Below are 121896 nucleotides of genomic sequence, written 5' to 3' on the forward strand. Positions count from 1 at the left end.
CATACATATATATAAGTTTATTTATTTTGCTATGTTGTTTCTTGCTTCATAATTTGTTTTTAGCTACGTATTAACTGGGTTTTTTAATATGTTTTTACCTTTGTCTTTTACTATGTTTCTAACTATGTATTTTTTTTTCACGTTGTATTTTTTTGGGTTTTAGATACGTTTTTTACTATATATTTATTTTTATTTTTTTATTATGTTTTTACTACATTTTTTACTAGGTTTTTTATTTAACTGTGTATTTTACTATGTTTTTCACTGTGTCTACTACCTTTCTTTATTTTTCTGTGTTTTGATTACAGTTTTTCGGATATATATTTTTTTGACTGGCTTATAGCAGGGTAAAAAACACTAGTTAGATAGTCAAAGAAACTTTGCATAAATGTATATTTGCATGTATGTAATATGATAATAAATAAATAGATAAAATGGTATTATAAAATTGAACATTCACATACACATCTATTTATTTAGATACATATAATAGACGGTCTGACGATTGAAATACAATAATAACATGTTTGGCAATTTTACAGTATCTGATAGCTTCTTCTAAAATATCAAGCTTGGTTTTGCTCTCCTGTGAACCTCGCAAAATGCAGATTCTATAGTATATAAAGGAACCGTCGGTATTATATATGTGAAGATACAGTATTTTTAAACATACAAAAATCAACTAAAAATCTACGCTATACTATAAAGAGAGGAAGGGGAATGGGAAGGATTAAAGAAGGAGAATGGAAAAACTCGAATATTCAGATAGTGACAGTTTAATCCTAATTTAAATATAAATAAATATATAAGTGAGTGGATTATTCCACAATCGAGTAACTACTACTGTGAATGAGGGGGCAAAAGCAACATAGGCAGAATGGTGAATGTGGTGTAATGTGGCCACTCAAAAGAGCCATTGAAAAGTAAATTTAAATGCCCTGTAAATGTCTCGACATTCACAATATTCTCTCAAAAATGTTTAAACTTTATGTTGCAATAAATTGAGATCTGCGTTTATTTAACATGCTGTCAAAAGTTATGATTTTAATGAGTGCAATTAGTAGTTAATTATACTGTTATAACTATGAAGGAAATTATGTCGTTTGGTAACTTTATTTGAGTTAATATATTACATGATCTATAGTAGGGCCAATTTAATAGGTCACATTTGACACTTCAGCGAAATTCAACAATATAACTTTGTAAGGACGGTAATAAAATATTATTTATTTTTTCAAATGAAGAACCGCAAAATTGTTTATTTTTTTATTTACGATTACATGTATATTGTAATTATGACAAAAAAGGGTAATTTTACGATTTACTTTCACTTATAAACCATTCTAAACATAATAAACTTTGTATGTTCCTAACGTCGTTACAATGTTGCATCAGTGAACTCTTTTTCTTTTTAAACACTAGAGATGCCCAGAAAAATCGAATCTTGCGAGTTTTGTTAAATTATGTACTTATCTTATTTTGTTCCTTAAATTTACGATGGAAAATAAGAATGGGACAAGGATTCGACTAATGATTTTAAAAATAAAATTACAGTTCCCATAAGTACTTTTTCATAGTAACTAAATTCAATTCATATATATTATGTTTGAAGTCCGAATCGATTCATTAACTTGAATCGATGTTTTTAAGCAGGTCACCTCACTATGAGGCTAAAACCGACAAATGTCAAATGTGACCTAATTAATTGGCCCTACTAAAATTAAAACAAAAAAAAAATATGAAACAAAAATATGATTGAATCATTAAAGTTTCTCGCTCATTTGTTTTTCTCTGAAGCAAAAAATGAAGATGGAAAAAACTTAGGGTAATTTTCTTTTTTTGCTAATAGGCTCAAATAAAATACCCGCGCTATTTAATCATTCCGGGCATTTATCTGTTCCAATCTTTTTATTCCTTTTTTGTTGTATGCGGAGAACGGGAAACGGGGATGATGGATCGTCTTTTATTTTCACTCATTCATCTGTGTCATTGCTACCTGTGACCTGTTTTATTTTGCGGACAGGCGGTATTCCACATCTCGCCAATAAAAGGTGACAAAATAAAAACTGAAGGGAACGATGAAGAGAAGGATTTTTATGTTTTCTCGTGTCCTTAATTTAATTATATAATTCATACCCACTGGGTGTAATGTGACGGAATTTCAATTTTAAGTTGTTAAACTATATTAATATTATGAAAGTTATAACAATAAATTATCTCATCATCATTCCCTTTCCGACTATAATGGTGCATAGGGCACTGCATTAATACACCAATCGCTGTGTATCTTAATCATTTTTGTTACATGAAGGTAAGATGATCTGTCTTACGCTTCAGGTTACAGTCCAGGGACTATTAAGTATTTCATAGTTTATTGTTCTTTTTTTTTTGCTTTTAATTTTTCTATAAAATTGTAAGATTCAATATGTCCATGTATTTATAATTTTTTCAAACTGAACGGTTTGGGTAGGTAGAGAGAAATTGCCTCAAGGCAATATGCCCGCCCTTATATGTATATTTATTGTATATGTATATAAAAAAAGGACTTCAAAAATATTAATACCATCAAAACTCTTTATTGCTCACTATTTCGACCCCATTTAGAATACGCTTCTCCTATTTGGTCTCCATTCTACAGGACTCATATTGACCATCGAGTCTGTCCAACATCGTTTTTTAAGAAAAGTGGCATGGTTGCTCGGATTACAAAGGGGTAATTTTTCTTATTTTGAAATAGAGCAATCTCTTAATCTGTCTTCATTGGAGAGACGTAGAACTGAGATGGACCTTATATGCATTTTCAAAATACTTAATGCTTTAAGTGATGTCCCATCTCTGTTGCATTCAATTTCTTTTCATGTTCCCAACCGTGTTACCAGAAGTCAAAATCTGCTATTTATAAAATTTTCTAAGGTCAACTTTGGTTTTTATGCCCCAATGTCCAGAATGTGTAGATTAGTCAATTCATCACACGACTTGAAATTTTTTGGGATAGATCTTCCGACTTTTCGTAGATCTCTTCGCGACTAAACAGTGTGGGATGAAGTTGGATTGGCATGGTTTAGCTCAAAGTTTTTGATCTTTCGTTTTTTTTTATATATTGTATACTATTATTGTTTTGCCCTTGTTTGTCTTTGCTAAATAGTTTTATGTTCTTTTTGTTCAGTTTCTTGCATTTATGTTTCTTCATGTAACTGTTGTAATTGGCTTAGGCCGTATATATATAATAAATAAATAAAATGTCAAATAAATAAAATAAATATTATAGTGTAAATACACCTTTTTAAATAAATATTCAAATCGAACCCGAGACCTCTTGGATGGTAGACAAACGCGCTGACCATTACACCACGAGGCCGAGATTTAATTTTGTAAATCTTGTTTGTTCGTTTACATTGAAATTTGTAAGTGAATTTTTTTCTTGGAAGATAATTGTTATTTTATGTATTTTTAAAACTAACAAATGGATAACACTTAAATCCGCAAATTTTTAGAACAACTACTGGTTTATCGTTCCTAAGAACCATGTTTTTATTTAGATTTCCCTTATTCACCCCTAATGACATATAACGATTCAACGTAGTTATGAAGAAAGCAACCAGTGCACAATTTTGATAAGATGAGATATTGGTGTTATCGGGTTCAGTATGGTCAATTCTATGTTCTGATTAAAATATCCAGACCGCTTTCATACAAAGAACTGTAATAATCACCTTTTGAAAATGAAAATAGTGCTGATCACAAAACGGTATTTCTCAATGTACAAAAAACACTCACAGCAACAGAAAAATCTAACGGTACTTTAAAAATCATTAAAATGGTCAAAAATTTAATAAGATTATTGTTTAAAATATATGAAAAAACCAATGTTTTCATTGTTATCATTTGGCAAAGTCAAAAACATTCCAAATGTTGTGTAGATTCGATTATTTACTCTTTTCACGAAGGTGCGAATATCTCAGTTTCACTTTTGTATGTCTGGCTGCTTTTTGCATAACTACGTTCAATTAAAGGGTACATGATAAAAGAAAAATGACAAGAAAAGGAGCCTTTCAGATTGAACGTTTTTTAATTTTCAAACATCTTGGACATTAAAATTAACTTATAAGCATAAAGAAATCTGCCTAATGTAAATAGCAAATAAATACTATTTTATATTATTTAAAATAGTTTTCATTAATATTCAACCATCGCTTTATTTCTCGTATTTAACTGGCATCCACCCATCATCTTATGTATCGTTTTATTTTTTATTCAATTATGAAGTTCAGCCCTACGGGAAATAAGAAATAAAAAAGTTATTTATTCGCGCGGTTAAAATAACAACATTAAAATTGTACGGTGAAGTTCCTTAAAAATATATATTTTTTTTTTAAATAAGAACGAACTACTTGAAAACGAAATGCAACTAAATGTTCACCATCTTGCAAGTTGGCATCGTATCAACAAGCTTAGTCTCAACATTAAAAAATCTTATTACATTACATTTGGTAAAAAACGAGATATTTATCTCAATATCGCTTTTGGAAATGATTATCTCGAGAAGACTGACGTGACAAAATATTTGGTAATCTACATAGATTCACAGCTGTCATGGATTCACCATTTTGATTATGTTAAATCTAAAATCTCTTCAATAACTGGTATAATGCATAGGTTTAGGGAAGTTCTTCCGATCTCACTACGCCGTGCAGTGTACTTTTCAATGTGTACACTCTCATTTGGTATACTTTTCGTGCATCTGGGGATTTGCCTCAAAAAAGTATGTATCAGAAATACAAGCAATACAAAATAGAGCTATAAGAAATATATACGGTATACCAATGGAAACACATGTCAAAGACATTTACAAACTTACTGACATTCTCTCATTTTTGGTCATACCGTATTTTGAGATTGCAAAAACGGTGCTTCAAGGTGAAAATAAAGACTCTCTCACTAATATTGGCTATACTTTCAATCGTGGCGTCCACCAATATAATACGCGACAGAGTCAAAATATTCACGTACCTGGATCACGCACGACAAGGTATGATCTAAAGTCTCTGCTGTACCTTGCTTGTAGTGAGTACAACAGGCTACCAGAGTCCTATTGAACATCAAAAAATGACTATATTTATTGGAAAAATTCCTACTTGAGGAGGTACGTAGAAGGTGAAATTTAGTTTTTAGTTCTCCCTTTTCCTCGGATATTTCTTTCTTACTATATGCAAATGTTCAATATTAACTTTTATTATGAATTGTTTGAATTTTTTTGTATTATATACTTGCTTGCTATCTTATTTTAGTTTTATGTACATATTATTACTTGTTACTTTATTATTATTATTACAATACCTTTATGTAAATATTATTCTTTCCCAAACTGAGTTTATTATAACTCCTGGTAGTACAAAAAAAAATAAAAATGGTATGATTTAATAAAATAAAAAAACTGACAAATCAGCATATCTCATCGAGAAATAATTTTTTAAATACATACTAAACCATTGCGCTAGTAGTAATATACATACGTTTATTTTAATTTATAATTTTGGCTTAAGTTTTAATAGTCTATTAAAAAATATAAAAAACCACTGGACTTCCTCATTATCTCGGAAAGAGCGTTTATGTAAAATTGTATTATACAGAAATTTAGATCATGCGAACTGCCGTCAGATGTCATTATTAGTTTAAAACAGATAAAAATTGACAATCATCCTTTATATTCTGTACCCTTCAATTATATCTCATTTACAAAAAAATATCGTTTATTAAAATTTGACGTTACCCATGAATTCAAATATTTAATACGAAAAGAACACACATTCAACTGCTTTAATAAAATATTCCCTACATAGAACAAACTATGGCCTCAATTCTCCAATCGTCTTTGTCGTATTGTTAACTCAAGACAAGATCTGGACTATTTTGGTTTAAGTTTACAACGATTTAAACGAGCACTAAATAAATAGTCCAGATCTTGTCTTGATGTCCCTTATGTTTGTCAATGCTTCTTTTTTTTATGTTTTAAACTATTATTTTATCTTAATATTTAAACCCTATAAATTGTACACATGGACAATGCCCGTTAATAAATAAATAAATAAATATCCGCACTTCTTCAACTGACTGCAACTACTACAAATTCTGAGTAGGCGATGTTACTCAAACATCAACACAAATTGCATCAACCTTGATGATGGAAGATGTAATGCGATCTAAAGCATCGTCAAAGCGCGTGAAAAATGCATCGCACAATAACTCTGAAAACCATAAAAACAACAAAAGAAATACTTCTCGTCCTATTTGGAAAGTATTTAAAAATTATATTTATAGTACTATATATAGTTGGATAATTTATATAGCGCCGTTTTTGTGAAAATCACCTTAAGGGTGGGTGCTGTACAATTAATAAATATCCCAGTACGTCTTGCAGCCACAGAGCGCATGGATGGTTGGGATTCTATATATAAATAGTTTATAGGTACTAGGTACTCTATAATTTTAACTCACGTAACTTTAAATTGGGAAAATGATAGTATTTAATATTAATATTTTTATTCAATATTTGTATTTAACCACATACCGACTTTTCCATGTCTACCGGTTTCGAGACGTTCCTGTCTCTTTGTCAGGACACTAATTAAACTATTAATAAAAAGGAAATATTTCACATTAGGAACGCTTTGAAAAATTCAAACAACATTTTAATATAGCCCATTATACGATGTTCTATTGTTATGGTCACCCCATATGTATATTAAACTCAAACCCCTTCCTTCATCTTTTCCCTCTTTTTCCAACCATTTCTTCCATAACATCAATCGTTTTCATAAACGAATCAGTGCTTGTAAGGGTTACCGTCTAAAAGTATGTGGTTTCAAATCGGCATGATGTTTTTATATTTTAGTGTAACAACAATGGTGAAGGTGTATAGTGGGTTTTGCATGTTAGTTTGATTAATGTCATGACGAAGAGGCGGGTATGTCTCGAAATCGGTAGACATAGAAAAGTCGGGAAGTGGTTTTACACAAACATTTAGTAAAATGCTTGACAACAATGCTTAAAAAATTAATAACATCATTTTTATTTCATTTCATATCATATGTTATCGGACATGTACAATTTGCACATAAATGATTTCTACACATTTGAGCAACAAGCAGTTTAACAAAATAAAACTTAATACCAAAAAAAATACGTAAATTACATGCAGAGTTAAAGGGGATGCAAACATCACCATGTCCAAACATGCACTAAAATTAGGTTAATAAGGTTTAGCGATATTTTACAGAATGTGGGGGGGTGTTAGGAAATGGATGGGCTAAGAGTTTATGTATTTTTTATGAAAATGCTATGTATACAACGGTGACGGTAAAGGTGAAAGCGTATTTCAGTATTTGCATGCTCCGTCTCAAAACCGGTAGACCCAAAAAGTCTTTAAGTGGTTAATACAAATATTTACTAATATAAATTAAAACGTTTGACCACAAAGTTAATGCGTTCGGCTGTTTGGCAGGTTATAAAAAAAGTTAATTCGTTGATATGTAAAATTATTTTCAAAATGTTTAGAGTAAAATTTCGGTATTTTCGTATTATTTGAGTATGTAAATTAAAAATTGAATAAATAGTTAATTTCACAATATTACACAAATCCTTTGAAACAGAAATGTTCCGAGAGTAAACAAGAAGCATGAAGTTGGATATCGTTAAATTTATGCAAAACTTTCAACTCAATACTCTAATGCTTCATAACGCCATTTCATATTTTTTACGAATGCCAAATGCCCATTTCAATTATTCGCTAACACAAATATGCCGAGTACTCGCCATGTTAGTTGCCATGATGTACTCTGATGAAGGGGCTAGTGGGGTTGTTTCGAATGCGGGATAAATTCGAATGCTATTTTTTATTTCCATGCAATCACCAGTCACCGGTGCGACCAAGGCTTGTGCTTCTACTTGAAATTAGTGAGTCTGTCAAAGTAATATTATGGATGCCGGAAACTAATTTTTAAGGCATTCTCGAAAATCCTTACCTACCCTATTAATCAATCTGACATTTTTAACTGCTGGTGCTTTTTGAACATTTAATAAGTTTTTTCCCTTCAATCCCATAAATCTTATTATAGTTAACAACGTCATAAACTGCCCTTTACTCACAAGTTCTTTAGAATACCTTGTACCCAACATAAAAAGACTCCATACTACACTTAATTTGCCAATACCTAGGACTAACTCAAGGAAAAACTATTTTTTATTTAGAGCGTGTCATTATTATAATACTGTTCTCTCCGGTCACGCAGACATTCTTCTTTTCCTATATGAAAAATAAAAGATTCCTTATAGATAGTGCGCCTGTTTAATTATATGATGCTGGTTATTATGTGTGTTCATTATTATATTTTGTACCTTTTACATTATTTCTATATAACTCTATTTTTTCTAATTTTTTCAATTTACTTTGTTTTTATTAACATTATTTTTATTACTATATATGTACCAAAAATATGTTTTTTTATTTATTTATTTGACAAACTTATGCAGTCCATTCTTATTATGGTAAATACAATTTTAAAATAAATACAGGCACTAAGAAAATAAAATACAACTAAATAAAATTAAAGCTAGAACAAAAAAAATACTACCTCAAGACAAGATCCGGTCTATCTTAGTGATTTTTATAGTTATTTTAATTTTATTTTCTTTATTTTTATGACAATATTTTAACATATATATATATATTTATTTACTGTATTTGCAACTTCTAAGTGCCTAACATTTCTCAATTTTAAAATTGTTTCTTACATAACTTGAGAAAAATTTATGTTGACTGTTTTCACAATTTTAATTTATAAATATATTCTTATTTTCTGTATAGATTATATGTAAAAAACTGATATTTTTTCTCCAAATAAATCAATCTCTCTGTGTCCTAGCGGACGAAAAAAACAGTTCCGTTTTTTAAATAGAACCAGAACCATGGATGAGTAGTTCGACGTGACGGGTGCTCTCAGGTAAAAAGCCTGAATAAGAAAATCGAGTGAAGATAAGTTTGCCTCGTTGGGTAGTTGAAGACGCATTTGCCTACCATTTTTGAGGTTCTGGGTTTTAATCTTGGCAGTGTGGATGTAAAATGGTGATTCGAAAAATTGTTTTAAGTGCAATATTTCATTGGAAAAACTCTGTATTTTGTTTTAAATTCAACTTTTTTTCGTAGAAAAAAGTAGATTTTGTTTATTCGATCACATTAATGGTATTTGTGGTTACTCCAAAACTGACAAGTAAAAATATTAGGTACTGGTTAAACAAATACATACCTACATAATGGTCCGCTATATTGGCAAACCAATAAAATCATTTTTTTTTATGTCAAAATATGTATAGACAAAGACTAAATTCAACCTTCTTGTGAGTTTATTGACTGATATCTCAACAGAAATAGAAAGACACGTTTATTTAAAAGAAATTTTAAATTCACTTATTTCGAAATAAATTATTAAATTACGACATTGTGTGCGAGCAATATTTTACTTCACCAGAATAAAGTGATTTATAAATATCAAACGATGGAAGATTTACTATATTGTGAATCATTCCGCTTATACTTGAACATACGTATTTCTTCAATTCTTTCATCTGCTATTTTTGTGAAGTTAAAGAGCGAAAACCTTTTCGTATGATTCATCTGACTGAATTATTTTACATAAATACTAGAAAACGCATGGAAATTTATTTTTAATTTTCATACATCTTCTGTTTTTCTGTTTCGTGGCTAATCAATTTTAAAAACATCAACTTGTATTACGGTTTACATTAATTTTTACTTTATCCTCTTTCATGTTTCCCCACTGTCCTCTGCTGAGTATTACGTACATTTTCGAAAATTTATGTTCATTCTGTACATTGTATAAAATTTATAAAAAGTAAACAAACACGCAAGTTAATCAACGCCTGCTGCTAAAACATAATAATATAAATATACGGTTGCCGGAGCCATAGCTGTTTGTTTGAAACAACTTTATTTGAAATTCTAACATTATTTTTCTGGTCGCTTTGATGATGTTTAAGGCAAAAATAAATGGTTTTCAAATAAAAATAATTTAATTTTGAATTTTATTTTATCTCAAAAGAGGATTTAATGCGCTTCTTTAATTTACTCCCTTACGCTTTTTATTAATTATTAAATGTACATTACGATTTGTTAAATTTTGAATTGTATTATTTATCCACGTTGGTCGCAATTACAAACGCTACCTTCATCGGTACTTATCGATACGGTATACATGAATTTTATTCTATCTCTAGTTAGAAATAGGTGGATACCTCTGTATGCTCTACCGACTTGTCGATAGGTGTTTTATGTCGATAGGTGTTATGTTCGAATTCATCGAATCGGTTACTAATGCTAAATTAAAATATAAGTATTTCTCTTTTGTATTTTATATAGGCGTCTATGATAAAAGTAGCCATTTCAAAACGATTTCATATTAAAATAAATCGTAACCAAAGCAAAAACTGCTGGCTTGAACATGATTTTTTTTACATTTGACAATTCCTAAGACGGTATTTCGTCCATCTTTGTCTACCTATCGATATGGCGACACATTTAGGAAGACAGGAAAAAGTCAATATTTATTTTTCATGGTGGCAACATTTCTTTCCAAATCTCAAAGGTAACGTTGTCTCACGCATGCGCTATAATTATTTTACTTAGTTTTCAAATTTCACATGTAAATGGTTCTTTATTAACTGTTGAAATTAAATGACAAATTGGAATTAACTAATCTTTTTTGGATTCTAAATAAGTAGCCATCACAAAACTATTAAAAAATTTAATTTTCAATAGCTACTTACAGGTTAAAATCATAAAAAGGGAAATCAAGTGGAAAAAAGCCCGTCTCGTAGTGTAGAAGTTAGCGTATTTGCCTATCACGTTTGAGGTTCCGGGTTCAATTTCTACCAATGTCGATGTGAATCGGATTCTGGTCCCGTTTCTGATGTGTGGAAAATATCCGAGATTCAAATCCCACTCTATCATCATTTGATTCCCATTATTTATAGCACAAATTATTTACCACTTTTAGGAAATGGTCTTAAATTTAAAAAAATTGGGTAAATAATGAGAACTCAAATATTTTAATTTTTTAAACAAATATTGCTTTAAAGTGATTCTAAACGAAAATATGAAACTAATTTTTCATAGATGGCGCTTTTATATTTTTTTATTGAAAAATGAAAATTTTACGTTTATTTTCAATGGAAAGCGTGTATAAGAGTTAATGCGGGATTTACATCTTGGTTTGCGATCTCAAAAGGCGTGAAACAGGGATGTGTAATGTTAACATGGTTGTTTAATCTATACATGGACAACTGTATGAAAGAGATAGAATGTATGGGTATTGGAGCAAAAATGGATAATTTTTCAGTAAGCTGCTTGTTGTATGCTGACGATGCAGTTCTGTTAGCAAGCAGCAAGGCTGATTTGCAGCAAATAGTCTATAAAATGTATGATGTATGCCTGGAGAGCGAATTGGCGATGAACGAAAGTAAGTCAAAAGTGATGGTATTTGAAATTGATAGTGAGGTTACTGACTGCATAATAAATGTAAACAACGAATGTCTCGAGCAAGTAGAAGAATTTGTGTATCTGGGAAGCATGTTTTCAAGAGATGGAAGAGTAGAAAAAGATGTTGAAAGAAGAGTGAATGCGGGCAACAAAATGAACGGAGCACTAAGCACAGTAATTTCTAATAAAAATATGTCAATCGAAGCTAAACTGGCAGTGCACAACGGAGTTTTAGTCCCAACACTTATGTATGGAAGTGAAACATGGAACTGGCAGAGGAAGGATGAAAGCCGAGTGAGCGCGGTTGAAATGCGATCTCTTAGACGAATGTGTGGGAAATCAATGTATGACAGGGTTACGAATGATGAAATCAGGCGAGAGTGTAAATCTGAGACAAGTACAATTGATAAGATTAAGAAAGGGTCTCTGAGATGGTTTGGTCACGTAGAACGAATGGACGTCGAGAGAATGGTAAAACAAGTATATATTGCAAAAATGAACGGCAACGTTAGACGAGGACGACCAAGGAAGACGTGGCATGATCAGATAAACCAAAATCTTAAGTCTGGTCATGTCAAAAGCAGACAGAACCGAAGGGCATGTATGACAAGATGTATGAATGTGGAAGAGGCTAGGATTGTATGCCAGGATAGATGTGAGTGGCGGTCCATTCTCTCTGCCTACCCCTACGGGGAAATGGCATTATGGTAGTAGTAGTAGTAGAAGTTTACAAAACTTGATTTGCGGAAACTTCACACTATATTGATTGTAACAAATACCATTACAATATAATTTAGGTCCTTTTTACAAAATGGTGTACAAAAAAAACTTATCTCATTTTTTATTTTGTACACCATTTTGTGAAAAGGACCAAAATTATATTGTTTTGGCATTTGTTACAATCAATATAGTGTAAAGTTTTTGCAAACCAAGTTTTGTTAAATTTCCATTGAAATAAACGGAAAATGGCATTTTTCAATAAACAATATAAAAGCGCCATCTTTAAAAAATTAGTTACGTATTTTTGTTTAAATTCACATTAAAATGTGCAATATTTCATCGTCCCTGGAGATAAAGCCTGTTTGTTCGTCACAAAATAAATCAAATAAAAATTAAATACGTTGAACACACTACTGATTTATTTTTCAACGGAAATAAGAACAAATTAAAATAAATAATTATAAACATATTTTGCAATTACAAAATGTTTTTCAAACAACTCACTAAAGGTATACATACAGTTATGTTTGTCCTCCGTATTTTAAGAAGCATGCGTATTTCTGCTATCTTTGTTGGTACTAATATTATTTTTATCTCACCGGAGCGCATATGTAAATATAAACATGTTTTTTAAATCAACATTGCCTATATATGTATAACGCGAATGGTGAATTCACCATGGCCGCTCAAATACGCTCTGAAAGGTTTCGTGACTTTTTTTTCTTTTATTTTTTTTTATCAGTAAAACAAAACTATAAAAATAATATAACATATAAGTACAGTAAAATATTTTTGATCCTAATCAAAGTTTTTACAAATATAAAATATTAAAAATTGTTAGTCAATCATGTGGCTATATAAAGAGAAGCAATTCAATAAAAAAATACACGTTTATGATTCATATCATTAATTGTAGTGCTTTCACACCTATAGATTACGCAGACAGGGTAGTCTAAGCTTATAACCGAGTTGCACAGTTTATACCCGCGCTATATAAAACTAAAGAGAAGTACTGTAAGGAAAGATTAGGATGGGGTATATTTGGCTGTGAAAAAAACTTATTACAGAATATTCCCATCAATTCAAATATATATTATTTGAATCAAACTTAATATTGATATTGATCCTTACCTCAAAGTAATAATGCGTCAAGCTATAGAGGAGCCATTATATGACTATTGGGTATTAAGTTAGCTACAGTTCGCAGCAAAACAATGGGTCGTACTCAGGTCAAGAATTGCCAAATGGATATTAATTTGCATTGTAATTACTTTTAAATATGTACCTGTGTATTTATAATTGCAGGGTTATTCCAATTTATTTTTCTATATTTCACCTTTATTTATTTTATAAAACTGAAAATACATGGGTGTGTTTATTTTTTTATTCATTTATTAATTTTATTCACAATATACTTATGTCACATTTATTTAGACATAAATCCTAACTCCATGGAACCAAAGTCCTGTGTTGAGTTTGTTTGTTTGTCCGTCACATCTCCGAAACGGCAAGTCGTAGTGGCCAGAAATTTGGACATGTCATTAAGGATGCAATTTCAAGGTTAACGTTGCTATTTTCGAGTCAAATTTGAATCGACCTCTACTAGATAAAAATTCATTTTTTTATGGATGCCTAGTGCTGCCCCGACATATTGCACGTAATCAACTGTCATTATCAACAGTAAACATACTTTAATTCCCAAATTTATATCCTAAATTGAGAAAAAATAGTATCTGAAGTAAATATGTTGATATAAGGAAAGTTTTTAAGCAACATAATACACGTGTCGGGACAATAAATGCCAAAAATCAATGTTAATCATGGAAAAATATTCGAAATCAATTACCTGGGAAAAATGTCTCCTTTAACACCTTTGACGCTCTAACTGTTGCAACCAAACATACTGCAATTCACCATAGGCGATTTTTATTTATTATAACTAAATCCAAGTTATTTACAAACAAATCCAAGCACAGCTACAAAAGCATCCGATCGAACCATTATGTTTATGTTGTCAAATAAAACAAAATGGCTACCAATTTGTTGCTAAGCAACACAGTGGTAGGGTTTCTCTGTAGGTTCACGCAATATAACTCTGAGATCTTTTCATAATGTGGAATTATTTTTTATTTGAAAGATAATTCAAAAATAAAATATATACAAATCTTGCCTGTTATTTTTAATGTACAAATAACCAAGTTTCTCATTTCAAAATAAGACGGAAATAAAATCACGGAAAGAATACGAGGTAGTTTTGATTAAATTATAACAGAATTAATAAACGTTCTTCGGATTGATTGATAATAATTTCCTACTTGATCAATTTCTACAAGATAATTAATCCGAAATCAACGGCCTTAATACTTAATATTCCTCAATAGTGTATATTCATGTTTTATTATTATTTGTATTATTAAATAAGAAAGAAATTCCGATGGTAGCCATATTCATATTTTTTTGCCCGACATCGGATATTTCTTTTTACAAAAATTTAAACGTTTGAATTTTTTTATTTAAATATGAGCAATTTGAATACCTCAAAAACGTTTCAACGGCACGTATTACGTTTTCGCACCATACTTAGTACACAATGTTGAAGACTAAATAATAATAGTCATTAGAATCGTAAAAATCCGCCACATATATTATGTTTTTAACTTTGTTTCAGACTTGTGAAAATACACATTTATTTCTTTGTAAATATTCACTTCAAGTTAATTATTTTGTGTATTTAATTTTATTTAAATTAACTCCTTATATTGCATATTAAAATAAAATTATTATAACTATCATTTTCCTATCAGTACCTAGTCTTAGGGCACTGGATTGGCACTCCATTTGCAGCCATTAATCGGTTAGACTTACGCTTTAGATCCAGTCCGGGGACAAATATTGAAAGTTCCCTATAATTCACATGCTTGGATTTTGCCAGGAATTCAACCGAAGATATCTGGCAAGGTAGGCAAAACCAGGGAGACTTGTCTGCACCCAATTATTTTGTATTTTCCCGATAGCTGAAATGGATTTTTTTTAAATTTTATTCATTTTTTATTTATTTATAAATCATATAACACGAAGTATTTTACATGTATAATACATTGAATTACATTCCCAAAAGTTACAACAACTCAATTCGGGACATAAATAATATTTACATAAAAAAAATACACACATACTGAGAACAACATAGAAACAAAACAAGTTTAGCACCTTTATAACTAATTTTACTACTACTACTACTACTACTACTACCATCACGCCATTTCCCCGTAGGGGTAGGCAGAGAGAATGAACCGCCACACACGTCTATCCTGGCATACAATCTTAGCCTCTTCCACATTCATACATCTTGTCATACATGCCCTTCGGTTCTGTCTGCTTTTGACATGACCAGACTTAAGATTTTGGTTTATCTGATCATGCCACGTCTTCCTTGGTCGTCCTCGTCTAACGTTGCCGTTCATTTTTGCCATATTTACTTGTTTTACCATTCTCTCGTCGTCCATTCATTCTACGTGACCAAACCATCTCAGAGACCCTTTCTTAATCTTATCAATTATACTTGTCTCAGATTTACACTCTCGCCTGATTTTATCATTCGTAACCCTGTCATACATTGATTTCCCACACATTCGTCTAAGAGATCGCATTTCAACCGCGTTCACTCGGCTTTCACGCCAAAAACCCTTTTTTATTTAAAAAAACGCTTTTAAAATTGAAGAAAGTGCTGAAACTGCTAAGGGAAATAAGGTCGTTAACATCACATGCCACGCAGTCGATGCAGCCATAGTGATGATGAGAACATATCCATCTCAGTTAGTAAATATCTGGATGCCTAAGAAACGTCGTGTGGTACGATGAACACATGATTATTAGAATCATGATTCCGATTTACAAAACGTGTCACATTAATCATGGTGTATACAACATTATATTGCTCACTCGTTTGTCCTTTTTTAGAACATGCATCCGTGATCTGGTCTCCCTTCTATGTAGGCTGGATAAATCATATCGAATCGGTGCAACATCGTTTGCTAAGAAAAGCAGCACGGATGATTGGCCTCGAGAGGGGAGACTACACTTACGAAGAAATGGAGTCGATGTTAAAAATCTCAAGTCTACAAAAACGTAGAAATAGCATTGACTCCATATTTATGTTTAATTTACTGAATGGCTTAATTGATGTACCATCGTTACGGGAACAAGTGGAATTCAATGTTCCAATCCGCCGGTTGCGAAATAATAATGTGCTGTTCCCCGATCAACACAGCACAAACTATGGCTTGCATGCACCAATGTCTCGATTGGGTCTTATTGTAAACTCGAGCCAAGATCTGTACTTTTTTGGGGTAAGTCTTAATAGATTTTATTGGTTCTAGCTTTAATTTTATTTAATCGTATTTTATTTTATTAGTGCCTGTGTTTATTATAAGAAATTGTATTTACCATCGCAAGAATGGACTGCATTAGTCCGTCAAATAAATAAATAAATAAAGGCGAGGATAGAGAGAAAAGAAAAATACGAAAAACTTAGTAACTGCTTAGAACGTCAGAGATGAAACTACTAAGAGGCAATCGAAAGGGAAACCCAAAAAAACAAAAGAAAATCTGGAGTTTTATTAAATTATAATATTAGATATTTTTGTGAATCATTAGTCTTTGATTTATTTGAAATCATATGAAAATATTATTAATTTTGTCGCGACCGGGATTTTAACACAGATACCACGTGCCTTTGGCAAATGTCTTTACTGCTAAGTTTAAACATCACGCGAGCTGATTTTTTGACAGATATTTCGTTTTGTTACTGGTTCATAAAATTATTTAATTATCTTGTACACGAATAAATGTTTATGCAAAATTATAAATTAAACGATTTTTTTACACTATAAATAAAAAATGAATTGTAAAAATAAATAAAAATATATGAATATATTTCATATTTCCGTCCATCCACTGCGTGTATGGCAGAGCTTTTTGTTGTAGGCTTTTAACTGGAAACACAAAACACTGGTTGTTGCTTTAAGTCTGAAATGGCTGGCAATCATTTCACACGGAAATGTATGTCGGAGTGCTCTGGAGTGACGTCATCAGGGAGGCTTCAAAGGAAAATGCGGAAACAGATCGTTTTCCCCGAAAGGAAATAGAGCGAATGGGAGCTGTACCGTTTGATTCAACCATCCAGGATCACGCTAAAATCAGACATTTGATTTCAATGTCTTTAATTGACTTTTTTCAAAGTTAACAAAATGGTTGATTAGTACAAAACTTATTTTTAAGCTTGTAATTTATTGCAACAGATAGAAAAAGCATTTAAGAGAAGGCAATAAGAAGTCCAGGTTTTTACAAGGCTTATCACCTGTCATAGGCTGGTTTAAGTAGCCATTTTACACCTTGCAACATACACCATTCTACCTATGTTTAAACATCTATAGCGATAGGTAAATTAAAATATAAATATCTTGCAAAAGAGCGGTTGTATCTGAGTTGCTTGATAATAATGTACAATTATTTTTGCAGTTCCATTATTTTCCTTTTTTACACTTTTATCACTAGCGTCCTCAAAAAGTCGATATAAATATATTTCCACTGTGGCTTATTTTCTTATTACTTGCTAAGAATCGTCAAAATTGTTTGATTCTTATATTTCAAGTAAAAATTAACAAAGATATTGAAGAACATTTAAGAGAAGGTAATATAGAAGTCTAGGCATCTACAGAGCTTATGACCTGTGAATGGCTGGTTTAAGTGGTCACTTTACACACTGTGTAACATTCACCACTCTGCTCATATTTGAACATCTATATTCCTTCAATTCTTTCATCTGTTGATGTTTGTGAAGTTATAAGGTTAAAAGGTCAAAAGCCCTGTAGATGCCTAGACTTCCATATTACCTTCTCTTAAATGTTATTTATCTCTGTTGTAATATGTTAATATAAACAGCTCCCCAGGGAGTTGAATCCAGTCCTTGTCTACAAATATTTGGACAAACTCAAAATATTGTTGAAAGATATTGAAGTTGATCTGAGTGATGGGGACAACGTGTTGGCTTCTGCATACATTTTGAATAGTTTATTTTCCGGTCAGCAAATTTGCCTACCATGCAAGAAGTCTTGGGTCAGATTTCCGACGAAGACGATGATGATCATGATGATGAGTGGATTTTCGATCCCCTCAATAACTCTTGAAATCTTTCCCTACCTTGCATTTTGTTTCACCCTGTATGGTATAACTACAATACACTCCCATTGCGGACAATGCGCCGTATAGTAGACATAATATATATGCAGACTTATGCAATGTTGGAAGTAAATAAAATCCAGTGGATATTTTTATAATTCAATGATTAAGTGAAGCTTAATATTTACAATGCTCTGTAATAAAATGCTGTCTGCCCTACATACATATGTATCAATGGTCCTCTGCTAACTTAACCTTTTCAGTGATCGTGTGAAATTTTACACTTTAAGATTAAAAGCATTTTCGTTACTATTTTGTGATTCTTGCTGTTAATTCTAAATTTGTAATTTGGTTCAAATAATGTCATCATATAATGTATGTTTGTATCATATATCTAACGTTTTTCTTTGTAAAGGAAAAATAAGATGCTGACAAGCCGGTTTCGCGGTTTAGTGGGTTTCATTATTTTTCCTTTTATATTTTTTCTGTTTATGTTTTACCTTCTTCAATAATATATTTTTTTAATAAAATTTTAAAAATCCATTACACAAATGTAATTCCTTTCTTCTTTTGTAATTGTAATTTTTTACACGTTTTTACCCTATTTATTATATGTTTTTATATATTCTTATACATGTATATAAATTGTATTGTGGTCCCTTGTCTATTGCCACGGACTCACCGATCAGAGGTCGGAGGTTCAAATCCCATTCTACCCCAACAACCATTTTCTAATAATGAGTTATTTACATTAACATATTACAATAGAGATGAAGAACATTTAAGAGAAGGTAATATAGAAGTCCGGGCATCTACAGGGCTTATGACCTGTCAATGGCTGGTTTAAGTGGCTACTTTACACACTGTGTAACATTTACCATTCTGCCTATATTTGAACATCTATATTCCTTCGATTCTTTCATCTGTTGATGTTTGTGAAGTTAAAGAGCTGAAACCTTTATTTATGCGGGTGAGATTCATCTGATTGAATTATTTCACCTACATACTAGGCAACGCCTGAAAATATTATTTTTACAATTTCTATACTTCTTCATGGACCAGGTAATTTATCAACAATATTTTGAGTTTGTCCAAATTTTTGTAGACAAGGACTGGATTCAACTCCCTGGGGAGCTGTTTATATTAACATATTACAATAGAGATGAAGAACATTTAAGAGAAGGTAATATAGAAGATGCCCGGACTTCTATATTACCTTCTCTTACATGTTCTTCATCTCTATTGTAATATGTTAATATAAACAGCTCCCCAGGGAGTTGAATCCAGTATTTGTCTACAAAAATTTGGACAAACTCAAAATGTTATTGAGTTATTTACAAATCGTTGAAAATAACTGTAAATTGAAATATTTTCGTGAATTATAAAAATCCAATTCTTTGATTTTATAAGATGTATTTAAAGGTTTAACGTGAATTTATATTTTCTCCTCTATTTTTTACAATCGTATTTTTACATATATTAAATATATGTAAAAATACGATAATAAAATATAGAGGAGAAAATATAAAACTTTTAGTATAGTACTCTTACATGCATGTACATCACTTTGACTTTAATTTTTTTTGAGCTTTGATTTTTATAATAATCACACGAACAGGCAAATTCTTTCTATTTTTTTTTTATTTACTTGTTATTTGCGTAATGCACAAAAAGTACTTACTTCGTCATAAATGTGTCTTTCATTTGTTAAATATTTATAACTCCAAACCTTCACAAATTTGCTGATATTAAAATTCTAAATACCCTTTAACTTTGAAGATTATATTATAATGAACATGGGATGTTTTGAAAGTAAACCATTCTTTTGCAATCTCGAATTAGCAGCGAAATTCGAGTAAATCTAGAAAAATCTTAATTAAAACTAAAGATAGGTTCCAAGTCAAGATTTAACTCCTTATAATTAGAAAGCTAAATAATCCTCCGTTCCTTTCAGCACAATCTTAACTAATCTCAGGATTGAATAATGAATGACCTTTGATGAGAATTTAATCTCCGCCCAGAGACGAACCATCGTTTACCTTAATAATTTATTTACGAAGAATATATGTAACTTATTTGTAAAGGTCAAACAGCTCTAGAGTGGCACAGCGCGGCAACACAAAATATTATTTTCACTGATTTAGATAAAACAATTCGCACTACAGCTGCGCAACACTGCGTGGCACTCCATTTTTTTTTTGTCGTGCAGTGCCATCTAAGAGCATCAACAATGTAGTTCAGTTCAAACACTATGCATCAACAGATTGTAGAAGTTAGTAAGTAATTTAGTAAAAGGTTCTTAATAAAATAATAATTTAACCTGCGTACACAGTCGTACGATTTCTTTAATTCGATGTTTTTTTTTATTAGTCAGTCTACTGTATTAGTGATTTTTTACCCTTGTTTTAAACAGCATATATGCCAAAATTTCAAAAATTTTCTATTCGTTCCATTTTTTTTAAATATTGTTATATTTTAAAATTATTTCTTTATTTTATTTAGGAAAACAACAGATCAATTTTTATAAATTTCAAGCATACAAAATTAACCTCAATTTTAATGGATGCTATTAAATGACATGCTGAGGTGATTTAAAAAAAATGTTAACTGTTATTTTAAATTATAATAATAATATTTTAAGGAGGAAAAATAATAAATATATTATTTTTGAAATCAAAATTAATTACATGTGCTATAAAATGTCGTACCTTTAATACATTAAAACTCGCCTGCGAATTTTATCAGTGGAAATTGATCGAAATAATTTTCTGGAGTAATTTGTTTCAAAAACTAATTTTACACCACTTCTTTTTGTGTAAAGAGTTTTTTTTTTAAAACTAGAAAAATAAATAATCGTTTTCAAGCTAGAAATAACAAAATTCATAAAGAAAAAACAAAAACTCTACTTAATATATGTTCAGGAAACAAATTATTAATTCAGTAAACAGTTATTGTGCAGACAAATGTGTTTTACATTTATATTGGGCTAAAACACCCTAGTAGGAAGGTGAAATAAACAATTAGCAATGAAGAAAAACCGTTATATTAAAGGTTTATCAATTATTAAATTATTGCTGATGTGAAATTTAGATCAGCATAACATGTAATATCTTTAGCAAATATAGATCTAATAAAAGATGGATCGCTCAGTTCAGCGAAATTGTTACCATATCGTTAAATAGGCGAATACATTCGGTAATTAGTTCTTGCTAGCTGGTATATATCATATATAAACAAACATGTTTGTATTTACACATACACGTGTATTTCGTAATTATCGTGTATTACACGGAGATAAAGGTAGTCTTAGAAATGTATTTCTATCATTAAAGTTTTGGAGGGTAGTATTTTACATCAGCAGGTGCTACGTCATAAGTCACCGGATGCGTAGTAGAACTTCCTTTGTAAATCTTTAATATAACCGAGCTAACCTATCAAAAGATGCAGCAATGTGCTGCACTAAAATTGTATGTATAACTAGAACATGTAAAATATTTAGGACTTAACATGGAGCCACATTCAAATTAGGTTATTAATAAACTTCATATATTATTCTTATTAATAAAATTTTATCGTTATGTAGATAATATCAGATGTATATACTCTAAGAATAATATAGTATATTACGTAGGTACCGCTCAAAGAGAATGTTCGAAGTGTATGTTAAACCAAAATGATGTATTATTAACCACAGCAAAAAAAAATATAAATACATATACCAATTGAGCAGCAGATATTTAAATGTAGGGTTGGAACAATAATTAAAAAACCGGATTTTTCTAGGAAATTTGAGCGTTTATTAAAGAAAATCTTGTACAAATACTGATAAAATGCCGCTGATAAAATGTTCCTTAAAATGAAATTAATGTTATTTTCTTTTTAATGTGTTCTGATATTTATTTATTTATAAACCTATTTATTTTTTTATTGAGCTTTTAACTTTAAAGATACATTGTTTAATAATTAATCGAGGAAATTGGTTATAAATTATTCGGAAAACCTAGCTAATGTTGTAGTATTTTGTAGTATAGTGTTTTGGCTAAATTTTACAGAATTTCTTTTAAAAAATTAATCAACGGGTTAGTAAAAATAACTTATGCAACTTATTTTTCAGCCAATGAATTATTTTTGCCTCAAAAATAATGACATGGTCACAATAAAACTCAGTTACTTTTGAAACAATAGGAAGAACGAGATATGTTATACATTTCTATTTTATCGTTTATTTCAGTATTTATCATTGTGCGTCGAGATTGGTTACCACTGCAACAGGATAATGTAAAATTTAGCCAACTGAAGGTTTTTACATTTGAAAAAAATAGCAAGAAAACTTGGATGTGGAGCCACCAAATCAGGAGTGAAAAAGCTTTGTGAGTGATTCAAAGGGCTAAAAGTGCTAAGAAATCTGCAAATAAACCCAAAACTTTATATCAAAGTCATAAACGAATAGTAGGCTAGCTATTAATGTTCAAAAAATTACATCAAAATAGTTCAAACATCTCCGGGACAGCAGTGAAATCTACATTTGTGAAATAACAATGTTGAGAAAAGTCCTTGAAAATTGATTAAAAGCCGGAAGCCCAAGGAAAAACCCGCATTTCAATTCTAAACGAAGAATAAACTGACTGGACCAAACAAAAACTCGTAAAAATTGTCCTGTTTAAGAATGGTCACTTAGAGTGATGAATTTAAAGTAAAAATTTTCAGAAGTGCAAAAATAAATTATGCTTGAAGGTCACTCGGGAAGAAACATTACTCGACTATATTACAGTCACCATGAACCATTTTGGTAGTATCATGGTACGGAGAAGCGTGTCCAAAAGTTTAATTAGATTTTTTATATTAGAGACGGTACATCAAATGCAAAAAAATATCAAAAAACCATCCTTAAACTCTAATTGCTGACATTAATAGGAGATTTGTTCCCATCGAGGTGGATATTCAAACAAAATAATGCTCCTCTCCATTTTCTCGAAAAATCATTTCAAGACATAAAACAATGTTCTAATTTATCCTTAAAATAGCCGAAATCTAAGTCCTGTTGAAAATTTATAGTTTAGCTTTTTAAACCCTAAAAAACCCTAAAAATATACAAGAACTTTATTGTAGTTCAACAGGTTTCTAATCCTGCAGTTCTTTGGGCATATTTCCAGGGGGAATCTTTATAAAAAAATAATTCGGACAAATCTTTTCTCCCGGGGAGTGTCGAAGGGACAAGGTTGCGTGGACGTCAACCGACAAGATGGAGCAGCACAGTCGCTGAATTATCAGCATCATCACTGACGAATGCCTATAAAGGAGCACAAGACCGTTCCAGATGGTGGGAGACTGTCCACAGACGAGTTATGCCTGGAGTCAGGCGTATTCACCATCCTTAGACATGAGGCACGGATTGAAGAGAGAGAGAGGTTTCTAATATTTAATCGGTTAATGGTTCATAAGGGAAATTTATTTAAATTATATTGTTCCGTGTCAAAAAAAAGAAGAAATATTGTTATTAAATTACATCAGATTCCAATAAAATATGTTTTTATAATTGTGTAATTGACGAAATTTTTGGCCACATCTCTAGTTGTATGCGATACCACCGAACTTTCAAACAATGGTTTTTTTTTTATTCCTTCCCATAAAGGGAAAACAATCAATAATACAAAAACCTGCATACACATAAAACAACATTTAGTTTATTACATGATCTTTGACTGGTCAGTTGATTCGGCAAATTATTAATAAAACGCGACCTTATGACTTCTCGGTCTTTTCTTGTGCCGACGCAAATGTCTTTGATTTATAGTTTTATTTGGTCCCCGAAAACGGAATATATTAAATTACGTACGCTGGAGGTGGATGAGGGGGGGGGGTTGTGAATGGGGGGGAGAAGGTACATCGTTACCTGGACACTTGGGTTAAGATGGAACAGGATTTAGTGGAAGGTCGAAGGAAAACAAAGGAATATTTATTTAATAGGCATATAAAATCAGGGCACCCTATAATGATAAAAAGGCTGTTTGCCTATAATCGCCCTCGGCGCGCAGTTAAATTACTCGAAATAACAACCTTTTTAAATTAAAAACAAACTCAGTTACAACTTACGTTTGCGAACTAAGAAAATTTATACGCCTTTTTTTACATGTATGTATACTGTGTTAATCGTGTGCAGGTGGAATGGAAAAAACAGTTCTGTGTATAAAATATCACTAAAACACTGGATGAAAGTTTTTGGTCAATTTCTGTCAAGTAAGTGGAGATTAGACGACCTTGTTTTGTACTGATTAATGCGTTCGCCTGACATGCTTGACTCTTGGATTCGTTTCCTAGCAGGATTGTCTTGAGATGTTTGTTTGAAGACTGATATTTCACGGGAGTATGTTATAGTCCCTGGACTTTACCTGAAGCCACAAAATGATCATTTTACCTTCATATTTCAAATGATCAAAACACATTGTCATCGAAATACAAATGCAGTAATTGTGCATAAATCTTCTAGAAAATAAATCAAAAGCAATGTCTCAGAACCACCTCATCTACAAATGATTGAAGTTGTTTGAAGAAATGCCAGAAAATATAAAAAGATCAAAGTTAAAATCCAAGAGTTTATGTGCAAAAAATACTAAGCTCCGTATTGGCTCACGCTTAATTGTATATAAATCTATTCAATATCTCGCAGCAGTCTCCTGAAATCGGCTCTTCCATAGAACTCAATAAAAATAATAATTATAATCGGTTTGTGGTCCCGTGGCTAGTGTGTCGGAGGTCCAAGGTTCAAACCCCATTCTACCCAACTTGATACCCATTTTCTTGCAGTAAGTTATTTACAACTCGTTGAAAATGACCTGAATATTTTGATATTCGGGTTAATCACAAGAACCGAAATACTTCTTTTTTAAAAAGAAAAATAAAGAAATTATATTTTTTGTTTTCATAATTATTATTTATAAAACACAGGGAGACAATTTTTTTTCTCTCTTTTCAATAAATGTGACGGTTAAAGTACGCGTACCTTTTTTGGCTATATATTGCTTTTTTTCCTAAGAGCTTCCCTAAGTTGGCATAAAATTGCATGTCAAATGGCCGTTTCTCGGCTTTCTGAATGGTATTATGGGTTATTTAGGAACGCCTTCCCAGAAAGGACATGGATTTCCCCCATGCATTTGCATGGGGAAAATCCTGAAAGTCCCACACCCTTATCCAACCAGGCTTAAGAATCTCCAAACATCTTGATAAGAATTTAATTGGATACATTATTTTTTTCCAGTTATAAAAATTTCAGGTCGTAAATTATTTATGTGTTTGCGTTTTTTAAAAAAAATTTTTTTTTAATTTAACATAAGCATACAAAAATTGACATATAAATTATAAAGTCCTACTGAACTGCATAAAATTCAGTTCGTCAGCAGGTGCGTATAGTTAAGCTCTAATATATATACATAATCTTATCTCTTAAATTCTATAAACATACACGGTTGCCTCCATGGTGTAGTGGTCAAGACGCTTGACTCACGCACGGGTTCGACTCACACTCACGTTCCGGGTTCGATTCCCGGTGAGGACACAAAAATTAAAAATGTGATTTTTCTCAAGCCTGGTTGTTCTGTAATGTAATTCACCACTGTAATTGAGCCTCCTGGCCTGTTGTGGTGCAAAAAAAAAATGAAAAGAAAAAAAAAAAAAAAAAAACTCTTATTACTATGGAGAAAAAGAGAAATATTTACATCGAAAATAAAAAAACTGTCAAAATAAAAAAGAAAAACACAAAAAAATTTCAACATTAAAAACCACGTTCTAAAAACCGGATTCTCAGCAGACGTCCTTTTCTTGAGCCGGATAAGTTTTTTTAATTTTTGTATTTAATTGGAGCATATTATACATTTTTGGTATACATATTGTACTCTAGTGTTCTTTTCCCGTATTTAGTATTAAATTTAGGGAGAACTAGTCCATCTACACTAGTGAACCGAGTATTATATATGTACATGCTCCAATTTATTTCTATCTTCAGATAGAGATGCATACTGAGAAACCGGCTTGGACCATAATAAAGCTCTAACGGATAAAATATTTATAGATTTATACAATAAGGACATTGGAATATCGTGTCGCAGACAATACTTTTTTTTTATTAATAATTTGATCATTGAATTTTGTAAGTTCTAAACAAGGTTTATATAACTGGAAAACGCCCATGAGGTTAAAGCGTATCTTATAATTGATTCTGAAAGTGACAAATAAATTATTCTTAAAGTACTATCAGGGACATAATATTTCAATATATTCATTTTACCAACACATCACGCATACATAAACACAAATTTGGAGCTTAGTGCCATGATTACTATATATTTATTAGCTTTTATCCGCGTCACGCGTTATTAAGGAGAAATTAGTTAAGTAATTAATTTGATATTTCGTTTAATAATAATAATTTTTCAGAAGAAATATTATTTTTCTTGGGACAGAAAGTAGCTTACACCGATTGCCGGTCTAACTATCGCTATGAAAAAAATACGACAATCCGTTTGTCTCTTGGCGAAGTCGCATCGTTATTCTGTTTACAAATCCAAAACCAAAACGAAAAGATAAACAAACTAACCATAGATAAAGCAAGTCAATTATAGAAATATAAAGAATTTATTTTAGATTCTTTTTGACATCCGACATTACCGCCTACTAATTTTCAAATAATGTTGCTCATTGTTGATATCATAGAATTAAGAATAGTCCAGAAGGAGCGTAGAATCATATTTGAATACATCGGACTGTGTCCACTTTTCCACTTTTGCCGCGCGCATTCGTGATGTCGCTGCGTAATGTTGCACGGTGAGAAAAAATATAATCAAAACACAAATGTAAGGTTAAAAAAAAGCAATCTGTTATTTTTTTTTTTTTTATTTGTGCACGTGGAAATATTGATTGACACAACAGAGATAAGTAAAGGGTCATTTAAAAAGAGTATTTGAATTAATGAACTTTGAACTTAAAATATAAAACAAATTTGATTTGACATAAAACGGATATTTCTATATCATGTTAAATAATATTTGTTGTTTTAAAGATAAAAGAGCAAAGTAGGGTAAAAAAAATTACTACCCTGGCAACACTAACGAAAAGTCCATTTTAATTTCTTCGACAATCTGACAAATGGAAAAATAATTCAATTTTTAAGTAATGTATTTGCTACTTACACATTCATTTGCTAATAACACATGAAATGTGATCCCATCCTGTTTCTCCTAGCACTTTAAAAGGACACAACACGGCATAGTTGAATTCAAATAAGGAGTTGCGTACTGAGCGACGTCTACAAAAAAACTAATGGGTCAAAACGTAAAACTACTCATTTATGAGTAGTATAGTCACCTTCTGTTTGATGCTCGTATGCGGTTTCTGGACTATTCTTAATTCTATTGTTGATATGTTTTATGTTTTTTTTATTGTATTTTTTTTACAGCTATTTATTTATAAATTTGTATAACCTACTTCAGTTTTTGAGTCACACATCGACCACATAGAATTAGTCGCGGTGCTATTTATATTATAAAATATTGTATGAAAGAAAAAGAAGAATGAAAGAAGAAGAGAGAAAGAGAATAATATAAATCTTACAGGAATATTTTTAAAAGAGGAATCGAAGGTTTTTTTATATTTTTTTAATTCGGGATACAAAATAAGTATCCTATTTACTTCGGCAATCTCCGGCTATTATGCAAAAAATCAAGTCAATTGGTCACTCCGTTGCGACTTGAAGAAAATAAATTTATTTATTTATTTATTCACACTCTTTATCAAAATACAATTCCATATTCACTTTGCCCAGCTAACAAGGGTACATACCCCGTTCCAAGCTAGGCAATTACATTTTTATATATTATAATAGTTAACAAATTAATATAGAGCACAGACAAACAAAATATAAACTTATTCGGATACACATTTTGATTCATATACATACAGTCATACACATATATACACACATGTAAAAATAAATATACACATATATACACATGTACATACACACACACGTACATACACCCATGCGCATACACATACATACATTCATAAAAACATAGACAATTTATTTATGCGAAACTTCATGGTTGTCATCTTTAAATATTTTTTTTTTTAATTATTCCTTACTTTTTATATTTTATTTTTGACATCCAGTAAATACAAACAAAGAAACACACTTTCGTATTTATATTATTAGGAATCTACCTACCACTAGTTTTTGGGGATTTGGGGGTTGAATGATAAAAATTATAATGTAAAGTAACCCATCACATTGCAATATTTCACTGTGTCCTGCACTGGGACCTGAAACGTGAGACTGATCAATTTACCTTTATAAAACAAATGATCAAGTTACACTGCATTGGATTGGTTTACCAATGCAGTATCCTATGTGCGAATAGACGATGATGATGATTATGTAAAATCACCCTTTCTGCGCATAATACTCCGCAGGGCACTGCATTAGTATTCAAGTCACATTTTATCTTTATCATTTTTTGTTAAATGGAGGTAAGAGGACGCATTTACGCTTCAAGTGTAAGTCCAGAGGCTGTGAAATAAATCAGTCTTAAAACCACATATTTAAATAAATATTTCATGTTAACCATGTCAAAAATCAAACCCGCGACCTCTTGCATGGTAGGCAAACGCACTGACCACTCAACCACTTTTTCGTGTAAAATACATAATAATTCATCATACTTATTTAAATAAGATTGTTTTACTGGGATAACCAAACACTGTGGGTTTCCCCAAACGTTTGTAGACAGTGACTGGAAATCACCCCCTAGGGAGTTATTGAAATTGCATAGTAGGTATGTCGCTAAAATAGGTACTTTAGTTAGATTAATTTTACCCACATCAATAAAAGTTTTAGGTATTTAACGTTACCAAAATTAACATTAAAAGCTTCCACCACATATCCGCATCTGTTTTAAAAACTAAATGTCTTTTTTCGGACTCGCTTGTAAAAGCAACCTTTTTTTTTCATGACAAATTGATTATATTTTTTCCTCTACTAACCAAGTTCAGTAAGGAAAAGCGCGAACAAATATTTACAACTTTCAATGTCCCTTTTAATGTCGCTCTAAAAACCATCCCTTATCGTCAACAAGGTAGGGACAAGGGGAATTATAAATAAGTAAATCCATTACTCAATCCAAACCCCTTTGTGACAGTGATATGAAATGTTAGTATCTACTCTCTGGAGCACCAGAATGCCTTCTGGTGAATCTTAAGGCCAGTCACTGGCGGCGCATCTAAAAACAGCAGACTTACCCAGAGACTACTGGTTGCAAACCAACTTTTGCCAACACTCATACCTACTCAAACTGTGATTATTTAAAAATATTACCTCATCAAGCGTAAGCAATAAAGGAGACGCATATTCCGTGCTCAGGGAAGTCCTCAACGAAAGATGACCCCTGACAGGGGCACCCGCAATCAAAAACTTCAGGCCCAGGTTTCCACCATCTCATAGATCGGGACAAAAACGCCATAGACATAAGTTCCGCACCTCGACCAGCATGGACCTTTTCCTCCATTATATCTGTTATCTACAGGTGCAGTAGGCCAGGGAGTTACCTCGGTCAAGATTGAATCGATCGTTTCTTCAATTCTTCCAACAAAAATCATCAGTTGGAAGAATTGAAGAATCAAGGATGTTCGAACATAGGCTGATATAAATGTTGAATGTTACATAGTGTGCACAGTGACTACTTAAACCAACCTGGTCGTAAGCCCAATAAATGCCTAGAATTTTATATTCCCTTCTCTAAAATGTTATCCGTCCCTGTTGTCATTTAAGTGCATAAATGTTGATATAATTGACCAGATTGTCGTCCATTTTGTAATAATTTGTTTACGCACGTTGTCAAGTTAGTTGCTGGCGTGTGCAGCAATGGCAAGTTTATTCAACTGAATATTTAATAAACAACGTTTATCAATATCGAGTTGGCTTAGTGTTCAGAAACAAACAACTTGTTTAATTTATGTTGTTGACTATTGGATTCTTCGCGATCATCGATGCGATCAAAACATTAAAACTCAAGGTAGTTGACTTGCTGGCAACACTAAATGTACTTTACTTATGCATGTATTGTCACATCAAAATGCACAATTATTTTTTTCAGTGGCAAATAGAACATTTATTTATACTGACTTAAAAACACGTTTTTGAATAAATACAAAAAAATCAAACATTATAATAAAATTGAACAAATCAACAATATTCTGTGCATGGCCAAATCAACAGATGGAAGAATGGAAGAAATATGGATGCCAACTGTTTAAATTTTTTCGATTTTCACGGCCGTTCGGATGCACAATGATTTTAATATGCTGTTGATGTCATCAACCCTGATGGTGGACGCAATAATGCAATCTCCTCCGCAAGCTAGGTGGCCTCTGTTCCGGGTTCGATTCCCGGTGAGAACACTAAAAAAGAATGATGTGATTTTTCTTAAGTTGGGCGCTCTGATATATAGTAACTCAACGAGTTACTATATATCTAAGAAAGCTGAAAGCATCTCCATTTCTCGATCGAAATTCTTTGTTTACTTTAGGGATAAAAAATTTATAATTACGAATAAACTTATTTATTTATTTATTTACGGGCATTGTCCATTTATACAGTTCACGGGGATGAATATTACAATAAAAGAATTATTAAAAACATTTAAAAATAATAAAAGCAGCATTGACAAACATAAGGGACATCAAGACAAGACCTGAACTATTTATTTAGTGCTCGTTTAAATCGTTACCGTGCCTCATGTCTGTGACGCATGTGTGCCTCAAGATGGTGATCACGCCCGATTCCAGGCTCTTCTGTGGACAGTCTTCTTCCATCTGAAATAGTATTCTGCTGATCTGTAGGCATTTGTCAGTGATGGTTTTAATAATTCAGTGACCAAGCCGCTTCATCTTGTCAGTTGACGTACACGCGACATTGTCTCTTCGACACTTCCCAGGAACATAGTTTTCTCCAAACTATCATAGTTCCTTCTGTAAATATGTCCAATGAACTGTATTATATAGATAAGTAAGTATTATTACTTTTTTTATTGTTATGATTATCTTCTGTTTTTATTTTTTTTCATAAAATTTTACTTTTTTTCTCACGCGCATTTGAAATCATATAACTTCAAATTACTAAATAAATATAACAGTGTATATAACAGTGTAACACAAATGTAGCACAAGAGCTAGTCTCTTTTTGGAAAGTAACAATTAATAAAATAAAAAAATTAGATTGTAATAGAAAAAAACCATGTATTATTTATTTAACTATATAAATTAAATTTGTTGCAACAGAGAGAAAAAACATTTTTTAAAAGGGAATATGGAAGTTTAGGCATTTACGGGGCTTATGATCTGTCATTGGCTGGTTTAAGTGGCCACTTTACACAATGTGTAACATTCACCATTCTGTATATTTTTAAACATCCACTTTTCCTTAAATCTTCCATCTGATGACGTTTGTGAAGTAAAAGAGCTGAATCATTTATCACGTGGGTGAGATTCATCCGCTAGAACCAATTCACCTACTAGGCAACGCCTGAAAACAATTTCCCCATTTTTATACTTCTTCTTTTACCAGGTAGTTAATTCAACAATGTTTTTAGTATGTCCAAATGCTTGCAGACTGGCTGGTTTTCCTCCCTAGGGAGTTATTGATGTAATGTTTTCCCTCTCTGTTGCAACAAATTGAAATTTTAATTACTCCCTAGGGAGGAAATCCAGCCAGTCTGCAAGCATTTTGACATACTTAAAACATTGTTGGTTATTAATTAATAATTACAAAATGTAAAAAAGTAAAGCATTCTTAATTTACAAGCTGAATAAATAAATACAAATAAAATTGAATAATAGTCATTTAAATCTCCCAAAATCAAAATTAATAATTAATTATTTTAAACGAATTTCACATATGATTATTTTTGTTAATTATGTACAAATTATATCATTTCGTACGTCAGGCAATTCAACATCTGAGCATACGCATAACAGCTGCGGATAAAATATTTGCTATCAACGTAATATTATCTATATACAAGTACTTGTCAATTTACGCAAATTAATCTCGTGTATGTACGTACGTCCACATACCGAACCAGCTCGAAGAGTTAACATATTTTATCAAACTTATTTGTAAGTTAATTTAAAAGAGGAGAATTTCATCAAAAAATATAAAATAGATACCTACCTACATGTAAAAATTATGGTAAAATAATTCATTTTGCCCATTTTGACTAAAATACATATGCACAATATTTTGAGATTGTCAAATTTTTTGTAGACAAAAGACTGGATTTTACCCCGTAGGGAGTCATTAAGCCTTACAAACCACAACAGATATGGAGAACACTGTGCAGAAGGGAATATGGAAGAAATATGAATGTTCAAACATATGCAAATGATTTATGTTACGCAATGTGTTAAGTGATCACTTAAGCTAGCCAACAACAGGCCGCTGGCCCTGTAAAGGCCTAGACTTCCATATTCTCTTCTCGAAATTTTTTTCCCTCTCTGTTGCAACAAATTTAGATCTGAATAACTCCCTAGAAAGGAAATACAGCCTGTCTGCAAACATTTGGACATACTCAGAACATTGTTTAAAAATGGCCACTTAAACCAGCCAACGACAGGTTATGAGCCCTGTAAATGCCTAGACTTTCATTTTGCCATTTCTAAAATGATCTCCATTTCTGTTGTAATTTGTTAAAAATACATAAAACAATTATTATTTTTATTGAACTTTATGTGAAGTGGTTAACAATGCTTACCCATAGATAAATTTACCGCACGTCACTGGTACGTAAAATTTTATTTTGCCAACATATTAATTAGAAAATAATACATTTTTCACGTTTACCTTCCTTAATTAAAGACTGTTTATTTCTTTAATAATTACGCTGGTTTATGTGAGGAACCCTTTTTCCAATTACTAAAAATCCATTTCATTCGTACTAATTTCCTGCCTTATTGCGTAAATAAATCTAAATAAGATTGTGACAGTAGTACATGTTTCTCCATGGACCGTAATTTTGCAAGGACCTTCATTTTGACCCAAGTAAATATAAAGAGAACCTCCTACTCCAATTTTCTACAGCTTAGGATAGAAACACAGACGAACACACGCAAATAGTATATTATAATACTCTCGTATTGTTTCCAGTTTACCTACATAATATTATCAGCATGTATATTACGACGTCTGGTAAACTGCCTAAGTAGGGGTGGGGTATTAAATAACCCTGTTTTCAGAAAAAAATCTTAAATATTCCTTGTTCGTAAATACTTACTTATTATCATTATCATCATCCCATTTTCCACTGGCACTGCATTGGTAAACCAAATGCATTGTAGTAGTGGTTACGTAAATTTAAGGTGATCAGTCCTATTCTTCAAGTGCCAGTATAGGAAAAAAACAATATTGCAGTTAAAATTCATAAATAAAGCAGTAACATTCTGGTCAAAAATTTCAATAAATGTAAACAAGTATTTTTATTTATTTGTTTATTTTTCCATACACATATTATTTACAAAGAGATATAATTACAAATGTAATACACTTTAGAAAAATACATCTTAAAATTAAGCTATAACATGAATTGGAAAAAATGCCCACAAAGACTTCAGCGTCTGAGCGTGGGCCATTCCTTTTTTAATTATTAAAAGTTAATAGCATTTATATATGGTATGACATTAAAAAAAATGAAAGAAAAACTAAATGAACATATGCTGATATTACGAAAGCATGATTTATTTGAAGAATGTATTTATTTTTAATTTTATTTTTTTTAAATTTAATAATGTGTCTATCTGTTCCTTCCATGCTGATCCAAGACCTCAAACCTACTTTTAAATGTACCAATGATTTAATAGTATGTAGTTCCTTGGTTAGAAAATTGAAAGATCTTGGACCAACATGTGAGGAGTGCCTCTGTGCGAACTTAGTTCTGCTTCATTGAACATATATGTAACGATATGGTGACTTTAGAGTCAACCGGTTTCGAAACGTACCTGTCTCTTCGTCAGAGCCTTAGACACACTGACATATAAATTGCGCAAAAATACATGACTTACTTGCTGATGGAACACACGCTGTTAAAAACTTACACCAGCGTGCACTAAAGTTTCATATTTTTGTGAAACTACCGTGGTAAATGTGTGTAGCGGGATTTGCATGTTGGTGTTATTTTTGTCCTGACGAAGGAACCAAGAGGTCTCGTAACTGGTGGATATAGAAATGTCGGTTATTATATACAAATATTCAATTATATATTTTTAAGCAAAACGGCTTGAGGCCAGTTGCATTAAAAAAAGTTATGTTAAATAAAGTTTAAAGTTAAATAATTTTGTTTTTTCAAAATATGCTATATGAGTTGTTTTATTTGACTTTCTTGTGCGAATTCTTTTGTCCATTTTGACGAAAACGATACAATTATTTATCTTGTTTTTTTTCAAGCAATTGGCCCTTATTGAAATTTAACGCTCTATTGTTAATAAAAATATCCTTTTAGGATATAAAATTAGTGGTTTCGTAATTTCAACGTTATATTAGACCAGACACAGCTGGTTTTAAAATTTTCTTAAACGTATGTTTTGTTATCGGTTTCTTCCTGTAAAAATAAAACACGTTATCTTGTATTTATTTTTTTTAATTTTTTTATTTATAAAGGAAAAACAATAGTTGTTATATAAGAGTACAAAATATAAAAAATAGTACATACATCCAGTTAAAGTTCTTCACAAATATAATGAGAGAACATATTACACAGTAAAGAGAAAAATAATATATTATATAAGACATAAGAAAAAAAGAGCTCGTAAGAAGGTAAAGAGATGAGGAAATAGAGTGGAGGAGTGGAGGAGAAAGATTTACATAATACAGTTGACCATTTCGAAATTTTGACATAGTAAAAAAACATTTTAAAAAAACATACATAAACTTATAACACTGACAAATGTTTCATTTTACAGTGTTTCAAAAAGTTTTTTTTTTGAAGTCACGAAATTATGTATTAAAAATATTTAAAAAGGGACAAAGTAAATTAAATTTGGAGCAGCTACGATCAATAAACGAGTTTTCAACATAGTTTTTTTTGGGCAATGAATTATAAAAAAAATTAACTTGTCGTGTTGACTTTACGGGACAATTGATTGAAATACGCTCCAAGAGATATGGACTATCGATAAAATTATTTAAAATTTTGAAGAGGAAAGACAGATCAGAAATGCTTCTACGTTTAGTAATGGAAGTTAAAGTATGAAAAGAAGAAGAGTCTTCACACGAGTCAAAATATAATAACATTTTATAATGATTCATATTTACGCAGCGCGATTAAAAATAATTTGCATTTCACAAAAACATTCAGTCGTAATTGACCACAATCCACCATCGAAATATATTTTCATAAAGGATCGATATAAACAATACATCACAAACAACCCATACTCCAAGAACTTTCTATAAGCGAAATAATTTCCACGATATACAAAAGACAAGACAATTTTTTCTTATCCTATTTCAGACATATTGCTCAAAACAACACAAAATGTCTCGAAAAGTTGGTATTACCAGGTACAACTTTCCCATCACACACCCCATAACGCATCTGAAGACTCGAGTCTCCTTGGCGGTGCCCACATACAAGAAAATATTGCTCGTCGCCGAGAGAGATGAGATGAGAAAAGCTGCCCGAGGAGGCTCTCTGTAATCCAGTAGCCTTGGCGTCTTTGTGGTGGAAGAAGATAATCTTCAAGTTCACGATAGTATGTACCTCATAGGATTAAAGAAAAAAAGGAAGTTACTTCTTCACTGATTGGGATAAGATCAATAAAACACGATTAATTTGCCGAAATGATTACAAAACTTGTTAAAATCGTTGAAATTCCCTTGGAAACCACCAGATCTATTTATTCGACAGGGCATATAAAAAATCCACGGAAAGTAACGAAATGTTCTATTCGGTATTCACAGAGAGAAGGAAAGGCACAAAATAACAGGATTTTTAAGCAAATCATTGTGAGGCATGTAAACAGCCTCACGGTGTGCGCTAATAACGCTCACAAATGTTTTTGCGATATGAAAAAGCGGTGTATGGCAATGAATATGCGAATATTCGTGGTGTTTTACAAGAACACTTTTTAAGTAAACAGCGAGCGAAACGGGGAAGAATACTTTGTAGGTATTAATTTTTTGACAATTTTTTTTTTTAAATACCCTAAAACTAATGAAAAATTACCTTAATTTAAGTAATTTGAGCATTATGTATGTGTCTTTAGCTTGTCAGGATTATAATGAAGCCATTAATTATTCATATAAGCAGGTGTGTTAGTTTATCAATATCCGAGTAAAGAAAAGGGTGGGTGTCCCGAGTTTAGGTAAGCGGAGGGAGGTTAAAAGTGTCCCGGGTTAAACTTAATTATGTGTCCTAAAAGTTAGTTTGTCCCCGTCAATCTTGAACTACAATGATCATAATATTATTATTTGATTCAGTCAGTTACATCAGTTGTTAGTTTTTGAAGAACAAATCAACGAACTGTGTGAATTTAAAAAGAAAAAATAATCGCGAAAATTTGGCAAAAAATTCATAGTAATATTTTCAATTGCGACAAAAAAGTACAAAAAAATACTTAATGAAAATGTACATATACCTAGACAATTGTATAATTTTTGTCAAAATAGACCAAATGGATTTTTGCATGTATTTTTTTCCACCAAGATTACTATGTTAATCTTTACGACCAAGTGTTAAACGGTGTTTTGATTTTTACTTCCTACGAAGTTAATACAGCATCTCTGAAAATAGGCTTAAGAATGAATGCTTCAAAAACTAAAGTAATGAGTGATGCAAACCAATCATGTAACATCTTAGTAAATTGAGAAATAATTGAAAAGATTGATAGTTATATATACTTAGGACATAAAATAAAGCTCGGCAAAGATAATCAAGAGGTAGAAATAGAAAGAAGGCGAGGTTTAGCATGGGCCGCCTTTGGTAAGCTCTCATATATCCTAAAATTTCCGAAGTATTTAATTTACTTAAAGAAGAAACTTTTTGATGCTTGTGTTCTCCCTGTAATGACATGTGGCTGTGAAACTTTTGTGATCACGAAAAAATTTTACACAAATTATCAGTGACACAGAGAGCCATGGAAAGGAGAATGCTGGGTATTTCGTTGAGAGACAGAAAAACCAACACATGGATTAGAGCGAGAACAAAGATCACCGATGTGGTCCATAGGGCTGCCAACCGGAAATAGAGCTGGGCTGGTCATATAGCCAGAATCACTGACTCTAGATGGACCAAAAAAGTCCTGGAATGGCGACCCAGAACGGGTAGAAGAAGTGTCGGCAGGCCTCAGACAAGGTGGTCTGATGACATAAGACGAGTTGTAGGAAGTAGTTGGATGCGGTTGGCTCAGGATAGGGAAATATGGAGACTAAAGAGGGAGGCCTATGTTCAACATTGGACAAGAGACGGCTGATGATGATGATGATGATGATGACGGGGATATTTAAATACATGCTTGTTTAACAACAGAGGTAGAAAACATTTTGATATGGAAGTCTAAGCATCTACAGGGGTTATCACCTGTCATTGGCTGGTGTGGGGGTCACCAGTTAGTGAAGACCACGCATTAGCGATCGGCTAATAGTTGACTACTGGCTCAGTAGGTAGCTTGCCCACTACATATCGCACACCGCATCTGAAGACATAAGTCTCCTTGGCGGTGCCCACATACACGGAAAATTTTGTTTGCTGTCAAAAGAGAAAAGCTGCCCGAATGAGCTCTCGGAAATCTGTTAGGCTAAAATGTGGTGAAGGAAGTCGATTGAAATCCTGCATCCAACATTTAACGCGTGGCCCCACTTTGCTCTTCAAAAATTGCTTTATACTTTAAAATAAAATGAAAGTCTGTACTAACATAAGTTTTGAATAATATTAATTATGAATAAAATTAAATACAATTAAAAATTAATCTATTCTTAATACAAATGAGCTCTGAAGTTAGAACTTATATATTTTTATCATGCGGATGACAATAATTTCAGAGACCGTTTGTTTTTTTTTATTATTTTTTTTTTTTTGTTTTTACATATACAAAAGATAAAACTGAGTATTCAATAAAAGAAATTATTACATAGCAATGAAATTAAAACATATTAATAATACGAATAGTAACCAAAAAAAACACTAAGGCATGGCCTGTTCGTGGGTTTATGAAAAATGTTTAAGAATTGTTTGCTCCTATAATAAATAAACAGGTAAAATATTTTTATATTATATAAGAATGAAAAAACGAAATGTATTCTGAAAAAGATTAGAAGGTACTTTTTTAAAAATTATTAAAAAAGACAAAAAAACATAAAAATACTCCTTATTATTAAAGGACTTCCATTTTCCTTCAATTCTTTCATCTGCTGTTTTTCGTGAAGTTAATGAGCGAAAATATTTATTGATGCCGTAAAATTAATCTAATTTTATTATTTGACGTACGTACTAAGGAAAAAAAATTCAGCAAATTTTTACTATGTCTGAATTGGAAAAGGTGGTTAGATTTAACTCCCTGGGGAAATATTAAGATTCACTTTTATTGCAAAAGTTAGGAAATGTGGATGTTTAAATATGGGCAGAATGGTGAATATTACACAGTGTATTAAATGGCCCCTTAAACCTGCCAGTAACAGATCATAAGCGGTGCAAATACCTAGACTTCCATATTTATTTTCCTAAAATGTTATTCATATCTGTTGTTATTATGTTTGTCTTAATAACCTTTTAATAGGTCAGTCTTTGTCTACGAAAAAATGGACAAACTCAAAACATATACTTTGTGTTGTTTTTCTTTGAAAAGCCTAGAATAAGTCAACTTGAGCTTCTTGTTTTTTCTCAAAAAGGCGCTTTCAATTTTTCATGGTATAATTTATTCCGGAAGTTAATTATTTATAGGATAAAATTCAAAGATAAACCTTTTTTGAAGTTCTTTTATCCTTTCTTTTAAAATTTGTTGATCCTTCATAAAACCTTTTTTAATTCAGCGATATTTTATTTCGACCTTGCAACAAGAAACCCTTTTTTGGATTAAATATTTATATTTATCTCATAACAATTGTACTCCCAGTTGCTATGACGAAAACAGCATTCTCAATGAAAAACTTCAGGAATTTTAAAATTGTTTTTGCCGCTGTTATTTCAAATTTTAAAAAATACAATTAAAATACGCTTTAAAGTAATTTAAATTAATAACCAATGTACCTTATTCACCAATTTCGTTGTTATTCACGACCAACGCAGCATAGGGCACTGCATTTATGCACTAATTGCAGCATATCTCGATCATTTATAACATGAAAGTAAGATCACCTGTCTTACGTTTGTAACATTGGGATGAATATTACCGCGCTTTTCTTGTAGGAAAAGTTATTAAATGGTTTTTCCCAACACTGGCAGATGCAGCTAACTTCCGTCATCATCACTAAACTACCATCGAGATCACTCAAATCTTTACCGGACATGGAGCTATGAGAACTTACCTACGTAGGTTTAAAATTAGGACTGCTGACTTTTGTCCATGCGACAATAATATTTCCTCACGGAGTGTCAAACATCTGTTATATCAATGTCCGTTTTTTTACTTGCAAAGCCATAATCTTGAAGCAGAATTCAAGAAAGATGGAATATCCCTAACATATGTTTATATTGTTGTTAAAAGTAGTTAATGTGCCATTGATATTGGACTCTGCAACAATGGTGATTGGGCGCATTTAATACTTTTTCTTCCTGGCACTGTCCTAACACATTGCCCGGGTCGCCTTTTCTCGTTCACAGACTATATAATCTTCGATTCTGGGTGTCACTTTCATCTGGGCCGTTTCTCTGCAGGATTGTGGAACATTGAATTATCCAAGAGTTCTTTGGTTTTTGTCTGGATAACTACATATGGCTGCCATAAAGAGATAACGGGTTTTAGAAATAAACGACTCATGTATTACATAAACTAATATTAAAAACGTAAAAATCAAATGATTTTCTTTTATTATTTGACGCCAAATCGCGCAAAATTCTTTTAAAAACGGTTGAAAACATTTGGGTCACAAGCAAACCTCGAAATTGGTTAAATCGTTTCATTTCCAATAGAATACAGAGAGTTAGAATCGAAAAATGCAGCAGTACAGCTTTAGGAATAAATTTTGGGGTACCACAGGGTAGTACGCTAGAACCAATGTGGTTTATGATTAAAATTAACGCTCAGATAGTACCATTTGCAGCCAATATAATTCTTGTATTTGAAGGTGACAATTAGGAAAAAGCACATGTTAACGCTAAAACAGGAATGAATATTCTCAAATACTGGTTCAGAGATAATTTTCTGACGCTAACTCAGAGGAAACCAAATACATTAGGTGAAGTTCAAATATGAAAGGCTTACCAAGAATAGAATTAAACATAAAAAAATCATAAATTATTATGAAAATAAAACTTCGTTATTAGTGTTACACAATTTTTATTATTTTATATGATCACTACTACAGTTTAAGGAGAGCACTCCTCCCATTGACAGGTGATATAAAATAGTAGTTTTATATCACCCGTCGATGGGAAGAGTGCTCTCCCGAAACTGTAGTAGTGTTCTTGTAAAAGAATAAAAATTGTGTAACACTAATGACAAAGTTTTATTTTCATGATAATTTAAAATGAAGTGTTATGAAGTGAATGCCGATTCAATTAACAATATATAAATTCATGATATGAACTCGGTCAAAAGCTGTAAATGCTACCATTTGGAATGTGAACAAGACATAAAATATTTGGGCAATTTTATTGACGCACATCTTAACTGGAGAATACATATTAATTATTTATAAGGTAGTGTGAGGAAACTAAACTATATATTTATAACACTGTGTAGGTAATATATTGTCTATTGTAGATACTAAAAGTATATACTATGGTTTGTGGAACTCTGTTTTGGCTTACGATTGTATTTGTTGGGGAGGAGCAGTCAAGATTATTCTTGGTCCCTTGGTTAAGGTACATAAATCAATATTAAGGATAATATTGCGAATATTATACAATCATCCGAGTAAAGGCCTTTACGAATCCCCAGAAGTCTTTGACTTGATACAAATCTACATAAAAAAGTCAAACTAGACATTCACAAAAATAGGAGCACCCGGGTGGTTATGAGCTATGCGCACTCAACCAGGAGTACAGTAAGAAATGATTTGGTGATTCCAATAGCACGATCAGCGGTATTTCAAAAAACATTGGTTTATAACGGACCTAAACTATATTATTTGATGCCATGTGTTTGGAAATCCGATAAACAAACAGCATTTAAAAAAATAATAACTATTTGGTTGACAAACGTTTACAGTAAGGAATCAGAAAATTCGTTAAGGATAATAATCTAAATATTATGCAATTCCATTGAATCATTTATCAAACCATCATTATTATTTATTTATTTTACATTAACGTAAATAGTTTATATTTTTTATCTTTTGAGCTTTGACAGTTTATTTCTATTTCATTGATATTATTTTTATTTATGGGAAATATATTCGTTAACCATATTTGCCGCAACAAATCGGTTTCTTAAAACAGGCATTTCCCCATATAGGAACCGATTTGAACATTTCAAGTTTGCGGTCCAAAGGAGCATTGCCTTGCTTATAATGGTCTTTAAACTTCTGATCAGGTTAATTTAAAATCCATTTTGGAGCGTATACAATTATATGTACCCAGCAACTACGAAAGAGCTAGGCAACACAGGCCATTTGTTTTTCATGAATGAAGGACAAATTGACCGACGATGATGCCTGTGGGGAGAATGATTGGTCTGTTGAACAGCCTACCGAGAGATGTGGATCTTTTCCGTGCTGGGATTATCAGTTTTAGACCCTTCCTCTCTAACTATGTATCATAATATCTTGTACACAAGAGAACAAGACTCTATACTACATTCAATTTGCCAGTACCTAGGACTAACTCAAGGAAAAACTACTTTGTTTAGAGCATGTTATTATTATAATACTGTTCTCTTCGGTCACACGGACATTTTTCATCTCTCCTATATGAAATATAGAAGATTCCTTATAGACAGTACACCAGTTTAGTTATACGATCTCAGTAATTATGCATGTTCTATGTACTCGTATGTTCATTATTATATTTTGTACCTTTTACATTATATTTAAATAACTTTTTTCTTTTCTTATTCTTAAAATTAAAATTTATCTTAATTATATTTACTTTATTTTTATTACACTACATAAGTAAATGTATTTTTATTTTATTTGCAACTTCTAAGTGCCTAACATTTTTTAATAGTTAAATTGCTTTTATTTTGATACCGATTTGATACTTTATCAATAGCTTACACCACTGTGAAAAATTTATGTTGACTGTTATCACAATTTTCATTTATATATATCCTTATTTTCTGTGTACAATATATTTATTTATCATCATTATATTACATACTCAAAATTATAATTTAAACAAAGTTGCTTTGACTGCCTAACTAGGGTTATTAACCCCGTTCTAAGACAGTCAAAAAATATAAAAAACAGTTATCAATATAAAGAAACAGTTATAAAGATAGAGGACAAGTAAAAAATGGAGTAAAAACATAGAAAAAAATGTAGTAAAAACATAGTAAAAATGTTGTCAAAGCATAGTAAAAATGTAGCAAAAACATAGTTATAATGCAGTATTTTTTTTACTACATACAAACGAAGCAAAAACATAATTAAAACAAAGTAATAAATTTAGTGAAAACATGGTAAAAACCATTAAAAATGTATAAATATGTATTTAAAAATATTTTAAAACTCAGTAAAATGCAAAATAAAAACAGAATAAAGAAACATATTTAAAGTCATAGTAAAAAAAATAAATGTATATGTCTAGCAAAAAGCATATTTTAAAAAAAAACATGGCAAAATACCGAGTAGAAAGAGACAAAAAAACATATAAAAAATAAAGTAAAAGATGTAACAAATTACAACAGGGATGGAGAATACCTTAAATAAGGGAATACGGAAGTCTAGGCATTTACAGGGCTTATGACCTATCATTTGCTGGTTTAAATGGCCACTTTACACAATGTAACATTTACCATGATGCCTATGTTTAGACATCCATATTTCTTCAGTTCTTCACTTAAATCAACAAATGGAAGAACTGAAGAAATATGGATGTTCAAAAACTTAATTTTAAAAGATGTAATAAAAAAAACACATAGTTAAAACAAATTAAAAAGTCATTAAGATCTTTAAAAAAATATTCAGTAAAAAACTAAAAATAAACACACACAATTTAAATTAAAACATGTGTTGGCCATCTAACAGCCACCATCAACCCCTCAGACTCTCTGCAACCAATTTCTTCAAGGAAAGTAGTCAGCAAACTCTTAAGCTTGTGGTACTTGCAACATTTGCAATATATGTAAAAACTGTTATTTTTTCCCAAACAAAAATTGATAAATGAGTGACCTTTTTGTCTTTATTTACTATTGTTTTTATCGATTATATGTTGAACCTAAATAATCTGTAATGTCTTTGTAATTACCAAATAATATATTATTATATGTTCTTTCCTATTGGCAATAGTGCTGTATTTTACAACAATATGTTGAATTTGTCCAAATTTTTGTAGACAAGGACTGGATTCAACTCCCTGGGGAGCTATTTATATTAAAATATTACAACATAAATAAAGGTTTCAGCTCTTCAACTTCACAAACATCAACAGATGAGAGAATTGAAGGAATATGGATGTTCAAATATAGGCAGAATGGTGAATGTTACACAGTGTGTAAAGTGGCCACTTAAACCAGCCATTGACAGGTCATAAGCCCTGTAGATGCCTAGACTTCCATATTACCTTCTCTTAAATGTTCTTCATCTCTGTTGTAATACTGTATTTTACATTTTAAATAAACAAATAACACCAGATCCATATAATAAGCAGGTATATGAAATCACAATTATTTTCAAACATGTTTTATTTTATCATCACGATAATAATCATAAAATAAAAGTGAGTCATAAAAATATAGTTTTTATCGTTTTATAATAAAATCTGTGATGTTTATTTAAAATTTTTCCATAAATTTAATTGTTAATAAAACATGGTATCTCTGTTACCGACTCACGGTTATGTACATATTTGAAATTATTTTATGCTATTTGCAAAATAAAATAAATATTACTGACATCTATAAAAATCCAATAAAGCTTCAAATAATAATGCAGCAAATCTAGAATATTCGTTGGTACACATTTTAATATATTCGGACGATGTAAGGTGTCTTGTAATTTCTTCTTTACCTTTCTTATCGTAAACGTATCGCTATCTTGAAAAAATATTGTTACAGTTTTAAGGAACAGGTATCACAACAGAGACCAATGAAACGTTAAAGAGATATCTTCCGGCTTATTTTGATACAATTTGGTTTTGTATGTTCGTTCGTTCGTCATATATCCATATCAGTCTAACGCAATCAAATTGGTATTTCTCTCTCGTTCCTTCTTATACTCATAAATAAATTAACGAAACGAATTAGTTACAGAATATGGCCACAAATATATATTTATAGTATGTCCAAATCTTTTTGGACATAAAACTATTTTATTTGCGTTCTTAAGGGTTACCCGAATTAAGGTTAAAATATTACAACAGAGATTGAGAAAGTTTTACATAGAGGAATATGGAAGTTTAGGCATAATCAGGCCTTAAAACGTGTCCTTAACTGATTTAAGTGGCCACTTTACACTATGTGTGACATTCACCATTCTGTCAATGTTTGAATTCACGTATTATTTCAATTATTTTAATTGTTGTTTTTTATGCAATTAAAGAGCTGAAACTTTTATTGGTGCGGGTAAGATTCATCTGCCTGAATTATTTCTCTTACGTACTAAACAACGTAAGAAAATATTTTTTAATTTTTATTCTTCTTCTTTGACCAGTTAATTTCAGTAACAATATTTTGAGTTTTCCAAATTTTTGTAGACATTGACTGGATTTAGTCTCCTATTTTATTAAATTTTAGTTATTTAAATTAACTAACTACAAACATTCGGCCAACCTCAAAATATTGTTGATTAAACCAACTGGTTTAAAAAAAAACTATGGTGACGGTGTATAGTGGGATTTGCATGTCAGTATAATTTGTGCCCTGACAAAGATACAGAAAGCGACTCCCATTAAAAAAAAACACAGTTGAAGTGAGTCGAAACAACAAAAATGACACAAGCGCCACTTGTCAGTTGATTGTTGAAGTCATAATCTCTAAAATAGTTGTAACTTGAAAACTTTGATTTTTGATTTTGATTTTTCTGCGTCACTTTAGAAATACATGTGCGATATCTATCAATAACATAGTGGTTAAGCTCAATATGAGCCATCACAACATACCTACATCTTGTGTACTTACTCCTTCTCGAATATATTGTGAAAACAAAAGACAGGCGGCTTTTCAGACCAAAGGTTAAATGAAGGATACAGCCTACAGCGTACAGACAGTAGACGAAACAAATTTGTATGAATGGAAAATATAACATGGGTATACAAAGTACGGGCTCGAGAAATAAGACACCGGCAAACCGAAAACAATATGTTTTGGCGAAAGTATAATTTTCCATATGTAACTCTATATTATGGAGTTACCCGCTGTGGATGGACCGCTTAACATACAAGAGTTGAAGGCCTAGTGATGAATGAGAGAGATGTTAGTAAAGGCCTCTCTATCACACTCGCGCATACACGCGCACTGTAAACAAACGAGAGAATTCCAGGTTTGTGTTACTACAGCTCTCTCTACTAACTTAGTAAAACTGAACCAAAAAGTTTTTTTCAGCGGAATATTTCGAGTGTAAATAAAACCGAGCGGCTGTACTTTTTTAACCCAAACAGCCTATTTCGGCTTGTGTTGGTTGTATTTTGTACGTGTCGGTCGAGCCTCAGGGCCTAACCGAAAGAACGCGCCGCTAGGAAAAACTACTCGCAAAATATAGCCATTGCGTAAAAAAGGCTCCGGGTGACGTCTAATTTACGGTGCGAAAATTCACAATCGCGAAATTTTCTGCGAAGTGTAACAACGCTGCTTGTAGGTAGAGAACATAGCGGATGGACCCTCAAGGCTCATCTGGATAGAGCGAACTACACTCGCGCGAAAGCTTAAAGTTAAATAAGCGGGTGTTTTCTTTTCTTTACCTCTACAAGGTCAAGGAGATAACGGTTCGACTTTTCGTCTCGTTGGTCAGTTTTCCCGGGGATTTTCCGGGCGCCGTAGCCCCCCACCCCCGGGCGCGGCAGCTGACTGGGTACTGGGTACTGGGTCCCGCTCGCCTCAGTCAGAGCCCAGAGCTGCCGCCGGGCGGACGTCTCGCGCCCACACTCCCTCGCAGCAGCCGCGCGCGCCCCTCGCCTCCCCCCGCAGATAACAGTGTGGCCGATATAAGACCGCCGGCGGGCCGAGTCCGTCAGTTTTCCGAGCGATAGCCGCCCGGCCGGACGCCTTCGAGCGCCGAATATCATCGCGAGTGCACTTCGTATATATTTTTTTTACTTCATTTTATACAGTTTTTTTTATAATTTCAAAACATTTTAAAATCTTACGTAAAGTTATTAAAGATATAAAATACACGACCTCTGTGATATAAAAAAGAAATATTAAACTTAAAAATAAAAAATACCCTTAAAAAGTTTTTTTATCGGCATGTTACCGTTAAAATAATCACTTCTTAATTATTGTAAACTAAAAATTAGATCGTTAAATACTAGATTTTTAGTACTATTTTTGTACTTTTTCTTACATTCATCACCTGAAACTATCGCGGCGGATACACTTCCAGCAGTGACACCAGAAGCCCCTTCCTAGACCAAGCAACAAGGACTACACAAGAGGTAACTATCTTTTCCTGTTTCTGTACATAGTAATACAATAGATTGTAGTGTTGTGGCGGCACACCTGTGTACCTACAAGTACAGGGTACGGCCGACTGTAGCCCGCTATTGACTATCGGCCATATTACCGTCTACGAGTTAACTAGGTAACTGGGTGGTTAAATTTAGCCTCGCGATTTACTCCAAAACTATTTGCGGCCAGCGGCCGTGCGGGATTCGTTTATAGTCTAAAATTACACCTTGCTTAGCGTAAAGTAAATACTAACTCGTGTTTGACGCAATACATTATGTCGTAACAATAAATAAAGATACCGTAACTCGTCCGGCTACAACAACACGTATACCCCTAGCACAACAGCTAAACCTTATCAGTTTGAACCAATTTCAGTAATCATGAAACCTGTTTTGTGCATTCGTGGCAATATTATTTAATTGTGTTAAACTCGTTTTTTGCGGTATTCCTACAACAGACAATAGAACTTCAATCGAAAGATAATTAATATTTATAAATGCGACAATGTAAGAAACGATAACACCTTATAATCTGAATTATTTAAGATAACGGCAATATTGAATTATCGAGAAATTCCAGACCTTGAAAAAAACAACAATGATAGCACAAAGATTACCGTTTTTTTAATTCCGTATTTTGTTTTTGCAAACAAAAGAAATCCGAAAAAAACCCATTAATGAAATTGGCGATAAACAGTAAAATGCTTTTCTGTTTGTGTAACGGTAGAATAGCTGTCGTGTTTTCCGGAAGCTCGAGGTTATCCAACATGACTACAGCCTTACGGATAAAGCCTTATAAAAACCGTTATATTTATGTAGGTATAACGGATTTGTATCCAACCACTGAAATTCGTCCGAAATCGAATCAAATCACTTTTAATGGTACTTACGCATAAGACTTTAACAGACAGCCACTGCAGATTTAATAATAAATTATTAAAATGAAACGGAGCAATTAATAATATTTAATTTTTAATCATATTAAATCCTGAAAAACCTATGTTTTCTTAATTGTGAAATGAACATTTTGTTAGAAACGTAGAAAAAGATCGATATTTTGCTATTAATACGTGGAGTTTAATATTCATACATGACATATAGGCCTATGTACCTGAATTCCACTTGTCCACTTTCAAGGACACTATTCACTGCGGATATTTATATCGTCAATATAAAACAGCTGTTTTTAAATCGAATTTAACTCATATTATGTCATGAGAATAAACAGCTATTATGTTAACTACGATATATTATGTATTTGTAAATAAATATAACTATCTATAAAAACAATAGGAGATGACCTCTTCAATGACATTTTTGGAATTCGAAATGAGAATTAAATTTATTTTTGCAGTCAAGATAGTTTAAAGTGTTTGTACTTTAATATTATTTTTGTTCAATCGAGAATCTTCAGTAATTAACTATAAACATTGATTTAAATTTTCGCTGTGGTTATTATTGAAGTGATTTAATTAAATATCGCATAATAAGAATGTGCAATGAATTGTAAATTATTTTTTATGAGCTTTCCGTGAGCATTAACATTACAAACATAAGCCGTCTGTATTAAAAATATAATGCCCGATAATTTGTGGATAAAATTACAAGCGAATTTCGTTAATCGTTAAATGGAACAGTTATGTCACCGGAATTGGCGAATTATGCAGAACTCGTGCACATTAAGTCTGTTTGAATTGCACTGTTATTTGAGAAATTAACAAAAAATAATTATGTTATCACCATTCGCATCCAATTTGCATTCACTTAGTCTAACTTAGACTATTTGTATTCCCCTCTATCTATTAACTCACCGCTCAATGTCTTTTTGTCGAGTAATATTTTGTATTCTGTTATCAACGTTGTATCCTATACCAAAACATTTAACGGAAATAAGGCCACATTGCTTATTTATACTATAATAGACTCAGTCAAACCTTTCAGCCCGGGTGTTCTCTCTCTTTTTTTTTCTTATTTAATTACTGTTATCCCTTAATACGTCTCTTTATTTTTCTGCTTATGTTGGTAATCGGCGTTACAAAAAAAAACGTTTTCAATTTGACAGCTGGCTTCTGGCTTGATCGTTTGTTTTGAAGTGAATTTCTGTCAACCAAGAGAAAAATGTTTGTCGAGTCTTAACTATTATTTACGAAAATAAAACTCATTTGATTAAATAAACATACACAGTAAAATAAAACCACAAGTTTCATGAACTTAATGAATTTATTATCAGTTTCTGACTCAGTGTTCATAAAAAATGGATGTTAAATAGTTTCTATGGTTCTAAACTTAAAAAATAGCAAAAAGCGGCCAGTAATATTTTTTTTAGTGTATGAAGAATAAATAAAATACTTTTTTACCCACAGGAATTGATTATGTTCTGAATGGGTTGCACCCCGACAATACCTTTGAATTATTTACTAAAGTATAAGTTCTGATATTTATAATGCAAATATTGCTTTATTAATTATTATTCAATACCAATGAACTTTTGCTTATTATCAATTGCATTTAATATTGATTCCGATTGCAAAACAATTCCCCACTCATCTTTGAACCTCAACTAAGAAATCTATTTAAAACCGTTATTGCCTATCTCGGTCAGTGATCAATATGTTTATAGAATACGTTTGCATAAATTCAAGGAATGCAAACGTGATAAATTAACAAACGTACCAGTTCCAAAGGATAAACTCTTGCGCAAACGAACGACAATATATTTATCTAGAATCCAATGTATATTAAATCTAATCCCGTAAATGGAAATGATATAAACATATATTGTGCTATTATTAACCTATTGATCCTATTCACATTGAGTTATATCTTTTCCCAAGCCGAAAACGAAAAGTTATTTTTTAAACGTGATCAGCTTACGAACTAGGCAGAAAACAACCTGGGTCTTGAAAAAGTTGTAGAATACGGCGCAAGGGGATTTTAATAGCAATATGTACAATAAACTGATTTTCGCGTAAATAATAAATACGTGAATCCAAAGATTTGTTAAATAGATGTTGAGATATATTTTTATCAAACTTGCTTTTAAATGAGAGTCCAAGTGATTTTAATTTGCTAGACCTATAATATAACAATGAAATCAAAATTATAACCCACATTTCGTCGTCAGAGTGGTGAAGGGACCTACGTGAAGAATACTAAATACATACCTTATAATAAAAGAAATTTTTTAAATTTTGTTTTTTACTACTAATTTAAAAAAAAATAATCCACCGACCGGTTTTAAAGCAAACAAGCTTCTTCGTCAAGGTTTACGTAACTAATTAATTATTTCCTATTTTATTTTTTCCATGTTTACTAAATACTACACGTAGAGCCAATAAATCAAGTCTTTTTTCACCTAAATAGATGGTAATTTGATTTTAATGTTTTCAAAATTAGACAGTAGTGGACTAAAAGAAATATTTTAAATCGCTTTTTAAATTTCTAAGATTTCTAATTTGTCTAATGTTAATATTTTATTTTCAACATGAAGTACTTTTAATCCCGTGTCTTTATTGAAGTTATGATTATTTTCAATCTGAAAATAAAATATTGAAATTTGACAACTTAGAAATCTTAGAAATTAAAAAGGGATTCATAATGAGAAAAAAACAATCAATGACCAAATAAACAATATTTCTTTATTTGCCTAGCTTATTTTTTATTTGTCTAGCTTCGAAAACATTAATATCAAAATACCACCCTTTTAGGGAAAAAATACAAAATATGAAAGAATTAATAAGTTACGTAAACTTTGACAAAGAAGCTTGTTTGCTTTGAATCTGTCGATGGAAATTTTTTTTTTTTAAATTAGTGGTTAAAAACAAAGTTGTTTTATTTATTTTATTATGATAAATAACTATAAAGTTGGTGCTTCAAATATAAAATTTATATTGATTGATTTGGTGTTTATTTTGTAGAACTCCATATTTAAACTTATAATTAGAAATCAAACACTGATTTGAGTCTATTGAACACTTTATTTTATTTTTACAAATATAAACATATAAAAATAAAATAAAGTGTTCAGTAGACTCAAATCAGTGTTTGATTTCTAATTATAAGTATAAAATTTATACTAAATACCTTGTTTATAATGAACGTTTTCTTTTAAGATTTGTAGTACATACGGTAATGAATATTTCCTAAATGCACCATTAATATTTGAAATCAATAAGTACCCATAATGTTTTATTTTATTCCAACTGACCTTAGATTTAATATTTGATGTGGTAAGAGTAAAATATTAGAGTGGCTACTCGATAGAGGGTTTTTATATAAGTTGGTATATAATATATGCTTTGATGAAATATTTACTTTTAAAAATTTAACGTTCTGTTATAATCTGCCTGCAAATATCCTCATCATCTAGTGCGTACGGGTAGCATTGTTATTGCCTATTTCCATAGTGCTGTATTGTATACTCGGGCGCCTGTTTACGAGCTGATTAATTGGGTTAGCACTTCTAGCGAAGGCCGAGCGATGTTTGTGCTGTTAATAAAGCTACACACGTCCTAGGCACACTGTTTAGTGTATGGCATAAATATCACCACACCTGAATACGACGTGCGACGTGGCTTGCTATAATATACCTCAACTAAAAAAACATTTTTATCCTAAATCAATTATCTTGCCTAATTTTGTTACGTGTGAAACAGAAAAAATCCCCAGTTTTTTTAATGACCAAAAATTCAGTTTATTAAATTAAAAAATATCAACATTATTATCATTCCCCTTTCTGTACCCAGTGGTGCATAGGCACAGGCATTGGTAAACCAAATGCAGCAAACATGGGTTATTTTTTTACATGTTAGGTAAGGTGATCAGTCTTTTGCTTTAAGTGCCAGTCCAGAAACAGGAATATTTCGATGTAGACGGATTTATCTCCACTTGATTTCCTTATACAGGATTTTTACCTGAGAGCAGCCATGGAGTCAGAAACACTCCGCCGGGGTTTTTGTTCTTTTTTTTAAATTTACAAAACATTTTATACGTAACTCATATAATAATTATTAGTTTATTTAAAACTTCTAGTACAAGGAATAAGTACTTCGGTGGACTGATTTCTAAAAAGAATATCTTCCAGCTAGCCAAAAACCAAGCTGGTCAAAAGAAGAGTTGTCCAGAAATTTGTGCTAAAAAATCTGTATAAAAAAATGCAGTTATAAAAAATCTAATTAATTAAAAATAACAGCAGTTTTTTTTCAATGCGAAAATAAATCTTTCTCATATAAACTAAATAAAAGCACGTTATTCATATTAAAGGGTGAGGAATGTTAGATTAGGTAATAATCTTGGAAGGAAACAGGAAGAGGTTCGGAAAAACTGATTTAGGGTAGGCACGTATATATGTATTTATACTTTTGCTTGTAACAGTTTTGCATAAAAGCAGAAAAAAATAATAATAAACTGTATTTCACACACAAAAGTATATTCGTCATCCGCCTGGATACAAAGAAATGCACAATTACTTTTCAAATATTAGATACGCAAAAATATGTTGAAAGACGAACGATTGTTTACGAAAGATCTATGAAAACACACTTTTCCGATTAAAATCATCAAAAAAATAATTTACCTCTAAAATTCATCAAAATTTGTTTAAGAATTCGGTAAACAGTCATCAAACAAAACATGCAAGAATCGCTATTTCTCTAGTAAAGTTCCTTAACATAATTACACAAATATCTGCATTTCTGAAAAAGCTTTGATCTAATTATTTATTAAAGTTTGTTATGGGGTTATTTACAAAATAAAAATGGATCCTATTTTCATAAATGTTTCTTTCAATTAACCTTTGGATTCCGATCAGATAATCTAAAATGTTTACAAAACTTTGGTTTATTTTGTCCTTTAACAAACTGACATTCAATCTTTTGATGCATGTATTTATGGTTTATACCTACATTAGGTTATAATTATGGAACAATTGTGACCTTCGTATAAATATCGAACGGGGTAATTTATTATTTTACCATCGCATGTCTGCTTTATATCCTATGATAAAAATCAGTCGTTAGTGGAAAATTACCCATTTTTCTATAGGCTTGATTGTTTACAGTTTATGCGTATTTTTTTTCTAGCTTACATAAAAGTGAGAAATACAAATATTAGATCATACGTTTGCTCTTTGATCATTTATAATAATCACTGAGTTAACTGCCTTTATTTTTATTTTATATTTACAACATATATGGCAACGCAATGACATAATTATTATAAATACATCATTGTGACAATGTGACAGAATTTTTCACATATAGTGCGTTTTTTTAATGTTTCATGTTTTTGCGGTAAATTGGATTTTCTATTACCGTAACGTTTTGATTATTAACGTAACGTTAATTACGAAACCGGTTTCGTAACAAAAATTAAAGCACCGATAACCGACTTGAAGCATTTTTCAAATAGATTCACTTCAATAATCAATCCGGAAGAACTATACAAATCTGTGAAATTAGACGTTAAATATTTAAAATAAATAAAATTGAAATAGCATTTAGATAACTGATCCAGTTTTCTATAAACCAGGTAATTGTTTAGTGATGATAAAAAGCATTATTAAACGTTTTTTGAAAAAGTCGTTTTAGACTGCAATATACTGCCAAGCCTAGCGTCGTCATTATAAATATATTAATACAGTGATATATTTTTGGAAATAATTTTGAAAAGGTAAAGTGATATTTACTAAGACAATGTTAGTAATCCGTGCGTTGTTTCTATAATGTGCATTTAAGATTATTCTTTTGAATTGTGAATCCACCTGGTTGTTAAATGATCAGCGCATTTGCCTATCATGCAAAAGGTCTCTGGTTCCGAACAAAGTAGACTTGAAATATTGACAATATTTTGAGTTTGTCCAAATTTTTGTTGACAAGGACTGGGTTCAACTCCCCGGGGAGCTGTTAATATTAACATATAACAACCGAGATGAAGAACTCACCAGCATAAATAGAGGTTTCAGCTATTTAACTTCACAAACATCAACACATGAAATAATTGAAGGAATATAGATGTTCAAATATGGGCAGAATGGTTAATGTTACACAGTGTGTAAAGTGGCCACTTAAATCAGCCAATGACAGGTCATAAGCCCTGAAGATACCTAAACTTCTATATGACCTTCTCTAAAATGTTCTTCATCTCTGTTGTAACATGTTGAAATTTTGACATGTTGATTAACCCTTCAATGCCTAATTTTTTCTAATTCTAACTAAAAACATATTTTTTGGTATGTTTTTTATGCAAATACTGGGAAAAATGTTGAAAACAAAAGTTAACTTTTTTCACTTTTAATTTCATATTTTAGTTTATGTGAACGATATGCTTCATCGGGCATTAAAAGGGTTAAAAAGACCAGAATGTAAAGAAAATAAGAAATAATGATTCTTATGAACATCTTTTTATATAAAAATGAAAGTTGCGGAAGCAATTATAACTTCAAATCTTAAAAAAGAAATCACCCTTTGAACTTTGGCTAAATTGAACTTTTGACAGAATACGTGCAACTGACTTTTTGTTTCAAATTTAACGAAAAATTTTACCGTGGTGGCGACTTTTTTAAATAAATTTTAATGGCTAGTTTGTAGCAAGTCGGCCTCGTGGTGTATGGTCAGCGCGTTTACCTACCATGCAAGAGGTCTCGGGTTCGATTCCCGGTATGGTTGATGTGAAACATTTATTTCAACGGGTGTTTTTACACCAAAAATATTTTATAGTCCCTGGACTGGTACCTGAAGCGTGAAACTAATCATCTTACTTTCTTGTAACAAAAACGATCAAGATACGCTGCGATAGGTGTACCAAGGCAGTGCCCTATGCACCATTAGGTGAAGAAAGGGAATGATAATGGTGAATAGTTCAGTGTAAATTTTTAATATTTTTAAATCTTTTTACTTAATTTCTGTTTTTAATTTCTTAGAAAATCATAAGATTCAATATGTCCATGTACTTGTATTTTTTTCAAACTGAACGGTTTGGACAGGTACATAAAGTGTTAAATAAATATATTTTGAGTATGTATGCATTATAATAAACTATTTGCCGAGTGATAAAAATGTTTGAAATCACTTTTATGCACTGATTATCGGTTTGTAAAGGGAATTTAACACTGAAAGAATTATCTGTTTCTGGACTAGCACCTGAAGCGTGAGACTGATCACCTCCCCTTTGTGTAACAGACTATCGAATTCGCAGCATTTGGTCTGCTCGTGCATCACGGATAAGGTGAGGTTATGATGCTGATTATGAAGCTAATTGTATTGCCGTGCGTGTGGCCTCCGTTCGGCGCTACTGAGCGACCTCTAGTCTCCACTCTCCACCGAGCCTTGCCTGTGGTCCGCTTATTCCCGAGATGATGTGACAATAGAACATAATGTAATTGATTGTCGACTCGAGTTGTTATTAATTTGTTTTAATTTTATTTATTATTGTTTTGTTTTTGCGACACTTAACCCGTTCAGACCGTGCATAAAAATTACTGTGCATAGAAAACATATTCAGACCATGCATAAACTTTAAAAGTTATAGGGAAATAAAACTTTATTCTTGTTTGACATTTTTAAATAAATAAAAGTCTGTATAATACTACTCGTATCTTGTAAAAAAAAATTGACAATCAATAGAAGCATAATTTTATTTAAATTTTGTCATTTTTAATTCCCGCAAAAACGGTCATTCCATTGGCCGCGCCCTTAATACGTCACGATTCATGTTTATTTGTTCCTGGTCATTGAAATTTGTTAAGAAAATTATCGCGAAATTTGACGTCACAACAACCAAGGCCAAACACGTCGCGTGTTTCAGCAACGTATTTTTATTAAATTTCTTTTTTACATTTATGTATGAAAACATTTCTCCACAATATCCATATTAATTTTGAATATACAATTAATTATTATAAATCCGTTTCATATATTTTTATCGGTAGGTATTTGTAGTTTGTGATATTTCCCTATTATTGTTTCTGATTATTAAATTGTATTTTATAAACACTGCATCTCAAACTTATCATAAATGGTATAATTTCATAAAATGTATGTTATGATATGTTATAATCATACATCATTATCATCGACTCTTATCATAGCTCGACAGCTCTGGGTGAGCCATGGCTGTATCCAGGAGTCTCCTCCACTCTTGCCGGTCTGCAGCACTTCCTCTCCAGTTTCTCACTTTCTAACATTGTCATATCTACACTGATGCAGTCAATCCTTTTTAATGTTTATTTCAATTATGATTTCGTATTATTGTCTTTTATTTCCAATTATACTATTATTTTTTTTGTATTTGTTTATGCCTGTAACTAAATATGAATAATGTGTACATAATTTTTTTATGTTATTTCGTTTTTTGGGCTGTTGTTAATTACATCACTACTGTATTATATGTAATTAATATTTATCTTAAGTTACCAAACCCTTATTTTTTGTTAATTATTATGGCTTAACACGGGCGCTGCCCAAAAAGCCGTATTAGTTTGTGAATTTGCAGTAAAATTTAAAATTAAAAAATAAATATTTATTATAAGGCAGCAAAAGCTGCTTTTAACAAAATGAAATCCCTCTTCTACAATGATAATCTAAACTTGAAAATAAGGCAAAGATTGGTAAAGTGTTATGCGTGATCTGTATTTTTGTATGGCTGTGAAACTTGGGCTCTAAAGGTGAACACTATGAACAGGCTGGAGACTTTTAAGATGTAGTTGCATTGCAGAATGCTTAAAATATCTTGGACAGACCTGATAACGAACTCAGAAATTTTAAGTCAAGCTAGAACAAACAGAGAACTCTTAACCACCATAAAGGTTCGTAATTTTTATCTGGGGCAAATAATGCGCGGAGAAAAGCACCTCTTGTTTCGTTTAATTTTGAAGGGCAAGATTGAAAGTCACCGAGAGGCTGGAAAAAGACAGATATCCTGGCTGCGTAATATATAAGACTAGACTGGCTTTAAGACTGTGGAGCAGATTTTTCCGGGCAGCACAGGACAGAGAGACATTTGCCAGAATGATTGCCAATGTTGGGGATACCTGACAGGGCACTAAGAGAAAAATATACAATAAGTTTAATAATAGTAAAACGTTATTTTTGTTATTAATTAGTTCGCTCCAAAACAAACAAACCAGCCAGAAGCCAGCTCCCAAACTAAACTTTGTAACCCCGACTATCAACATAAGCAGAAAAAAATAAAGTATTTTTTATTTTTGTCATTTTACTCTTTAGAAATTATTTAACGTTCATTTCTTATGAGTCTCAAACTGATCATAAATTGACAAAGTTCATAAAACCATATTTTATTTATGTAATCAAATAAGCTTAATTTTAGTAGAGTCAATTTAAAACTTGTTCAATATCATTAACTTGTTCGACGGAAATTCGTCCCAAAATAAATAAACCAGTTAGAAGTTAGCTGCCAGACTGAAAACGACCTTTTTTATTACCAAAATAAGCAGAACAAAATAGACACTTATTAAGGGATACCAGCAATTAAAAACAAATACTCGCCGCATTTTCATTCCGGTAGTAACTGGTAAATTAATCCTAAATTTCGTGTATGTTTGAATGAACACACGGACTACAGGGTTAAAACAATTATGAAATGTCAATGTCACGATGTTTGTATGAAATTACATACTTAAATATTCACTACGCAGTCTGTAATGGTCGCGTGTCAATCTTTCATCCGTACAACAAACATATTGAATGTACGATACATAATATTTATCGTAGAATGGGGATAAAAATAACGATAAGTGGTTTTATTATATTTTCGCACAGAGTCTTCCTAAATATTAAAATAATTCTCCTTTTAAAAGATATTGTCAAAATTGTTTTATTTTCATTGGTATAAATATATTTTAAAAGGCCAATAATCAAATAGTACTTAATTATACATTTTTAAACTGTTTTTTTTCATTGCGAAGCGCAGCTAGATCACATATTTTATGGCCGCACTAACCAAAAAGAACTCCTAGATGTCAGGACCTATAGAGGGGCCGACATTTATAATAACCACGAGTTAGTTGTTGCTAAGATCTGGCTGCACCTCTAACGTCTCCCAAGACCTCCTCGGCGAAAGACATTTGACGTGGAGAAACTAAAAGCTGATGACACGAGACAGAGATTCGAGGACATGGTCAGTCAACGCATTCATCTGATTGACCTTATTGAAGCGGAGTGACAGTTTCTTCCACGAACAATATTCTCGGCTCGAAACAGGGGGGGAAGAGGCGTTTGGATTTCAGATTTTACATGGGAGAAAATAAAGGAACGCGCTAAACTTTAAGCATTGAGAGATAGTGAAGATGATCTTAACGAAAAGGACAGTAGTAGATATGACTTTAGGTACCAGGATCGTTTAGTTCAACGTTCTGCAAGACTGAATAAATGTCGTCAGCTAGACTCGAAAATTGCAACTGCGGAACTAGCTGCTCGAAAAAATGACACATGGAAACTTTTTCAAATTACGCGTAAAATCTGTGGTAAACGCTCGTTCATCCCAAGAGCGGTAAAAGATTCTGATGGAGCGATCAAATCAGACACAGACCGCGTAAAGAAAATATGGTGTGGTCATTTTCAGAGAGTACTTAATCGCCCTCCTCCTCCTTCCACCCTCGCGATTTCGCGGCAATCAACATTACTGACGGTTCTCCGACACTGGTTGAAATAAAAATGGCCATGTCATACTTGATAAAGGCACCAGGAGTTGATGACGGAATTTCTGAAATCACGGGCTTTATTGGCCCTTTACACCAACTAATGATCAATGTGTGGGAACAATGCCCCGAGAGATACCCAATAGACTAAGTGAACGGGGAGATCACTGCATTGCATACAAAAGGTGATCCATTAAACTGTGATGATTATCGTGGCATCACGCTACTTAATGTACCGGGAAAAGCACTTGCATACATGATACTGCGAAGGGTTCGAGGACCAATTATGCTTATATTAAGAGAAAACCAGGCGGCTTTCCTACCCGGTAGGTCATGTGAGGATCATATCCACAACACAGGATGTATTCTACGGGAGAACAAAGAACTTAGGGTCCAAAACAGCAAAATACTGAGTTTTGAGAATAGGTGTCTTAGAAGAATCTCAGGTGTGCGGAGGTTTGACTTTGTGAGGAATAAAGTAATGAGAGAACGGATGCAGCAAACCCCGGTGTCAAATGTCACCAAACGGAGGCGATACGGTTGGCTGGGCCATTTACTGCGGATGCCTCCTGGTAGCCTTAACCACGCTTGCCTGCTTTACAAGGCATCAGGTTCTCGACGTCCTGAACGTCCATTGCTGACTGTTCGTCGGCAGTTTATGACAGAACTTCGGGACGAAAACCTGACTTGAGAAGACGCACAGGAGCTGGCAGCCGATAGAGATGCATGGAGGCTTTTTGTGGATACCACATGCTCCAACTAGGGAGCGGACATGGAATGATGATGATTTCATCGCACAATATTTATGCACCCCATTTTACTATGCTCATTAACTGCTAATTATGCCATCAAAATATTGATATTGATACACAAAATAATATTGTAAATGTGATGCTCACTGTAAAAGTGATGCTTAGACTACGGGTTCGATTTTCGCAGAGATAGTATTTATTAAATGCGACTTTTATTGATTCTGAAAAACTTTTGGCTATTGGGGTGCAAGAATAAAACTTAACTTATAAATATATTTTGTTGGTATTTTCGTTTATTTACTAATCGATATTTTCACGCACGATTGATTGCATTTGTGGGTCACCACATACGGTTACCCCTTTGACAATGGAAAATGAAAAATAGCCCCGACAAAGAACATCCCCTAGCGGCTTTAATGACCCGTACTGCCTCCACTACACTGACCAGGGCTCGTATTGCAATGAGAAGTAAAGTAAAGTAAATTTTTAGTTTTATCTATGTACATAGGCCTTACATATAAAAGTCAGCAGTTTAATTTTAGTGGTAATTTTTCATTTTTAAAAGTTAAATTTTCAGTTGGTTAAGACGTTAAGGAATTTTATCTCTGAAATTCTTTACAGTTTTTAAAGAGTTCAATGTATCCGCACAGTTCAACTTAAATTTTAACGTTTTAATTACTATATTAAGCTAAGTATGAACGTGCACAAGTCTGCTCTTGTCAACTTAAGGTTTTCTTTTACGACGCAAATTTTACATGTTCCGCTGTGTAATAACTTTTCCTCTCAAACGCGGAGTTATGCACTTAAATTTATTACTGGTGTAAATAAATTATAACCACTATATGCCAACTGTTTTATCAAGGTTTTTATCTGAGAGATATTAAATTTCTAAGTTGCGATCAAAAATGTGTATATAGTGTATTATTTTTAAAAAGCAAAAAATTACGATGAAAACAGCGTTGTTTTTTTTTTCCGTGCGACATCGGAAAAAATTTCTACAAAGGTTTAAAACATGCATATTTTGAATAACCTGAAAATATCACTATGGAACAATCCGCATGTATTACGTTACCATCAAATTCATACATATTTTGACGTATGACGTGTGATATTAAAGTTACATGACCCCAACTGCGAGCCGTTTTGTGTACTCGTTTTTAAACCCGAAAATTATTAGTTACATCATTAAAATCTTAAAAACCCGCTTTAAATTTTTGATGTGTTTTCAACGTTATTCCCGATTTGTAAAAATACCATATTTAAGTAGGTTCGATTCAATTTTTTCTGTAAATAAAAAACCGAACATATTAAGCTATTGTTTCCATCACTACACTAAAAGCACAGCTATCCTCAGTTCATTAAAATCACAGACAAAACACAAAACATGTTTCTGTCATTAAATATATATTTATGTGATAATACTGCGTTGTGTATATTTAAAAAACGTATTAAAATACACAACTTTCAAAAAATTACCTACATTCATAATTGTCAATTGGTTTTCGGTCGAACGATCGTATTTTTAAACATTTTGTTAATTTAATGGTCTTGCCCAGATTGCACGTTCGTGTTTATTTCATTAAGCTTACACGCCATTTTTCAACATTACCAGAACTTTCGCATTAAAGCTATTTATAAAATAATTGTGGCGGCCTCCGTGGTGTAGTGGTCAAGACGCTTGACTCACACACGGAAGGTTCCGGGTTCGATTCCCGGTGAGAACACAAAAAATAAAATGTGATTTTTCTCAAGCCTGGGTGCTCTGTGATGTAATTCACCACTGTAATTAGGCCTCCTGGCCTGTTGTGGTGCAAAAAAAAAAAAAATGTAAAATGTAAAAAAAAAAAAATAAAAAAAAAAATAATTGTAACATTTCCCCGATTTTATTACTTTCAGGATTTATTTCTTATCCCAGATTTACACGTTCGACCGTAAATTTACTCTACGGTATATATGAATTGTGCGGCTAATGCAAAAACCAGTCAACCTCAAGACAAATCAAGTTTAAAATTATGATATAATATTTATTTGCTATGTATTTTAATGAAAACATGTGTTTTTATCAACATTTTTTCGAATATGCCCAAATATTTGCCGACAAGTAATAAAACCCCTTAAAAATATTTGACAAGACAGCAATTAAATTAGGATATTACGAAGGAACAAAAAGGACATAAAAAAAACACAAACGCGAAAAAACATGTTCACACCTGATAATACAAAGTGAACTAAATTAAAACATCAGATGCAATGATTCTCGATCATCTTGGCTTAGGACTGTGATTACTGGTGATTAGTCTTACGTCTCATGTACCAGTCCGACCACCTTTAAAACAAATATTTCACGTTGACTCTGCCAGCAATCGAACCCGAGACCTAAAGCATGGTAGGCGAATGTTATTGGGCACTACACCTTAAGCGCGACTTATACCCACTCGATTTTTTTCTTCAGGATTTTTACCTATTTGACATCGAGTCGAAAACATGTCCAGGGTTCTGTTCCTATTTCTCACACAGAACAGTATTCTTCATTCGCCTGGACACAGACAAAAACATATTTGCAATCTTTAAAAATAAACTCTTCGTATTATAATTTAAGTATCAAAATAGCATATATACAAAATATCTAAAATGCGTTTAAAGAAATAAAAATTAAATAAATAAATGTTAAGAGGATTTGCGGTGCCAGACAATGTTGACGATGTTGATGATAAATTTTGATTTGAATTGAATTTTGATTTTAAACATTGTTTTCTGTCACGTTTTCGCAAATACCTCCCCGATATTGTGCGAAAAAGAAAACTGCCTGTCGTACTGATTATGCGTAACTAAAATCGAGGTTTTGTTGATTTTGTTTTTTTTTAGAAAGAGTATCAGAATTAAATTTTCTGTGTCAGTACCTTTTCCGTTGTGAACATTGTTTTTATATTTATGTATCGTACGTTCTAAGACAGCAGATAAAACTAGTCGCTTTTTAGGGTTTTTGGATGGTTAAGTTCCTATATTAATCAATTTATCAGAAAAACAAAATGCCAATGGTAAATGTCTATAGTTTTTTTTTAAATAATTCATATACTGTAATACGTTTGTATGAAGAAATATCAGGCCGCGTTATCTGTTAATAACTCTTCTTTTTTATCAACATCGTCCTGCTCGAAGCTGTGCGTCCTGGTCTCCAGAGATGGTAGGCTCTAGGTTTATGATACATCTCCATTTATCCTGATCCTAGGCTAAGTTGAGGACAGTTTACCCTCAACTGTTTATTTTACCACCAGCTTTTTCAGACTATCTCTGTTCTCTCTAGCAATATCGGGCCGAAATGGATATTCGTAAATACCCAACGGAAAATCGGTTCGGGATGTTTCGGAATCCACCCGATGTGCCTTCGTAAATAGCAGACGTGATGGAGATACCTGACGCGTTATCCACCCCAGTATTAACCGAAACAATCCGAATTATTTTATGAGACATTTATGGCGTAGCTGAGATACTACAGTGGAAACGAGAATGTTTATGTTGAGTGACGTTAGAAGGCGCTACTCAAGGGCGATTTAATAATGAGTGCCTGAGGGATTCCAGAACATTTAGACGGGAGACGTATGTTCAAATGAAACCGAAGCATCCCGAATGGATAATGTGTCGAATATTTACAAATATGTCCGGAATAGGACAGAATATTTTTTCGTGATATTTTTTTCTTCACATTAATTTATTATGAATACAGAAGAAGAAGGGGAAAAAATATTTTTAAAAATCAAATAAAATTTAATTACATAAAAGCGAGAAGAAATGGTATATTTCCAACTTTGCCTTCCTCCCCTTTCTTTCTGCTTTCATGAATATTTATATTTATTACTGAAAAAAAACATTCACAACTAACAATTTATTAGATACAGGTAGTAGATGCATGTAAAAGTAAAAGTTAAAAATTAAGCAGGAGATAAATGTTTAATGACTAACAAATCTGATAATTATCTAATAATTTTTAATGACTATGCCATCCACGATTCCTCTTTCTTCTCTAACTCATATAGTGTCCATGCAGCTCGACTGTGGAATAATCTCCCATCCACAATCAAAGATGTTACTACATTATCTCTGTTTAAATCACGTCTGAAGAAACATCTCCTTTCTCTTCCTTAATCTCTCCTTCTTTCCTTTTTCCTTTTTCCTCTTTCCTCTTTTTTCCTTTTTCCCATTGAGTAATATTTTGATTTAAGGTAATTTATAAACAGTTACGTTTATTTCTATTTTTATATATTTTTAACTTTTTAATCTTTTTTTTTCTATTGAATATGTTCTGTAACTTGAATTATAAAAATAAAACTTTTATTTTATTGGTTGGTTGGAAGAAATTTCCATTTAAAAATAAGCCCGCCAATGTACAAATAACATTATTCACAAAAAGTTAAATAAATAAAAAATAAATAAATGAATAATTCTATAGTTTTTAAACTGTAATATGTCGATGTCACTAAAACTGTCATCATGGGTAGTCTGTATTCTTTGAAGAGTGCTATTCTTTATATAATTAGTCTGTGAGCTCGTTATGTCGAAAAGTACAAAATGACAAATTGTTCCTTGAATGAAATTCCAGATATTAAAATATCAGATTTTCTGCATTTTCTAGAACAAATAAACTATTGTAAAATGAGATCACAATGTAAAAATACACAAAGGAAAAATAACTCGTAATACACAATCAGTATTCACAATGTTATTTATAGTTGGCTTCAATGGGTAAGGATTATACAACCTGTTAAAAGCTTAGGTGATAAAATTTATTAGTGACGATTTTTAATCAACATTTGTCTCCTAACAGGCCAGACGTTTGAGATGCATAATTATCTAACAATGTAAAATTGTTTGACTGAAGTACTTTTTACGAAAAACAAGTTCTCTTCTAAACACAAGAAAAACAACACTCAATTTCGTTCCTACTTCCCCAAGAAAGAAAAACTCTCGTGTTTAGAAGAAGAACTTACACATTGAAAAGAGATAAATCTCATTACTAATAAGTATTGTTTGTAATAACAAACATTTCATTTTATAATTAAATATTGTTTAAAGTTTTAATATGAAGACACACGTTGTTTATTTTTATAAATATATTTAAATCATTGACTATGAGGTAAAATATTTAACCAAATGTAAGAAAATATTTGCGTATAACCACTAACCTATTGTTATTATCAATGATAGTTATGTTTATATTACATTCAACTTATGCTTATATCATTATAATATACAATCACTTTTAAAAAAAACACGAAATTATGTTACATACACATTATATCAGCTAGATATTAGTGTTGTGAGTTGTTTTGAATTCTTCAGAATATATTGGGTCTGCATCTTGTTTTGTTACAAATTTTATTTATTTATTTACTTATAAACAGTTTAAACAGTTCTCGGGTAAAAATCCTGAATAAGGGAATCGAGTGAAGATAAGTCCGCCCCGTTGGCACGTTCGCCTACCGTTCTTGAGATCCTAGGTTCGATTTATCCCTTCAAGTAACAGATGATTGAAATACGTTGCATTTGGTCTACCGATGCATTACCCTCTTGCACCTCTGGGCGCATGAGGTGAATGATCAGCAAAAAAGGGGAATTAAACAGTTTGATTAAGTCGATTACGCGTGATTACGCAGAATATAGCCAGTCCGCAATCTTAAAAACATGAGATATTGATATTATCGGATGCAGTAAGGACAATTCTATGTTCTGCATAAAACAGCCAGGCCTTTTTCATACAAAAAACTGTAATAATCACCTTCTGATAATAGTTTTGAACACAAAAACGGCATTTTTCCATTTGCTGAAATCACCCACAGCGCTAGAAAAATCTTACGGTATTGCATCTGCTGATGGGAGGTTTAATGTCTCCAGAAATCTTGTTTTCTTTAAAAAAATAAAGTGAATAAATACATAAGCATTTTAAATTTAATATTTTATTAATTCAAAAACACTAGTAAGAAAAAAAAATCTTTTCAATACAGAATGTTACCTCAGACATTTAAAGTTTGAATGGGGTATCATTTAGATCTGGCTGTTTTCTGCAAAATGCATATTGTATAGAAACTAGACTTTAAAGTATCACAAAAATTCCATTTACTCCTAATTATCTTTTATTATTCTAATAAATTATTTAAGTAATTCCTTTAAATTACTCGTAAGTACCCCAATATTTATTTATTTATTAACGGACATAGTCCATGTATACAATTTATAAGGTTTAAATATTACGATAAAAGAATAGTTTGAAACATTTTTAAAAAAAGAAAGAAGCATTGACAAACATAAGGGACATCGAGACAAGATCTGGACTATTTATTTAGTGCTCGTTTAAATCGTTGTAAACTTAAACCAAATAAGTCCAGATCTTGTCTTGAGTTAACAATACGACAAAGGCGGGTCATTGGAGAATTTAGGCCATAGTTTGTTCTATGCTGATCGATGAACAGTACTTCATTGTTCCTCAACCTACGAGTCGGAATATGGAATTTTACTTGTCCCAGAAATGATGGAACATCGATTTTACCATTTAGTATGCCAAACATATATATGGAATCGATATGAGTTCTACGTTTTTGTAGACTAGAAATATTTAACATTGACTCTACGAGTATATCAGCATAAGAATAATTACCTCTCTCTAGTCCAAGCATCCACGCTACTTTTCGAAGCAAGCGATGTTGGACTGATTCAATGTGATTTATGTGATTTACATAGAATGGAGACCAGACCATAATACATAATACACATCAGTCTTACGCTTCACACACTAATCGCAAAAATAGTAATTTTGTTATTTTTATGAAATGGTTGTTCTCAGAAGAATCAATGTTTGAGTTCTAAAACGGGCAGTTATTTTTTACATATATTTATTGGAGAAAACCTATATAACACTGGAGCATTTCGACATAAATATGATGTATCTTCTTGTTAGATCTTTATGTAACATAACTTAGCTTATTCTAAGGTGAAGATTTTTCGTTTTAAAAATAATTAAAAGTTACCTGGCTCTATACATAGATTGAATATATATATAAATGAATTAAATAATAACTTTTTTATTAATAGAAGAATATAAAGAATAGGTCATTCCTGTTTCCACAGCTAATGGTGTATAGGGTACTGCATTGGTACACCAATCGCAGCGTATCTTAATCGTTATTGTTACATGAAGGTAAGCAGTCTTACGTTTCTAGTGCCAGTTCAGGAACTATAAAATATTATAATGTAAAACACATTTTTAAAACAAATATTTAAAGTCGACTATGTCAAAAATCGAACACGAACTCTTGCACGGTGGGCAAACGCGATGATGCTGCACCACAAGGTGGATAGCATAGGTACCCAATTATAAATATTCACTGAGAATGCAAATGTCAGAACATAAATAAAAAGAATTATAAATACACGATTTAATTTTTTGATGGGTAAAATGAATTATCCAGACAAAATGTTGTTTTCTTTCTTCCATTAAAATAATCTCAGATTTTGCATAATCTGCGCCTATATTATTCATTTTTAAAGTTTTTTTTTTAGATTTTGTTATTGTTTTTACTTCCTCTGATACCTATTGACAAGCAAACATATGTTTTGTCTTTGTAACTGATGATAACACGCGATGTAAATTACCATATTCATCATAAATATCCATTCAATGCGTTTTATTTTTTACAGATGTCAGATACAAGAATATATCAGTAATCCAACATATGATAATCAAAAAAATAACAAATGTTTAGACTCTCATTTCCTGGTACGAATAAATAACTTTGCATCTGAAAACATTACATTTATAATCGAGTTTTTTGTTATTTTCAAACTCCTAATTGAACGTAGTTATGCAGGAAGCAGCCAGCTTTAGAAAAGTGAATCTGAAATAATATCACCTTTGTGAAAAGAGTGGATAATCAAATTTACTCAGAAGTTGAAATGTTTTTGATTACTTTGACAAATGATAAACAATGAATACATCAGTTTTTTATATTACAAATAAAAATCAGATCACGTTTTTGACCAGTTTTAATGATTGTTAAAGTATTGTTAGATTTTACGAGTGATGTGGGTGTTGGTACTGCAAATGAATAAATGTCGTTTTTGTGATCGACACTATTTTCAGAAGGTGATTATTACAGCTTTTTTGTATGAAAACGGCCTGGCTGTTTTTAGCTGAACATAGAATTGACCTTTCTGCGTCCAATAACACTAATATCTCTTTTTTTTTAATTGTGGACTGGCTGTTTTCTGCATAACTGAGTTCAATTAACGGTGGTTTTAATTTTAAAATGGTGATGTCACGATAAACAGTGAAAAAATATAACTCATTAAAATTATGTTTTGTTTGTTAATAGTTTAGTTTTCGTCGTAATTTGTACGTGAGAAATAAAATAGTGCACTGTAGGGACCACCTTTCAAAAAAATATTTCACACCCACCCTGTCAGGATCCAAATTTTGAGGTCCTACTCAAGCATGGTAGTTAAATGACTTATCTGCGTCCGACTTTTGTTTCCAGGATTTTTGCCTGTGAGTTGCCATAGATCGAAAACACGGTTTGATTTTTTTCATTTTACAATAATTCAATGCGGATACTTTATATATATATATATTTACAACTATCTTATTCAATTCTAGACTAGGGTTTAAAAGTTTTGTTTCGTGGTACTTACTTAATTTATTTACATTTGAACTTTTATCATTATCTAAACATTAAACAGTTGTTTTGATTTTATCTAATTAGTATTAAATGGCACGCACCCCCTTAATCTGTCTCAACACCCCTGTATTAGCGTCCTCCCTTATTTACCTTTACTAAAGTTTATGAATGTTTACAATTCCGAGGCGCTTATCGTTACCCCTTCAACTCCGTACTGAAATTATGAAATGGTGATGTCAACCTTCATTTAATTTTTTTCAGCTGCATCATTTTAATCTTGAAAGTAAAATACTTAAATGATAATAATAATAAAATAAAAAGATGAATTTATGTTTGAACAAATAATCCGCATATTTTTGTCATTCTCAGCTTGTCGTAAACATTAGCGTCATAATTTATGCAAATATATTCATTTTGGGGGCATTTCTAGATAAAAAAATGTACTAGAAATTCTTAAAAAGAAACCGGACAAATAGAGTGTTTTAACCCCGGAACTCTGATTTGAAATCCTCAACTCTACGGGACCTCAAACTGACTCAAATTTTAAACAAACCGTTTTTACTTGATCTTAAAATTAGATAATCAGGTGCGTAAAATATCACATCGGGATCCCTTGTTACACTCGTTCTATGTTGTAGATTTAAAAAACGTCAGCGTTTATGACGAGACATTGTTAACTCCATAATGCAGCTTATTCAATAAACACTTGACACTTTACTACCATAATGAGAAGTTATGGGGGTAGAGTAACCCCATGTAACGTGATGTCGTTACACCCGGATATGGTAGAGCGAAGGGTTAAATCCGCTGGGGTAGCAGAACTATTTAACTTTATTAACTGCACACTCGTCCTCGGGACAGATGTGTCTAGTTAAGGGTTAAGGATAACAAGCCAGGACTTATTAAATATTTTATCTTCTTTTGTGTCTAAATTTTGGTTTAGACTCCTCTGGGGTATTTCATGAAAATATTTTGGTATATGTACATACTCATACATGCTTTGTTTATATTACCTTAGTTATATGGTACAACTCGAGCAGCATGAAAAAACTAACTCTAGAAAAAAATAATTAAATAAAGTCATACAGTAGTTTTTCTTACTTAAATCGAAATTGACGGTATTTGATTTAAATATAATGAAAAATGTCGCTTTGTTGTTAATTTTATCAAAAGATGCTGATAATTTATGATAAAGATTTAATTAATATTCAGTGGTTTAAAAAAAATATTATTTGTGACTTGACTATCAAACTAAGCCAAAAACATTTTTTCAATATTTTTATTTATTGTATTATTAGCGCGATGAAGTTTTGTTATTTTAATATTAATCCGCCTGAACGTCACGAATTCTCTTCGGTGAGTTGACCTGATTGGTGAATTGACTTCCCGGTAACCAGAAATCTATCACGAAAATCTATCATTTGTGGATTTCAGAGGATTAATTAATTTTTATCATTCGAATTCTCGGTCTTATATTTTATATTTTATTATTTAAATAAAACACGAGTGATAATTTAATCCACAAATGATCCTTAAGATAAAAAAAACTTTATTTAATTTACTTACATATAACTTTGAATTATCTATCCTTACCTCTGTTTTGTATAAATACATTTAACTCTTTAATAAAGATACCAGTCTCGAAGATGTCGCGAAAGCGATGAAACCGGTCACTGGATATTCCAAATTTGTGGATTAAAGTATCACTCGTGTTTTATTTATATAATAAATTACAATGAACTTCCATCAAGAATTTTCACTTACAAACTTAAATGTTTTATATTTTATATCTATTTATATATATATATATATATATACAATGTAGGTGCACATAATATGTATGTTCAATTTGCACTAACGCACCCGCACTTTCATACCTACCTTATTTATTGTTGACAATACATCGCATTACCTAGCAACCACAAAATGCAGTGTTATATGGATCTCGTTACACATTGTTCATTCAATATGTACTTATTAAATTTTAAATTAAAATGCTTTATTCGGAGTAAGGTTTCGACACTTATTTTAATTTTAGAAAAATATAATCAAAACATAACTAAACTTAATAAAAATGTTTTATAAAAGGTTTCGAAAGTAAGTATTAACTATTTATTTTTATTATTATTTTCTTTATATTCAAACCTCTCACCTAGTTCTCTCCTTTACACTTTTAAATTACTTTTTTCATTTACGCATCGACACAAACACATCCTCACACATTCATTCACACACATTCATATACACATACATGAATACAAACGTCGCACACATACAATTTTATAAACTCTTTTCTTATATATTAAGAATTATTTATTTATTTTAAAGAAACAAACAGTCGAAAATAACAATAACATTTTTTTAAATACGGTTTAAAAAAAAGTTTCTAAATAAGAATAATACATATTATTAAATTATGTTACAACAAAAGGGTGTGTTTATGTGTATTTGTATAAGATTAAGTGTAGATGTGTGTTTATGTGTATTAGTCTGGGAGTAAGTGTTCAGGTGTGTGTAAGTGTGAGCATCATTAAATAGTAAGTGGGATCGTATTGTAGCCAGAAATAATAAATCTTAATTTATTTTTAAATAAATTAAGGGGTATGTAAAATATATCAATAAATGAAAAAAAAGCATTATAGTTAGAGCAAGAACGATATAGGAAAGAGTGTTGTGCATAGTTAGTGCTACAGACTGGCAGGTGGAATAAATATAATAAGATTAACAGTGGATTTTTTTGAATTGTTTATATATTTCTACTTATTTTTTTATGTAAATAGCTGTAAAAATCCCAAAATAATAAATTAAATAAAATAAAAATAAAATAAAATTAATGACGTTGTTCAAAGTAATTCTTTTTTTTTAGACGTTTTTTATTTTCTAATCTAATTTATCGTAACACTGAATTTCCTCATTTTAGGAAATAAACTCCATTTCAAGTGTGTTCAATTAACAATGCGTGTACCTGTATCTGAATACAAAATTGGTCGAGGGATTACTTTTTTGTATCAAAAGGCATTCAATCTGCCTTATCCAATATACTCTCTCACATAGAAATGTCAGTTTAGATTTCCCAGAAGCATATTCCCCAGCGCCATTTGCATAATTTGTACCAGGAAAACAGAGGCGGACATTGCATTAAAATATTCTACTGATGTTGACACCACCGCACAAGCGGGTGATTGTTATCTCCCATAAAAAGCTCCATTCATTTGCTCGAAAATATCCACGTTTTAAAATCGTCATCATCATTTATTTATTTATTTTAAACTTTTCGTGCCGCCACACCAACCACAAGAGGTTGCTTCTTTTTTGGTGTGGTATTTCGTTTCGTTTTATCTTTTGTATTAGCTGTTAACATAAATTATGTCCGATTTTTTTCAAATTTGAAAATCAGCACCATAATTTAAAAAAAAAAAACAAAAAGGTTTTACGTCATTCGAAAGAAAATTTTCTGCTCCGTAAGATATCGTGTTTGCTTTTAAGTTACATGTACTATTTTATTTGATTAAAAGCCTTCAGAATCGGATTGCGGTCCCGCGGCTGGTGTTGTGGACTCACGGACCAGAGGTCCGAGGTTCAAACCCCTCCTTACCCCAACTTTAATTTCCATTTTCTAATATTAAGTTATTTACAACTCGTTAAAAATGATTACCAAAATTTAAATATTCAGGTAAATTGTAAGAACGCTAATATTTCTTTTTCTTAAAAAAAAATTAAAATGGCATGTCAAGTTTGAGTAATTTCGACACCTCCTTTTGTTCGCGTTTAATCGAAGGAACAAAGTTGCGAAAGATGCTCGAGATATTTCCGCAGTGTACGATAAAGATGCCATGTATTATTGACTAATTTATTTTAAATAATGAAGGAGAATGGACTAAATAGGGTATTTTCACAAGTCGGGAATAACGTTAAAAACATAAAACATATTAATAACGGATGTTTACAATTCTAATGGTATAACTATCAATGTATTTAAAATTCGTTTTCATTAATAATTTTTGCTTAAAAAATGAGTACATCCAAAACGGCCTGCAGTTGGTATCACGTCATCTTGACGTCACGCGTTATGACTGCCGACTGCGCTTCTTATGTTGGATTGATTTTGGAGTGCGGAAAGAGACTGGAAGAGGATCTGGGAAAAAAGAGGATTACATTAAAGGAAATTAGAGGTCAAAAAAGGATTTCTCAAAAGTTTGATTACTTTGATAAAAATGTAAATTGTTTACGTCAAATTGAGAGCTTACTTTAAAGTCTGGCACTTTGGCCAGAAAATAAATTGCTGAAGACAGACGTTGTTTGTCGAATAGTGGAAAGTGTTCTCTTCTAAAAAAAGCGTAGCTTGATAAGAAAGGTAAATAAAGTTCTTAACAAGATATTTTAGTACTCAAGGTTTGTTGAGAATTTTATAAAATAATGAGAGAGATTAAAGGCTTTCACACTGATTTTAAAACAGCGTTAGAGGGATTGATACTCCACTGCTAGTTTCTTGATCAGTTGATGCAAGGTCTTATCCTTTGAGTTCAGGGACCATAAAGTCATCATCATTTTTTTATCTGCAGTGGTGCGTAGTTGGCACATTAATTGCAGCGAACCTGGATATTTTTTGTTACAGGGTAGTTAAGATGACCAGTCTTACGTTTGAGGATAAATAACTGAAAATACTATAGTAAAACTCAATTTTTTAAATACCCATTTTATGTTGATCTTCCCGAAAAACTAACCCGGAACCTTAGGCATTGTAGTTAGGTAGACTAATCTTTTCTAGATTTTTTTTTCGTAATTTTTACTTGAGAGTAGGAATCGAATCGAATTGACCAGGATTCTGGTTATATTTCACACGCAAAAATTATTTTTATAAATAAAAATAAGAAAAGTAACAACATTCGGATTATTTTATCTCTAAAAAATGCTTGACAGTTCGAGACTCACCTTTTTTTTTTTGATCATTGAAAAACTTAGTAGTGCTAACCTGAATGTGCCTCCTCGCGTATCTCATTACATTTGTTTTATTCCGCGAGATAAGTGTAAGTGAAGGAAAGAAGCCGAAATTGTTTCTGGGCAAAGAAATTACTGCCTTGAACTAATTTAAAGGGCGAATTTTTCGCCGGCAAACTCTGCGTGGAAGCGAATGACATTTGTATTTAATTCGGAAAATTTTATCAGTTTATTCGCACACTTCCGGATGAATTTCTCGAAGAAATTTTAGTAATGTGATTCCATTTAACGGTCGCATAAATTTAACAAAAATCTAAGCAAGTAATATGATTTCAGAAATTGAAACAGGTTATTTTTAATGAATGTAATATTTGCGGTATTGTGGTTGTAATTATTATTTCTGCCCTTTTGGTGCAAGAAAATTACTCTTAATATCAGAAAATAAAAATCTGATTTTAATATCAATTGCATCTTATATTATTTGAAAAAATTTCAATTGAAGTTTAAGCTAATACGTTTTATTTTAGTTGTCTTTTCAGTATTTTTTTATTTTCTGGGAGAGCGTTAATTTTTTTTTTGCCTGTGAAAGAATAGTGGTTTTGAGCAGCACTTGTATTGCATCTATGTAATTTATTTTTTTTTGTATGTCGAAATACTGCACCGTTGAAAAGTAATATTTTATCTTTCACATATATTATATTGATGTTATAATTTATATTTACATATAAGTTATTAATTAAAAATACTTGGTACACTTCCACTTATTTGTTTGACCAACTAGCGCTCCTACCATCTAATGGGCATCTACAGACTGGTGAATATTATATAGTGTAAGGATAATTTATATAAAACTAAATATTACCTTAAGTTTAGGTACATTTAAAAACAAGTTGAAAGAGATACAATACGTAATATTTCAATGGAACGGAGTGGGTCAAATTATTGAAACATGTGTTTGCAGTGTACTGTAAGAGAGGATTATATTCTATGAAAAATATTTAATGTTTTATCGTATTACAATGTACAGGGTCTAACTAAGTGGACTAATAAGGGTGAGTTTTTTAATTCTATTTGCTGATTTATTACCAGTGTACCAAGTATTTTCAATTAATAACTTATATGTAAATATAAGTTATTACATCATTACGATGGAATTCAATGAATAATGTCAATAAATAATTTTAAATCAAACATATATTATTTGTGTAAAATTATAAATATTATTGATGTTATGTGAACGAAAACTAAAAATTTGCACCAAATGTGCAAAGGGCAGTAAATTTTTATACTACTTGCATTTTATTCTGTTCCAAAAGTTACACGATGGCCTTACGCTTTGAGTGTCAATCCGGAGACTATAACTATCGTAGTATAGATGTAGAAAACACCTTTCAAAATCAATATATCGTTTCCACCTTGTCGGTAATCTAACTTTTTGTGTCGGAGCCAAACTCACGAATTACGAGACCACTATAAACAGTTTAAAAACATTACAAAATTTTTGAATGAATATTTATTTGCCCGCTTATAAACGATTATGGGAAAAAAACACAACATGGCACGAAATCGGTATATGCTGTTATCGTTTTTAATGCAAACAATAATCACTACTGTAAAATAGTTTGCCTAGCAACTTGAACGCTTACGTAGAAATACTTAGGATATTTCTGAATTTGCCGAATGCGAAACTCGTAAAAATTCAGTCTCATTCGATTTAATAGATTTTTAAAAAATAACAATTGCTCGTACGTTCACACGCACTAAAATAAAAATGTTAAGAAGATATTTAAGTTTGTTTTCCTGAGCAATGAATCACATGCATAAGTATACTAAATCTAGTGGTTCGTTTAGAAATTTAAAAAGATTTAATGATTTGCGTCAATGTTTGTTCTATTTTACATACATCGACAGGGCACCGTGGCGCAGTTGGTTAGACGGCCATCTGTGAAACTGGCGTCGGGGATTCGATTTCCACCAGTCGTGAGAAAAAATCAAAGGAAGATTTTTCTCAGGGATATTTTGTATAACATCCTTCCATATCCTCTATTTTTCACCTGTTGACAAGACTCTATCTTTTTAGTTATTCATTAAAATCAAATAGTCCTTTGTATTAGTTAGGTGAAATAATTTGTAATAACCTGTTGGTATAATGGTCGGCACTGTAGTGTAATGGTCAGCGCGTTAGCCTACCATGCAAGAGGTCTCGGGTTCGATTCACGACATGGTTGATAATTTCTTTAAAAGGGTGATTTGACGCTAGAATATTTCACTGGAAATTCCCTGGACTGGTGGTACCTGAAGCGTAAGACTGGTTATCTAACCTTCATGTAATAAAAATTATCAAGATACGCCGCGGTTAATGTACCAATGCAGTGCCATATGCATATTAGGCGCGGAAAAGAAACGATGAGATTATTTATTGTAAAAACTTTTGTGATATTGATAGAATTTTATTGAGCTAGTCAATTTTTTTAAACTTATTTGTGCATGTTGTGTTCACATACTCGTATAATTAATGAAGAGTATCTAAATATAACAATTGTGATTATTATACCAATATGGTATGTATTTTGTATTGTTTGTGAACCATAATAAATAATATAAAATAAATAAAATTTAAAAACCAATAAAAAAAAAGTTTTGTTTTTAATCACTTATTGTTCATACCGACCGAATTTAAAGCTAATTATTAATTAACTAATTCATTCCGTCATACTTTATTTTGATAATGATTACTAAATATTACATCTAACCTATAGAGCTAATAAATCAAGTCTTTTTTTCTTGTAAAGATACTACGCGTAAAGTGAGTGAATGAGTACGATCTTTAAAACTAGACAGGAGTGGACTTCGTGGAATCGCTTTTTTCATTTCTAAGATAAAGAAGCTTATATAGCTTTGAAACTGATCCGTAAAAAAAGAAAAAAAAAGTGGTCAAAAACAATGTTGTTTATTTTTTAATTTTATAAAATTTGTATTATAAAAAATACCAAATACAGATAGCCTTAGTTTCCACTACTACACTAATGGCACAGTTATGTCCACTCCATTAGGATCATAGACAACGTATATGTAGACACAACATATCTGTGCATTGAAGAATAAACCACGGGAATCACATTGAACGAAATGTTCAAGAAACAAGATTTTGTGGTTATGCGATTTCCAAAACATCATAACTTTTAAACCAAATGAAGTAATTTCAATCTATGAAGAACTTTATGAATGTAAAATAATTATTATTTTGATAACAATAGTACATATTAAAATAGTGAATCTGATGTTTTTTTAGTACTAAAACAAATTGAACTTCAAATTTCTATTTCAACTTAAAGAATCATTTATATGACGAAAGTGGACTTCAGTATTTTATTCACATATAAAATAGCTAATTGCGATCATTTCTGCATTTTTAACTTCAAACGCCAAAAAGTGGACTCTCGTGTTTTATCCTCAAGGGTACAGATATGTTTTTTATCATAAAATATGCATATATATATGTGCGTGCTTATGTAATATGAATTATATAATTGAGTCCCGTGCCAGGAGGTGTTTATTTTAATACTATTGAATTGTCAACATTGAATCAGTTGACATGTTGGTTAGATTTTCCGCTTCAATTTGATTTGATTACCTTTGGAGGTCACAACTTCATTCTTACGGCTTCGTATAAAATATGTTACATAGCTCATCGCTACAATACAACGTAAATCGTACAATACATAACAGTACAACCTTATTTTCCGCCAACCGATGAAAAAAATACTTAACATAAAATTACGCTTATTTTATACAAATTATATTATCTGAAATCTGTTTTTTATTCTACATTGTTGTAATATGCATATACATTGAAGACCTCCTTCTAAAAACATTAATAACACACACTTTCCATAACGATTTTGATTGTTTTTTTTTTTAATATCTGGCAATGAGTCCATACAGTCGTTCTTTCTAAATATAAAAAAAATCAATCATATGCACTAAAAATTCACAATTAAAAATACGTGTTTTTGTGAAATATAGGAATTGTCACATAAATATGTTTGATGGCGGAAATTGTCGACATTTGTTTGTTTGAAAAAAGCAATGAGAATGTTCAGTGCAACGGGAAATTGAATGTGAAAAATGGTGTCTCACGCGCGGTAAAAATTGGAGCATTTATTTATTTGTTTACACACATGAGTTTATTGTACATTATTTGAGACATAAGTTTTAACTCCATGAGACTAAAAGTCCTGTGTTGAGATGGGACTAGCAATTAGTTGACACAGACACATGAGTATATCACCACAAATATAGGATCAGAAACATAAAAAATATATTTTTTTAAATACACATATATATATGGCACATCAATATGGTAAACAGTTAACTCAAACATTCGGAAAATTATCAAGGAGTTTCCTTTTCAAATCCCTCCCACTAAGGAAAATCCAGTTCTTAACTACTTACTTGAAAATAGTTTTTGTCTTTGAAAGCTTAATACGCTCTTCCAAAATATTGAACACTCTCAGTGCGATAAATGAGAGATGCCTCTGAGCAAAAGTCATTAAATTATATGATGAAGTTTCTCGAAAATACGTGAAAAAAAATGATTTAAATAAAACGAACTACTTTGAACAACGCCACCAGTTTTCTGAAATCAACCCATGAAAGTTTGTTGTGATACGTTTCCGGTTACCGGGAAGCCAGCCCACCAATCAGCACAATTCACCGTGGCAGACTTGTAACGTCTTGACTCACACACGGTAGGTTCCGGGTTCGATTCCCGGTGAGAACACAAAAATTAAATGCATTTTTTCTCAAGCCTGGGTGCTCTGTGATGTAATTCACCACTGTAAATGGGCTTCCTGGCCTGTTGTGGTGCAACAAAAAAATCCTTCCTTCTTTTGCGTTCTTTCATCTCTGCCTACCTCTACGGGGAAACGGCGTGATGATTTATTTGTTTATCTGTTTGTTGTTTTATAATATGTTTTTTTAATTTTTGTACATTTAACCAACTCATTATATTGTCATATTTTATAATAAATAAAAATGAAAAATGTATGTATATATATATATCTCTATATATATATATATATCTATAGTATGGATTCAACAGAATGTATTCCAGAAATAGTTTTACATCAAGGTTAAACTCTCTTTATAGATCTAGTATTTTAGTTTACCTGTCTCGAGAGTAAACTAATTTCTATCAATGATCTTAGAACTAATGCGACTTCAAAGACATTCAACTTGTTAGCTATGTATAATTTGATTACCAAATTACAACCAGAGACGGAGAACATTTTAGAGAAGGAAATGGAATATGGGAGTCCTAGACATTGAGAGGACATTGGCGGCCTCCGTGGTGTAGTGGTCAAGACGCTTGACTCACGCACGGAAGGTTCCGGGTTCGATTCCCGGTGAGAACACAAAAATTAAAATGTGATTTTTCTCAAGCCTGGGTGCTCTGTGATGTAATTCACCACTGTAATTAGGCCTCCTGGCCTGTTGTGGTGCAAAAAAAATTTAAAAAAAATTACTACCTGTCATTGAAAATCAAAATTTTGTCTACAAACATGTGGGTTAACTCAATATACTGTACAATTTGAATTATTTCGTTGTTGGCTGGTTTAAGTGGCCACTTTACATTCACATTTTGCCTATGTCCATCCCTGTTGCAATTTGTTAATCTTAATGACTCCCGAGGGAGTGAAATCCAGTCTTTTGTCTTCAAACATTTGGACAAACTCAAATATTGTAACAGTATGAATTGTTTATAAATTTACTGTTGTTTTTAAATAAATAAATAATTTTTAATTTATTATAAAATATATTTGAACGCCCTCAGCGGGTTTTACGTCTTTTGAAATTATATTTTAATGTACGTATTTGTCAACGCGAAGTTATATAATATGCTAAATAAAAAAAAAACCTTCAAAAAATTAACATACATCTACGTAAAGTAAATTTTTAGCATTTTAAATAAGAGATAGCATTTAAAACAAACTGATACTAACAGATATTTACAAATTAAGAAGTATGAAAAAAATTAAAACATAAAAATTCTGCAAACAGTTATGAAAAAAAAAAAAATTAAAATATATTTAATCTACAAAAAAAAAAATAATACTACGAAAGAAATTTTGTAACACTAAACGATTTTTTTACTTTTTTTAACATACATTATTATTTATATATATTATTATTTTATTGTTCCAATAAAACATTAGAGCTGTATTAACAGTACTTACGATTTTCTTGTTATTTTACTTTAAAATAATTTATTATTTAATTTGTTTTTAATTTATTCTTAAATTGTTTAAACTTTCTACTGAGTATGTTGTATAATTTTTAGGTTAATTTATTTTTATAAATCTTCTAAATTAATGATTTTTTTATACTAAGCCAAATACGTTAGTATTATAAATGTTTGTAAAATGCAGATTTGCCGTTTATCCTAATAAAATAAAATAAAATAAAACTACTACTTAAGTAAATAGTAGGTATATTTAAAAATGTAATTGATAAAAATATGATAAAGAGAGATAATTTGTGCTTATAAATATATCAAGGAAAGAAAAAAGGTTTATAAGGAAAATAAAACAATTTTGTAAAATACCAAATGAGAAAAAATATTTTGTATGATGACGATAGTCAAAGGTTTCGAGGTTTAAATCTTACTCTACCACAACTCGATTCTCATTTTTCTAGCACAAGTTATTGACCTCTTTTTGGAAATGGTCTAAAATTTTAAATATTTGGGTAAACAGTAAGAACTCGGGTACATGTTTTTTAAAATAATAATAATTACTAAAAAGCATTATTATATCTTCAATGGTGTAATAGAGTCTGTTATAATATATATTTTGGCTAGTAATCAATTAGTTTCGGAACTTTCTCTCATTCAAACCGATCTATCACAGGCCATGCGCGATAGTGCAGAACTAATTAAGTGATTGGTCACTGTAAACACAGTTTTTTCTTTTCGAAACAATCGTTATTTAAGAAATAATGAAAATTTGCACTTAATTTGGCTTATTCAATCGACAACTGTAACATTTTCAATCTGGAAAATAAAATAATCTTTAAATAAGATTATTTTAACTCTTGTGTGGCTGTAATGTCATAATAATCTACATACGATACAAGACTTGTTTTATAATCTTTTTTTTTTTTTAATCATGAAGTTGCATTTTTTGTAATCTTCCAATTGACATTTTTAATGCAGATTTGGAAAGTGAAATTTGATTCACATGTAAACCATAAAATCCGGATTTGATTATGGCTGGAAAAAAGCCACCGTATAGAAAAAAAAAACACTCGTGAAAAATATCCCTCACATCAAACAATATTTAACTGTCAAGTGATAAATTATAATGCTCGCTGTTTGAACGGGGAAAAAAAAGACAAATGTGAATTATCATTGAAAGATTTCGGCAGAATTTTTTTTTTAAATGTTGATACATTCTTAACATTATGGGGTAGAGTTATGAAAATAAATCAATCAATTTTATGATTACCAAAAAAGTTATTGAAAAAAATGCTGTGGGACCCTAAATACGCTCCGAAGGCCCAGAAGGATTTAGTACGCAATGTGAAATTTTTTTTTTTTTAATTTTAGCACTGAATCGCTCATGTGTACCATATTTTATTTTCCCGGTGTGTATTTTATGATTGCGTATTGTGTACCTATTTTAAGAGCATTATTACCTCGCCAGTTTATTACGTATTTTTCTTGAATGGGGATAAAACAGATTTGAATAAATTGAGCTTATTTAAGTACAGCAATTATCTTAACAGTTGCATATTAGGAGAACATGAATATTCATGAGGGCTTTAGAAAATATTCCGTATGACTAATAATAATGGGTCGTTCTGCCACACACAGCTCGCAAAAACCACTAAAACTACGTACAATGGAATTTCTGGCATGATACTAACAATGCACATTACTTGAGACATTAACACCATATAAAATCAACACGAGATGCAGTGGATGAAAAATTCAAGGTGACAGTACAGAATACAGACACGAGTAAGGATCATGAGCCTATTATCGCTACTGAAAAAGTTTTCGCCTCTAAAATCTTATTAAATTATTTCATACATATATCGATGGCTCTGTTAAATAAAACTACTAGAATTAAAAAAAACTACAGTAAAAGCACCTCATCCATGTTACCGAAAATACCAAGGGTATTCCTATCGGTTTCGCCTATACTTAAACAAAAAATTACAAAAAAGAGTTAATTTTTATAGTTTCAATGCAATAAACGGCGATTTTAATTCAATTTAACTCAACTGTTTTCTTTACCTCTCTCATCGAGAGTTTGGCAAATTTTATGGATGGTTTGTGTCGGATATTCTCATTTTTCTTCATGGCCGTATTAAAATTACACGGATGGAGTTTAGCAGGTTTGTGAAATGGTTAAAGTTTTGACTCAAAAAGTGGCAACAGGGAAATACTACTTTTAAATTATTATTTTTTTAATTACTAAGGGTCTATGAAATACTATTTTAAGTTCACTACTTATTACAGCTTGTACTATAACAGCTTCCCCACTACATACCGCACACCGCATTTGAGGACATAAGTCTCCTTGGCGGTGCTCACATACACGGAAATGTTGCTCGTTGCCGAACGAGAAAAGCTGCCCGAAGGTGATCTTTGTAATCTGGTAGCCTTAGTATCTTTGTGTTGAAAAAAAGTCATCCACAAGTACACTATATGCATTTTATTGGATTGAGAAAAGAGGGAAGTGAATTTTTCACTGACTGAGATTAAATTGATTGGACATGATCAATTCGCCGAAATGGTGACAAAACTTTTAAAAGGAAAATTATTTTCGCAAGCCACCAGATCTGTATGTTCGACAGGACCTATAACAGGGACACGGATAGTAGCGAGAAGCTCCATTTGGTAATCACAGAGAGGGGGAAAGACGAAGGGACAAGACCACAGGATGTGTTCAGAAGACTGATTAGGATATCCGCAGCAGCACGAAGGGGAATCAACAATATTGAAAACAATAAATCTTCGATTAAATTTACATTGACCTGATAAAAACTGCATAGTCCAGTGATCGGGGATAGCCCAAGAAGATTTTAAGCGCTGACGGAATGAAGGAATAAGTAGTAACTGCTCCACATAGTAACGGTCAAAATAGGCTGTTTCATCTACAGTAACTAACGGTTGATAGTAATCATTAGTTAAAAATTTAACCCGTCAATATTGGCGAATAAAATGTTTTACTATAGTTATCTTTTTAGGAATAAGGTTAAACAAGATTATTTATTTAATACGTTTAATACAGTTTTTTTCTACTTCACGTAATAAAATAAAATAACCAGTCTCTGACATTGATAACTATACATATGCAGTACCCTATTCTCCATTAGGTATGAAAAAAAGAATGATGTCTTCTAAAATGATATGGTTCATTTATGTAATTATAACAATTTCAGTGAATAATATTACAGATGCGCCATGCTTTAAGCATTGAATTAGAAGATTTGATATAATGGAACTATTGACTTATCTCTGTCAGATTCATCCAGTTTTTGCCTGTATTCAATAAGCAGTTTTTTGCTAAATGCTTTATGCCTTAATGAATTTAATCAAACACAAGTGCTACCGTTTTTTAATTAGTTTGTATTTTAACTGACTAACAACGTCTAAATAGATACGTCTAAAGATAAAAAGTAGTAAAAAACATTTACTTAAAGAACGACGGTAATACGAACTATTACCAGACGCATAGATTTGTATACATAATTTAACTGTGCATGCATTATATCATTATTTCATACTCGCCCGTCGTAACTAAACGATGTTATTGTTTTACAATGCGTTATGGTAATACTCAAATTTTCCGCTCCACAAAAAAAACAACTCTGTAAAAATACGTTACGCCTAATAATAACCGAATCGACGTTGCTAATGTATCTTTATATTATCAATTTATGTACCTTCAAGGATAAATCACGGGAGTCACATTGAACGAAATGTTTAGGAAACAAGATGTTGTGATTGTTTGATTTCCAAAACATCGCAACTTTTGAACCAAATGAGATAATTTCAACCCATAAAGAACTTTCAAACTAAAATAATGATTTTTTAAATAATAATAGTGTGTACTAAATTAGAGTATCTGAGACTATTGATTTTTTTTTGCATAAAAACAAAGTGGACTTCAGATTTTTGTTTCAACTTTAAAAATCCATTTTTTACGATAAAAGTAGACGTGGGTGTTTTATTTACGTATAAAATAGCTCATTGCGATACTTTCTGCATTTTTAACTTTAAAACGGCAAAAAGTGGACTCTCGTGTTTAATCCTCTAAGGTACAGATTTGTATCTTCTCTTAGACATAGAAACGTTAGTTGTATTGTACACAAATTAAATACTTAATTAGTGGTTTTGTATAAATAATTTATTTTACAAAAACAAACTGAAATATATTTTATTAGTCATATTTTTATAATTAATATTTTAATATTTTGGATTGCTGCACATGTTGTGCGGTGGATCAAAAATATAAAATAAAAATTTTCTATTTCTTCTTGATGCTTACTTAGGATATTATTTTTTCTCTTTGTATGTAAACCCAAATTATGTTTCATTATTTTTCTAACTAGAAAATCCACAATTTGTTGCCTTAGAACAAGCTATTGTCTAGTTGGTCGGTAAATTGTGAATTGCGAATGTTTTTTTTTAAATTCTGTATATGTGCATATTGTTAATTATGTTTTCTTATATATGTACTTTATCAGTATAAATAAAAATTTAAAAACTGGTTTAGACGGTATTTAACGGAACATATATTTTTTTTTATATATTTGCCTTAGATATTTGAAATCTTCTCCAATTGATTCATAATTATTTATGTTTACCAAATGATTCGATATGCAAGCATAAGCAAAACAAGTTTTATTTACTAATTTTATTTATGTATATGCAAGATGGTATCATATTGACTTTTTCTTGTGCATGAGAAGTGTAAATTTGCTTAAAGGTTAAAAATAAAATTAAAATTATTTGTACCATCTAGGCGACCATGTAAAAGGGGAACAAGTGCATAGACTCAAATTTTCTGAAAATCGAAAAAACTGTCTTTTTTTAAGGAACTTGTCATATTTTAAATTAATAGTCTGGTATAAATAAGTAATATTGATGTAAAAGTTTATTGAAAATATTATTTTGTTGGTAAGTTTTTTTATTACATTTTTTTTTTAATCCACGGACTTGTTTCCTTTAAGCATCTAAATATTGCCTAAATATTTCTTTCTAGATGCCGTAACAATATGTGTTATAAACTTATTAATAATAAGTCTTTCTTTATTAGTAGTACTTAAACAATGTTCACAATGTATAAATTTCAAAAAGGGCGTAGAAAAATATTTCGAATATGAATACATCACAACTGTATGTTTCTATAAAATAAATAAATAATGTTAGGTATCTTAATACGAAATCTTAAAGATTCAGAACAGATCATTACAATATTTCTCAGTTATCCAGATAAAAACGTCGATTAAAAACCAATTAACAACTGTAAATCAACGCTTTTCAGAGCAGAACAATCATCGCTTTGTTTAATAATTATTAATGTCATTTTTTGTAATGATGTTTTTTTCGATGATTGATTTTTTTAACGCTGTCTTCCAAGGTACGATATCGCTTTGCGACCCCCATTTGGGTCAATGTGACCTTTTTACTGCGATATCAATGTGCCTCCTGCCTGTGCCATGAATGTCACGGTAGTGATAGCAATTATTGCTATTTATTTTAATTTAATTAGCGCGTTTAAATGATATTACTAAGCTAGATTGTAAAATGCTATTTTTCATGATATATTATTATTATTTCTCAGTGCTTTGTTTAACAGTACCCTCCCATTGCCATATATTTAACAGTATTGCAATAGATTGTGATAGAAATACCGATACAAATAATTGATATGAGCATAAGATTTACATTAAATTAATGATACAAGTCGCACCTGAGCGATAAAAATTGCAAAAATCAAAAAATGCCGTTTTAAGTTAAGTACACAGAAATGATCCTGAATGTATTTTCAACCCGCAAAATTAACGCCATAATTCTTAAAAATATTAATGTGCCAAATGGTGGTCTGATTGGTGGCAAATGGTGGCCTTATGGTGGCGTTTTGAAATTTTATTTAAATTTAAATAAGTATACATTTGATGATAAATGAATAAAAAATACTAACATATAAACAAACAAAAAAATTGCTATACATTGATATTTGCTATATATATATATTTAAAACATAGAAATTAGGAAAAAAAATCAAAACCAACATGAACATGATCACAATACCAGAAAAATGTAAATATCAGACTTCCATTTAGAAAAAAAAGCGAAGTCACAAAATTCTATTTTATATAAAACAGTAAAAAAATATTGTGATGTCGGAAAAAACGTTTATGAAGAAAAATAAATCAAAATTCACAAAAAAGGTTTAAAAATATGTGTTTAACTTATAAATGAAAGATTTTATAAATTGTATATTTGAAGTACTAACTTTGTGGTTATTTATTACAACAAAATAAATGAAACAACTTTGGTTTTAACTACTATTTTTTTATTTTTTTCCACTGACCGGATTCAAAGCTAAACAAACTTCTTTCTCAAGGTTTACTAAACTAATGAATTCTTTCGTATGTACTGATAAAATAAAATACGAAAGAATTCACTATTAAGGTAAACCTTGAGAAAGAAGCTTGTTTAGCTTTGAAACCGGTCGGTGGAAAAAATAAAAAAATAGCCTTTAAATAAAGTTGTTTTGAAAGATATCATGTTTTCATTAAGATTAAAAATAAAAATTAAATCAAGCTTAGGAAATAATGGTGGTACAATAATCATTATTTATTTTAAAGAAACAAACAGTCGTCAATGATATATATAGTAACATTTAAAAAAATACAGTTTAAAGACAGACCAGCAAAGTTTCTAAATAAGAATCATTCATATTATTACATTGTGTTACAACAAAAGGGTGTGTTTATGTGTATTTATATGAGAGTAAGTGTAGATGTGTGTTTATGTGTATTAGTGTAGGACTAAGTGTTCAGGTGTGTGTAAGTGTAAGCATCATTAAATAGTAAGTGGAATCGTATCGCAGCCAGAAATAAGGAGTCTTAATTAATTTTTAAATAAATTGTAAAATATATCTATAGATGAAAAAAAATATATTTTAGTTAGAGCAAGAACGATAGAGGAAAGAATGTTGTACAGACAGGCAGATGGAACAAATATTTATTTGTTGTCACGCGAAAAGGGACATTGAGATTAATTTTGGAGAGTAGGTTAAAAGAGTCTACTTTATTATTTGATAATTTATGTAAATAGCATAGTTGAGATACAGTGCGTCTATTTTCAAGGGTAAAATATCCATTTTGTTTAGCAAATTGGTTGTAAATACTAAGTGTTTTATTGTTTTTTATAATCTAGGTATTTTAGAAATTTTCGTTGAACATTTTCAATCCTTTCTATGTTTGTTATGCAATTGTTATCTTTGAAAACAATTAAGCTAACTATGACTCGGTCTTTTGTGGTTTGCGGTACAAGAAAATTGAAATTAAAATTATTAGCCGGTACATTTTGCAATTGCTAATGTTATTGTAAATTCATTGTATTCTCGGTGCTAATGCCAATGATTCCTTGACTATGTCACGGTCCGTGAATCGGCCAACACCAGTAGTAGCAATATTCTCTTCATGGCCTGCTGATTGGACCCTAGCGCCGAGTACCTCACTGCTGTGTAGGTACATACTAAATCAACACGAGACAGGTGACATCCTACAATTAAGACGTACTCGTCTGTTTAGCGTAGCGTACCTACCTCTAACGGATGCGTTGGGCTGCATCTTCGCATCAAAGGTATAAAGTATAATAATAATAATATTGGTTTATTAACAATGCAACAATTAGTTTTTTAATTTTTTATTTTATTTTTTCGGATAACCAACAGCTACATATGAAAAACAAAACAAATAACAAATAAGCCAATTACAGGTTTTTACAAATAGCACCACAGTATGTTAACAAATACAAAATAAAAAATCATCTAAATCCAAAAGAAATGAAAAATAAAAAAACACAACAAATTATTTCGAAAGAAAACGCCGCACGTTACAATGATTATTCGTAAATAAGAATAAAAGAGATATTCAGATGGAGAGACTTTCGTCGTAGATAAATAATGTTGAATTATAAGTAAACATATGAGTATATAAATTTATAATAAAGCGGGCGTTTGCTTTCAGAAACACTGGTTACCAACCCATTAAGAACAATCGTTGATACGAGTATATAAAAAATAAATGTGGAATACTCAGTAAATGCGAGCGAAATGAATAATAATAAACGTATTAAATAAACATGTTGAAATCGGTCTCAGTGCTTATAATGTGAACACTTGAGGTATCATTCAATATTGCATGAATTTGGCCATATTTCACCTAAACATATTTATATCCCTTCTCGTGCTTCAACTTGGATTTGGTCATCGTAAGGAGTTTCTTGGTCAACGGAGTCAAATGGTCATTTACATATATTCGATTGGTTGTGTGGAAGCCTATGTCGTTAGCTAATAGGTTTTTCATAAAGCGAGCGGCTGATGTGGAGTCTTCCTTTATATATCGATTAATAAAACTCACTTATATTGATTTATCTTTAGAGTTGTGAACAGGTACCTGTTGACTGATACTTTCTAATACTCTGAATAGATTTTCATTCTTCTTCAATGGCACACCTTTTATTTCAATATTATTGAGTGTGGACTATTGATCTTTGACTGCCATCTCAGTCTTAAATCGATTCACCTCGTCTTGGAATATTATACGATGTTTCACTGTAATGATTACCTTTAACTTATTAAACTTAAGCTCCTCCTTCCACCCCTACTTCCTTTTCAAACTATTTCTGACTAAATTACACTAAATTGCACTGATTAAATTATGAAAGTATTCTATATTGTTTGAGAAATAGTTGAAAAAAGGAAGAGGGGATGGAGGGAGGGGGTGAGTTTAATATGTTTAATAGGGTGACCATTACAGTGGAACATCGAGGAATTGTAGATGGGTATTAAGAGAGTGCCTTGAGAATTAGAACGAAGAGGTAAACCATGAACTCTCTAGGAGATAGAGAAGTTTTTTAATTACACCACTGGGCTACAAGAGATAACTCGAGCAAATTTTTATTTATCAATTCAACTCTTAATAGGAACATAATAAATGTAAAAACAATGTGTACAAAACAAAATTAAAACGGCAATTAAAAGATACCACAATACATTGTTTATTAGCAAAACAGTCTCCCTAGTGATTGACCTTCGTAAAACACAATACGCCTACTATTTTATTACACGTTGCTATAATCTATATGTTTTGTTAATAATGTACAAACATTTTTCAGATTTTTTAAAACTCTGATTTTATATTGATTTTTATTTTCAAATTTACGTCTTATCGTCTTTTTTAAAAGATAATTTATAAAAAGTACCTTTTAATGATTTATTTTACAAGGTTTTTTTAACAAAAAGGAAAAATATGTAATACTCATAAGCTTTTATGAAAATATATTTGTGTATATTTTGTTGAAACAAAATTGTGTAATCTTAATAAAAAAATACCTTTAACCCGAGAAAAATGACCATTTATTTAGAGTTACATTTATTAGTACGTCGATTCGACATGATCTTAGAGTGCTCATATTTTGGATTTTCTGTATAATATATTTGTGTACATAAATGGTAATGTATCACAATAAATGTCGTTGTGTTGCTGATAAATGAAAAATAAAAATATTTTATTTGTATTTTTATTACAAAAATTTTGAACTAACTGAAATAGATAGTTCTTTTTTTACAAAACTAAAAAATATTGAGATATTTTCTTCAGACATATAGTTTTAGCTATGAATTTTAAGATATCAGCTTATAATTTTTTTTTAAATATGAAAAACGTCAGTTTTATTTTTCCTCTTTAAAAAAAAAAGATATTGCCGGCGCAATGAAATGATATCTTCTCTAATTAGTAATAAAAAACGAAAATACACATATTTAATTGTAAAATGCAATTGTTTGACAATTTGACGTAAGACTGAGGATTCGTGAAAGTGTTATGTAGGTTATGCGAATTCGTCTATTTCGATACAGACTTTCTAAGTAAAACTCAAATTAGAAAATGTCATTAGTCTCGATTTCATTATTATCATCGCCCTTTCTGTACCCAGCGTAGTTCGTTCAGCTGTTACATGAAAGTAACATGATCGGTCTTACGCTTCACGTGCCAGCTAACAAAAAAAATAATATTTCAAGCCTACCCTGCCAGAAATCGAACCCATGACATGAAGAATGGTAGACGAACACGTCAAGCACTGCATATCGAGGTGGACTTATCTCCACTCGATTTCCTTACTTAGGGTTTGTACCTAAGAGCAGCCATCTAATGGAAAGCTCTTATCCAGGGTTCTGGTTCTATTTCACGCACAGAAGTGTATTTTTCATCCATCTAGACACCAGTTTTGATTCAAATTAAAGTATTATACGCCGTTTTCATTTAAATAATAAATAATAAAAATAAAATAAGTAATGGCGTTACGGGGATTTGGATTCGATTTTGGTGAGAACAAAATAATTTTACGAGCCTGAGTTATAGTTGAGACTCTTTGCCAATTATGATGCTGAAATCATTTTTGACACTATCCATCATTTATTTTCTGAATTTAAAATTAAACGCAAAATTCATTTAAAAAAACTTCCTTTTCTTTCATATTTATAATATTTTGTTTACGTCTGTTACCATGAAAAAGTCACGAAAATACAAAGCTGCTTAAAAATATAATCATAATCTGGCATTGAGCCACTGAAATATCTTTCTTAGCTATTTTTTGAGTAACCTCTTACTCATCTCATTCAGTTGTCAAAAATGATTTATGCGATTTAAAACGTAGATTATGGCTGAACATTTTTTTTAAAGGCAACAATTCTAGTGATAATAATTTTAATCATATAATGCAATAACTTATTGACCTGACCACATAAGATCATCGAAGAGCAAGACGAGACCTTATTGAAAAAAAATAACATGATAATTAAAACAAAATATTTAAGAAGGTAAATTAAGACAGGCCAGGAACCCATGAGAAATGGTCCGATATTATGAAGACAATACTCTCCAATACCAAGACTATTTTCCTCTTTAAACATTGTTTCACTGATGTGAGAGATGACGATCTCCAAATTGATCATGTTCAGCTGCCTGACTGACTGCTCTTTCTTTGACACCAGAGGCAGGATGGTTTTGGATGCCGAGAGGTAAAACAGTCGGTGCTGACCACCTGGAACATAAAAAAATTTACTCTCCAAAATGGCAGAGTTCTTTATATAATATCTTATTAGACTAAAAAATCGGTCAGTGTGAAGTCAATGCCAAAGATAAATGCTGCCCGGGTATTATGACTGCGAACTTGGTGAAATCATATTTAGCATGAATCCGCAACTGCGAGAAAATTTGATGAAATTTGAGAAGCCAAAGTTCAACCTCAGTCCAATATGTAAGGGTCATAGTTCATTGATTGATGACATACATACTCGCTAAATCATTTAACCTGAAATAAAGAGCAACAACCGATGAAGCAAGTCATAATTTTTTATTGATTACAATGCAACACATTCTGCAAGACTAGCAGTATTAGATATAAAACATCCGTCTACATAAGAGTAACGTCTTTCAGTACATTAACTTTGTTCCTACCATGGAAACATGAATAACAAAGAAACGCGGCCTATAAAGAGACCACAGGGTGTGGTAACTTCAGTCAGCCTAAAGTCAGTTCCAGCATGTAGTTCAAGTGCAGCTAATTGAACTTCTCATCGCCATTACTCTCACGCACCATAACAAAGTGTCGTATCTTATTTAACATGCAATAAATACGCACCAAACATCAACCTAGCGTCTTCTGTCAAACTCCAACTAGGGTATGAGCTCCAACTCTCAACCAGCTAAATTCTGCAAATATTTCATCAATTATGGATTACAATTACGCATTCATATTGTTAAACCTTATAAGTTTATAAAATACACAATGAAGTTAAAGACATAAATTTAATTAGTATTTTTGTTTATTTTTAGCGTTTTTTGGTTCATTGTTATGTTATACGTATAACTTGTACGTAACAGTTGTACGCTATTGGAACTTTAACTAATTATTAAGAAATTATGAAAATACAAATAGGAAGAACTATTAACTACAGTCAACAAATCATAAAATCAGTCTAGTTTTTATATTTTTGTTAGACAATGGCAATACAATAACTAATTGTTTGAATAGACAACAATCCAATATCTATTATTGAGGTAATTTTTCACCCAAATACAGCCGTACGTAATCCAACACATCCCGACTGCAGGTTTCGGCTCAGCCGAAGTTTCGGGCGTTTTTTTGGTAGAAACTCGTTTTATTGGCAGAAACCGGCCGAAATTGAAACTCCGGTCTGTCAGTAATAATTATGCGTAGTTTGCTTTAGCACATGACACATTTCAGTAGTCCAGCACAAATAAAGATTATCTGTTTAGTACGTAGTTTGGCAATACGCTTTCGGGTAGCATTAAAAATCCACATTTTTGGTTTACGCAAAAAAAATCTGCAAAAAAACAATTCATCTACCCATAATATTCTGATTTAAACTTGTAAACGGAGTGAAAAATCATGAAATTATGGGTCGTTCAATTTATTTTCTATTTATTGCTTCCGGGTGCACAAATTTACAATCATTTGTTATAAAATCTTCCATCTTGTGTTTTTTTTTCTCTTTTCATAAACAATCCAATCCGCGACAGTCTATGAAGTTTGCTGCTATGTGAAGTCTTTCTCTTTATATTTATGACAGTCTTCACTGCCAACTTCCAACATTCTTGTCTGCATTTACACAAGACATATAAATAATAAACACATTATATATTTAGATAATATAATATACATGCACATTATAATTGTGTCTCTGTTAACAGCAAGACGAACTTATTATTTGCCAAAATAATTCAACTTAGGGATATAATATAATGTATATTAATAAAAAAAAAATCTATTTTTTTTTATTCAGATAACAAATTTAAGTAAACAATATTACTACTAAATACAATTTTTATATTAACTAAATACATCAACGTTTCCCATTACGTAAAAGAAAAAACAATTCTTGTGTACATAATAGGGAGTGACATCTTACAATAGTTTGTTTATTTTATTTTTAATTATTAATATTTTTAGGATGACAAATAATTTACAAAAAAATATAAACGGTCTTTTTAATCAGTGCGACACAAAAAAAAATATAAATATAACTTATCACTTCTTTCTTAAATACGTTGTATTGCTGACTTCAATATTTATTATTTTCGTTCACTAATTTCTCTGTAAGTATAATGAAGTTGCGCTGTAGTTGTTTTTAATTTGGGAATTAAGATATTACCACCTGTTCTAGGTAGCGTACTTACGTTTCGCGACGTAGAAACAATACTACTCGTATTTATATTGTCTTTATGTATTTGAAGCTAACAATTCTTTTATATGAAGCAAACAATTATGATTCTTTTAATTTTTATTGCACATCAAAATTTAGTATTTTTTGTCAAATAACATTTTCTGGTATCGTTCGTTAGATTACCTATGACAATAATTTAAGATTTATTTTTATTATCATCATAATTTCCCTATCCGCACCCAGTGGTACATAGATTGCTGGATCTGAATTACAATTGCAGCGTACGTTTTAATTTTATGTATATTTTAGGGTATAGAAAGGTAGACTGATCTACGTCGTATATTTCAGGTGCCAGTCCAGGAACACTGCCTTCGATTCCTGGCAAATGGATGGGAAATATTACAGAGGTGGTTCCAAACCACCTCTATTTGGAACCACCTCTATAACATTTATTATGAACTGCAATACTTTATTGTTTCTGAATAGACACCTGACCTCACACTTAGCAAAAATAATCCAGATATGCTCCAATCAGAGCACCAGTGCAGTTCCCTATACACCATTGGATGCATTTAGAAAATTATCATGATGATGAATACTTATTATTTACTTACTTCAAAGGACGCGTCACTAATATAAAAAAATGTATTTTTTATGAATATAATACGCAAATTACAGTTTGCTTTGTTTTATAGAAGTAATAGATATTTAGCCAAAAATTAAAAACAAATTAATAAAATAAGCATATAAACAAGGAATACATAAAAAAAAAATTAGTTAATTATCTGTACAGATCATTGATGTTTTTACAGCGTTTTTTTTCTCTCTGGAATTCTAATAAGTCAAAAAAATCGCCTGTCTTACCGTTTAGGTTTTTTTTTTCTACGTCAATATCATCACGCCCTTTTTGCATCTAATGGTGTAAAGGGCAGTGAGTTATTACACCATTCGCAGAGTACCTTGAACATTTTTGTTACATAAAGGAAAGATGATCAATTTTACGCGTCAGTTGCCAGTCTAGGGGCTATGAAATATTGTAGTGTAAAAACACCCTTTTAAATCAAATATTAAATGTCAACTTTGTCGGTAGTTTAACCCGAAACCTTTTGTATGGTAGGCAAACGCGTTGGCCATTAGAACGGGAGGAGATTTTTTCAAAGCACGTAAATCGATTATTAAAACTCCAACCTTGCATCAAAAATCTACAGTGCAAGATATGGAAACAATGGAATGGCGAAAAATATTTTGCTATTTTATTCCATCAATGTGACTACTTAACCAACTATATTGTGACCCTATTCATATGATAATAACTCGGTTAAGTGTTCATATTGTAGTAAAGGGGTTTAATTAAAGACTATATATAATACATAGTACATAGTGACCGCCCACTGTTTGAAACGCCCTTCGGAATATTTCGCTTACTCGCGAAATCGCCCGTGTAATTAATATAACCCCGCAAAGAAAGGGCCGCAGTTTTATTTTACTTCCGGCAAAGTGTGTTGAATAAGCTTTGATTTTATTACACATTCTATTACTTAAATTTCCTCTATATCGGGGCGCATTTATATAACGTAATGTGGTGTTTCGTGAGCGCTTTTCCCTGCTACGCGAAAAAAGCGATAAAATGTTATCAACTGTATGTGTCTATCAAGTTTTATCTCATCCGAATTTCGTCATCAACAAACCGTATCATTAAATAATTATTGGTTTGCATCACATCACGGCTTTATCATTAATAAACAAGTATCCTGTGCACGATTGTGTGTACAGTTAACACATTTTTTATAAATCGGCTAATCTCATTGTATTTACGACTGCAGTAAAATTTTATTATGGCTTAGTAAAATCACATGTTTAGTTGACTTCCAATGCCATTGCGGTAGTTTTCTATCAAACACAACAGATTTATTTGTTATTGTTGTGTTAATATTTGCTTCAAGGTTTTGATGATTCTAGAATCAGACGAACTGTTATTTTTAACCATGTTCATGTCCCGATTGTAAAGACGTGTAAAACTTTTTTAATTAAGAAAATCATATGTGTTTATCATAATTCATTTATGTATTTTATTGCACTTTTTATGAACACCTCACAAGTCACATTCCGTGTCAAGGATTCATTAACATTTTTTTCATAATTGTCTAAATATATATGTTTGCATATTCATACATACACACAGGTACTAACATATACACATACATATATATTGGATTTTCCTTTCGAGGAGGGATTTAAGTTTGAAACTCCTTCATGATTTTTCAGTTATTTTAGTTAGTTGTTTCATGTACATTAAATGTTTGTCTTTGTTCGTACTTTTTGTATTGATGTGCTATGAATTATTTTTTTAACTATGTTCTTATTCCGTATATGAAATTATGAAACAAATACATTATTTTAGTATATCATTAGACCCAACCTAACACAGGACTTAAGGCCAATGATGTTGGGACTTGTGTCTTAACTTTTTTTATTTTGCACCACAACAGGCCAGGAGGCCCTAATTACAGTGGTGAATTACATCGCAGAACACCCAGGCTTGAGAAAAATAACAATTGTTATTTTTTGTCTTCTCACCGGGAATCGAACCCGGAACCTTCCCTGTGTAAGTCAAGCATCTTGACCCACTACACCACGGAGGCCGCCAAAAATAATTAATGTAAATATAATTATTTGTGAATATATAAATTAATAAAATGAAATAAACGTATTTATTACATACATACACTAATGCACAAATGGATAAAAATACGTACATATGCATATATAAGCACAATATATAAATACCTACTGTTATTGTATTGAACTGAGAAACAAGCCACTGTCGGGAGCTATTATGCGCGTTCACCGACAAGCTCAGAATAGCCCAACATCCGAAAAAAAAAATACGTTTATGGCAATATATGTAAACATTTGTTTGGATATATTAATAAAATACTCAGAAAATTAACGCAATTTATGATCAGATAATTTTGTTTGATTTTACAATCTTATTTTAGATTATCATTTTAATGCGACCCGTATTTCAAAATGCGAAAGGTAATAATAAATAATCACCTAGGGGAATGAATACATTATTAATCTCACCGTTCCGCGGTTATTTCACCTTCACAAGACACTTCCTCACGCCAACATTTACAGCGAACTTTGAACATTATAGCCAGACTATAAAATGGCGGATCAGCTTTCGTTTGTTTTCCCGATCACGCAATTTCCACAGACGAGAAAATGCGTGCTTCAAATCCCTAACACACGTCCGGAGATAGCATATTTTAACACAGACCATTTTTTTTTAATCTGGCAGGCTGACAAAATTGTTTTGAAGACTTAATACCTATGAAAACATACGTGGAACCGTCTCTTTGATAGAATTTAAAATACGTATTTCCCGATTTTGTAACGAAACAACTAACTCGTTACGATAACGCCAACGTAAGAATCTCGTTTTCAAATAACTTTTTCTAGATTCAAATCGATATGATCGTTTTGCAGTCGGTAATTAAGTAGACTTATCTTGGCTCAAACAATCGTTGCCAAATTAAAAATCAATCTATCGATTTATAAATAATGCAGATATTGCGAACAATGCCGAGTTCGCGATGCTTTTTTCGGACGGAAAGAAGTATTGAAACCGCAAAATTTCACACAATACACTTCCTTATTAAGATCGAATAAGCGCAAAGTGTTAATATAATTTGAAAAAAACTCTCGCTTTTTTTATTGGCCAACAAGTTCATTACTTTCGTAATATTTAGTCTTTTGCAGGTTAGGAAAAGAAAATTGCCACTGAATTTCTAGATATGTTTTCTCCTTACATTTTACTAAGAAAGCAGCTACAGTTCGCTTTAAATTGTAGATTTTTTAAAATTGAAACAAACGAATATCATTATCAAACTCTTTTCTGCACCCAGTGATGCATAGGGTACTGCATTGTCAAATAAAATGCAGTCTATATTGTTCATTCGTTACATGAATGTAAGGTGTTCAGTCTTACGCTTTAGATGCCAGTCCAAGAATAAATAAATACTTATTATAATACTTATGTGAATAAAAACCACAAGACCTTTAAAACAGATATTGCTAAGTGGTTGGGGCTTTCTATAAATTATAAAAAAATGCTTTTGTTAAGCCATTATTAAAAACAAACACTTCATGCCGATCTTCCCAAGAATTAAACCCGGGACCTCAAGCATGGTAGGCGAAATCGCCTACCACGACAGGGCGGACTTTTTTTGCGTCAATTTTATTTTCAGAGACCAGCCATCGAGTCGAAAACACTCGCCCAGTATTCTGATTGACACGCAAAACTGCCTTTTTAATTCTTCCGGACAAACGCCAAATATGATGTTATATCTCCTAATAATGTTTGTTTTAGCTTAAAGTATATTTTAATACATTTATTATTCTAAGTATTACATGATGTTTGTTTTATAATTATATTAATGAAAGTTTCACATTTAAAAAGCTTTAATATTAAAATAAAGGCTCTCTTTTTATCAGTTAAAATCAGCCGTTAAAACTTTGTGAAAATCTACGGGTTAAAATTATATCCAGAAGTTATCAAAACGTTAAACGCAATCTCCCTCAAACGAGGCGTAATTTTCCGAAACGAGCGTGCAGCGTTATTCCTATATAAGTCTAAAATAACTCAGCTAATCGGGTAACGAGTAACGAGCAACGAGAATAAGCCTCCCGGTTTAGTTGTGTAGGTTCGCGTACCACGTGCTATGCTTGCTATTGCACGTGTGTTAGTTATTCAGTATTTCTATATTGGTTGTAAGGCAGTATCTACAAACAGCGGCACGCGAAAGTAATAAATACATAATCAATAAACTGTACTCGTACCTATTCAAATATTTTTTGTTATTTCAAGCACAAATTCACCTTGATCGGAGTCAATTTTTATTTTTATTAACCTGTTCGCGGTGAATCGAAAAAGTTCTGTGTTCTGCGTGAACGAGAGAAAAAATAATGTTCGATCCCCGCTTGAAAAGTTTTTTTTAGTGAAAATTATTTTTAAAGGTCTTTTTATTTATTTATTTTATTAGTTTAAGAAGTCATGGAAAATTTGTTTGGTTTTTGGATTTGTATTATATATTTATTTATAACAATTACTTGTTTGTTTATTCGTTGTTCTTAATGTATATTTTTTAAAGTAAAAATCTTATTTTTGTCCTGAATTGAGTTTCAATTACTCCTTGGAATGTAAAAAAAATTAGTATATAAAGACTTAGAAATAGTAAAACTAAATTATTATAAATTGTATTGAATTTCAAATATTTTAAAAATTTAAAAATACGCGAGAACAAATTTAAGCAACAACAAACCATTACGCCATTTCCCCGTAGGAGTACAGAGAAGATGAAACGCTTTAATAAGATTGAAGACATAAGTCTTTGCATACAGACCTCGCTTTCTCTACATTCATACATCTTTTCCCACTCACGCCTATTAATCCTACTTTTAACATGTCCATCCTAGAGTATTTGTTAGATTTGATCGTGCCATATCATTTTCGATCACCCTCGTTTTCCGTATCCAACATTCGCATCGTAGATCCTTAAAACCGTTCTTTTGATATCCATTCGCTCCACAGGGTCAAACCAACGCAGCACCCCTTTCTTGATTTTGTCGATAATGCTAGTCTCGGCCTTACATAGTGCACGGATCTCGACATTTGTGCACCCATCATACATCATTTTACCACGCATTTGCCTGAGAGATCGCATTTCGACAGCATCAACTCACACAGCCATACATAAAACATAACATGTACAATAATAACACTGATACACTAAAACAAGTACTTAAATATTATTATGTTAAAATAAAAGTTCCTCATAATGTAATTGAGACACATTTTATGTACATATTGAAACCATTGTATAAATTATATGGTGTGTTCTTTTATAAGAAATCAAATAATTAAATCAAATTAAATTAATCCTACCTTCATCACTATTTTTACAATTTTATGGAATTATGCTTCGCTTTCACACATTAAGGTAAGCACCAGAACTCCATTGTGAACTGCTAATTTTGCTTGTGCAATTAGAAAATTCATTATCATTAACATCAAACTCTTATCCACACCTGGTGGTGCATAGGGCTTTGATTTACCGAAGTAAATGCAACATATCTCTATCATATCATATCATCTTTGAAAAGGAAAAATAAGAAACCTGCTGACAAGCCGGTTTCGCGGTTTAGTGGGTTTCATTATTTTTCCTTTTATATTTTTCTGTTCTCGTTTACCTTTTTAAATAAAAATAAATACAAAAAAAAAAATCTAACTAACAAAAAAATCTATTTTACATGAAAGTAAGGTAATGAGTCCATACGCTTCAGGTGCCAGCCCAGAAAGAATTAAAGATTGCAGTTCAAAAAATCGACGAAATCCATATTTATAGTCTACTCAGCCAGGAATCGAACCCAGGACCTCAAAAATGGTAGGCGAATTCGCAAACTACTCTACAACGAGGCGGAATTTTCATCAATCAATTTGACAGTGAGTCTAAAACACTCGTCAAGGGTCCTGGTTATTTTTCACTCCATGGATACAGAAATAAATTGCCAAGATACTCTTTAATTTTTATTTAAAAATTTACAAAAATAATGTGTTTGTAATTATTGTAATACATTCCAGAATCAGTTCTATAACTCATGACAATATTATTTACTTGTACAATCTTGCGTTGTGCATAAAAATAAATAGTTTTTTTACATATACATACATATTTTTTACATATTTTTTTTTTGCACCACAACAGGCCAGGAGGCCTAATTACAGTGGTGAATTACATCACAGAGAGCACCCAGGCTTGAGAAAAATCACATTTTTAATTTTTGTGTTCTCACCGGGAATCGAACCCGGAACCTTCCGTGCGTGAGTCAAGCGTCTTGACCACTACACCACGGGGGCCGCCAAAGCCCGATAAAATGACAAAAATATTTGCAGGATGTTAAAATCTTTGTAAACGAATACTGTAAATCCAACCCACTCAGAAAAATTATTATTGAATTAACATATTACAACAGAGAGGAAGAACATTTTAGAGAAGTCTAGGCATTTACAGGGCTTATGACCTGTCATTGGCTGGTTTAAGTGGCCACTTTACACACTGTGTAACATTCACTATTCTGCCCATATTCTTTAAATTATTTAATCTGTTGATGTTTGTAAAGTTAAAGAACTGAAACCTTTATTTATGCGGGAGGGATTAATCTAATTTAATTATTTCACCTCCATATTTCACCCATATAAAAAGCCTCAAAATTTCATTTGTTCAATTTCCATACTTTATTATGAATCGGGTGGATTTATCAACTATTTTTACGATTTTTTTAATGTTACATAAGCCCTGTGGATGCCTAGACTTTCATTTTACCTTCTCTAAACTGTTATTCATCTCTGTTGTAATATGTTTATATAAATAGCTCCCCGGGGAGTTGAATTGAATTGAACCCAGACCTTGTCTACAAAGATTTAAACAAACTAAATAAAATAAAGAACAAACTAAATAAAATAAGAATCTACAAAGATTTGAACAAACTAAATAAAATAAGAACGAACTAAATATTGATTAGATTTGACATTTGATATATCTTAACTGAGATGAAGAGATTTCAAAATGTTGAAATCTTAACATTTTTGCGGCTTCTGTCCTGTATCGGCTGATTTAACCAATGCTTTCGTTAACAATTTACGTTATTCCCAATCGTTTCATAATTTGTTGTGTAAAAGTTTGCTTAGCTTAAAGAAACAAACGCGATATGTTAACTTGACCCTCGTCAAAAGTTATCAGACGGCAAATATAATACAGAGTTTGTAGGTTTATGTACATTATCATTCCATCCTTGTGTGGAGCGCCGCGACGCCTGTGTGCGGCGTCGGGTGTAGAGCGTCCCGACGCCTATGTGTTAGGCGCTTAGTCGGCCACCGTGTCGGGGCGGCTCGTAGAGCGGCCGATCAATAATCCGTAGGCAGCGTAGAGGGGCAACTGGGTCGAACCTCCACACAGAGGCGGTGTGTAAAAGATTTAAAATTGCATACAACATGCTTCGCTTAATTATATCACCGACAATTTTAGCCAGATATAAATATAAATATTCTATGCCCGGCGGAATAAAAAAATGATTTTTAATCATCTCGAAAAAGACGACTTGTGTCATGCATTACAAATATAATTATTACGTTAGGAATGCAGTTCTGTGTTTTAAATAGAAACAGGACCCTTGGCTGATGTTACACCATCGTCATCATACCCTTATCTACACACGACGGTGCATAGGGCCCTGGATTAGTACACGATTCACGTATCTCGATCGTTAAAATTAATATTTCTCTCTAAGTGCCAGTTTAGAGACTGTAATATATTTTATTTAATATTTTGAAGTACAAAAACACATTTGTAAATCAATTCATGTTAAGAATACCTTTAAACCATTGGTACAAACTTATCTCAAAATTAAACATAAGCAACGTTGTTTTTACCATTATTTTTTTCTACCACCCGGTTTCGAAGCTATCCAAGCTTCTTTATCAAGGTATAATTCACTAATGAATATTATTATTTTATTTTTAAAATATCAAATCTAAGCATATGGAGCTAATAATAAGTCAAGTTATATTATCGTGTTATTCTTGTAAACATGCGAGGTGTGGAGTGAGGGGGGTAAGATCGATAAAAACAAAATTGTTTCATTATAATTTTGATTGTAGTGAAAAACCACAAAGTTGATCTTCATATATAAATTTTACGGATTTGTCTGTCCAGAATACAACTCCAGGTGTGAAATAGAACCAGAACCTACGAGAAATGTTTTTGAATCGATGGTTTCTCTTTGGTGAAAATCCTGAGAAGGAAAAATCAAATGGAAATTAGTTAGCCATGCTGTGCACCTATTGAATAGTGCGTTGTCTGCCATGCCTTAAGTTTTTATACCTCAAAGTAGACGATCTGCTACATACCGATAATCGGTGTATAAAAGTGATTTCAAACATGTTTATCACTCGGAAAATTAATCTAAAGGAAAGTAGAAAGACACAACGGTATATAGTAGACTTGGTGGAAGTGGAAGCGTGAGAGAGGTGTTTATAATTGAATTTGATTCAGTGATCGTTTGAAAGAAGACAACTTGTTGTTAAAGAAATCAAGACTGGTATGTTTGTTGGCAGACCTAAGAATTCTGGGCAAAGGGGAATGAAAACCATAGTTAGTTCTATGGTTATTGGTATGAAAGAGTAAATTTTATCTGAGGTTTCTGGTTGGGATATTTAATTTTAATGAACTCTACTGAGTTTACTGCGCATCAAAAAGTGAGTTGAGAATTTTAAATAGGACTAGAAGGTCGGATTCTTTTCAAAGGTCTTGAAGAGAAGGTATATAAGAAGACGTTCATAAGAATCGTTATTTTTTGTTTTTCATACATTTTGTATTGTTAAACTTTTTAATGCCCAATGTAGCATATTGTCCACATAAACTAAAATATGAAATTTAAACTAAAAAAAAAAAAATTTTTTTCATTATTTTTCCCACTATTTGCATAAAAAACATACATGAAAATATTTTTTTAGTTAGAATTAGAAAAATTGGGCAATGAAGGGTTAAATTTTACAGGCTTTTTACTGATCACTGATTATGTTTTTTTCAATTTTTTTTTATTGAGAAAATACATACAAATTATATTTTACCTATGAATTCTCCTTGTTTTTTTAAAAAAATGTGTGCTTAGATAAGTTTTTGAAAAATCATAAATAAATAAATTACAGCTTTTCCACCACATCCGCACCTCGCATCTTAGGACATAAGTCTCCTTGGCGACGCCCACATTCACGGAAAAATTTCTAGTTCCGGAACGAGTAAAACTACCTGAGGGAGCTCTTTGTAATCCAGACGTACATAATGCGCTCCTTAATGGATTGTAAAAAAAAGGAAGTGACTTCTCCACTGACTGGGATTAAATTGATTGGACATGATCAATTCGCCGAAATTATTGCAAAACTTTTTGAAAGCCTTAAAATTATTTTTGGAAGCCACCAGATCTGTACATCTGACAGAACCTATAACAGGGCCACGGATAGTAACGAGAAGCTCCATTCGGTATTCGTAGATAGGGGGAGAGGGACGGGATGTCACACAGATATAACACAGGATGTCGTTGCTTTAGTTCGATTTGGTCCAACATAACATTTTAACGAAATTGAGTTAAGTATACAGGAGTTCTGAGAAAGCCTTTATTTATAAAATTCAAATAAAAATGCATTTAAAAAAAAAATTGTTTACGAAATTATTAACAATTTTTTTCATGAGTTGTGGTCATTATTTATGTCTATTATGTAAAAAACGTTTAAAGCTCTATTTCTACAGATCTGTGTTTTGGTCTGTTGGACAAAAACGAACTGAAGCGACATGTATTCAGAAGATTGATTAGAACATCTGCAGCAGCACGAAGCGGAATCAACAATATTTCAAAGAAATCGTATTTTTTTCACTAACCGTGACCTGAAAAACTGGGTAGTCCAGTGATCATATTAACGAAACTACAGATTTATCTTTATCATTTTTCTATAAGTACCCAGTGGCATATGGCACTATAACACGAAATGCAGAGTATCTCTTCTCGGTCACCCGTTGCGTGTAAGTAGAATCATCAGACTTACGCTTTTGGTTCCAATTGAAACATTGTAGTGTAAAACCACCTTTGAAACCAATATGTCTTGCCAACCCTGCCAGAAATTGAACTCGAATCAAACGGGGTGGACTTATCCTTTCTGATTCCCTTTTGAAGAATTTTTACATGAGAGTAGCCAGCGAGTCAAAAACACTCGTTCAGGATTTTGGTTTTATTTTACACAGGGAAGTAAATGTTGTGTCGGCCCGGATACAGATTAAAATATAAAATATAAATATGAATAAAATATATTGGATGTTATTAACAAATACGAACTACGCACTTAATGTTTATATTCGTTGATACCATCCCACTACAGCTGAGATTGTACAAATGTGTTAGTAATGCCTTCCGTAGGGCCTCTCTTGTGTGTGTGTACGGTATGTACGTACACTCTTATACATACACCCTCAAACTGTGTATACTAAATACAGATAACAGTGGTGTTAAATGTCTCTCTGTGTTTGTGTAATGCGCCCAACTAAAATTTTCAAGCTACTGTATTCAGAAATTGTAACGATAAATAATGTTTGTGGGTCTAGACATCTTTCTAGACTCTTGAAACACTCTTAAACTAAAATTGAATTATCCACTTTAAACCTAGTTCACTGATAACTTTATTTTTTGAAAATTTAATTAAATTAAATTTCAATAAACTTAGAGTAATACATTGTACTCTTTTATTAAATGTTTTTAAGAAAATTCAAAAAACTATGATTAGGGGAAGTTTTTGTGTTCTTATGATAACGAGCTGTGAATGAACAAAACTCATCTTTCGAATATGGGAATTAAGTGTGAAAATGATAGAACGGGGTTCGAACAGAAGATTTCTGATCTATGAGTACGTGACACTAGCCACAGAACCACAACTCGATTCACGTTTGCCGGACAATTTCGTTTCGTCAACTATTCAAAATTCCAGAATAAAATTTATTAGAAGATGCTTTTTATAAAAGACACAAATTTTCTTTTATACAAGACTTTCATGGTTTACATAAATAATTACGCATTTAAACAATATTCATTTCGTACCAAAGGATTGGGTAAATTATAAAAAAATATTTTGATAAATCTAAAGCGCCTTAAATTTAAAAGTCCTGTACTTACGAAATTTTAAAAGGCTTTTTTTCGATTCTGTTAAAATACAGCTTTTTCCTCTGACCAATTTAAGATTCAAAGAACGCACACTTTTTAAGTTATGGTAGATTTATTGTCCGCAATGCCTAAAATAGGTTTTTTTGCGACAGTAATTATTTCCTTAAAATGAATGTTTTTTTGCTCAGAGTCAAGAACGATTAAATATTTTTTATTTTAAAATCAGACAAGAAGAGAAACTCATTTGATACCATATATTTTTTTTTAAAAACATATTTATATAAAGAGACGAGGTTTAGTATTTTTTATTGAAAGAATAAGAAAAAAATTAATATTTCAACTCAATAACTTCGTAACTAATCGTAAATTCGAAATGAATAATTTCTTAATTATTGTGTATACTGACAATTGGTAGAAAATCATATGAAATTTGGTGAAGTATTAAAAATTAAAAACGTTTATTGGATTTTATTTGGTTTACATTACCAAATTTAATATGAATAATTTTATTTATACAAAATTAAAAACATATTAAAAACAGGTATCTTAAATAGCAATTCAAGAGTTTATCTGTTATAAATATTAAATATCAGTTTTCAGTCTTTTCATGTGTATTTGCCTGTAATGACGCCTTATTCCACCAATAACCGCGCTTTTTACTCGTTTTACGAAAGTTAAATCATGTATTAATGTTTTAAATTAACTTTAAAAACTGTGCATGAATTTTAATGAGCTTAGGTTATTACATTATGGGTTCAATATTGCCTATATTACGCAGTAATTTTTCCAATTAACTATAAAATTTATTAAATAATCAGCAATTTTATAAAACCGTTTTGTTTTGCTGTAACTAACAACGGAGAAGAATTAGCCTAGCCTAACGTAATGTAAATTTAGCTCCCTAACGATTTTTCGGCACGCAGTTTCAACAAGCACTTGTTTGACTTTGAACATCTCACCCCTATACAACGCTGTGTACGTTCTGTAGTTATGTACAGTCTCTATACTACTTCCTGAGTTGAACTCCAAACTCGTCTGGATACCAATCGATAGTCGGCCTGGCCTCGCGTACACGAACAGCTGTTTGCTGAAAAGTACAACGAGCTTTCGAAAGCTCGACGGTTTTAGGAAAACTCGACAAATTACTTTATTCGGGGAATCGACGTAACTAACATAAGCCGAAATAACACACAAAGCCCTATATTTAGATATTAACATTTATTTATTTTTTTGATTTAAACGCCCGTGCGACATTTATAACATTTACACGATTACTACACAAAATTTACACTCATAAAGTATGTATTTACATAAACATCTAACAACCTCTACTAAAATAAAGTAATAAAAAAAATAAGCACATAAACAAATAAAGAAATCCAGATATAATATTTCCAACATTTAGAAGTTTGAATGAATCGTGAAATATTTTTCGAACCATTGTCTGAACCCGATAGTGCATTAAATAAAATGCAGCTTATCTCGTATCAGGTGGCAGTCCAAGGACAAATAAATACTTCAGTATCAAACCACCTTCGAAAACAAATATTTCGTGTCAACCCTCCCAAGAATCGAACCCGGGATCTCAATCATGGTAAGCAAACGTGTCAACCGATTTCCTTTTTCATGATTTTTATCTCAGAGCAGCTATGAAGCCTAAAACACTCGTTCGAGATTTCAGTTCTATTTCGCCCACAGAACTGTTTTTTTCAACCACCCGTCTGTGTCCGGATGGATGAATAATATAGTTTGGTGTGTGAAGCATGAAATATCATTATAATGGCATTTGTTTTCAGAAAATATACATATACCGCGTAAGCTAAATGCTCTTTAATGTTTCAATTTATTTTCAGAAATTTTCTAAGAAAAATATTTTAAAAATATATTTAATTATTTTTATTTAACACTTTTATACACATGCGCATTTTATATACAAGGGCGGGCATATTGCCTTAACGCAATTTCTTCCTAACTACCCAAACCGTTCAGTTTGGTATGTTTATATAATAAAATATATATTGCGGTGAATTATGTAAATACGAACTATGTTCAAAATATTAATTTAGTTGGTGTTTTTTAGCATTCCAGACGTAATTGGCGTAAATTAACGATATTTTTCTTTTTTAATTGTCTTTACAGATTCCTTTATAAAATATTCATCAATAGAAATGTACCAGAAATAAACGTACCGTTGTAAATTTTGATATAATCGATATTAAAACAATAGCGTGGTTACAATATTTGAGTTTGTCCAAATGTTCACCCCCTCGGGAGTCATTAAGATTAAAACCAGCCAATGACAGGTCATAAGCCCTGTAAATGCCTAGACTTCCATATTCCCTTATTTAAGGTATTCTCCATCCCTGTTGTAATTTGTTAATAGCGTGATTATTTATTTCACATACCTTTCTAGGTTCCAATTTAAACAATTTATTAGGAATTACAAGGTTGGCCATTTTCAATCAATAAATATCGCTTCCTACAAAGTAGCGCTACTAAAATCTCTCTATAAAAATAAAAAATACGGTACGTATTAAGAAATAAAACACGTTCACTCGGATGTTTTTCATTTTTACCGAAGAACATTTCTTCGCCGTAACGAAATATATTTTATTCAGCATGTTATCAATTTTCATCATGTTATCGCACGAGTGACTTTCGTTTCGAAAAATATTAATTTACTTTTTGTCTATTCTAATTTATAACTTATTACAAAATAACGATTACATAGATGAAAACTTCATTTCTTTTCCGAAGAGTTTTTATCATCAGAAATATGTCTTCATTTTCAGAAGCTTTAAGGTAGACTTGAGAAAAATAAGATGGCTTGACCACGTGAATAAAAAAATACATGTCAAAAACCGTCAATGATTTCAACGTACAATTGTGAACTTACGATTACAAAAAGACTCATACTTTTCTTTATTTACTCGACAGTGTTATTCTTTCTTCTGTAAAAGAAATTAAAGACCTCAGTGTCATACTTGATGAAAGATTTTCTTTTAGTAGTCATATTGATTAAATATCAAAGAAGGGCATACAAGTGCTTGGATTTGTATCGAGGTCAGCAAAAGATTTTAAATCAATATTATCAATCAAAAAATTATATTGCTCATTGCTTAGAAGTCAATAAAATACAGTTCTTCGATTTGGTCACCTCACTATGCTACTCATTGTAAGACAATGGAAAACATCCTTCTTTAATTTCTACAGTTCAAATTTTTTTACTGCATTTACCGCTAAAAAATATAAATTATAATCTTATCTTATGTACATTGACTTTACTTAAAATTGGTGAGGGAAAAATTATGTCTGATTTGGTTATTAATAATAAAGGCAGGTTATGATTTCTTAAAACGTTTAAACAGTTGGTAATTTCAATATTTCAAAGATGATAACAGACCTACAAAATAGTTAAGGAGTTAGAGAAAAAAGTCGATTTCAAATATTCCAATGTACATTAAAATGACTCCAGATCAGTCTGATTAGATCGGTTTGAAAACCGGTAATTTCAGTTAAAAAATAGATAAATTCGGTATATGTTAAAGATAAATAAAAAGAAATATATAGACATTTTTTGAACCCGAGTAAAAGCAGCATTCTGTTTTATTTAGTACTCGTATAACCGTATTATTATTTTCTGTTCTGCTTTTTTTTCGTATCATTTTTTTTTCTCATGTAGACTCGAAATCATATAACTTCAAATTACTAAATAACTATAACAGTGTTAGTCACTCTCCAAGCACAAGAGCTAGTCTCTTTTTTGGAAAGTAACACTTAGAACATTAACTAAATATATAAAAGTAGATTGTAGTAGAATAAAATACATATATAATTTTATTTAACCATATTAAATAAAAAATAAAAAAATGAAAAAGATGCGCATTTTAAAATATAAAACTAAAAATATTATATTTCCTGTTTAGATACTACATTTTTATATCTGGAATCACAAACATGGTAACCAGTAAACTACGAAGTAGAATATTCTTTACTCGATTGTAAGAATGACTCTCGACCAGGGTGGCTCTGGTTTTATTTGATACATAGAACCGTAATGCTTATATTCTTTATTCTCCCCGTTCTTTATATCGCGGCCGCCGTGGTGTAGTGGTCAAGACGCTAGACTCGCGCACGGAAGGTTCCGGGTTCGATTCCCGGTGAGAACACAATTTTTTTTTTAATGTGATTTTTCTCAAACCTGGGTGCTCTGTGATGTAATTCACCACTGTAATTAGGCCTCCAGGCCTGTTGTGGTGCAAAAAAATGTTTAAAAAAAATATCAATGTATCCGAAAAAATATCGAATTATTTTTCTGCTAGCCACGGAGACACATTCGTTTATTGATAGTTTTTGAGGATATAGACGAGGTGGTAAAAAATGAAACAACTATGATCTAGAAGAAACATCTGAAACCGTTTAACAAAAATAAATTAAAACGTTTCTATAACGACAAACTAGGTAGGATATTATTAATTCACAAAACTGAAATAACAGTTTAGAGAAGTGTAAGCAAAACTATGACCAGATCCCTCCCTCCCCCTTTCCCAACCTAGATGGTTGTTTGCTTATGGCCACAACTCAAGCAAAACAAAAGCGTGTGATCATGGAGGAAGGGGGTGGCGGTTTTGCCAAGCAGTTAGTTTAATTTGTGAATAAACTGACGAGCTTTTCATTACAGTGACAGTTCAATTTATTTTTGTGGAACTACAGCTGGTGATGCCACATTTTTACCCACGCTTCTCTGAACTGTTATTTTTAAACAGTTTAATTTGTGAAACGGTAACATTTCTAATATACCAAAACGGATATCTGTTCGTCTTGTAGTTTACAAAATGCGTAGCACCACATTTTAATCACGTACATATAAATACTCGCTAGTGAAACTTTAAATATAAAAAATCAAACACTAATTTTAGTCTACTGAACACTTTATTTTATTTTTACAAATATAAAAACAAAAATTTCGTGACAATTGTTTCACCTTGTTAGGGTATTTTCAAACGAATTTAAAGATTAGACGGATTGAATGTCCTTACATAGTTGTATAATTCAAGGTACTTATGCATGTGCATAGAATGTACATTAATCATAATTGTGGGAAAACCTAATAGTTAAGGGCAAACTTAGGTGTTTAATAGGTAATTTAGGTATTTTTATTTGAATTCCGAAAAAAGTTACAACAATGTAAGTATTTATTGACAAAATCATTGCATTTAAATATATTATTATGGATATTTTATTTTTATTTTTATTTTTTACTCGAGTACCTTGCATTATATGTATAACTTTATAAGGACATTCAATCCATCCTATCTTTATATTCGTTTTAAAATGCCCTAACAAGGCGAAACAATTGTCACGAAATTTTTGTTTTTATATTTTTAAAAATAAAATAATGTATTATAATACGAGTATGTAAGTTTAAATATGGAGTTCTACAAAATAAACACCAAATCAATCAATGTAATCAATATTAGTTTAAAGTGAATTATCTCACTTAAAAATCGACTTACCGGTCAGTTGATCAGTCAGTGTGTAGTCTCCATGTTCTCGGTAAGTCCTCGACCTTCTTGACCAATTATTTTGATTGCAAGGGCGGCCGTGGCCGGTCGGTAGTAATTCGATATTACAGGCGTTAGTCAACCTTGGCTCTATAGTCGCGTAATTTGATGGTCTACGGAAATGGTTCCCAACGGGTGAGAATTAATTTTATCAACAATGTTTTCAGTCGGTCCAAATTTTTGCAGACAAGGACTAAACTTCATCCCCTGGGGAGTTGTTAAGATAAACATATTGCAAAAGGAATAGAGAAAATTTTAGAAAAAATAATACAAGAGTCTAGGCGTTCAGGGCTTGTGACCCGTCGTTGGCTGATTTAAGTGACCACTTTAGTCATTGTGTAACATTCACCATTTTGCCTGTGTTTAAAAATCCATATTTCTCTCATACTTCAGTCTGTTAATTTTTGTTTTCGCTTGATGAGGTAAAATTCTTCAATAATTACAGTTTGAGTAGGTATGAGTGGTGGCAAAAGTTGGTTTGCAACCAGTAGTCTTTGGGTAAGTCTGCTGCTTTTGGGTGCGCTGCCGGTGACTGGCTTTAAGTGCCACCTGGGGGCGTTCTGGTGCTCCAGAGAGTAGATACTAACGTTTCCTATCACTGTCGACATAAGGGGGTTAGAAATGGGTGAAGGATTTATTTATTTATTTTATTTTTGCTTCCGTTTGTCCCTACCTTGTTGAGGGGTGGTTTTAAAGCGACAGTGAAAGTTGTAAATGTAAATATTTGTTCGCGCTTTTCCTTACTGAATTTGGTTAGTAAAGGATGAAATATAATCAATTCGTAATGAAAAAAAAAAATGCTTGCACAAGCACTTGCACTCATACAAATGAGTGAATCCGAAGAAAGACATGTTGTCTTTAAAACGGATTCGGGTATGTGGTGGATGCTTTTAATGTTAATTTTGTTGAAGAGATAAACCGTCATTAAGAGAAAACGTGGTTATACCGGTTAAGCTTTTTCTTCTTTTCTTTTTTATTATACTAAATAATTAATAATAAATAAATGCCATCGAATATAAAATATTGAGAAACCCTGGTTTACACTAATGCTTGTCGCAGTGCACAATGTAAATCATCATTTATGCACTAGAAATATAAAGACTAAAACTGTCAACATCAATTCAACTATGTGCAATCTACAGAAATGTAGGGTTATTCGAAATAATTGACTCAATTTCGTTACTCAATATTTGAAACTGCAAACTAGAGACTAGAACAAATCTGTGGCATTTCAGTAAAGATATACACGTCACTAAAGTTGAGAAAATTTGTTAAGTATGCACGTATGCAGTTCTATTCTAAAAGCTCTACGAAAGGTAAGGTAAGTTTAAGAAATTATGAAAAAAATCTTTTTTTAAATATTTTAATAATAAAAATGGTAAACGTCACGCGTCGTATAATTCGAAGAAATTTTAGTGTAAAAAAAATACACTTTGGTTGTATAAAAATTGCCTTTAACCACTTAAAAAACCCAAATTTGAGAAAAAAACACAATATGAGTTTGCTTTACGTATTTCTTTCTGAAGTATACGGATTTAAAATTCATTATTCTTAGATAACACCCGAAATTGTATGTTAAAGAAATGAATCAGTTAGAAACTTTAGATGGCTCCCCTGCACGTTTAGCTAATAGTGACATGTACATCTTTACCTAAATGCCTCATAAATATGGAAGCGAAAAATACAATTAGGTAATTCCACATTTTTTTGTTATTTTTCAATAAAAAAAAATACAAATAAGTTATCTACAAAGGTTCAAAATGTGCATATTTGGCATGACGTTTTAGCACCAAACTTGTACGCAATGTTTATTAGACGCGCAGTCGGTAGTCTTAACGCGTGACGTAAATGACGTGATACCAACATTACCAACTGCGAGCCGTTTTGTAAATGCCCATTTTTAAACCCGAATATTATTACATGAATACTTGTTTTCAATACATTGATATTTATATAATTTAAATCGCAAAAATCCGCTCTAAATATATAATATATTTTAAATGTTATTCCCGACTTGTGAAAACACCCTGTTGAGAATACTTATGATATAATTTCGCGGAGATTTCCCTTTGTATCTTTTCCATTAATGCTACAAATTCATGATGCATTTAAACAATATTATGATGATTTGAATGCACTTATAAAACATATTTTTATTATTTTTAATTCATTTCAATAATATTAATACATATATAAACCTACTTCGTTTTGTTGTACAAAATAACTAATTAATATAAGAGATTGATTTCTTGAGAAAGCAAACGATAATTAAAAACCATTCCAAAGCAAGGTCCAACGTTGTTATCATTGCGGACATGACATGAAGGTCACACAAGTTTATAAGGCATAAAAAGCCACTCTTCATCACACTTGACTTAATCATCACGTCTGCTCCGCCAGTTGGGAATCATTTTCATAGCATCAGGTCTATTAGGGACTTCCCTGGCGAGTTGCAGGAGAGAACTAGGAACGAAAAAACACCGTTTATTTTTTAAAATATACTTTAAAAAAACACATTGTTAGCGTAACATATTTATTGTACAATAAGCAATCAGAAGATATCGTTCAATCAGTGAATAAAAAAAATGGGATTTCCCATTTATTTAATTGGCTGAATTTGTTTTTCTGCTTTTTTTACTCTTATCTGCGTTATAAGGGCCTAGGCCCCGTATATCAATACATTTATTACAGAGCGTCTTGTTTTAGCGAAGGAAATAGATGTGATTCATGTTTTGAATTATAGATTAAAGAGTGCATTTTAATCTTTAGTATAAAACTCATCAATATATATAAATAGAATATGTTCTTAAACCCTTTTATAAACGGAAAAACATTTTTTATTCTGTGTGTATTAAAGGAGTTATTTGAAAAAATTGGTTTTTCCTTATATATTATACTTTAGAAATTATTTAACGTTAATTTTTTTAAGCAATGGGTCTCAAATTGATAATTAACCGACGGAATTCATTTTAAATGTGTTATAATCTTACAATATATGTTTAATCAATTAAATTATATTAATTTTACTGAAACATGTCTACTTGCCTTACATAAATATAATTTATAAGGACGACAGGAATGCGCTCCAAAACAAACAAACCAGCTGTCAAAGTTAACGAACTTTTCTGTATAATGGTGATTACCGACGCGACGTATGCGAAAAAATAAAGACGTCCTTAAGCTAGGGTTTCCTAGGACAGCGGTGCCCGTATTTTAACGGCCGTAGTGAACGGTGATGTAGTGGACAGCCGTCGTAAAGGTGACTAGAGTGTGGTTTTCTAGGAAAACGGTGTTATCAACACCATTTAACACCGTTTTCCTAGGAAACCACTCTCTAATCACCTTTACCATGGCTGTCCACTGCATCACCGTTCACTACGGCCGTTAAAATACGGGCACCGCTGTCCTAGGAAACCCTAGCTTTAGGGTTACAGTAATTAAAAAATAAACTCGCTGCTCGTATTCAGAATAACGATCTATTTTTTTGTAACAGAGGCAAAACATTTTTGAGAAAGAAATATGGATATCTAGGCAGTTACAGGACTTATGACCTGCCATTGGCTGGTTTAAATGCTCACTTTACAAACTGTGTAACATTTACCATTCTGCCTGTGTTCGAACATAAATAGTTCAGGAAATTTAGATGTTTAAACATAGGTAAAGTAAAGTGGCACTTAAGCCAGCCAATGACATGTCATAAGACATCCATATTCCCTCGTCAATATTTTTTTCTCTCCCTGTTCTTCATTTTAATTCGTGCCTTTTAAAAACATGGTTTCGTTACAATTTTCATAGGATAATATTTAATATTTGTGGTGGATTATTACGATCCTGGTCTGCTCTGCATGTCACCCATTGGTCTGGCCCTCTTGATTAAATTGCAGAGCTTGGCAACTGCTCGGCGTGACAGCTGAATGCAGCAAATCGACTACTGCCGATTTTCTGCCAAATGACCCTATTGTGGGGAGCGGAGAGTGGAGCGCACACGCAATCCGTGCATCAACTCCGCCACTAGTCGTTTGCTTCATCAAACTCTAAATTAGATTGACTGTGACTGCTCCGAAACATTGTGCTAGCGTAGATCTAGATCTAGACGTCAGTTCAGTGCATACTGAGACTCTGTAACCTCACCCACGATAAATCATTTCAGTACGTATGCACTAATTAAACTGTACGTTTAAGTTTTATATATTATTAAATCAATATTGGTCGGCTTCGTGTACGCGGACGAATGCACGTACCAGTACAACTTATACATAATTAAAACAACAATTTTATCAAAAATAACAACGACTATTTGTCTCCCTTTAAATCTGTCGCACTCGCTCTAGTGTTTAATATTTTTCACTTACAGAGCGATTCGCTAGTATTGTTCTCTGAAAATTATATTTTCTTGAAACGAGTAATTTTTCACGGCCTTGTTAGATTTTATGCACACTTTTTACAACTTTTCTTATCTGTAATAAAAAATAACGCGTCGACGAGTCTAACTTAGTGTGTCGTTTGTTCTCAGGTCGCTAGCTCGAGAAAGAGGAAGAAAAAAGCGAGCAAAATGCATATAGAAGTCCAAGTAGCCCTGAACTTCGTGATATCGTACCTGTATAATAAGCTGCCCAGGCGGAGGGTTAATATCTTCGGCGAAGAGTTGGAGAAGGCTCTGAAGGATAAGTTCAGGGGGCACTGGTACCCGGAGAAGCCGTTCAAGGGCTCCGCTTTTCGCTGCATCAAGACCGGGGAGCCGCTGGATCCTGTGCTGCAGAGGGCCTCGCGGGAGTCGGGAGTCCCGGTGCGGGATGTGCTGGAGAACCTGCCTCCGGAGCTGGCAGTGTGGGTGGACCCCGGAGAGGTTAGCTACCGCATCGGGGAGAAAGGCGCCGTGAAGGTGAGGGTTTTTACAAAACGTGTTTTCATTTAATTTTATTTCACTTTCCAATTTTGAATTTTTATTTTATTACTTGCAGTTCTTTATCTAAAAAAAAAAGATAATTTTTTTTTTATTTTATTATATACCAATAAAAAAGTTTTTTTTTTAAATATTGTAAACAGTTATTTAAAAAAAATATTTCATATTTTGGTTTGACTGTAAGATAAAGCCTGTGTCAATAAGTCCGCCATTTTATATGTATACATTTGTTTTATAATATAATATCTTCGGGTTACTCCGTACTTACTTTCTTACTTTCTTTAATTCCCAGTATAAAAACTTTACGTTTTTAATATTTTATTTACTTTTCATTATTATTTTTATTTTTAAAAAATACAAGTGGAGTAATACGGAATGGCTCTACACAAGTTTGTCCCTTTTTCTCATTGTATTTAGTAATACACTGGAACCTGATTATATACGGTTTAAAAATAACATGGTCTAAAAATAAAATTAAAAAATGAACATTCATTTAACAATGCGTTATAGCAATATAATTGTATACTATTCATTATTATAATGGAGTACGTAGTTCTTTTACTTGGCCTATAACACATTATACCTAGTGATAGTGAATAATCTTTGTTACAACTTCTTCAAATATTATGATGTCATGTTAGCGAGACGTAAACTACGGCAACTCGAAATATGATGAAATTGAGTTATTAGGTATGTCGAAATCAAATATATCGTCCTCTGTAAAGATATATGTATATATGTTATTTTTTTTAAAATTTATATTATATAGTGATGCCTTGTAGGAGAAGACCCGTGCTAAGGCAGACTAGCATATATGTTTATTTATATATTGCCATATACATACACACACACGTGTGCACCCTTATAAACATTCCTACACACACACATATACATACACGCACATACACACAAATACATGCATATATACATACATATGTGTACACATACAGATACACATACCCACATTAATATGCATACATTTATACACATACATATACATAAACACCCTTACATACACATACATACATACATATATAACTATTTATAAATTTTATCCTTCTTGTCATTGTATTGTATAGTGTTTAAATTGTTGTGGATAATATTAATATTATACACCATGGTTTGAAATCGAAAAGCAATGGAAATTGAACATCTCTTTAATATCAAGAATGAGAATAGGACATTGTCTCGTTGCCTCGCATTTATCGAGAATAGGTGTCTTTACTTTGGCAATATGTCTTTGTGAAAATGACGATGAGACATTAGATCATCTGTTTTTTGACTGTCCCCTCTACGAAAGAAGCGAATTCCTTCAAAATATATGTGAAGAATATAATACGTTCCCTCTTAATGTAAAATTTTTACTAGCCCAGAATGATTTGGATACTTATTTACTTCTGACTAAATTCTTAAGGACAAATAATAAAAATATTTGAATTTGTTAAATATTATTTGCATAATTCAATTAATAAGTCTAATTGAAAGTCACTCTTTACTTTTGGCCCAAAATTTCATTTTATGTTTACGTTTACTTTATACAGTAATAATATTTTATTGTCACATAACTCTTTCATACTGATTTTAACTACCTCACATTATATTATATTTTTTCGTGGGTATGGGTTTTTTTTTGTCGTTCACTGAAGCGTATATTCTTTAAATTTCTTATTCTTGTTTCTAAGAGCCAAAATCACTCGCAAACGAGTGGAGGCGTATACGTATACGTATATTTATAAAAAATAAAAAAAAATATATTAATATTAATATAATTTACCTTGCAATGTAGTTTAATAAGGTATATATATTTTATTGTAATTCCACACCAAATTAGAGGGTAAAAAGAAGGTTTTTTCAATTTTTTATTGGAGTTGCTTTATTATTTATCTTGCTTATAATATACAAGGTTTATATTTTAAAAAGTGGATTTTTCAGCAATTAAATATCTTTAAATTTATCTAAACTATTGGGATCAGGAGGGATATATTAATGTGGGCTAATCAGGAACTTCTCAGCATTTGCTCACGTGGATAAGAAACCACTCTTCGAGAGAAGCCGGCCTGTTGGCAGTAGTCAACAGGCCTTCCGTTCCACTAGAGGAGTGTTCGGCATTTTGTTCCCTACTTTGGTTTATTTTACCGATTGCCTGCGCTATATTGATCATGTATGATACTACCTCTCGTGTGAGTTCTTTATTACCTATCACAGATGGAATGTCACATAGATCTTCACCCCGGCTTCTGAATCGCGCCTCCAGCTGTTGTCTTAAAAAGAAGGTTAAGGATATTAAGAAAACGTATTGTACTCCCTGAGATTTTTTAAATGTGTATTTTGGTCATGTGTACCAATATATTATTACGGAAAATAAATTTACTTTAAAGCCTATCATTAAAATATTTATGGGCGTAATATGTTTAAAGTATGAAAAATCACTAATTTGTCTCTCCTAAAAAGTTGTGTTTTTAGGAGGTACCGTAGTACGTCTTGCAAACAGGTTGTCGGAACCTATCCCCCATGTAAAAAAGGTTTCAACGCACATATTAAACTGAACTTTAAAAAGTAGACTTTCATTTTTGGTTATTTGTAATTTTTAATTTTTTTGTTGTAATAGCTGTTGATTTCTTTAAATAAATAAATGTCATATGTATTACAATGTATGTTACGATTAACAATACCTATTATTATTATCACGAAGGTGCTGTTCAGCGAAGATCGCCAGGAAGACCGCAGCGCCGACCGGGAGGTGACGCGGACCTTCAACCCGGAGGCGCAGTGTTTCCGGCCCATCGAGGCCGTGTCCGGGGGGCTGGGGGCCCTCAGCCTGTCGCCGCGGGCGCCGCTACCCCCGCCGCTGGCGGCCAGCCCCTCGCCGGGCCCCGCGCCCTCGTACCGCGGCTCCCCGGGCCCGGCGCCCCCCTTCCTGCCCCGCGCCGCCGCCCCGCTGACCTTCACCACGGCAACCTTCGCCCAGACTAAGTTCGGCAGTACCAAGTTGAAAACATCCAGCAAGCGGGCTAACAGGTGAGGAAAACTTCAACATTAAACCTTAATCCGCATCTGATGGTGCATAGGGCAAAGCACGTTTCGATCATGTCTTACGGGAAGGTAAGGTGATTAATATTACGCTTCAGGAACCAGTCCTGGGCCCGTATTACAATGGGAAGTTAACATTTTTCTTCGATTTTATCAACCAAGTAAAATTAAGTTTTCTTTATGAAAAATAGAATACGTATACATTTTTTTCTAAGCATGTTCAATTACAGATAAGCGACGAGGATACTTTAAATTTTCATACAAATTACACATTTTCGAAGATGATTATCGATTTCACTTTATACCGTCTCGATATGCACCGATAATGATAGCGTTTGTAATTGCCGTCCAGGGATAGTGAAATATTGCAGAGTTAAATTAACTTTTTAACTTTAGGTATTTAATAAATTTACGGACGAATTCCGTTTTAAACATAATATATATATAACGAAATAATCATGTACAACCTTATAAACGAATATTTCATGTTCGCCCTCCCAGGAATCGAACCTAGGACATCAAGCATGATAGGCAAACTCGTCAACCACTTCAGCACGAGATGGACTGATTTTCTTTCTCAGGGTTTTTACCATCGAGTCGAAAGCACTCGTCCAGGGATGTGGATCTATTTCACACTCAGAATTGTGTTCTTTATCCGCCCGGACAAAACGCAGTTTCCTGCGTTTTTCAACATACCCGATCTCAATTAACCTAGCGCCAGCATTCGATGGCATCATTATTATCATCCATCGTAATTTTCAAATATTTTTCTTTATTTACATATTTCATTTGACACGCTTAGTCAAGGACTCGGTGGCTGTGGTTTTTCAAGTTGAATATTCAATCAATATTGATTCATGTTTTTTGGCGAGTGTTTTTGGCACGTACCGCAGGCGTGGGTTAAAAAAGCATTTAAAATAAAGTTCTTAAAATATTGCGCCACCTACAATAAACTATATTAGTTTAAATACCTTTAGAAAAAAATAAACTTTTAAAGAACATCAAACTATAGGCAAATATAAGGGTAGAAAAACTAGGAACAACTATTTGTTTTATTCGAATCCGAAATTGTGAGTGAGATTGTTTTGAGGTTTAGCCTAAAAATGTCTGGTGGCCTAGTAAATTTAAAAAAAAAAATATTTCTTATTAAATCATACAATTTTTTTTTTGTACTCCCAGAAGTTACACCAAAACTCATTTTGGGACAGAAAAATATTTACATAAAGGTATGGTAATAATAGAGTAGCAAGTAATTATATGTTCAAACAAATAAACAAATAAACATAAAACGGAAATAACATAGTAAGTTCAGCATATAGGTAATAAGGTATTAAAACATAAAGAAATTAAAACACATCATAATAATACTATTTTTAACATCTTTTGTAAAGGTTGTCCGAGTCTTTTGTTTAGTTTTGTCTGGTAGTTTATTGTATAATTTCAATCCCTTGAATTAGTCTCGAGTCTCGGCTGTCCTTGTCACGTTTTAGAAGGTTGTACATGATATTTTTCTGATATTCTCGTATTGTGTCTATGTTTACTACAATTTTTTTCAAGTTTAAGTTCTTCGTCTACAATAACATCAGTGGCTAATTTAAATTTTAAGGATTCTAGTTAAAAGAGTTCAGTTACATTTAATTGCGAGTTTGTTTAAAGAGTTCTTTAGTTGCTATTAGATAGGGGAGGTCATATATTAACTTTGATATTTTATTTTAATGTCTTTGTAGTCTGTTTATGTCATTTTGATTTCCTGTTCCTCATAGTAGTTGCAGATAACATATTTTAGTTTTTGCATAGGCTTCATACATTATATTTTTTTTCCGTTAACAAAGTTTTTGATTTTTTAAATTTTTTTATTTAAATTTTATTGATAAACCCTTACGGGTTACATACATTTTACAAAATGTTTTCACGTTTAAAATTCACATTCTACTGTTAATAATAATATTTTTAACATCTTTTGTAAAGGTTGTCTGAGTCTTTTGTTTAGTTTTGTCTGGTAGTTTATTGTATAATTTCAGTCCATGGTTTATAAGTCTCGATTGTCCTTTTCTCGTTTTAAAAGATTGTATATGATATTTTTCTGATATTCTCGTATTGTGTTCATGTGTTTACTACAATTTTTTTCAAGTTTTAATTCTTCGTCTACAATTACATCAGTGGGTAATTTATGAATAAATTTTAAAGATTCTAGTTTAAAGAGTTCGGTTACGTTTAATTGTTTAGTTTGTTCAAAAAGTTCTTTAGTTGCTGTTAGATAGGGAAGGTCGTATACTAACTTTAATATTTTATTTTGCTGTCTTTGTAGTCTGTTTATGTCATTTTGATATCCTGTTCCCCATAGTAGTTGCATATAACATATTTTAGTTTTTACATATGCTTCATACATTATTTTTTTTTCCTTTATTGGAACAAAGTTGTTGATTTTAAAAAATAGACTCGATAATATTGCCAATTTGTTAATTAAATTGTTAATACATATAGTAAGAAATATCAGAGGTAAAAGGAGAACTGTATTTTTTTCAATATAACAAACAAATCTTCCTGAATGTTGATAATATATATATTACGAAGTTACTGATAGCCCCTTTATTTCTATTCTAGGATGTCTCCGACGGAATTCTCCAACTACATAAAGCAGCGGGCCCTGCAGCAGCAGGCCGCTGGGGGCCGAGCCCTGTCCCCGGGCGGGGAGCCCCCGTGCTACTTCCCGGGCGCGGCCTACCCGCCGCCCTACCCGCGCTACGGGCCCGAGGCGCCGCCCCCGCCGGCCGCGCCCCCCGCCCGCTACGGGGGCCCGCCGCCCCCGGAGCAGCTGTGGGCGCCCCCCGCGGACCTCGCCCCCCGCTACCAGCCCCTGCTGCTCGCCAACTAACCGCCCTCCCCCTCTCCTCTCTCCCCTCAGCCCCGACATACTCGCGTTCTTTTTTAAAACGAAAAATGTGTAATTTATTTTTTCACCGGCTTTTGACCTAGTGCGTACGATTAGAATTAAAGTTGGACGGTCCGGCGCATGGCGCGCGGCGCGGGGCGCGGGGCGCAGGGCGCAGGGCCGGCCGCGCCCCCTCCCCTCCCCCCGTGATAGCGGGGGACGGCGGCGCCCGTGCGGCCGAGAGCGACGAATCGCCTGAAGTACGATACATTTTGTATATTGGTAGTTTTTAGTACTCTTGATGTAAATACGAAAGACATAATTTTTTAACGGTAACAAAGTGACTCTAGTCGGGACGCGGCCCCATATCACTAGCTGTATCGTAGGCCTCCCTAGGTCCGCCCCGCGCTCCGCCCGCGCCTAGCCTGCGCCTAGCCCGCGCCCCGCGCCCCGCGCACCGCGCCCCGCTCCCGTCTTCTTTTATACTTAGATTTATACGATTTGTTTATATTTTATTTTTTCACAGATTTTTTATTTTTATTATTATATGGATAACGTGAATGTTGTATTTTTATTCCATAAATATAAATTTTTAATTTTGTTACTTTTAGTTTCTTTTTTCATCTTTTTGGTTACACCCTTCCCTTCCCGTCCCCCCTCCCCGATCCCTCACTAGTGTAACTGTAGAGTAGGTCAATTCCAAATACATATATCCGTTGACGTGCTGTTGTTAATACTGTAATTATTAAACTTAGCATTACTAATTACTACCTACATAAATAATATAATATATCTACTCGTATGGAAGATAACCCTTTTAACTTGTATTCGAGACGTTACATTT

The 121896-nt window shown here is 31.8% G+C and overlaps 1 protein-coding gene across 1 annotated transcript; it reads left to right on the plus strand.

Annotated features, from left to right (window-relative positions):
* The first annotated feature begins 46969 nt into the window (after nt 1–46969).
* On the plus strand, nt 46970–121656 carry Tob (Transducer of ERBB2). The gene is made up of 4 exons (XM_088232289.1): nt 46970–47391; nt 114761–115129; nt 117843–118168; nt 120785–121656. Exons 2-4 carry the CDS (start codon nt 114800–114802, stop codon nt 121053–121055), a joined length of 927 nt encoding a protein of 308 aa, XP_088088415.1. The 5' UTR covers nt 46970–47391; nt 114761–114799; the 3' UTR covers nt 121056–121656.
* The last annotated feature ends 240 nt before the right edge of the window (nt 121657–121896 follow it).

Source organism: Micrasema longulum, unplaced genomic scaffold, assembly GCF_059751315.1.
Source record: "Micrasema longulum isolate JH-2025_06_02 unplaced genomic scaffold, ASM5975131v1 h1tg000969l, whole genome shotgun sequence".
Taxonomy (NCBI): domain Eukaryota; kingdom Metazoa; phylum Arthropoda; class Insecta; order Trichoptera; family Brachycentridae; genus Micrasema; species Micrasema longulum.

What these genes read in the sequence shown, in the direction of transcription:
- Tob (XM_088232289.1), top strand. Translation starts at nt 114,800, where the DNA reads ATGCATATAGAAGTCCAAGTAGCCCTGAACTTCGTGATATCGTACCTG. An exon ending in GGGAGAAAGGCGCCGTGAAG is followed by an intron (nt 115,130 to 117,842) that starts GTGAGGGTTTTT and finishes ATTATCACGAAG; the next exon opens with GTGCTGTTCAGCGAAGATCG. An exon ending in TCCAGCAAGCGGGCTAACAG is followed by an intron (nt 118,169 to 120,784) that starts GTGAGGAAAACT and finishes TTTCTATTCTAG; the next exon opens with GATGTCTCCGACGGAATTCT.